This window comes from Phyllobates terribilis, unplaced genomic scaffold (genome assembly GCF_046119375.1).
Source record: "Phyllobates terribilis strain yellow unplaced genomic scaffold, ASM4611937v1 Scaffold_5__5_contigs__length_657084704, whole genome shotgun sequence".
Lineage (NCBI taxonomy): Eukaryota > Metazoa > Chordata > Amphibia > Anura > Dendrobatidae > Phyllobates > Phyllobates terribilis.
Window position 1 is genome coordinate 119,897,816 of NW_027362765.1, and position 127,186 is coordinate 120,025,001.

The window sequence follows — 127,186 nt, forward strand, 5'->3', positions numbered from 1 at the left end:
GTAATATGGCTCTTGTAGCGCGGCCGTACTGTACCGCCATATGGTGCGCTTCGTGTCACACTGGGGTGCCAAGGGCCCACCAGTAACCAACTCCAGGGCCCCACTTTTCTGCTTCATGCAAATGTGACATTATCCTCAATCACAAATTTATATAACAATGATCTGAGTAGATTGTTACATGAATAAGATGCTGCCTTTGTCTGTACATAGTGATTCAAGTATATAGTGCCAAGTACTGCTGATAAAAGAGGGTGGTGGCCCACCGGAGGATTCTCCTGTTCTCCTGTGGGCCAGTCCAACCCTGGGTGTGCCCACCCTAAAAGCACTGCCACAATACAGAGGCACCTGGTGGTCTTATAAGTGGCAGTGCCCGGTTGATGACCTACACAAATCTTACTCCCCAACTCTGTCATGCCATCAGAAAGTGACTATAACCAATGACGCTGAGAGCAGGGGGGGCTATACATACATGGCTTGTGTAATTTCGGGGTTCAGGAGCTCCAAGCACATAGCTCTATACTGATTTTATGCCTCCTCATTTACTAGGGACAGGAGTCACTACAAGTCCCAGCATGCTCCAGAACTGCCCTGTATGGGGGGGCACAGGCTCAGCCAGATCTCCGCTCGGCTCTATATGTTCTGTGCCTTTAAATGAGTGTGAGATGACGCAGCTTCTCCTCCCCCTCCCCCCGTCCTCTCCTCTCCTCCCCGCACTCCTCCTCCGCCGGCCGGAGCTGTGGCAGCATCATGCAGAGCCCCGCAGGTGACAGCGCCCGGGACACGGCCACATACCGGGGGGTGCGGGGGCTCCTGTATGGTGGAATGGGGGCTGCTCTACTGCTGTGGTAGCGCTATAGATAGCATGGGGGCAGGTGCAGAGTTACACAGTGAGGGGAAAGGGGGCGGCTCTCACTGTTTAGGATGTGAGGCTCAGGGGGTGTGGAGCATGGTGCTGTGTAGGATTGGGGGGTGTAGAATGGCACTGTGCAGCATTAGGGTGTGCAGAGTGTGGTACTATTGAGGATGATGGGGTGCAGAGCGTGGCACCGTGGCGGATGATGGGGGTGCAGAGCGTGGCACCGCGGCGGATGATGGGGGGTGTGGAGCGTGGCACCGCGGCGGATGATGGGGGGTGCGGAGCGTGGCACCGCGGCGGATGATAGGGGGTGCGGAGCGTGGCACCGCGGCGGATGATGGGGGTGCGGAGCGTGGCACCGCGGCGGATGATGGGGGGGTGTGGAGCGTGGCACCGCGGCGGATGATGGGGGGGGTGTGGAGCGTGGCACCGCGGCGGATGATGGGGGGTGTGGAGCGTGGCACCGCGGCGGATGATAGGGGGTGCGGAGCGTGGCACCGCGGCGGATGATAGGGGGTGCGGAGCGTGGCACCGCGGCGGATGATAGGGGGTGCGGAGCGTGGCACCGCGGCGGATGATGGGGGTGCGGAGCGTGGCACCGCGGCGGATGATGGGGGTGCGGAGCGTGGCACCGCGGCGGATGATGGGGGTGCGGAGCGTGGCACCGCGGCGGATGATGGGGGTGCGGAGCGTGGCACCGCGGCGGATGATGGGGGTGCGGAGCGTGGCACCGCGGCGGATGATGGGGGTGCGGAGCGTGGCACCGCGGCGGATGATGGGGGTGCGGAGCGTGGCACCGTGGCGGATGATGGAGGTGCGGAGCGCGGCATCGTGGCGGATGATGGGGGTGCGGAGCGCGGCACCGTGGCGGATGATGGGGGTGCGGAGCGCGGCACCGCGGCGGATGATGGGGGTGCGGAGCGTGGCACCGCGGCGGATGATGGGGGTGCGGAGCGTGGCACCGCGGCGGATGATGGAGGTGCGGAGCGCGGCACCGTGGCGGATGATGGTGGTGCGGAGCGCGGCACCGTGGCGGATGATGGGGGTGCGGAGCGCGGCACCGTGGCGGATGATGGGGGTGCGGAGCGTGGCACCGTGGCGGATGATGGTATGCAGTGGTACTGGTGGATGTTGGGGTGCACAGTGTGACACTAGGGAGAATTAGGGGTGCACAGTGTAGCACTGGTGGGTGATGGGATGCGGAGCATGGCACTGTGGAGCATTAGGAGACGCTGCTTTTATTGGGCAGTCACAGGCATCACTATTGATGATCTGGTGGTAGGGGGTGGGGGCGCCCCGTTGATGATCTGGTGGTGATGGTGGGGTGGCCCCGTCGATCTGGTGGATCAGAATTGCTGATGATCAGATTTGCCTAATTGTGATGGGCTGACACCAGTGCACCTGCAGAGAACTCCACCTTCCATCTTCTCTGTCCTCTTGTTTATTTACCCCTGGTTATTATTATCCTTGTAAATCTCTTGCTGATCTGGAGACGAGTTTATATTTATCGTTTTGGGAAATGGAGTTAAATATTTTTTCTTGAAAGTGGGATCATTTTCTTACCGTGACTCCCAGATGAGGACCCCAGCTTCTGGTTGCAGCTGATACATTGCTGTCAGATATCACATGTGTGAATGGATTTATATAATATGGAATTGAAAAAGCGTAATTCTGCATTAATTGGAGCTTGATATTGGGGGTCAATCATTACTATGCCCCCCAGGTTCTTTGCTGTCTATATAAACACTTTGGTGCTTGCAAGCTTGTTTTTATTAGGGAATATTGGGGATCGGTGTTTCCCTTATGTCCCCATATCTGTCATATTGAGCTTGGTTGTATATGGCCAGGGGTCTGTGTCATTTTGGAGGTGCCCATTATATATTTCAAGGACAAACTTCACTCTGAATTGTCCCAAGAGCTTGCAGCCCTATCTGTGAGCGTGTGCATGGTCCAGTAGTCACGTTCATTCATACGACCTTTGGTCTTGTCATAAAGGTGACTTAGGACTGTTTATCTCTGTTACATCCCTCCATATATATCTCCCGGCCTTCGCCACTATTCCCTCCGGATGTCTACACCGGCTCTTTCGTACATTTGCTGTTATTGTGAAGGTCACACACAGCTGTAGCATTACCACTCTCCTGATCCGCTGTGATGGCTGTAGGGTTGGGGCATCTGTTCTCTCCTCTGTTTTTAAGCCTCCATCAGTGATGTGTGGGTGGATCTCCTGGGTCCAGAACGCTGCAATTCTGCTGAGGAAGCGAGAGCTGTGTAGTACGAGCGTGTGAGCGCAGGATTCCTGCACATTTAATTATAGATGCTGTGGGGCCCGGGATCTGCTCAGCATCATTGTATTTTCTGGATACAATGTCTGGGATGTATGGGGTGGGGGTCCATCTGGTTGCTAGTTCATCACTAATCCCCCTCTACCCATTCTCCTCTTTACCTGACATTCATCCCTTTTTTGGATATAACCCATTGTCCTGTTCCCCTCTTGCTCGTTTGCTATTTTTGGAGGAGATGGAGCTATTCCAAGCTGGGCACCTAATCTCTGTGGTCTCTGAGGACCTGTATGGGTCGTCTTTGTGATGCTGATGTGAACATTGTGTTGGACTCAGGATGCGTCTTTGGCATATACAGCAAAGGAGACCCCAAAAATCCCATCCAGGGTCCACACTCTCTGCACATCTGTGAGCAGGAGAGCCTTACTCCCTTCTTCACTTCTTGGGAGATGGGTGGCAGTACCATCTGAACCCACTAGGTTATTGGGCGGGAAGTTGTGGCCAAATGTTGCAGACCCCCTTTTTCCATGATCCTCATAAAACATTAGAGCTGTCTATATTACAATATGCCTGAGACATTTGCAAATGGCATTTCTTTTTTTTTTCCCCTATGCCTTTGGAACCCTCCAAAGTGAAATTTTGTGCCAAAAAGCTACTTGTCTCTTCAGAGAGGAAGAGGACTTGAACTCTAGTGCCACCTATTGGAAATGGCAATCCTACAAGTCATTATCGACACTTGAACGAGCCTTGAAATATGACTTGGGATAATAGCCAAATCAGAATCTCAGTTTGTAGACACGGTTCAAATCCTCTTCCTCTCTGAAGAGACAATTTGCATATTTAATGTCCCAGAGTAGCATGCAAGGCGTTTTAAGTCTCCTCATACTGTGGTTCCAGACCTGGCATGTCACTCTCCACAAGGAGAAACCTTAGCCCTTAGACTCCAGTCTTAGCCTCTCGCCCAGCTAAATCAGATCTCACACTTTGCACTGACGAGGGGCAATACCCCGAAACACTGTTTGCAAATTGAGATTCTGATTTGGCTTTTATCCAAAGTCGTATTTCAAGGCTCGTTAAAGGGTCGACAATGACTTGTAGGATTGCTACTTCCAATAGGTGGCGCTATAGAGTTCAAGTCCTCTTCCTCTCTGAAGAGACAGTTTGCATATTTAATTTCCCAGAGGAGCAAGCACGGCGTTTAAGTCTCCTCATACTGGCGTGCCAGACCTGACATGTCACTCTCCACAAGCACAAACCTTACCCATTAGATGCCAAAAAGCTAGAAACCCTATATTTGGGGCAGCACTCTGTTTAATCAGCTGTCAGGTCATGCTGGGAGTTGTAGTTTTATAACAGCTGGAATTCTTCTTCTGTGGTATTCTCATATTTCATACTACTTCTGTTGCTCGGTCATAGGTCTTATCCTGGGACAGGTAGTCTCCATCTCCCACCAGATCAGTTGACCTTGTTTATGAACGTTATGGTGCCGGTGTAGAGGAGGATCTCAGTGTAGTTGTATCAGGGCTGAGCTGGTTCTCACGCTATACTGGCACCATGGCATCTGCAGAGGCTGCCTTGGTGGTACTTGTACACTAGATTGGCATTGGAAGTGATGTATGGAGCGCAGCGCCAGAAGCTGTTTAGAAAGCTGTCAGTCAGCGTATATTCTTATGCATGTGTCAAATACACATTTCATGGGAACGACTTGTTACTGCTGGGCATCTGATGATAGCTGAGCGGCTGCAGCTTGGATGCTGTTGCTTGCAGCTATTAGTGGGTGGAGGACCAGGGAAACGCCGTATCTGACAGCCTGCGATCCTAATTTAGCATCATCACTGTTACTATGGCAACCCTGTGGGATGGATGAGTGATGGGCAGGATGCCATGTCAGCGTGTGATGTCATCCTCCTCCTCCTCCTCCGTAGCTCTCATGTGGAGACAGGGCGGTTGTGGTCTCTCCTGCAGGTTTGTGTGTGACCCTTTGTCACAGATGGAGCATTGTTTGCCTTTTGTGCTTATTTTACGTCTGTGTCTGTTGTCTCCATATAAAGCAAGTATATAATACATACAATGCAGCTAAACATCGGGCTGCCGGGCACACAAGCATCTTTGTAGTACCCTAATGGTCAGGGCTGTGTCAGTGATACTGGGCATTTCTGTGGGCACAGCGAAGTGCTTGTACTTCTTACTGTTTTGTGCTCCTTATTTTGTGCTTATTTTTTTTATTTTTATTATTTATGCATATGTATGTTCCGACAAATACCATTTTGATTATTTGCTACAAGGAAGATTTCTTCCCCCCAAAAAATTAGAATATTGAATTGTGCTTTGCTGCAAAGCTTTTGTAAAAATGGTTATGATTTTGAATAGCTGCAAAGCTTGTATGGAGATCTGCAGTGTCTGGAGTAGAGCATGGCTGTAGTTTGGATCTTGCATGGTGGTGGTTATAGCTTTCATCAGGGAACGGGGACCAGAGGATCATAGTGGGTATCTGGTGCCAGGGTCATAGTTCAGGGCAGGCACGGACTGGCCGACAGGGGAATCGGAGAATCCTCCGTTAGGCCCCTGTGAAGTAGTGCTATTACACAATTTGCATAAAAAGGTATAATCTAATCATTCATTAAACAAGCTAGCCAAATTATTATTACATAGAAGCCTAAATAAATTTGTATACTATTGTCAGATTATTTTTGCTTGTAGCTAAACAGTGGGACTGAAGAATAAATGTTACTGGTGGGCCTTTACCAACCCAGTCCGAGACTGGTTCAGGAACTAGTGCTAAAACCACAAATGTTTTGTGTCAGAAAGGTGCCGGGGCGGACATAGAAGATGGCCCCTTCACAAAATAATTGTTTGGGTCCTTTGCCGTCCAAAATAATGTAACTCTCTATGCAGGGGCGGACACATCATTGGTGCAACCTGTGCGGCTGACAGGGGCCCAAGAGTTAAGGGGGCCCAATTATACCTCCAAAGCAGGAGCAATTTTGCATTTTTAGGAGCTCTTGGGCTGTTAAGGGCCCATATATTGTTCTTGCACAGGGGCTCTTTTCTGTCTGTGTCCGGCGGTTGTTGCCAGCATAGTCTACCAGTGGGTCTATCCTGAGGCTGATTGGAGTGTAGTATAACTGAAATCTTTTCTAGCAGGTGCCCTGTGCCGCCCGGTAGTGCCACCCTGCTGCAGTGCACCTATGTCTGTGCCAGGCGGCAGAAGGTCGTCTGTTGGCTCACGCAGGTAATCCTCCACCTCACCACACTTCCATCTCTTCTGCCTGTCCATGTAATATTTTTGGATTAACGTCTCTGCCCTTTTTCCCCTCCACAGACGCACATCACCTCCTGTATCAATGAGGGATCCATACGGGACGTCCTCTGTCAGCAGCAGCACATCCAGCTCCTATAAAGGAAGTGACAGCAGCCCTGCATCCAGGTAACTATAGACGGACAGTCACCTGTCACTTTAAGATTGTTTTCCTAAATAGCTAATCAACCTAAAAATAGTCTCTAGTTACATCCAAAGCTGCATTCATAATTCTGCTGGCTGTATTTAAAGGGATCTTATTAGGCCCCAACTGATGTAATCTGTGTTAGGTCACTGTAATACAGATTAGTTAAGTATATTTGTTTTTTTTAACCCTTTATTCCATTCCTGAGTAATCAACTTTCCCCCCCAAAAAATTGGAGAAGTGATTAGTCAGGTATGGAATAAAGGATTGATGAAACCAAGATATGGAAATAAACCTGCATTAAAGCTAAAACAGATTAGATCAGTTGGGGGTAGTAAAATATACTGACAAATTCCCTTAAAGACCAAAAGGTGACAAACCCCAAACAGTATAAGTGCAATAATGTAGTTTGTGTTATATTGAAAGGGGTTCTTTTGGACTCTCTCGACCTCCAGGGTCCCCATTATCCGGTGCCACGGCACAGGCAACATGGGCAGAGCTGCCATACATGTGTGCAGACACTGAACTAGCAGGGTCTACTTGACATGTGAGATGCTGCAGCATGAAAACTAAAAGAATTGTGACTGCATCTTTGGATGTGACTAGAGTATAAATCAGATTTCTGCTCTGGATCAGTAAAGCATTGCATTGTACCTATAAACAAATGCTGAATATTACACAGGTACTTAGTCACAATCCTCAAGTCAATAGGATTATATTTGATATATAATTGACATTTTCTTTTGCTTTCTTAGACGCTCAAATAAATACAGTCTATGCAGTGAAAACCATGGAATCAAGCCACCCACCCCCGAGCAATACCTCACCCCCCTGCAGCAGAAAGAGGTCTGCATCCGGCACCTGAGGGCACGGCTAAAAGACATGCAGGATGCTCTGCAGGAGAGGTGAGGCTGGATATCACCTACTCCATGTACAGAGATCTGCTGTCCCGATCATTGTCCAGATTGCTGCCGTATCCCATAATGTGTCATCCTTACTGTCGTCACGTGACTGCGCCGCTGAGCTCACTATGGGTACAGTTTAAAAAACCCTCAGCTGTAAAAAGTATTAGGTCAGGACAATTTTCAGCCACTAGGTATAATCAAAAATGATGCCATTCACTGACAGCAAGTAGAGATCTTGAAAATGACAGGTAACTAAATGAAAAAGCGTATTAGAAAATTGCAGAACTTTTCACGATACTGTGATGATTGCTTGGCTATGTTCACACGTTGCATTTTTGCTGCATTTTTTTTCTGCAGGCAAAACATGCTCTCTTGGCAGTAAAGAAGCTGCATACAAAAAGCAGGTTCTGCTGCGTTTTTCAGGTACAGTTGTCTCTTGGGCATATTGATACAGTTTAATGCCTGTTGTTCCTGAGTTTTCTGCACCAAAAACAGAGCAATACCTGATACCCGCGTTTTTTTGCTGTGTTTTTGCACTTACTCATTGCTTTCTATGGGTGAAAAAACGCTGAAAGAAGTGACTCGCTACAGTTTTCCAATTCAGTCAGGAAAAAAAAAAATGTCCGTGCATGATATTTCTGAAACTTCATAGCTTTTGTTGGTACTGTAAAACACAGCTTTTAATTTGCATAAAAAAAACGCAATGTGTGAACATATCCTTAAGGGGTTTTTCTGGCTCAGCAGAAATTTTTGTGACCACAGAGTGCCGATTTGTGAAAGTGTGCAGTGCTCACACTGTCAGGATTTCCTCTCTCTGCAGAGCTAGTGGGTGGTGACGATTTGCATAGTTGCGGTCACATGCCGACTAGAATCTAATTGGCACGTGATCGCCCATTCGCTCTTGAGAATGGAGGGAATCATGACAGTGTGTGCACTGCATTCATAAAGAGTGACTACAGGAATTTATGCTGAGCTCAGAAAACCTCTTCAATTTTAGCATTAATTATTTTGAACTGATCATAAAGGGAACGTACCAGAGAAAATATACTTTGAAGAGGTGGCTGGGGACCATAGCCAGAGACCAACCTAGCTCATCTCCGCTTCTTCCCAGGGCTCCTAGAGGTGATTTACAGATCTCTCCCATTGTACATGAGAGGAACCTGTCAATCACCTGTAGAAACTCTGGGAAGACCCGGGTGTGGCGGAGCCAGACTAGACTTGTCTTCGGCTATGGTTCTTGGCCAGTTCTATATAGTGGAACCTCTCTGAAACACCAACTCATTTCAGAGAATAATATAACCACAAGCAGTTCATGCTGCCCAAACATCCTAGCAGGTTTGCTTTTAGTTATGGTTTATGCTCAAGTTGCTTCCAGAGCTGCGTTAACAATTCTGCTGACTTCCTAAAAGAGCAGACTACACTTGTGCTAAACTGTTCAGAAGAGATTCAGATTGTGGGAGTTGTAGTTCTACAACCAGGCCTCAATTTCCACAGATTTGTGCAGCAGTCGACAGACGTTTCATGTTATGTACTGCATACTGACAGAGATCAGGAAACCAGCACATTCTGGATGCAGCTTTGGCTGTGACTATAGTATAATTTATAGATTTAACTTCATTACAACCAAGTGCGGAAAATTTCCGAGGCTTGGTTGTGGACTTTAATCACGCACCATTGTAAATGTATAGACTGGGATTAAACTTTCTGGAACCTGTTAGAAGCAGGTCAGGCCCCCTCCCGCTGTTAGACAGAGTCGGGGATACTGTGGAGAAGACAGAAGTGGTTTATCACAGCTTCTTTCTTCTCTTTTGCGGTATACATAGTGCTCAGTGAGCTCTATGAAGTGGATAGAAGCATCGGCAATGCTCATGCTGCTATTGGACCCAGCGATCACTTGATCACTAGGGGTCTGAGAGGTGCAAAAAATCACAGATAAGAGGCAAACTCAGCAACACAGAAGCAGTAGTCTGAAAACAATGCAAAATATTACAAGAAACCCAATTATAAAAATTATTTTTAGCCCAAAACACATGCATTTAAATAAAAAAAAATAAATAAATAAATGTACCTAAAGGTGAACAAACCCTTTTTAAGTCCTTTCTAGTCTTGATCATTAAGGGGTTACGTGTGCCAACTAACGTTTTCCTGCTTTGCTGTGTTCTTTCCTCCCACTATTTAGAGACACTGAGGTTGATGAGCTGAGGTCTCAGCTCGGACGGATGCAGGAAGACTGGATAGAAGAGGAGTGTCACCGAGTGGAGGCACAATTGGCTTTGAAAGTTGCTCAGCGAGAGATTCAGCAGCTACGTGAGGTCATGGACGGTGTCCGTGGCCGCCTGGGCGATGGAGATATGGGCATGCAGAAATACTTTACTGACATTACTATTCAGAACCGAAAGCTGGAGACTCTCCTGCAGAACATGGAGCTGGCACATGATGGCACTGTACCAGGCGCGGAAGGTGGAGGCTCTGCCGGAGATTCACCAGCTCGCTCTCTCACCCGTAGCTCCACGTACACCAAACTGAGCGAGCCTCCTGTCGAAGATCGCCACTCTCAGGACACTGGAGATAGTGGGTACGCCGCCCCAGATGACAGCAGTGCCGTGTCCTCTGGCCCAGAGTTCTACCTGGGCGAAGGCCCTTTATGTCTTACCGTACAGCCCCCACCATTGTGCGCAGAGGCGGCTGTCCAGGCCAGCAGCGTCAGTGATTGCGCAGTGCAGACAGACGAAGCTGCGGGCACACCAGAGCCTGATTCCATATTCGAGAAAGTGCTCCAGTCACAGGCTGCAGCCAGTCCCACCATCATGGACCCCATAGAGACAGAATGTGCAAGTGCTGACTCGAGCTGTGTGGTTCTGGTAACAGATGGTATTGTCAATGCAGAAAACGGAGAAGGCGAGGATCCTGATGCTCCTCTTAGTTACTGGAGTCGACATTTTGTCGTGGACCTCTTGGCTGTACTGATCCCTGTGGTACCTACAGTAGCCTGGCTATGCCGCACACAGAGGCGTCAAGGACAGCCGGTATATAACATCAGCTCCCTGATGCGCGGCTGCTGCTCTGTAGCCCTGCACTCAATCCGTAGGATTAGTTGTCACCCAGTCAGTGCCTCCACCAGCCAGCCCTAACACTGGCGGCTGCCACTGGACATTTTACTTAGCACTTTGTAGAACTTTGGAGGGGAGGGGGGCGGCTTAAAAGGGAAGGGTTTCCTCCTCTGGAGGTCAGTGGGTACACTATCTGCCAACTACTTGCGTCCTACAATAGAAACGCACTTCGTATGCTGATATTATGGTACACTTCCCTGAAATCGGGGTGGGTATGTCTGCTCATCCGGAGTCTGGGGTTCATTGTGCCAGTCTGACCGTGGCCTGCATGAGGCACGGTCTGCTGCGGTCAGTTGTGTACATCGCTCCAGAGCTGATAAGTAGATGCTGCTGATCCGAGTACACAGGTCACCTGCTCATCTGTCCTTCCTCAGATCTCCTCTACCTGCACCAGTTCCTCCAGTGTCTGTAGCTCCACCTTTGGGAGTGATCGCCACATGTACAGGAATTCTCCATGTAAACTGTGTACTTGCTTGTGATGATGTGTATTCTAGCACCCTATATGACTTGACGGAGTGCGTGGCCATTGAATGTACTATGTACATATATGTTGTATGTGTGAACTAGTGCTGTGTATACGTGCCCCGGGCCGGTCCTGACTACACTTGTTCTAGTCTGTTGTCTTCACCTTGGTTGCTTGTGCCCCCCCGTACACCCAAACCCCTTACCTTTTCCTCGCTGCTGCCTCCATGCCCTGGCTTTGCTGCTGCCTTCCTTTTTTTTTTTTTTCCTTAATGTGACTTTGCAAAGTGGCATGACCCCCAATCAAGCGCACTCTCAACTTCCATCCCTTTAAGAGGGTGTCCGAGTTTCTTGCCTATATCCCATGTTCAGCACCTGCAGCTACCTCCCTTGTGTGTGCACAAGCCTCGCAGTGTCGGATGAATGGTGGATTTGTCATTTGACCTCTCAACGATCATGCTGTTACATTATGGTCTGCAGAACTTTTAATTGGGCAGAAGCTGGCACGTTGCAGGGACACGCTGCCAAGCACTGCCACCATCTCTGCCACCTTTTGCTCCTGTTTATAAGCTGGCACTCGGGGTAAAAAGCTGTGCCCCCCCTTTATTTTGCTCCCTCTTCTGTGGGAGCTGTAGTGTGTGTGTGTGTGTGTGTGTGTGTGTGTGTGTGTGTGTGTGTGTGCTGGTCACTCATGCCGCATTGTGTTTAATGCTCACTAGGGGGCGCTGATGAGCATGAGCACAGACTCCGCAGGGACTGGCCTCATATATTTCAGCACTTAGAAACCTTTTTCTTTGCACTTACCTGATCTCCTTATTGTCCTGGGAGTGAGTGACCAATGACTCCCGGCACGTGGTCCCGTTATTCCCTCCCAACAAGCTTTGCGGACAGGAAATAGTAGCTGATGTTGGAATGAAGTCACTGACGCTATAAATCTATATATACATAGAGAGATCTATATTTTTTGATGTTGCTTGTCATTTGTTGTCCGTCCTGCTGAATGTATTAAACTGGCCTGAGCCACATCAACAGCCAAGTCCGTCTTCATGGTCGTCTCTGTCTGCCCTGGCAGGCGCTGCGGGTCATTTTGGCGGTGGGTGGGATCATAGGAAGACCAGACAAATCACAAAAGGTAAATTATTTTCTATATTATTATTATTAAAGTCACAATATTTTGTTAAACACAAAATCACTGAGACATTGTAACAAAACACAATGGTAAACATTAAAGGGAATCTCCACTGTAAGACCTCACTAGCTAAGGTAAATCCCAGATATACCCATCAAATGTTATACACCGCCAAAAAATGCTGTGATTTTCTTGAAACCCGCCATTACAGTGTAGACAGGATGCAGTATAGTAAGCGGGTGGCTCACATGATGATGGTTACAGGAAGAGGAAATGGAACGTTCCATTTATTATATTACGGGGATATTTAAAGAGTAACAGTTGTTAATTTTTATGTCATAAATCAATAGTACACATGAAAATAAGCAGATTTGTAATATATCTTATCAGAGGAATCTGCTTCTTTCTCCTCCTGGACTGATCTTTTACGCTCAATTCATGATCAAAATCTGCATTCAATGAAGACAGACTTTCCCATTATGGAGAGAGGATATGACAGTTGGTGCTTATAAGATTCTATGGAGGGGAAGAGCTAGAGGCAGATACAGACATTTTGTTGCAAGTTCTCGTGAAACCACAGTTACATTGAAGATGGGCAAGAGCAATTTTAACACATGGTTTTAAGGGACAAGATTTGGTATAATTTGTATATCATTTAAATTCCCCTTTCTGTGCTCAGGAGTCCGGTGGGTGGGTTTAGTCCGTGATTAACAGTCTGTGCTGTAGGACCGCCTACTGGACTCCTAAGCATAGAATTGGAAGGGATTTAAATGAATAAAATAAGTTATACTGAATATTTTCCCACAAACCTATATATCAATCTGCTCAGCTCCTCCTGCTCTATAACATGGTGCCCTAAAGATCAGACACCAGCTCCACATGACTGGTTCCCGTAAGGAGTTGATAGCCCACATTAAGGACACAGACTTTTTTTCTGCCAACCGTAAACCTCAGTGTTGGGCTTACTCATAACGCACAGCTCCCCTCCGGATTGTGCAGTTTTACCCTCTCGATGAGTGAGTTCTGCATAGATTTAACACTTGCTGTACATGTCTTGCTCTTTTTTTTTATTAGTCTTTTGCCTAAGGTAAGGCCGGATAAGATGTGGACAGTCCATAGGTCAGATGTGGAGGGGCTCCTGTAGGAAGAGGTTCGAGGTCCCACATTTATAAAGTGCATATTAGCCTAAAGATGCACGCAGTCCTATCAGACAGATTGTTGGGGCTTGCATAGATGGTTTTCCGGCCAGATGACTTCACACCTCTGGGATAGAATGATCCATGGAGCCCTTTAGCAGTCCGGAGGACATTCTGGGAAAACAAAAATACAGCCAAATGTTTAGTTGCCTGCTTTTAACTCCCAGCTGGGAAATGGGATCATCTGACAGAAGAAATGTTTTTTATAATTTCTACCGTATAGAAACCTACATCAGCTGAACTCGCCATTTATCCACCACATTTATCCACAGTTGAGTATTTGATGTTCTGTCAACATTCATTCAGCCTATTTGAAAGATTGGGCATGTTGAATTCTTAACATGCCTGATTTTTTTTTTCCTGGTGTCGCCTGATTTCACTTGAGAAGTATCAGAGTGTATTATTATTTGTTTTACTTATATAGTACCATTAATTCCACAGCACTTTGCCCTCCATTCCTGCTTGATCCTAAACCTTGTCTCCAATGGCCGACTAGAATGGAGCAGAGGATCTCCTTGATGGCATTGATGGCATGTCCCATTGAGGACATAGTGAATTGAAAAAAAAAATAATAAAAATAAATATATATATATATATATATATATATATATATATATATATATATATATATATATATATATATATATATATATATATATATATATATATATATATATATATATAATATTTTTTTTTTTTCTTTCTTCATCCCCATTTGGATACTTGCATTGCAGGACAAGAGCGGTTCTCCAACACTGTTGCCCTATTGACCCAGTGTTAAGTATCCCTCATCGTGCTCCCTTAAGTAGAGTCTTACCTTTTTACAATGTGCTCATAGATGACGGTGGGGATCACGGTGACTGTTACACTGTGCCCAGATGATGCCATAATATTTTCTACTTCACGGTCCTGAGAAGAGGAAACATTTTATAACATTTAAAGTCCTTATCGTAAATGTCCAGCAATCGCTCACCGAATTTATTCACTGTATGATCCTTTCCGTCTCATACTCCAGCACACACCGGTCACTTGTACCCTGAATGACACTCCAACCCCTATTCTCCAGCATTCTACAGAATCATTCTACAATAACTGCATACATTGCAATTCCATAATCTCCACCTATGTATGGAAATGCTACAGATACCTTTGAGATTCTTGCTGCCGTTTCCTTGTTTTGTCGTTAAGTTTATACTGGGGAAGTGTTATTCATTCAATTCTCTAATACATAAACTTTCACACTTTAATAGGGCACAGAACTATAAGATTCCACACACGGCCCCTATACATTTGTCTGTGGCTTCACCTTGAGTCCAATGACATTTTGCCCGTTGACCTCACACAGGTAATGGTTGGTGAGCAGCCCGTTCCTGGCAGCCGAGCTGTCCTTCACCAGTGAGGTGATCTTGCCCTTCTTATACACAAAGCCAACGTGTCCCGAGCCGTCCTTCTGTAGAGTAACTGTACGCTGGAATGGACTGAGAAAAAAAACACAGGTGACGGTCAGTGGCGCCCTCTACAGGTCTAGGAAACTAAAATCTACAAATGTTTGACAGATTAATCTAAGTAATCTTGTGCAAAGGCTACATCAGGTCTTCTCTCCAGTCACACCCAGAGCTGCATGGTCCTCCTCTATCCCCTGCTGGTTCAGTGTCTGCTGTGGTGCATTGTGGGAGATATAATATTCACACTATAGTAGTGTGATATAGGAAACTAAAAATACTACAGGGTCCTTTAAGGCCGGTGCACATTGTCATTTTGATTTTACCATGTAAGCAGCTGCCCAGTTCTACCCCATGACCTCTAGATAATTGATTTTGCTTTGTGTTGGTTTCACTGGAAATCAATATGTTACGGAAAACATGGGGTGAGCACGCTCTGTAAGGGTATGGATAGCTCAGTGTACGTTACTGGAAAACTGTATTTTTACAAGTTTTATGTTGGCTCTGCGAAATTGTATTATGTTGGAATATATTCCAGTGGCCACATGAGGGCACGGTTCTAATTGTACCATTATACCTAATAAACTGAAGTGATAAGACCACTAGAGGGCATAGCTCTAATTATTCATACTAAACAGCTGATATGACCACTAGAGGGCACTACTCTAACTATCCCTACTGAACTTATGATGTGACCACTAGAGGGCATAGCTCTAACTATCCCTACTGAACTGATGTGACCACTAGAAGGCACTGCTCTAATTATACCTACTAAACTGAACTCATTATAACCACTAGAGTACACTGCTCTAACTATCCCTACTGAACTGAAGTGATAATATGACCACTAAAGGGCACTTCTTTAATTATATTATCTGATCTAGTGCCATGACCACTAGAGAGGCTCTGCTCCAACTGATGGTATGACCAGTAGAGGGCACTACTGCTGTTTATATGAACTTAAATCATCTGATGCCATGGCCACTAATGGGCACTGATCCAATTATACCTACTCAGCTTAACTGACCCCATGGTTGTACAAGATTAGAATTGGATGGCTCCTTTTTTTTCTTAAAATCGTGTCTCACACTGTCCATGAGTTACATGTAATAATAGCAGAGCAGTTCCATTGAAGTTAACACCATACTATACACAACCTGTGCTTTATTTTTGTAACATGGCAACCCTACTCCCCCCATCAAGCCCTTTTAAATCTCATCCATGTTGGCAGGTGTGCCAGATGGTGCAGTGGACTTACTTGGATGTGTGTACAAGTGCCATGATTTATTTTGCCTGTTCCTTTTTAGCCCTATTTACAGGTTTTCCCACAATGACTGATGTGAGCCCGTGTGGATACTTCTAGTGTAGGAAGACAGCGGCATTTCTTCATCATTCCGCTACAGACCCAATGGTGACAGAAGCAGAGCGTCCACCAGAGGGCACTGTTCTAGGTAAATTGCCGCCTTAGTCCTTCCTTGTATTTCCATAGTGGTTGTATACGCTGCAGCTGTCACTGAAATAATGGTGAATATTTGATGTATATTTCATGTTTTGTGCCATAGAGAAATAAAGAAACTAAAAGCCTAATTCTAGATTGGATGCTCCCTAAATCCCGTAATGTTTAGTCGATCATTCCACTAAGAATCAGAAGAAGTAAAGTCCTGGCCAAAACTTTGAGCACCCTTCCCCCTTCAGTATTTTCTTGTGACGACCGTAGACATGACTGCCATTTCAGCCTTACTCGCTTTCTTATTAACTCATGAGTTGTTGTCAGCCAGGTTTGTCAGAAACTGATAACCATGTTGGCTGTGATGACAGCCATGTTAACTGTTGCCCAACTTTTCTAGATGTGATAGATACTTCTGTCTTCACTTCCATTTTTTTTTAATGTCCCAAGGCACCTAAAAGAAAAATGCAGCAGCACTGCAAATAAAATAATTCAAAACCATTTAATACCGTTTTATGTACACAGCTCCTATGTGTCTCTATGGTTACAAGAGAAATTTTGAGGGAGAATGGCTTTTTAAAGGATTTTGTCCACGTTAATTAAAAAGCTGTCCACAGACAGCAATACACCTAAAATACGTGAATAATGTATACTTACCCACTACATCCCCAATCGTCCATGCTGTGTTAAAGCCCATGTGACTACTGCAGCTAATCACTGTCCTGTTCAATAAACACTGACTTCAGTGATTGGCTGCAGTGGTCACTTGGGATATATAAGATGTGACAGCTGCAGTCATGGAACAGAAGACCAGTAGGGAGGATAGGGGGCACAGCACTGGAACAGCAGGGTTTAACTGTATTGTGGTCAGCAATTAATTAACCCCTTCCGAGAGGAAATCTTGGGTTTTTGGACATGGTGCCTGCCTGTATGTAGGAGTAACTCACCGATCTCTGACTATCATGCTGATCCTGTCTTGTCCGGCTTTCTTTAGTGCTTTGTGCGCCCGGTCACTGCTCCATCCGGCACAGTCCTGATTATCAATCTGTAGGATCTGATCCCCGAACCTCAGACCCACCAGGGAGGCTGGAGAATTGGCCTGAACGAGTTGCACAAAGACCCCCTAGAATGAGAGACCATTGCAGAGTGTTAGTCCCACTAACTCATCCAAGCCGTTCCGGGCCATGCACTTCCCTCCAGCATCTCCTCACCTTATCCACGGCCCGCAGTCTCAGGCCCACCTTGCCGTGCTCGTCCTTACATAAGATCATCTCCCGGATTCCATTCTTAATTTCTGCTCTTCTCAAACCGATGTCATTGCCGGTGACCGGGGCCACCAGACCTCCTGGGAGGGTGTGGGGGACGGCCACTTCCTGCAGAGCGAGGAGAACGAACAATGTAAATAATGGCGTACACACTGTATATAACGGAAAATGGGAAAACACCATGTTAGTTATTTGTGCATGTAGATGCTGAAAAGCTATACAGGACTTAAAGGAAATCTGTCACCTGATTAATGCTGCCCAGACCACGGGCAGCATGAATCAGATCCTGGCTGCGCGATTCCAGCCAGGTATGTATATTTTTTTCTGAAACGCTCCGGTATTTCAGAGGTGTTATACTTTAAAAATCCAGGCGTGGACTATAGTTGGAGAAGAGACTAGTATGGCGCCTCCCCCAGCACTGCTAGAGGCGATTGACAGGTCTCTCCCACAGCAAGAGACCTGTCAATCACCTGTAGCAGTGCTGGAAGGGCCAAGTGCCAGACTAGTCTCTTCTCCAGGTATAGTCTCTGCCTGGATCTTTAAACTATATGAGCTCTGAAACACCGGAGCATATAATATTATTATTAGTATTATTATTATTATTATTATTATTATATAATTAAATTTTATATATTTATTTTATTATACGCTTCAGTGTTTCAGAGCTCATCTACTTTAAACATCCAGCCAACGACTATGTTCACATGTTGCTTTTTGCTGCATTTTTTTCTGCAGCCAAAACCTACTCTCTTGGCAGTAAAAAAAAAAATCTGCTTACAAAAAGCAGGTTATTCTGCATTTTTGGTACAGATTATATATTTGTTCACAGTATGTGTTTAATAACGTTAGTCACCAAAACAGCAGCAAAAACACATGGTTGCGTGTTTTTGCACTCTCTCATTGCTTGCTACGCTGAAAAAAACGCTGCAAAACCATTGAAAGAATTTACATGCTACAGTTACTGCAAAAAAACAGCATTTCATTTGCAGAAAAAGCACGGCAAAAACGCAAAGTGTGAACATAGCCTTAGGCTATGTGCCCACAATGCAGAAATGCTCCGGATTTTTCCTGGGCGTTTCTGCATCTCCCTGGCAGAAAAAAACGCATGGGGATTGTACATGCGTTTTTCCTGCCAGGGACATGTCTTCTAATTGTTGAAGCCACACCATGAGTGACCTAGCAACACAAGTGCCTGCTACTGCTGGTTTCAGGCCCCCTGCTGCCGCTTCCCAGGTGTGACGCAGGAAGGAGTCTGCCTTCTTATCTAGAGCATCCTTTAGGCTATGTGCCTATGATGCAGAAATGCTGCGGATTTTTTCCTGAGCGTTTCTGCATCTCCCTGGCAGAAAAAACGCATGCGGATTGTACATGCGGATTTTACATGCGTTTTTCCTGCCAGGGACATGCGGATGTGAAGCGTTTTTCACATGCATTTCCGCATGCGGATTGTACATGCGTTTTTCCTGCCAGGGACGAGCGGATGGGAAGCGTTCTTCACATGCATTTCCGCATGCGGGTTGTACATGCGGATTGTACATGTGTTTTTCCTGCCAGGGACAAGCGGAAGTGAAGCGTTCTTCACATGCGTTTCCGCATGCGGGTTGACAAGCACTTTTCAAGTGATTTTAGCATCACTTGGAAAGTGCTTGTCAACTTGGTCACACTATATAAATCCATGCAACCGGCATGGATTCATATAGTGTGACCTTAAAAGAATGGTAAAAAATAAAAAAATAAATCTATACTTCCCTTCTGATGGCTCCCGGTGTCTTGCTTCGCTCGGTCCTGCCTTGCCGGCAGATCGCAGTACACTGAAGGACCTGCCGACGTCAGCGTCGCGTGACCCGTCACATGACTATGACGTCAGCGCAGGTCCTCCAGTCCATCGCGATCTGCCGGCAAGCCAAGACAAAGACACCGGGGGCCATCAGAAGGTAAGTATAATATTTTATTTTTTATTTTATTCTTTTTTTTTTTTTTTACAAGTTTACTGAGGATCGTCCAGACTGGTCACCATTGTAACAAACCCTCAGCTGTGAGAAGTATCCGGCCTGTAGGAATTATTTGGCTTTCTTGACATGAGAATTACCACACTCACATTTCCTCCAGATGGAACCAGTGACATATTGAGCTGTATCTCCTCGTCCGTCAGCGACAGTCCCATGTAATTGTTCAATTCTGACAGATTTGGGTACAAACCTTTAAAAAGAGAAACCAAATTAATTCTGAAATCTCAGTCTCAGCCAGCGGAGCATATCTGGTAATGCAAAAACTCAGTGTCAGTATGGCCCTGAGGCATAAATGGCATGTGATGATTGGCATCAAGCTAAAACTCAACTGACCCCCACTGTAAATTATGGCTGATAACAGAAAATAACAGGGGACTAATTTGCTACACACCGCCGTGTTTTGTTTTTGTGCAGTTTATTTATCTTGCTTATATAGCGCCATTAATTCCACAGCGCTTTACAGTCATCATCATCACTGTCCCCATTGGGGCTCACAATCTACATTCCCGATCAGTATGTCTTTTGGAGTGTGGGAGGAAACCAGAGAAGCCGGAGGAAACCCAGGCAAACGCGGGGAGAACATACAAACTCCTTGCAGATGTTGTCCTTGGTGGGATTTGAACCTGGGACCCCAGCACTGCAAAGCAACAGTGCTAACCACTGAGCCACCGTGCTAACGTGCAACATTGAGGGGGGTGGGGAAGCATCTTTGAATTTGCACAAAATTAATCAAATATTGTGTGTCCATTTTGACACAAAATCCAACAGTGCAGCAAGAAAGAGGACAGAAAAGTAACTTAAAGGGGATGTTCAGTCTTAAGCTACAAGTCTGCAGTTACTCTGTGACTGCAGACTTGTGAATCCTCAAATTGCAGTGCACGTTGTGAGGATTCCCCTGTGTTGGTGGTGGGTATGTGACCACAAGTATGTGATTTGGATCAATCCATCTCCCACCTCCTCCCTATTATGAAGGCCCCCATGATTGCCATTTTTGTACTCCTCATAGGGGGACTAAAAAATATAGTAAAAAAACAAAAAGTATAAATCACCCCCCTTTTCCCAGGTCAAAAATAAAGAAATATGAAAAAAATATATATTTGTTATTGTCGTGTCCAATCTATTGAAATACAAAATTGTTTAAATTGTATGTTAAAAGGCAAACAAAAACTGGAACATCAGATTTGTCGTTTCTCTGTCGCTGCATGTTCCCCACCCACCATCATGAAACAAATATAGATATGTAGCCCAAATGGATTTTATCCACTAAAATATATATATTAAAAAAACTTCTTAGAAGTTTGGTATCGCCGTGATTGTACTGACGTAAAGAATTGTGTTTACCATTTCCCTATGTTGATGGGGATAAAAACTAAAAGCATTTGGCTCTTAGATAAAAGGGGAGGGAAAAAAAACTGAAAAATTCCCAGTAATAAAGGGGTTAAAGCTTGAGCTCTTTCTTGTACCACAGATGAAACATTTACTGAGTGCCACCTACTTTGGCTGCAGGACGCAGGTGACATTATAGCTGCGGGCGATGAGTGGGCGATCACTTGGTTGGACTGAGCCTGGAAAACATAAATGAAAATAAACATGTCTCTCTCCGGTAATCCCAAATGTCGCCTTCTCCCCTGCGAGGGAGCGATATCTGTTATTATATCACGTGAGATAGAACAACACAGTGCCAGATTGTGTCATGGCATAACCCAAAGGATAACCGCTAATACATGGCTGTCACGTGACCATCATGTCACCAGAGCACACGCTGACAGCATGTGACTCAGCACATGTACATGTTGTGACTGTCACCCTGGTGGCTGCCGCACCTTCCTCTCTAGTTTCCTTCTCGGTGCCCCTGACATTTTATACAAATAAGGGAGGGTAATGATTACTTAACCCCAGATGTCTGACAAGGAGACAGCAGTCATACGGAAGACATTAGCACTTGGCAGACACTGCAGAGCAGCTCTTATTCTTTCAGCTTCTTCTCTAGTGCCCTCCTTGTCATTGCAGGCAGGGAAGTTTGGTAAAATGTTAGTTTAAAGGGCTATCCCTTATTTGTAAAATCATGTTTATCAAAAATGAGGGCAGAAAAGGGACGAGGGCTCTTTAATGGGCTATTTTTACTAGGAAAAAAAAACATCATCATTCTGTGCTCACCTGTAATGCACGGTCCACCTTCAGATCTTCTAGAGACGGATACAGAGACATGATTCAAGTGCCTGGAATGAGAGCATTTATTTTCTTTGTTAGGCTTTGTACACACACCGTTTTTTTTTAGGAGTTTTTTTGGGAACAGATCTGCTAGAATAGACACCTGAAAAATTGCTCATAAAAAAACTTTCTATTAATTTCCATTGTGAAACCACTTTGCTGTTCATCTGTTCTGGCTTTTGAGCATTCTTTTCAGTTTCAAGTTTTTAAAGTGCCACCTCTTTGAAGCAGATCCTGATTGAAACTTCTCCAAACTAGGCCCTGACCAATTGAAAGGCTGGCCAAAAATGCTTCAGGGAAAAACTCTAAGGCCACGGCCCCACTATCAGTATTTGGTCAGTATTTTTTCTCAGGAGTGGGAGCCAAAACCATTTGAGGAATGTGGCGCCCTGCTGCGCCTTGGTGCCACAGATCCCGGAGGGGTGCATGGACGGATTCCTCCACAAGAGGCCCTCATAGCATTCACAGTCTGGAGTCTACAGTCTGGAGTATGCAGTTTAGAGTCTACAGTCTGTTAGAAAGTCAGTCTGCTGCAGCCAGAGAGGTTGTCAGTCCAGCCCAGACTCAGTGAGCTCAGATTAGTGAGCCTAAGGCGTGCCGACGCCGAAAGAGCGGTGAAGAGTAGCGAGGCCTACTGCCCGTGTGAAGCCTAGCGAGGGCCCCGAGCACAGCCGAAGGCGAGTGGAGTAAGCAAGCTACATAGGGGGCAGAGGAGCTTAGCCAGCTCACCCCAAAACCATTTACCGGACACCGGGTCCGCGTCTGCAGGGATCCCTTACATCCAGCAGAAACAACTGGAACCCCTCGCGAACTATATGTCCCAGGAACACCAAATGCTGACTGTTATACCAGGGTCAGGAGTCACGGAGGCCCAAGAGATCGGGGAGTGTGATCTCTAACAGAAGGCCCTACCACCAGGTCAGCAGGTGCAAGACAGAGACCAAGTTAGGCCTAGTTCCAGGCAGGTCAGAAACTTATCAGGAAAAGGCAAGAAACAGGAGGCCCCACACCCACTCACTGGGTAGAGTCCTGATATGCACCCTTCATCCTAAAGTGCCCTGGATCGTGCCTGAAACACCACCAGTAAAGGTACTGAAGTGAACTCCGGTGTGCGTGCCTATTCTTCTATCCTTCCTCTGACCCGGCTGGGTCCCCTCTGTCCTGCATCCCTTCTCCTACGCTCCCCTGAGGCCCTGCTCCACCTGTGGGGAGCCGCACCAACTAAGCTGCCTGAACACCGGCCTCAGAGGACTGTTGCAGCATTGGTGATCCTCACCAGACACCACAAGTGGCGTCACGAACATTTCCCTATTCCATATAACTTCCCCCCTTTTTAAGAGTGACCCCAGGGTACGGGCCCGGGAGCCGACCACCGCGACATCCCCCAAGGTCAGGCAACAACAAGGCCCGGGCGCCGAGTCGTCCCCATCCCCTGGGCGCGTCAGGAACAATCAGAGAAAAGGTATAATAGAAACAAGTCACCAATTCTGATTCAATTTTTCTGAGGTGGCTTCGCAGGCGCTTTTGCTATTGCCATCGACATCTTTCTTTCTATGCTGTGAAGTATAAAGAGCGGAAGTTACACGAAGAATGAGCAGGTCCCTTTTTAACCCCTTCAAAGTTTCCAAACTCTGAAAAGGTTAAAAGAAATTACAAAAGACTGTACATGTACACAGCAATGACGTTTTGACATTGCTGTACACTTTGTTCATTTTATGGGGCACTTTTTCAGGCGGCATCCACCTGAAAAAGGTGTTGTGTGCATATACCCTCTAGGTTTCAAGGATTTTTGTAAGGGTATGTGCACATAGCTCTTTCCAGAAGCAGCTTCACTGGCGGATTTGTCACCCTCTTTTTGCGGTGGCTCCGTCATTGGTGTCTTTTTTTTTTTTCCCTCTACTTTCTACTATAAAGGGTGGCGGCTTCCAAACAAAGCAGCCCAAACAGCGGACATGCTACTTCTTTGAACCGCTTCAGTTTCTGAAACCTGGTGCAGTTCGAATGTGGCACCCCAGGGGTCTGGTTGCCACAGTGGCATTGCCTCCCTCAAAAGAGGTAATGCCATGCCTGGAAGCAAGCCGGGATCCCCTAGTCAGGGATACTAAACATGCAACACTTTCCTGGCTCCAGACCAGCAAGGGGAGCACCTCCCCTTGGCAACTGGGATCTGGGGGCGGGGTTAGTTAGTCTTAGTGTCAGGAGTTGAAGTGAGGACGTCGAGGAGAGAGGAGCTGGGGACTGGAGCTGCGCGGCAGCTCACCCCAGAAATACCGCACAGAAGAACAGGACACCGGAGTCCGAGGCTGTGGGGCACTGAAGGCCCAGCCGCAGAAACCGGAGGGTAGGAGATTGCAGGTCTCCTGGCCCCATCAGACGCCCGGAGGCTCAGCAGCACCGTAGGGCCCAGCACCGCCACGTTGGAGCGACGCGCCAGCAAGGCCCGAGCTGCCTGCCGTACGGGTGAGCACAGAAACGTTACACTCAGGGACGAGGGCCACCGCACAGCTACAAGCAGCAGGGCCACAGAGTTTAGCAGAGAGGGAAGGCCTCCAACTTCACCTGACAAGGAGGATTCTTTACTTGCTTCCAGGCTGCCCGGGCTCCCACTTCTAGCCAGTACTCTAGTCCCGGCTTATCTAATCACCATCAGTAAAGACCCTGGGACTGCACTTCCTTGTCTCTGTGTTTCTTGCTGCGCCATCAACCCCTGCACTACAACGCCCAGCACAACCTGCAACATCATCTACACTGCCCTGGAGCTAGCTCTTCCTGTGGAGAGCCACACCATCCCTGCTGCCGTAACACCAGCTCCAGAGGACTGCTCCGCAGCGGCGGCTCCCTTTAGCCGCATTCCACAGGTGGCGTCACGAACTCTATAAAATCTCTATAATCCCCTATACATCACCCCTTTTATTGACCGCCCTGGGTCACAGACCGGGTCACCGCCACTGTGACATTCCCCGGTATCTACCGGCCCGGCACCTGGTACCCTACGGCCCAGGGGGCGCGTCACAAAGAGTTAACAAAAGACTGAACATGTGCACAGCAATGTCATTTTTATATTGCTGTGCATTATGGTCACTATATGCAGTGCTTTTGTGGCACTTTTTCCTTATGAAAAAAAAAACTCGGTATGAACACACCTTGGTGTGTGGAATCTGCCTGGAAAAGCCATTGTGTACATATACCTTAACCCAGATTCCATTTTTGTTATGTTAACACAGAGCAGTATAATGTATGGACAGAGAGCCTTATTCCAGCAATATGTCACTTATGTGTTGCTGTTTTAATAAAAATCATGAGATTATCACTACAGGACTAGGTGTTTGGTGCCTCAGTCAACTGCTTTGTGTAAACACTCCCCCACCAGTGATTTGCAGCTTTCTGCCTATGCACAGTGTACACAGCTACCAATCAGTGGTGTGGGCGGGGTTACACAGGACTCAGCATTCTGAGTTCTGCTTGATCTGCAGTAGAGAAAAATGATTTTATCACAACTGCTGCATCCAGTAAACGAATTGACGCATCACTGGAATCAGGGTATCTGCCCCTATTACTTCATGCTGCTCTCAGATTCCATAGCAAAAACCTGCTGACATATTCCCTTTAATGGTGTACATTGAGTTTTTTTCAGGAGTTTTTGGAGCAAAATCTCTCAAACTCTCCAAATAAAAAAACCTACTGATTTTTAAACTCCTTATGATTTTTGGAGACTTTCTGCTACAGAAATTCCTGACAAAAAACTCAAGAAATTCTTCAGAAAATTAAAAACTCCTCCAAAAACTCTTCAAAGAAGGAGCATTTGCTAAAGCGGTTTCCAGTAGAAAATTTGTTTTTCTCTGCCTCAAAAAAAGACCTCAATAGCCTTAGAGGTAAAATAATGGCGGTTAGGCATGGCTGAACGCAATCTATTGCTCCCTGTTATCAGCTATTTCAGGCTCGGGTGAAGCAATCTGTCGAGTTCTTCCATGGGCTATGCAGAAAATGAGCCTGAAGTCTAGTGCTGCCTATAGAAAAATGTCAGATTAGCGGACATTGTATGTGAAGCTGGAAATCATTTCAGTGCAATACTCTGCAGACTTTGACAGATACATATTGATTTATTTTGCAGACTTTTATATTCAGATATGTGCACAACAGAGCAATGCTCTGCGGTACATAGAGAGGTGATGATAAATTATCTTCAGAATATATTAAATGGTAGCCAAAGCAGAGTAATGTTCTGCAGATCGACAGAGAAATTATTAATTTGCATCTACAGGGTGGGTAGAAAGCACAGAGTAATGCTCTGCAGACAACTCGGCACTAATCTGCAGATTAATATATTTGCTTTTGGGGTGTAGATAAATAGCAAAATGAGATCAGTGATTGTCTTCAGAATAAGTCGATATATGTACTTGTAGAAAAACAGATGCAATGCTCTGCAGAGCTAGAGATTACTGAAGACAGTGGCTGACACCCAGCTTTCCCAGACTCCTGATTGTCAAATCTTCCTATTTACAGCAATATGTGAGCAGGTTGATGCATTTAGGATTATAGGAAAGCTGGGTAATAACCCTGGTCAGAAGTGACATAGTGGTCGCCCCCAAATAAAAAAAAATTTTAGCAACTTGAGAAAAAAGCAACTTCCATTTTTGGTGATTTTTGACCTTGGGAAAGCTGGATGACAGGCGATATTGGCTCTGACATGGTTCTCATTCAGCTTTTCCGCGCTTCTGAATGTGAAGTGGTGGAGGAGGAGATGCATCTCTGCATAAATAGACAAAACTGCCATTCGGGGGTTTGGGAAAGTACGCTTTCCAGGAAACATGTGAATAAAGACTCGCTGAGCTGCTCCGGTGAGGGATTTCCAGGCAAAGCTGTTTTTCTACTGCAGGAAATAAATGTTTGCTACATTTTCTGCCCTTCAATCGTATATTCTGAATCACAGAGTATCAGGTCAGACTTTCTTATGATTCAGAGATGCCTCCTATGACAAATCAGCGTCACCTCACAGCTGGGTGCGACCGATGGCTACGTCATTAATGTGCTTCATGTCAGGTAATACCAGAATTACCTGCCAAATTACTAAAGTAAGTAGGTGGCCCTCTAGCTGTGTCAAAACTGCAACTCTCATCATCCTATGAAAGTGTCAGTCACACGTTCAGTATTTGATCAGTATTTTACCTCAGTATCTGTAAGCCAAAACCAGGAGTGGGTGATAAATACAGAAGTGGTGACGTGTTTCTATTATACTTTTCCTCTGATTGTTCCACACCTGGTTTTGACTTACAAATACTGAGGTAAAAAACTCACTGAATACTGAAAGTGTGCACGTGGCCTTAACCTGTGACTCTCCATTTGTTTTGAAACTACGACTCCCTCCACGCTATAAAAATGCCCTTTAATCTGTGTCCTTCCGGATGTTACCAAACTACAACTCTCAGGATGTATTGTCGCATCACTATGGAGGTTTGGCATTAATAATAATAATAATAATAATGATTGATAATGCATTCAGGTCTCTAGGGATGCTGGGTGACAACCTTTTGTGGGTGCAATAATGATCCTGTGTTCAAATTAATTCTTAGAGACTATGCAGGTAAAATTTCAGGGAGGAACTGCATTTCACTAAGCTAAAAATAGTGTTTGGCCCCCAGGGGCCACACCAGAACTGTAAGAAAATACAAAACTGGAATGACTGGTCTTGGTGGAAACAAGAGAATACCTGAAGAGTCAGGAAATAAGCACTTCTATGGGGCAATATTTAGAGAGGTTTTTTTTTTGAGCGGATCCTCTCCAAAATCTTCCTCACAAACCACTTAAACAAGGCTTGAAAGATTCTTCCTATTCATTTCTAGGAGAAATCCACTTTCATACAAGTTTTTTTTTTTTTTTCCTGAAGAGGTTTTGAGCACTTTTTGGAGGAAAAAAGATGGTGCATGTTATTTCTTTGATTGGCTCCTGATGGAATCCGCTCCAAACTAGGCACTGTCCAATCAAAAGGCTGCAAAGAACGTTCAAGGCCACATTCACACATTGAGTATTCGGTCAGTTTTTTACCTCAGTATTTGTAAGCCATAATCAAGAGTTGAACAATCAGAGGAAAAGTATAACAGAAACACGTCACCACTTCTGGATTTATCACCCACTCCTGGATTTAGCTTACAAATACTGAGGTAAAAATCTCACCAAATATACATGGCCTAAGGTGTAAGGTCACCTGTAATTTCAAGGTCTCCATGTAGTCAGTAAGGCCACGTTCACACGTTGAGTATTTGGTCAGATAACAAATACTGAGGTAAAATACTCAACATAGGCCACGTGCACAAGGGGGAAAAAACACTCATTCAAAACGCTTCAGGAAAAGAAATAAATCATCAAAGTTGCATTAGTTTTGGCTTGAAATATTTGTATTTTTCAAAGTCCCAAAAAATCTGAGTGAACGTAGCCTTACGGTATTGTGCACGTGTCGTCTTTGAAACGCTGACGCACCCGCCAAGGTTTTTCTGAGTGAAACCTTTTCAGGAAAAAGTTGGTGATCTTTTTCCTGCAGCAGGATTGCTGGCAATTTTATCATTGTTTTTCCTGTGATTTATACATTAACTAGAGAGCGACTTCCTAGCAAAAACGTCACTTGTTCTAACTGCTTCATGGTTTCGAAACCCTGAAGCAGTTAACGTAATAAAGGACTGAACAAGTGCACAGCAAAGTCGCTTTTACATTGGTGTGCGCCATATTCATTTTTTGGAGCATTTTTCAGGCAGTATCTGAGACAGAATTCGACTGAAAAAGACGTAGTGTGCACATAGTCTTAGAGGTTTTTTTCTGAGATGTTCAAAATTTTTTAGTGGAAACTGCATCAGGAAACGTTCCTTCTTTGGCTGTGTGCACACAATGTCTTTTTCAGTCAGCTTTCGCCACAGAAACCACCTGAGAAACCAGAAAATACTCAAAAGAATGATCATAAGCCATTCTACGTAAAAAGCACTCGTTGCACATGTTCAGTCTTTTGAATGTCCCTTTACCACTTCAGGTTTGTAAAAAGGCCGAGCGGTTAAAAGAAGTGTTTTGACCATTCCTCTGGCGTTTCTACTAGGAAGACGCTCTGTAATTTATAATACAAGTCAATGGGAAAGCTCAAAAGATGTCCAGAAGACAGACAGACATTTTTTTGGATCATTTTACCATTATTTTTGCAAAGAAAAAAGAAAACTCCAGCGAATTCTTCATTATTAAATGGAGGGAAATTAACTGCTGTAAAAAGTTTATAGAAAAGAATTTATAAAAATAAATGGGAACATCCTTTAAAAAAAGAAAACGCCGGCTAAAAAAAAAACATCTGAAAAACGATCAGGAAGTGACCCCCAAAAAAACTGCATAAAAAGGGCTTCAGGAAAAAAATTTCCAGGGTTTCCTGAAACGTCTTCTGCTTGAAAAATTTGTCAGGTTTGCCTGAGTTTAATTAGGCCACGTTCACACGTTCAGTATTTGGTCAGTATTTAACCTCCGTATTTGTAATCCAAAACTAGGAGTGGGTGATAAATACAGAAGTGGTGACGTGTTTCTATTATACTTTTCCTCTGATTGTTCCACTCCTGATTTTGGCTTATAGATACTGAGATAAAAAAACCCTCAACATGTGAATGTGGCCTAAAAGACGTTGTGTGCACATAGCCACTGAGCAGAAGCCCCAAGTTTTCGAGGAGGATTTAGAGAGTTTACCTCAGTTTCTGTTTCAAAAACCCGATGTGAACTAACAGTCGTTTACATAGACCTTACATACACTGAGGCAGCAGAGCCGAGTTAGTCTATTTTCTTGTGTCATCAAAAGATAATGTAGTAATTTCACCTGCAGTCCTATGTAAGACCAATCTTGGCTCTGCTACATCTAAGCATTATGTTATCACAGTTCTTGTGGTCATTATACTGGGGGATCAGTCAGTCAGTCATACATGTAATAATGGCAGGTGCTCACCTGGTGAGTGCGGTTTCTTTCTTCTCAGCTGCTCGATCACTTGTCTTACTGCTCTCGGCTCTATATGTCTCTTCCAGCAGGGAGTGGCGGTGACATCAGATGGGTCACAAGACTTTGAGGTCACAACTGGGAAGTAGGAGAACAGGTTACAGATAATGTCAGTAACAGGAGAGCTGCTACAGAGAATGACATCCCAGGACTTTGTACCCATGACCTCACACTTGGTGTTACTCAGTGTTCGTCTTTTAAACGAAACCTGTCTCCATAATTACCCTCATAAACCCGATCTTGTGGGGGTTTTCTCTACACATTGAAGCTGATTTTCATAATAGTGCCGTAAAGTGCCTAAACAATAGTGCCGTTATAATATTGACATTTTTTTTATATATATTTTTGGAAACCAAAGATTTCATAGTGTGGTTGTTTACACCGGAGATTCTCAAACTTTTTCTACTGGCCCTCATTATGTATAGAAAAAAATACATACTAAAATGAAAAGAAATTCTCAATCCTACTTTTTTGTCTCCTGAATGCAATTTAAGGACGCAGTCAGACGGCAGTATAAACCGGACCAAAATCGGAATGCAGTGCACTGTCACGCTCAGGTCAGGAGAGCCGCCAGTCCATGCACTGCGTTCTGATCTCGGTCCGATTTACATGGTTGTCTGAATGAGTCGATTATGTTGTTAACCCCTTCCTGATGTCTGACGTGATGTAATAGTAGCTCACAGGTCGGATGCCATTATATAGAGCGGGCTCAGGATCTGAGCCTGAACCATGCCGGGTAGAAGCTGCTGTGTTACATAGCCAGCATCTTCCTGTAAAGGCAGCGACCAGAGTTTGCTCCAATTGCTTCTGTTTAACAATTTAAATGACTCCCTCAATCACTGATAAAGGCATTTATATAGTGCGATCTCTGGGGCACATGCACTGGCTCCTGTCGGCCTCAGTGATTCGATTTCGGGGTGCTGATGGGTTGTCGTGGCTGCCATCTTAGTCCTCCTTTGAAGCCCAACCTGTGACTTGGCTTCATAGGAGAATGTCATTTTAACTGCATACTGAAATATAGAACTATTGCAGTATATACAGTGGTGGCCAAAAGTATTGGCACCCCTGCAATTCTGTCAGATAATACTCAGTTTCTTCCTGAAAATGATTGCAATCACAATTTCTTTGGTATTATTATCTTCATTTAATTTGCTTGCAAGGAAAAAACACAAAAGAGAATGAAGCAAAAATCAAATCATTGACCATTTCACACAAAACTCCAAAAATGGGCCAGACAAAAGTATTGGCACCCTCAGCCTAATACTTGGTTGCACAACCTTTAGCCAAATTAACTGCGAACAATCGCTTCTGGTAACCATCAATGAGTTTCTTACAATGCTCTGCTGGAATTGTAGACCATTCTTCTTTCACAGGACCCCCTTTGTGTCCTTTCTCTGGCCTGTCATACCCCACCAGTGACCTCGCTTCTGTCCGGCTGCCTCGGGCCTTCTTGGGTGAACGTTGGTGCCGTTTCCCTGACCCTATGTGGTGCCTTCCTAGCGGGTGTAGTGAGGGGCTGCGCCACATAAAATGTCACAGCCTCCTGTTTCTAGCTGAGGGTAGTTCCCCGCTCCCACTAGCTTCGGGGACCGGTCTCCCCCTTTGGCCTGACCCCCCTAAGCAGGTAGATTCTGGCGTGCGGTGGCGACTCGCCGGTCCACACCCCTGGGGTCCCTTCCTTGTTCCTGGAGCCTCCTCCGCTCCTCTTCCTTCCTTCTCCTTCCTCCAGGCTCAGGCCGCTCTCTCCGGCCTGCCTGCGGAGCAGAGCTCGGTCTGAGCCTCTGCTCCCTGTCTTCTCCTCTGACTGAACTCCCTGAACCTTTTATACCTCCTTCTAAGTGCACCCAGGAACTGCCCTCTCCCTCCTATGCACTACAGGGTCCCCCCTTCCTCTGTGTTCCCTCCTCCCACTCCAGCCAGGGACAGGGACTGTCGTGCTCTACTTGGAGCATATCGGTCACCCTGCCCCCCGGAAATGTGGTGTAATGCATGCAGGTGTCAGGGTCCTGATCCACACTCCATCCTTACCTGGAAGTGAGATATCGCACATCTGGTTGAGATGCAATACCTCTGTAGCGACCGAACCCTCGGGGCGCTACACCTTATAAAAAAAAACATCCAAGCCTGGATATGTTTTGCCCAAATCTACATCAAGTCTGCCAAAGGCATTTGGGAAAACGTGTTATGATCTGATGAGACCAAGATTGAACGTTTTGACCATAATTTCAAAATGTATGTTTAGCGCAAAGCCAATATTGCCCATCACCAAAAGAACACCATATCCCCAGTGTAGCATGGTGGAGGCAACATTATGCCTTTGAGGCTGTTTTCGGCAGCAGGAACTGGGGCTTTAGACAAGATGAAGGGAATTATGAACAGTTCCAAATATCAGTCAATTTTGCAACAAAATCTTTAAGTCTCTGCTAAAAAAGCTAAAAGTGAAGAGGAAATTCACCTTTCAGCACAAAAACGACCCTAAGCATATCTCCAAATCAAAAAAATGGCTTCACAAGAAGAAGATCAAAGTTTTGGAATGGCCCAGCCAGAGCTCAGACCTAAATCCAATTGAAAACCTGTGGGTGACCTAAAGAGGGCGCTGTGCACAGGGGATGTCCTCGCAATGTGACAAATTTGGAGCTTCTGCAAGGAAGAGTGGACAAAGATTGCCAATACATGTGCCATGCTGATAGACTCCTAGCCAGACTGATTGCTGTCATTAAATCAAAGGGTAATTAAACAAATTGTTAGTTTAAGGGTGTGCATATTTATGAAATCACATTATTTTAGTTCTTTATCTGTCTTTAAACACTCGAAAAGATTTGACTTAATTTTTCAATGCATTTATACAGATTGGTGACATTAAAGATGGAAAAAGTTCTGAAATGATTCTTTTACATGACAAAAACCTGGCATTTTAACTCTGTTTAAAGTCTATAAAGTGTATATACTTCCATATAATGGCAATAAACCAGGACCGTTCAATCCCCGAATAATAAAAAGCCATACAGTGCCCAAATAATATGATCATGCCTTGCCTAAATAATTGCACAATAAAATTTTTAACTAATAGTTTGCATGGTGCTGTTATATTGGCGCTGAATGAAAGCCCAAAAAAGGTCAGTGTAAGGATCCTGCAAACAAGTTCCCATTTCTTGGATTCCTTGATTCTGCCATTCTTACATAGGAGGGAAGAGAAATATTAATTTTCAAGCTTTGAGTGGAGTTTGATGGAGGAACATTAAAAATATCTTTAACAATGTGAAACATGTCAAGGATTTCAATGGTGATGGCACTTTGCCCTTAATATCAGTGGTGGTCCGACCCAAGAACTCCACAAATGTGATCTAGGACTTGTATATCTGACACATAGCAGAATCATCCTTTTTGTATGGATTACACCTTTTAAAAAGCCTGGAGTGTGGTACTGATGATGGGATATTTCCATAGAATTATTACCTTATCAGAGCATGTTCATTATTACACCCGACATATGCAGCATTTGCAGATATAAAATACTGCTGACCGTCATGTGATACCCACACCCACGGATAACATTCTGATTACATCATGATCCCTGCCCCATGCTTCTATGCTTCATGTGATCTCCTGGACTGTAATCAGTGTTGTATCTGTGATGTAGTTAGGCTCATAGGGCTAAGTATTATAGTAGCTATATTCATACTGCCCCCTATGTACAAGAATATAACTGCTATTATACTGCCCCTTATATACAAGAATATAACTAATATAATACTGCCTCCTATGTACAAGAATATAACTACTATAATACTGCTCCCTATGTTCAAGAATATAATTACTGTAATACTGCCCGCTATGTACATGAATATAACTACTATAATACTGCCCCCATATACAAGAATATCACTACTATAATACTGCCCCCTACGTACAAGAATATAATTACTTTAATACTGTGCCCTATGTACAAGAATATGACTACTATAATACTGCCCCATATGTACAAGAATATACCTACTATAATACTGCCCCATATGTACAAGAATATAACTACTATAATACTACTCCTATGGACAAGAATATAATTATTACTCACACTCTTGTATAAATCGGATGAGTGCAATCCAATAAAAAATTGGATTACACACGGATCGATATTATTCAGTGCAGGCAGTGCAGATCTGCATTTTTTTTCTTAGCTGTATTCTGCATGAGAAAAAAATTGCAGCATGCTGCGATTTCACTCCGAAATCAGTACAGTGCAAGAAAATTGCATGCCATACGGACCATCCGTGTAGCATCCGATTATTACGGCTACATTACAATTCTGTAGCAAACTGTAAATGGTTCTGTAAAAGATTAATAGCTGCTGAGCAGTGGCATACCCCCAATAGAGGCAGACCATGCGGCTGCAATGGGGCCCATGAGTTGGATGTGAATGCAGTTGAAAACAATGATGGGAGAGGGTGCGTCAGCTGACACTCCCTCTCCCATCATCCCCCCTCTGGGTTTGAGCTCTGTGACATCTCAGTGCAGAGGGCACTATGACGTCACTACAGCGTGCCCTCTGTGCTGAGCAGTGCAGAGGATCAGAAGACGCGCTGCAGAGATCGGAGCAGCAGGGAAACGGGGAGAGGTGAGTATTTGTTTATTTTTTATGTATGGAGGATTATATGGGGCCCATAATACTGTATGGAGGACTATATGGGGCTCATAATACTGTTTGGAGGACTATATGGGGCCCATAATACTGTATGGAGGCCTATATGTGGCCCATAATACTGTATGGAGGAATATATGGGGCACATAATACAGTATGGAGGACTATGTGGTGCCCATAATACTGTATGGAGGACTATGTGGTGCCCATTATACTATTTGGAGAGCGTGGGGTCATTATACTATTTGGAGGGCTATGTGGGGGCCATTATACTGTTTGCAGGACTATATAGGGGTCATTATACTGTTTGCAAATTTATGGGGGAGGGGGCATTATACTGTTTGCAGGGCTATGTGGGGACTATTCTACTGTTTGGAGGGCTATGTGGGGGCCATTATACTGTATGCAAGCAATCAGAATGCTGTTTGGAGGGCTGCTAAGGGCCATTATATAGTGTGGATGATTATGTTGGGGGCATCATACTGAGTGAAGGAGTGTTGGGGCCATTATACTGTATGGAGGGCTGTGTGGCGATTACAATTGAGGGATCATACTGTTTCGGGGTCACCTTTTGCCGGGGGAGGGTTGAGGGGGATACAGTAGGGTCATCATAAGTGTGTGGAGGATACTGTGTTTCGGGGGGACACTATAGTTGGCATCATACTTTGTGGGCAATGAAAGGGCAATCTAGGGGCTTCAATCGGAGGAAAATTACTTTGTAAGAGCTGCAAAGTTGTTAGATATGCTTTTCTGTGACCCAACCGAATATTAAGATTTTTCTTTTTTTGGGGGGGGAGGGGGGCACAATTAGAACTTCGACTATGGGGCCCCATGATTTCTATGTAAAGCCCCTGTTGCGTAAAAAACTGATTGTATACGGACAGCACACAGATGACAAGTGATAAAAAAAAAATTGTCCCACTCTCCTGGATGAAAATGGGACCGATTTATTATACGCTAGTGTGAGCGAACCCCAATGCTGCAGCAAAGGAGTTGTCCAGCACTCAGGTGAGTAAAAAGATGAACTTTATTCTTCAATTAAAAACATGTACAAAACACATATGGACAGGAACGATTCCAATCCAATGTGTTTCAGAAGTGGTATTATTGGTTGTAGCAAAGGGTCTTATCAATGTGGGCATAAGATTTGCACTTGTTGCTCAGTAATACAGAATTTGAGGTAATATTTTTCTAATTCAAAAACAAAGATTATTTCATAAATCAGTACATAAATTGCAGTACTACTTTTTTTTATTTAGCATCATGTAATATTTGCAAACTACAATTCATACGTTGCACAACTGACCCCCTTAAAATCAAAACTAGGCGTCACCTGTCGAACATTGGGAGTAAAGCACGCAATATATCTGCCATTCGGGGTAGGACTGGGGCACCAGAGAATCCTACGGTGGGCCCGCCCCCAGCCCCCGCTCCTGCCTCCTGCCTCCTTCATTTGTGCCTGCCCTGCATTCTAAGGCTATGTGCACACGTTCAGTATTTGGTTTCCGCATCTCTTGGCACGAAAACGCTGTGTCAAAAACGCTTGTTTTTCTGCGATTTTGGTACATTTTTTTATGCGTTTTTGTACAGCAATGAATGCTTTTTAGAGCTAGATAAACATATTTGAAAAAAGAAATATGGGAGATTGCTTTAACCATTGGATTACCATCGGACCTGGGGTGAGTATATTGGTATGATTAAAGAATGTGTCTGTTTTATTTAAATTAAAGTGTTTTATTGTGCGTGCGTGCGTGTGTGTGTGTGTGTGTGTGTGTGTGTGTGTGTTTATTTAACTCTTTACTTAGCAATGAGGGTGTCTGGCTGATACCTCTTGATTACTAAAGCTAGAGTTAGGTGTCAGCGACACCTAATCCCATTAACCCTAATCCCATTAAACCTAATGTCGCACTTGTGTTGTCAGTACATGCGAATCCACCGCATGTAATGACATTTTAATCGGTCAAAATCTATAAGACGCCCCCATTACTAACCATGTTGTAAAGTTTTTGAAATAAAGACATGGCAAGAATAGTCTTTTTATTTTAAATAAAATTCCACACGGTTTTAATCATTTATTTAAAAATAAAAAACACTGTATACTCATCTAACGCCTAATTCACTGAAGCCGAACCATATTCCTGACCTGTTCGCCACGATGACATAATCCGGTGTCCCGCGACGATCTGGGTCACTTCTACAGCAGTCACACCAGCAATAACTGGTGTGACTGCTCTAGAAGAGAGCACTGATGGCGTTGAGCTGCCGGGAAAGAGGTTACCAGAGTTCATCAGCTGATAAGCTCCGGTGACCTCACTTACTGCGTCAGTGTTGCATGAGAAAATTCTCAAGCAGCACCGATGCCGTAAGTGAGGTCATCGGAGCTCTCAGCTGTTCATCAGCTGATTGAACTCCAGTGACTTCATTCCCAGCAGCTCAGCGCTATACACTGCTGGGAGCGATCTCGCTCCTGTCAGTGTATAGAATGTTGTCAGGTGATCGGATCGCCGTGGGACACTCTGGGTATGGCAGTAGGTGAGTATGAAGTGTTTTTAATTTTAATATCGATTTTAACTTTTTTTTTTTTTTTACACGGAGCACAGGTGCCGACTGGGGAGACTACTTCTCCCCTCAGCCTCGCCTGCTCCCGCTGTTATCAAGTGGGAGCGGCTGTAGGATGATGGGAGGAGTAGTCTCCCGCGGGCAATTCTTTGTGCGTTTTTGCCGTGTTTTTGACTCATTGACTTGAATTGAGTCAGTCAAATACGCAGCAAACATCCGCAGCAAATCTGCAAATATTTTTATACCTGCGTTTTTGCTGCGGATTTGACTGACTCAATTCAAGTCTATGGGTGAAAAATGCTGCATAAACGCACAAAGAATTGACATGCTGCAGATTTAAACGCAATGACCATCTTGACAGGAAAATTCCTGATCATGTGCACAGCACTTCAGGATTGTTATTGCATTAGCGGGCAGACGGATTACCTAGTGTTTTTTGCTCCATTTCTGAGTGAAAAAAAACCGCAGTGAAAATGCACCAAAAATGCACAGGGTGCACATAGCCTAATAGAGTGCTCCGAGCGGTGCACACTTTATTCTATAGCTGGCATCAGAAAGCAGGCTGCACAAGTGGTGTGATGTGAAGTGCAGCGGAAGCACCTTCACATCACCTGCCAAGAGAGAGGTGCGTGCGTACCGAACCTCACTTCAGCCAGCACAGTCACAGGCACAGCTGACTGTGTGAGTCTGAGAGGAGACTGCACACAACAGCTGATCCACAGAGCGCAGTCTCCTGTTTCCTGCGCTGCGTCTCCGGCTCCTCTTCCATAAAGCCCTGGACAGCAGTGGTCTAACGCTGATTGGCTGCAATGCAGCCAATCAGAGTTAGTTTTCTTTCTGTGACCTCACAGCACAGTTCAGTCAAGGAGCTGTGCTGTGATTAGTCAAGGTCCTGCCCAAGCAGCACAGCCGTGTATTGTAGAGGAGCAGCAGAGGGACATTGCTGACTGCAGTGTGACTGTAAGTAAATAAACTATATGATGCCTGCAGCCTGACTAGTTCTCCAGCCACTGAGGCAGTTAGGAGAGGGGGCCCTCATGCAATCTAAAGGTGACACAGGGGAGGGAGCCCACAGGAAATTTCTAATTTCACCTCTATTTTACTGTGGGTCCCCTTACCCCCTCTGAGCAGGCCCACAGGAAATTACTTGACACAGTGGGGGAGGGGTTCCACAGGAAATTAGGTGACACAGTGGGGAATTGGGGCCATAGGAAAATAGGTGACACAGTGGGGGGGGGGGGGACCCACAGGAAATTAAGTGATGACACAGTGGGGAAAGGGGCACACAGGTATTTCACCCCTTCACGACATCCACCTTACATATATGGCGCATGTTAAATGCCACTGTCAATCTCTGACAGCGGCATTTAATACTCGTCGATATGCGTGCGCATCATTATCTCGCCTATGATGTGGTCGCGGGTCACCGCTGGGTTTTCATGACAAGCGGGGATCTACTGATGATCCCTGTGCTTGTCATTACAGAGCTCATTTGAAACTGTGCATGTGGCCCTGGGCTTCAAAGGAGACTGTGATTTCTGCTATATGTAGCGATGTTGTGAGATCGCTGTATATAATCGCAAAAGCAATGGGACAATCGCCTCTTCAAGTCCCTTAAGGGGACTAACAATAACAGTGAAAAGTAAAAAAAAGAAAGTACCTAATAGTTCAAATCACCCCCTTTTATCTCGCTGAAAATTAAAGAGATTTAAAAACTTAAAAAAACCACATGTGGTCTGATCTATCAAAATGTAAAAACAATTAACCCGATTAGTAAACACCATAAACAGAAAAAAATAAAGAATGCCAAATTTCCTTTTTTCTGGGTGCCGTAATTCCACAAAGAAAGCTGTAACAAGCAATCAAAAAGTCACATCTATCGTAAAATGGTACTAATAAAAATGTCGCCTAGCCGTGCAAAAAAATAAGCCGCCACACAGCTCCATCTGCTGAAAAATAAAAACGTTATGAGTCTCGGAAGAAGGTGACACAACCCCCAAAATAATTTTTTTACAAAACTTGTTTCCCACTGATAAAACAATAAAAAACTGGACATATTGGGTATCACCATAATCGAATTGATGAGCAGAATCATATTGCAAGGTAATTTTTTACCACAAAATGTACAACATGAAAACAATGTCAGAATTTAATTTTTTTTCACAATTTCACCGCACTTAGAGTTTGTTTCCACTTTTCCAGTACACTATGTGTTAAAATGAATGGTGACATTCAAAAGTTCAACTCATCCTGCAAAAAACAAACCCTCATATGGCAATGTGGACATAAAAATAAAAAATTATGTCTCTTGAAAGAAGTGAAGTAAAAAATGAGAGCTCAAAACTGGAAAATTTCCCCATCACGAAAGGGTTTATTCACATTAATTAACTATTTCCTATTATTAATTTACCATACACAGACACATTGAGATCCGTCAGTACAGTAAATCTATAGGAAGCCTTATGTCATTAGCGAGTTCAAATGTGAGATCTCAGCCTCAGAACTTTGAATTGTGCCCCTGTTTCCATTATAAATAATGATAATTCATGTTTTATTATATATGGGATGTCATTATTTTTTGTAAAGGTCAGGCTTGATGTTCACATTTAGGAACAGGGGACTATGTATTTTCAATCTTGTGAGGTTTAGGGTTCGCTGATGCGACCATCGATTTTCTCATGCGAAAGAATAGGTCTGATTATGCAAATGTTACTCAGCTCAAACTCTCCCTGCTCTGTCGCAGAGTTTAACTGTATTGACGCGCTGTGCACGCCGATACAGTTAAATGTAGTGTAGCTCGGGGTGGGCTCCTCAGAGTGAGGGGCCCGGAGCGACCGTACCCCCTGCCCCCATCTGTAGCTACGCTCCTGCACACACCCATAGACTTGTATGGGTGCGTGTTGACCAAAATATTAAAGTGTGAATAAGGTCTAACTCTGCATTAGTCTTGTGTCCTGCTCTGTCTTCTTTATTTCCATATCAGTACTGGAGCCAGTGTTGTAGAATGACATTACATTTTACAGTGTTGGGTTCTGTACTGGAAATAGGAGTCTAGGTAAGCGATATAAGCAGCATGGACTCTGGTCTGTACATATACATGGAAGTCCCGTGATATAATAGACAAATTGCAACTTTCAGAAATCAGTTCCTTTTAAAGTATCATTTCGGAGTATTTTTTATTTCACCACCGGAGTAGTATCAGCTATGTAAGTTCCCTGTGTGTAATAAAATACGTAGCAGTCGCTGTCTTCTGCTGCTGTGTCGTTGCTTCGGTCCTCTTCGTTGCAGTAGAATACGGCTACCGGTAATAATTTTACTACACACACAGGTCCTACATTACTGATACCACTCCTGCGGTTAAATAAAAAAATATCCTGGAGTGCTATTTTAAATAAGAGGATATGTCAGCACTTCTGTGTGGTGTATTGTGTATATATAGGATGTGTCCTGTGTGGTGTAGCGTATGGAGGACGTGTGTAGCGTATGGAGGACGTGTCCAGTGTATGGAGGACGTGTCCAGTGTATGGAGGACGTGTCCAGTGTATGGAGGACGTGTCCTGTGTGGTATTTTTACATAACTGCATGGTAAAATAGAAGTAGAAATCATGGGGCCTCATAGCAGAAGTTTTAATTGGACCGACTCCCGGGCCATATAGCAGTGGCGTGGCCTGCTGCCATTAGCGGAACACCACTGGGCCCAAGTTACTCCAGTCTGACACTGCTGTCATTTTACTTCCACTTTACCACGGTTCATAATTCTGACCCTGCAGGTTTTTGTATGTTGGGAGTTGAAAGCCTTAACTCCCCTGACCGAGGTGGAGATCATCTCTGAAAATTACTTAGCCGGGAAGCCTACTGGATTTTTAAAATGAATACCAGAGTTCTAGTGGGTTTAAATAGGAAAAAAGATGTATTCTTGTATTATTAATTGGATTCATATATTTTTTGTATATCTTCTTTATTCTTTTTCATATATGTATTCTTTACTAATATATATTAACTACACCACACAGGAGAGCTGACAGATTATTTTCTGTATACAGTATAATAAATTAGCGTGTGAACCTGCGCACTACCCGCATCCGCCTGCTACCAATTTTTATGTCTTCTAAGTGAAGCAATAAAGGACTCAGTTTATGGGATGGTGAGTACTGCTTTTTTTCTTACTTATTTTGAATCTATTCTTGTATTTACTATCTGTATGAAATAGTTATGTGATCAGTAAAGAATTAGCATTATACAAATTATAGTCCGAAAAATACGGTATATCCGTTCTTCAATACAAAAAGTGAAACTCATATATTATATAGAGTCATTACAAACAGAGTGATCTATTTCAAGTGTTTATTTCTGTTAATGTTGATGATTATGGATTACAGCCAATGAAAACACAAAAGTAATTATCTCAGTAAATTAGAATAATTAATAAAAAACATGTGCAAAGGCTTCCTACGCATTTAACAAGGTCCCTTAGTCTGTTTCAGTAGGCTCCACAATCATGGGGAAGACTGCTGACTTGACAAATGTCTAGAAGGCAGTCACTGACACACTCCACAAGGAGGGTAAGCCACAAAAGGTCATTGCTAAAGAAGCTGGCTGTTCTCAGAGTGCTGTATCCAAGAATATTAATGGAAAGTTGAGTGGAAGGAAAAAAAGTGTGGTAGAAAAAGGTGCACAAGCAACCGGGATAACCGCAGTCTGTAAAGGATTGTTAAGAAAAGGCCATTTAAAAATTTGGGTGAGATTCATAAGGAGTGGACTGCTGCTGGAGTCATTGCTTCAAGAGCCACCACACACAGACATATCCAGGACATGGGCTATAAGTGTCGCATTCCTTGTGTCAAGCCACTCATGACCAATAGACAACGCCAGAAGCGTCTTACCTGGGCCAAGGAAAAAAAGACCTGGACTCTTGCTCAGTGGTTCAATGTGTTGTTTTCAGATGAAAGTACATTTTGCATTTCATTTGGAAATCAAGGTCCCAGAGTCTGGAGGAAGAGTGGAGAGGCCACAATCCAAGCTGCTTGAGGTCTAGTGTGAAGTTTCCACAATCAGTGATGGTTTGGGGAGCCATGTCATCTGCTGGTGTAGGTCCACTGTGTTTTATCAAGACCAAAGTCTACACAGCCGTCTACCAGGAAATTTTAGAGCACTTCATGCTTCCCTCTGCCGATAAGCTTTTTGGAGATGGAAATTTCACTCTCCAGCAGGACTTGGCACCTGTCCACACTGCCAAAAGTACCAATACCTGGTTTAAAAACAACAGTATCACTGTGCGTGATTGGCAGCAAACTCGCCTGACCTTAACCCCATAGAGAATCTATGGGGTATTGTCAAGAGGAAGATGAGAGACATCAGACCCAGCAATGCAGATGAGCTGTAGGCTGCTATCAAAGCAACCTGGGCTTCCATAACACCTCAGCAGTGCCACAGGCTGATCGCCTCCATGCCACACCGCATTGATGCAGTAATTGATGCAAAAGGAGCCCGACCAAGTACTGAGTGCATTTACTGAACATACATTTCAGTAGGCCAACATTTTGGATTTAAAAACATTTTTCAAGCTGTTGTTATAAAGTATTCTAATTTACTGAGATAATGGCTTTTGTGTTTTCATTGGCTGTAAGCCATAATCATCAACATTAACAGAAATAAACACTTGAAATAGATCACTCTGTTTGTAATGACTCTATATAATATATGAGTTTCACTTTTTGTATTGAAGAAATGAAATAAATTATATTTTTCAGGATATTCTAATTTAGTGAGAAGCACCTGTATGTCTGTGGAGCCGGTGTATCTAAACCTGTCATGTATGATTTTTGCAGATCTGCTGCATCTAAGCCTGTCATTTGCGACATTGTGTGCTGAGCCACTGTAGATAAGTGTTTGGAGTCTGACATGGTTTGCTGTGTTGGCATATCCAGTTCTGTTTAGTGTGATACTTTCTATGAGTTTGCTGTACCTTCTAAGCCCATTACATATGACACTGTCTGCTATGTCACTATTAAGCCTATGATGTGTGATACTGTCTCCTGAGCCCATGTATCTAAGCCTATTCTAAATGGTGCTGTTTATTGAGCTGCTGTATCTAAGCTTATATTGTGTGATGATGTCTGCAGGGATTGTGTATCTGAACCTGTGTGATAATGTCAGCTAAGCCACTGTATCTAAGCCTATCCTAAATCATTGTCTGTTGAGCTGCCTATATTTTTATGATACTGTCTGCTGAGCTGCTGTATATGTCTGTTACCTAAGATACTATCTGAAAAGCTATTGTCTCAAAGCCTGTCCTGTGTGATACTTTCTTCTTAGATACTGTATCTAAGCCTAGCCTGTGTTATTTCTGCGAAACCCATATATCAAAGCCAAGTCTAAATGGTTCTGTCTGTTAAGCTGCTGTATCTAAGCCTATGATGTGTGATACTGTCTGCTGAGTTAGGCTATGTGCCCACGTTGCGGACCTGAAGCATATTTTTTACGCTTCTCCCTGGCGGGAAAATCGCATGCGGATATTACATGCGGTTTTCCCGCCAGGTAGAAGCGTTTGTGAGGCGTCTTTGCATGCATTTCCGCATGCGGGTTATCAAGCACTTCTCCAAGCATCACTTGGAAAAGTGCTTGACAACTTGTTCAGAATGGTAAAAAATAAAAAAATAAACTTTATACTCACCTTCCGATGCATTCTCTGCCCCGTCCGGAGGCTTGAGCGGCTCACGCTGTTGTGTGCAGGACCTGCGGTGATGTCATTGAGTCATGTGGTGGGTCACATGACTCAATGACGTGGCAGGTCCTTCAGACAACAGCGCGACGGAGGGAAAACATCAGAAGATAAGTATAAACTTTATTTTATTCTTTTTTTTACAGGTTCTTTGGTACCCAGGTCTGGAGGAGAGTCTCCTCTCCTCCAGACTTGGGTACCATCCGCACATTGATTCCGCAGCGCTTCCGCAAAATTAATGAACATGCTGCGGATTTTTGACTGCAGCATATACGCTGCGGAAAAATCCGCAGCATGGGCATTGACATTGCGGAATGCCATTGGGGACCATGGGGTGCGGATCTACATGCGTTTTTCAAGCGTTTACGCTGCGGAAATTCCGCAGCATATACGCTTGAAAAACGCTACGTGGGCACACAGCCTAACTGTATCTCTCATCCTGTGTGATATTTTGATATTGCCATCTAGAGAGGGTTGGAGTAGGTTTAACACTAACTCCGCCCCCTTCACTTTTAAACCAATCAGAAATCTGAACCATTTGCTAAGAGGCCGAGCTTGCAGGGTTTAAATTTAAAAATGGGCAGGGCGTTAGGGTCAACGCCCTCTCTATGCAGCCTATCAGAGATCTCAGCCAAGCCCCGCCCCCTGCTCCGAACCTTGAACACTTCACTGTGCGTTCGGAGACAAACCAGGAGCTGCAGAGCATCGCTGGGGGCTAGAAAGCAGGAGGATAGTCTGCAGAGCAGAAGGCAGGACTGCAGAGATCTAAGTATCTCCCAATACGTTCACGCCCTGTACACACAGGACAGTCTGCCCTGTACAGTAGTTATGTCCTCTGCTCCTCCCCTCCTGTACTGCACCAGCTTCCCTCCATCCCCTAATCTATCCTCGCCATAATACCCCGGGCCTCCTCTCCCCATTTCCTGTCTGTGCCCCATCCCCCGATTTCCCATGCACCCACCTATCAGCCTGTGATCCGTTGTGTTTTGTTTATAGAAATTGTTAACCCTTTAGTTGTAGACAGTTTTTATTTTTTTCCGTATCCTGTGTTGGTCGCACCTTACTTTTTAGTATAAATTCTTGCCATCTGTTGGATTTTGTGTTCATAGAGATGGCGGCCGAGCATTTTCCGGCAGACGAGACCTTTGACTTCAGTGAGGAGTTGGACAGTGATTGCAGCGATGGCTCAGATTCTGAATATTTGCCCTCGGATGCTGATTCTTGTACAGAGAAGCTGCGGGCTAAGAAATGTCGCACGGAGGCGTCCGATGATGGTAAAGGTGGTGTGGCAGAGATAGAAGTGACATTGTCAGAAGATGGTGGTGATGCCCCTTGTTCTAGTACAGAAGACTTGGTGTGGACGGCTCCTGACTTTAAACCCCCCAATATTCCCTCATTTACTGCCAAACCTGGAGTTAATATCGATACTATAAATTTCCAAATTGCTGATTTTTTCCACGCGTTTGTAACACACGAAATTCTGGAGGAGATGGTTATCTACACCAACCTTTATGCTGAGCAGTCCATTACTGCCGGCCCCCACACCTCTCATTCCAAAGCCCTTCAGTGGCACCCCACCAATGTGCAAGAGCTCAAAAAATTTCTGGGACTTACCTTAGCAATGGGCTTTGTTAAAAAACCCACCATCAGGTCATACTGGGATTTGCACTCCGTCTTGTGTCTTCCGTTGTTCTCTGCCATTATGACCAGAAACCGGTATGAGCTGCTGCTCCGCTTCCTACATTTCAATAGTGTTGAGCCGACTGTGCTCCCCAACCCAGACCATCTGCAGAAGCTCAGGCCCCTTATTAGTAGCCTGAATGCACGATTTGCAGAAGTTTACACACCATCCCAAAATCTTACCATTAATAAGTCCCATCTACTTTACAAAGGGCGGGTGATGTCCGGGTACATGCCCAGTGAGCTCCCAAGCCATGGCATCAAATTTTATAAATTGTGTGAAAGTGCTACAGGGTACACAAGGTCTTTTAAAATTGGTGAAGGGAAGGAAAAATCTCCAAATTCTTCTAAGTGTCCTTTTAACCTGAGCAGCAGCGGAGAGGTGGTGTGGGACTTGGTGGAACCCCTTCTCCACAAGGGGTACCACTTATATGTGGATAATGATTACACCTCCGTTTCCCTTTTTAATGCCCTCAGATGTTGTAACATGGTGGCTTGTGGCATCCTAAGTCGTAACCGGCAGGGTCTGCCACACCAGCTGCTTGCTAAAAGGCCAAATCAGGGAGAATCTTTTGCCCTAAGAAATGGAGACCTACTTGCCCTCAAATACACTGAGAGGATAAGTCTCCTTCTACTGTCCACCATCCACGATGAGTCTACCACCCCAATGCGGAGCGCTCACCACCGGGCACCTACTCTCAAGCCAGTGTGCCTCCGAGATTACAATAAATACATGGGTGCCGCAGACAGATCGGAAGAAACGTTACCCCTCTCCCAAGCCGTCCGAAAGAGCGCTGCCTGGTACAAGAAGGTGGCCATCCACCTGATCCAGCTGGCAGCCTTGAACTCCTACGTCGTTTATCAGACCGCTAATCCAGGAAGCCCCTTTTCCTTTCTGAAGTTTCAGACTGAGCTGATCACCCAGCTGGTGACAATCGGATATGACGTGGAGGACGTGTTAGCAGATGACACTATTTCCCGGCTCACGGGTAGACATTTCTTGAGCAAAATTCCAGCGACCCCAAAGAAGTCCAATCCACAGAAACGCTGCAGGGTTTGTTACAGGCGCGGCATTAGGAAAGACAGTCGTTACCATTGTCTCGATTGTCCCAGTAAGCCCGGGCTGTGCGTTGACCAGTGTTTCAAGAGGTACCACACGGTATTAGACCGCTAGTTTTGGTTAGTGTGCAGATCATTGCTAGGTGCTCATACACACAGCGATAATGGGGCGCCCACACGTCCTGCTACATATCTGCAGGAGGGATTTCTGCCAGACTTGGTACAATGTGTTCCGTTATTTTATTTTTTTTTTTTAATAAAGCATTTTTATTTAAATTTTCCAACAAAGTTTTTAAACACAAATAATACATAATCAAAACCGTATTCAACAAGAAAAACCACATAGGAGATGGAAAGAAGTGGAAAGAGCGAAAGGGCAAGGAAAGAGGGCGGAAAGAAAAGAGAAGAGAAAAAATCCACAAAGAAAACATCACAATCGTCACCTTAGTAATAAAGCCAAAAGAAGGAACATCTCTCTTTGAGTATCATTGTAATATATACATACTTACTACACCGGAAATATACATAGATCCAATACCTAGGAGTCCTCCTTATTACATCAGGCCCATCCTATAGCTCACCAGTTCCCTAGAGGGTAGCCCTGATTCAATCCACGAAGCCCAAATTTGTTCAAATTTATTGATAGCCCCTCTTTTTTCTTATATACCTCTTTTTCCATATTTAAGAACCAGTTTACTTTGTTAATATATTCCTTTTTGGTTGGGCTCTTAGTATCCAACCAATGCCGGGCTATTAGTTTTCTTGCTAAGTACAGGATGCTGGCACAGTTATCTGAAGGTCTTCCACATACCCCAGTATACAGACTAGTGGCGTTGTTCCCAGGCCCACCTTGAAGACTCGTCTAATCAGCCCTATTGCTTTCCTCCAATATTTCTCCATCATATGAAGTGTTGATGCGGCTTCAGAGCAACACGCATCTATCCTAGCCCCAATTTTAAACAAAAACACTGGTGTCCTATATACATTATGTATCAAATAAAGTTGGGAAAGTCCATGTGCTTCACTAAGAGAGAGCTAGGAGATCCTTTCCTATATCTCTATCCATTGTCCTTCTATTGGACCAATCTCAGCTTCCCACCTCTCCTTGCTATGCACTGGGTGTTTTCTTAGCACAAATGATAACAAAGATCTATAAAGCAACAATATTACCCCATATGAACTACTTAGTTTACTTTTTAACTGTATAACAGAATTTTGTTTCCACACTTTCAAGCCAGACTTTGAGAAATCAGCGTTAAACGCGTAGCGCAGTTGAAGAAATTTATAAATGTCCTTTTGACTTAACGCAAACTCCTCCTGCAGTTGTGCGAAAGACTTAAACACATTATCCAAAACCCTTCTCACCACCTTCTCCTTCCACCTCTCAAAGCCAGTCAAGAGTTGTCAGCTTAACTAACCAAGGAGTTTCCAATATTGAAGTAAATTGTTAACATCCCTCTATTTGTTGTAGTTCCCGTATCTTCCACCAAAGTTTATGCATTAATAAAGGTGTGGGAGCTTTTTTTCTGAACAGATTTGTATTTGTTAATCCTCCAGGGCTTTGTACAATGACCTATTGTCTACCACCCCCTGCAGGAAGGGGTCCATTATTTCTAGTGGAGAATATCCCCATAGTGCCATATCATGTGCCTATAGGTCTTTTCAGGCTCTGTGCACACATTGCTCTGCCATGTACAAGGACTAACTATAATAACCTGAATCACCTCTTCTAGTAAGTAGGAGCAGTGACATTTTGGGCAAATGATGAGTATTGGGATATGTAAATCACACTACATGACTACTGATGCCTGAGGTGTATATAATATATATATGTGTGTGTGTATACAGTGGGGAAAAAAAGTATTTAGTCAGCCACCTAGTGTGCAAATTATCCCACTTAAAAAGATGAGGTCGGCCTGTAATTGACATCATAGGTAGACCTCAACTATGAGAGACAAAATGAGAAAACAAATCCTGAAAATCACATTGTCTGATTTGGAAAGAAATTTTTTGCAAATTTTGGTGGAAAATAAGTATTTGGTCAATTACAAAAGTTCATCTCAATACTTTGTGATATATCCTGTGTTGGCAATGACAGAGGTCAAACGTTTTCTGTAAGTCTTCACAAGGTTGGCACACGCTGTTGCTGGTATGTTGGCTCATTCCTCCATGCAGATCTCTTCTAGAGCTGTCGCTGGGCATACCAGATTGTGGCTCTCAAGGTAAGAAAGGTTGGGACCACTGCTGGCCTGCAGGGTGATTATATTTGGCCTACGACACCAGAACCGCCACCCCTGTGTGGGCCATTATACTGTATGGATGACTATGTGCGGCTATTATACTGTATGGAGGACTATGTCGGGCCATTATTCTGTATGGAGGACTATGTGGGGCCATTATTCTGTATGGAGGACTATGTGGGGCCATTATTCTGTATGGAGGACTATGTGGAGCCCATTATACTGTATGGAGGACTATGTGGAGCCCATTATACTGTATGGAGGACTATGTGAGGCCATTATTCTGTATTGAGGACTATGTGGGGCCATTATTCTGTATGGGGGACTATATTCTGCCCATTATTCTGTATGCAGGACTATGTGGGGCCCATTATTCTGTATGCAGGACTATGTGGGGCCCATTATTCTGTATGGGGGACTATATTCTGCCCATTATACTGTATGGAGGACTATGTCGGGCCCATTATACTGTATGGAGGACTATGTGGGGCCCATTATACTGTATGGAGGACTATGTGGGGCCCATTATACTGTATGGAGGACTATGTGAGGCCATTATTCTGTATTGAGGACTATGTGGGGCCATTATTCTGTATGGGGGACTATGTGGGGCCATTATTTTGTATGGGGGACTATATTCTGCCCATTATTCTGTATGCAGGACTATATTCTGCCCATTATTCTGTATGCAGGACTATATGGGGCCCATTATTCTGTATGGGGGACTATATTCTGCCCATTATACTGTATGGAGGACTATGTCGGGCCTTTATTCTGTATGGAGGACTATGTGGGGCCCATTATTTTGTATGGAGGACTATGTGGGGCCCATTATTCGGTATGGGGGACTATGTGGGGCCCATTATTCTGTATGGGGGACTATGTCGGGCCATTATTCTGTATGGAGGACTATGTGGGGCCCATTATTCTGTATGGGGGGCTATATTCTGCCCATTATTCTGTATAGAGGATTATGTGGGGCCCATTATTCTGTATGGAGGACTATGTGGGGCCCATTATTCTGTATGGAGGACTATGTGGGGCCCATTATTCTGTATGGAGGACTATGTGGGGCCCATTATTCTGTATGGGGGACTATATTCTGCCCATTATTCTGTATGGAGGACTATGTGGGGCCCATTATTCTGTATGGGGGACTATATTCTGCCCATTATACTGTATGGAGGACTATATTCTGCCCATTATTCTGTATGGAGGACTATGTGGGGCCCATTATTCTGTATGGAGGACTATGTGGGGCCCATTATTCTGTATGGGGGACTATATTCTGCCCATTATTCTGTATGGAGGACTATGTGGGGCCCATTATTCTGTATGGGGGACTATATTCTGCCCATTATACTGTATGCAGGACTATATTCTGCCCATTATTCTGTATGGAGGACTATGTGGGGCCCATTATTCTGTATGGGGGACTATGTGGGGCCCATTATTCATTATTCTGTATGGGGGACTATGTGGGGCCCATTATTCATTATTCTGTATGGGGGACTATGTGGGGCCCATTATTCTGCATGGGGGACTATGTGGGGCCCATTATTCTGCATGGGGGACTATGTGGGGCCCATTATTCTGCATGGGGGACTATGGTGGGGCCCATTATTCTGCATGGGGGACTATGGTGGGGCCCATTATTCTGCATGGGGGACTATGGTGGGGCCCATTATTCTGCATGGGGGACTATGGTGGGGCCCATTATTCTGCATGGGGGACTATGGTGGGGCCCATTATTCTGCATGGGGGACTATGGTGGGGCCCATTATTCTGCATGGGGGACTATGGTGGGGCCCATTATTCTGCATGGGGGACTATGGTGGGGCCCATTATTCTGCATGGGGGACTATGGTGGGGCCCATTATTCTGCATGGGGGACTATGGTGGGGCCCATTATTTTGTATACTAGTTGGCCCACGAGTTTGTCCAGTTTTTTAATTTTGTCCCTCTATGTGTTTGAGTTTGACATCCCTGCTCAAAATGAAATGGGGGACATACTCATTGTTTGCCTTATTACAGGTTGTCTGCATGAGCCCTGGTTTTGAGAAGAACCTGTCCCTGCCATAAATATGTAATTTTTATTTTACTTGGTGTAAATGCAGCTGCTCTCCTGAATCTGCCTTGTTTTTTTGTTCCTATGTCAAATACAGCCGCTGGGGAAAGAAGATAGGACAAAGATTTAAGAAAATCTTGCCATTATTAGTCTTTTTTTGTATTGGTGCAGGTGCTGGTATTCCTCCTATAGGGTATCATCCTCCTCATTTTTGGCATCTTCTGTTAGGAGCGTTCTTCTCCACCAGACTGGCTGTGGACTGAATGGTCGGCTGCTGGGGATTTTATCCTGAAATTCCATCTGGCCAAGTCGGTTTCATAAATTCTGCAGGAGACTGAAGAAGCTCTGAATCTTGCTTCACCGTCCTTAGAGCTGGTCCTTCTGCCACCAGTTATGGAATAGATGTAGAATAGCAGGAATGCACTGACTGGAGTAGTGAGGAGTTTTCTAGATGAGCCTTTTTGATACAGTTTTAAAGAAAAACCCCAAACTGAATATATTAAACGTTTTTTTTTTTTTTAAACAGGTGGTTAATTTTGTCTGCATGAATATGCATAAAAGACTATAGCAGGGGGAAGGAAGGAGCAGCTGGGTCAGGAGTTGAAGAGGGGAATGATAAATGCAGGGACAAGAGACTTCCTGTTTTTACATAGAGCAAAGAGAATAATTAACTGAGAAGGGCAAAATTAGCAATTTTAAGTACACTGTGCTATATAATATGATTCTTGAAATATATTAGGATAAAAACTTCGATGCGAGGAGTGCTTCTAATGATCTATCATAAGGATAGCTCTATAATATGACATGCTCGGAAAAACCTTTATGTAACTTAAAGGCAACCTGCCAGCTGATTTATGCTGCTGAAATCACAGGCAGCCCGAATCAGAGCCTGGCTGCACAAGTACAGTCAGGCATATTAAAAAGGTCTGGCCGGAGACTAGACTAGTCGGACTTCGCCCCTAGACTGCTTCACTATGCCCCACGCAAAGTGATTTATAGGTCTCTCATTTTGGGAGAGTCCTGCCAATCACCTGCGTTGATGTTGGGCAAAGCCGGCCAGGGACTCCTCTCTCAGAATGGTCCCTTTCCAGATCTTCTAACTATATAGTGCAGCATGAATCAGCTGACAGGTTCCCTTTAGCAATTATAGGCCCCGATTTTCACTCCGGTCTTGATGAGGGGGCTAGGTGGAGTGCAAAATGCCAGATTCCTTATAATGAATCTGGTGTGCCTTGCCACAAATATTACTACAATTTGGGACTGAAACGAGATTTGTGGCATGAGGAATGCTGTTGCACGTCATGAATTTGATGATGAAGGGTTGCCCACTTTGTTGGAGCTGGGAAAAAAATGGCACAAATATACTAAAAGTCAGTTTTTTTTGCATAACCTCATGTTTGCAAAGCTTTAGTTTAAGCAATAATTCTGACGTAAAAGCATGTACATATGATCTTATTCCCACAGTATGTAAAATTATCAGCTCCATTCAAAACAGTAATGGAAAAGAAGTCCAGAGCTCCAGTACTGCTAGCCATGGTAATAATGGAATAGGTAAATGACTAGAGTGGTGCTTTACTTCTTCTATACATCACGGATACTGGTGTGAATAGGACCAGACCAAACATCCTGCCTGGCTACAGCAGCAACGTTCACCACTCCTTGTACTACAACTGTGTCTCCACCACCCATTATCTAAAATCAAGGGCCATTAAGAACCGCTGGCCGGAGCTCTCAGATATGACAGGCCAATAGGCTATAATGGGAGATCAAATTGACCCCAATCATTCACCCAGCATATCCTTTTGACTTTCAGACGCCATTTGTACCTAGTACCATCATCCACAACACACACGCAAAAATATAATAAAAGATGTAATATACACCGCAGGTTGTCAGGAAACAGATTCTTTATTGTGACGTCAGAGCAGAGACACGAGACCTCCATAGATAGAGAAAAGCTGTTTAATGTGATAGTGTGAGGTGGGGGCTGCATGCGGCACAGACAGGACAGAACCCTGCCACATAAGGGAGAAAGCAGACGTGGCACTGCAGAGCTGGAATGACATTTGGCAGGCTGTGCAGTGCTCGGGCAGACGGCTCTGGAATGGTTAGAGGGTACATTACGAGCACTGTCCTCATCCCTCCAGTGCATTCATCAGGGGGGCATCTTCAGCAGGTGATCAAAGTAACAAGCGTTACTTGCTTTACAGAGCTCTGACGTTACCGGCTTGGGGAAGGGGGGCAGTAACTGGTGCAGCCACCTTACCCCCTTCATAACAGCATCCAATGTGATTGCACAGTAATGCCCCATAATAGGAAGGCAAGAAGGCAGCATGTGGAAGTGTGGAGGGTAATAGGGCAGACTTTGTGTCCACTGTGTTCTGCACTCTGTTCACACGGTAGTATAGTCATCGGACGCACCTTAAAGAGGAATCAGAAGAGAAAGTCAGACAAAAAAAAGGGGGAGTTGTTCCTCAGCATGTCTTCTAAAGGGGGAGAGGTGTAAGTAGGGGAAAAGTCACTGATGGACAGTATGGAGAAATCTGATAACTGTACTAGGAACACTAGTCCTGTGCTACATCATGTATTGTACTCCAGAGCTGCACTCACTATTCTGCTGGTGGAGTCACTATGCACATACAATACATTACTTATCCTGTACCGAGCCTGAGTTATATCTAGTATTTTACTCCACCAGCAGAATAGTGAGTGCAGCTCTGGAGTATAATACAGGATGTACCTCAGGATCAGTACAGGATAAGTAATGTAATGTATGTACAGTGACCCCACCAGCAGAATAGTGAATGCAGCTCAGTATCTGTGTACATATATTACTTATCCTGTACCGATCCCGAGTTACATCCAGTATTATACTCCAGAGCTGCACTCACTATTCTGCTGGTGCAGTCAGTGTGTACATACAGTTAGGTCCATATATATTTGGACATAGACAACATTTTTCTAATTTTAGTTCTAGACATTACCACAATGAATTTTAAACAAAACAATTCAGATGCAGTTGAAGTTCAGACTTTCAGCTTTCATTTGAGGGTATCCACATTAAAATTGGATGAAGGGTTTAGGAGTTTCAGCTCCTTAACATGTGCCACCCTGTTTTTAAAGGGACCAAAAGTAATTGGACAGATTAAATAATTGTAAATAAAATGTTCATTTCTAATACTTGGTTGAAAACCCTTTGTTGGCAATGACTGCCTGAAGTCTTGAACTCATGGACATCACCACACGCTGTGTTTCCTCCTCTTTGATGCTCTGCCAGGCCTTCACTGCGGTGGTTTTCAGTTGCTGTTTGCTTGTGGGCCTTTCTGTCTGAAGTTTAGCCTTTAACAAGTGAAAAGCATGCTCAATTGGGTTGAGATCAGGTGACTGACTTGGCCATTCAAGAATATTCCACTTCTTTGCTTTAATAAACTCCTGGGTTGCTTTGGCTTTATGTTTTGGGTCATTGGTCGTCGTTTCATACTACAGATGGACAATCAGTTTGGTTGCATTTGGCTGGATCTGAGCACACAGTATGGCTCTGAATACATCAGAATTAATTTGGCTGCTTCTGTCCTGTGTCACCTCATCAATAAACAATAGTGACCCAGTGCCACTGGCAGCCATGCATGCCCAAGCCATCACACTGCCTCCGCCGTGTTTTACAGATGATGTGGTATGCTTTGGATCATGAGCTGTACCATGCCTTCGCCATACTTTTCTCTTTCCATCATTCTGGTAGAGGTTGATCTTGGTTTCATCTGTCCAAAGAATGTTCTTCCAGAACTGTGCTGGCTTTTTTTGATGTTTTTTTTAGCAAAGTCCAGTCTATCCTTTTTATTCCTGATACTTATGAGTGGCTTGCACCGTGCAGTGAACCCTCAGTCTTCTCTTTATGGTAGATTTGGATATTGATACGCCTACCTCCTGGAGAGTGTTGTTCACTTGGTTGGCTGTTGTGAAGGCGTTTCTCTTCAACATGGAGTTTATTCTGCGATCATCCACCACTGTTGTCTTCCGTGGGCACCCAGGTCTTTTTGCATTGATGAGTTCACCAGTGCTTTCTTTCTTTCTCAGGATGTACCAAACTGTAGATTTTGCCACTCCTAATACTGTAGCAATTTTTCGGATGTTTTTTTTTCTGTTTTTGCAGCTTAAGGATGGCTTGTTTCACCTGCATGGAGAGCTCCTTTGACCGCATGTTTACTTCACAGCAAAACCTTCCAAATGCAAGCACCACACCTCAAATCAACTCCAGGCCTTTTATCTGCTTAATTGAGAATGACATAACGAAGGGATTGCCCACACCTGTCCATGAAATAGCCTTGGAGTCAATTGTCCAATTACTTTTGGTCCCTTTGAAAACAGGGTGGCACATGTTAAGGAGCTGAAACTCCTAAACCCTTCATCCAATTTTAATGTGGATACCCTCAAATGAAAGCTGAAAGTCTGAACTTCAACTGCATCTGAATTGTTTTGTTTAAAATTCATTGTGGTAATGTCTAGAACCAAAATTAGAAAAATGTTGTCTCTGTCCAAATATATATGGACCTAACTGTATATTACATTACTTATCCTGTACTGATCCTGAGTTATATCCTGTATTATACTCCAGAGCTGCACTCACTATTCTGCAGGTGCAGTCACTGTGTGCATACATTACATTACTTATACTGTGCTGATCCTGAGTTACATCCTGTATTATACTCCAGAGCGGCACTCACTATTCTGCTGGTGAAGTCACTGTGTACATACATTACATTACTTATCCTGTACTGATCCTGAGTTATATCCTGTATTATACTCCAGAGCTGCACTCACTATTCTGCTGGTGCAGTCACTGTGTACATACATTACATTACTTATCCTGTACTGATCCTGAGTTACATCACTGTATACCTATATCACTGATCTTGCACTGAACCTGTGTTACATAACGTATTATGCACTAAGTACTCTCCAAGCATCGGAGCCCACATCTCCCAGGATGCACTGCTTGTTCAGTGCACAAAACTTAGTGATTTGCATTCTGAAAAGGGTCATCATTAAAAAAGAAACGGCAGTCATCGGATGGATGGAATGGACAGTGGATGTCTGAAGACAACCTTACCGACTGTTTCCATAGACAACCAGAAAAGGAATGCAGCTGTGGAGCATAATTCAGCAAAATGGTGAATAAAAACCTATATACTGTAGAGATGCCTAGTTCATCCATTTCATTGCTCTTCACCCGACGTGAAGCAAGGGTGAGACTTACCCACACACTAGGGTCAGGGTGACCCTCACTCCAATCGCAGCAACTCCACATCGAAGATAAGGGTGGCATTTGGAGGGATGATGCCTGGGTGACCTGTGCTGCCATATGCATAATCAGGGGTACAAGTCAGACGTGCTCTTTGACCCACACTCATCTGTAATATGAAAAGCAAAGGAGTAGGTGTACAAGAAATCTAAACACAACATGGGAAACCTGGGGATAAAAGCCTCCACTACCCCCCGAACCTGTGCCACTCCTTCTTCCCAGCCACGGATCACTTCATTTCTTCCAATGCAGAAACAGAAGGGCTTATTCCTGTCCCGTGAAGAGTCAAACTTCCTTCCATCTGGGAGATACCCTGATGTGGAGAGAGAACTTATAAAACCGCTTTCTTTGATTCCTACTGCAGAGCTATCAACAAATAAGTTATCAATTTCTGACCAAAGGGGGTCCGAGAACCGGCGGCCCCACGATCAGCTGTAAAGCAGCTGGTGGAGATACACAGTGTACAGAGCTAAAGCAGCGCACCTAGTGGCCGTCTGCAGGTAATGCAGCTCAGCTACCATCAAAGTGGCTAAATACACTGAACACCCCCCTCCACCAAGATGACTTCAATTCCCAGCCATTTCAAGATCTCTGCTTCCCGTCAGTAAATGGAAATATTGTTTACTTCCCAAAAAAATGCAGTCGCCTCATACTTCTCACAGCTGAGGGTATGTTACAGTTGTACCCAACTGAGAGCATCCTCTGAGAGTTAAATTCATACACAGAATACATCTTGCTCCGGTCCTGAATTTGTTACAATGTATTAATGTAGGATAAATGTCAGAAGTCTGTAATTAAAACATTGTTTAGCTCACAGAGGATTGTCTAGGTTGGATACAGCCGTACAGAACTAATACTTCTATCAGTGCTTTTTTTTTTGTCAGGTTTTTAGCTTCCTTCATCATCGAAAATGTAAGAACACGTTCCATAACGGGCATATAAAATATATATATATATATATATATATATATATTATATATATACACAGTACAGACCAAAAGTTTGGACACACCTCATTTTTTTCTGTATTTTCATGACTATGAAAATTGTACATTCACACTGAAGGCATCAAAACTATGAATTAACACATGTGGAATTATATACTTAACAAAAAAGTGTGAAACAACTGAAAATATGTCTTATATTCTAGGTTCTTCAAAGTAGCCACCTTTTGCTTTGATGACTGCTTTGCACACTCTTGGCATTCTCTTGATGAGCTTCAAGAGGTAGTCACCGGAAATGGTTTTCACTTCACAGGTGTGCCCTGTCAGGTTTAATAAGTGGGATTTCTTGCCTTATAAATGGGGTTGGGACCATCAGTTGTGTTGTGCAGAAGTCTGGTGGATACACAGCTGATAGTCCTACTGAATAGACTGTTAGAATTTGTATTGTGGCAAGAAAAATGCAGCTAAGTAAAGAAAAACGAGTGGCCATCATTACTTTAAGAAATGAAGGTCAGTCAGTGCGAAAAATTGGGAAAACTTTGAAAGTGTCCCCAAGTGCAGTTGCAAAAACCATCAAGTGCTACAAAGAAACTGGTTCACATGAGGACCGCCCCAGGAAAGGAAGACCAAGAGTCACCTCTGCTTCTGGGGATAAGTTTATCCGCGTCACCAGCCTCAGAAATCGCAGGTTAACAGCAGCTCAGATTAGAGACCAGGTCAATGCCACACAGAGTTCTAGCAGCAGACACATCTCTACAACAACTGTTAAGAGGAGACTTTGTGCAGCAGGCCTTCATGGTGAAATAGCTGCTAGGAAACCACTGCTAAGGACAGGCAACAAGCAGAAGAGACTTGTTTGGGCTAAAGAACACAAGGAATGGACATTAGACCAGTGGAAATCTGGGCTTTGGTCTGATGAGTCCAAATTTGAGATCTTTGGTTCCAACCACCGTGTCTTTGTGTGACGCAGAAAAGGTGAACGGATGGACTCTACATGCCTGGTTCCCACCGTGAAGCATGGAGGAGGAGGTGTAATGGTGTGGGGGTGCTTTGCTGGTGACACTGTTGGGGATTTATTCTAAATTGAAGGCATACTGAACCAGCATGGCTACCACAGCATCTTGCAGCGGCATGCTATTCCATCCGGTTTGTGTTTAGTTGGACCATCATTTATTTTTCAACAGGACAATGACCCCAAACACACCTCCAGGCTGTGTAAGGGCTATTTGACCAAGAAAGAGAGTGATGGGGTGCTACGCCAGATGACCTGGCCTCCACAGTCACCAGACCTGAACCCAATCGAGATGGTTTGGGGTGAGCTGGACCGCAGAGTGAAGGCAAAAGGGCCAACAAGTGCTAAGCATCTCTGGGAACTCCTTCAAGATTATTTGGAAGACCATTTCCGGTGACTACCTCTTGAAGCTCATCAAGAGAATGGCAAGAGTGTGCAAAGCAGTCATCAAAGCAAAAGGTGGCTACTTTGAAGAACCTAGAATATAAGACATATTTTCAGTTGTTTCACACTTTTTTGTTAAGTATATAATTCCACATGTGTTAATTCATAGTTTTGACGCCTTCAGCGTTAATGTACAATTTTCATAGCCATGAAAATACAGAAAAATCTTTAAATGAGAAGGTGTGTCCAAACTTTTGGTCTGTACTATATATATATATATATATATACACACACACACACATTAATAATATTATATGTATTATATATAGTTAATTATTATTATTATATTATATATATGTGTAATAAAAACCCCCAAGAACAAATCTTGTGAGAGGAAGCGAGGCAGGAAGCGGGGGGAGACTGCAGGAAGCACGACATCCTGTGCTGGAAAAAATGGAGCCGACACTGAGAAAAGACAACAGAGCACATCGGCGTGGTGAAACATGAATGTAAAAGTGACACAGATCAGCATCTGATAATGCGACACTAGAGCGGAACAAGATGATCCAAAGGACCCTGGCACAGCGGCCACGTCAGTCATCCATGGCTGCCAGCCCAGAGCTCTGCAAACCTCCTACCTGCTTGCATTCGCATTCTCCCTCTGATTAGCACCAGCATGACATCATCATTGTATCTCGCATGACATCACAGCGGCCTACTAATCAGGAGGCACCGGGGATGTCGGGAGGTAGTAGGTTTGCAGGGCACTGGTGCAGCCCCAAAGGACCAGGGTCAGGGAAATAATTTTCAATAATGCAGGACTGAAAGAAATTGTTATGGCTATGTGCACACAGAATCTTTTTGCTGAGTTTTCTGAGCAGAAACCACGCATTTGAGATTTGGAGGAGGATTTGTGAGTTTCTTGAAATTCTCTAAGTACAACGTGGCCTAAAATTAGAATGTAGAATCTGGTTTTATTTTTCTAGAAACAGCCCCACTCTGGTCTGTACTGTCTGATGCCACAACTAGGGGGAGCTTACTGCATACAAGCATACAATTTATATAATGTACTCAATAGTAAAACTGTACAGAAAACTCCCCCTAGTGGTAGCTGCAGGCAGAGGATAAACATGTGTCACTGTAGAGGATGTGCAGCTCTGCATCAGAAAACCTGCGCTCTGACCCCTACAAAGAAATTAGCACATACTGTCAACCTGAGAACGCGGATACAAGGTGGACATTCACTGATAAATCACACTGAAGGCTTCAGCAATGCGTGCATGCAGTGATGACGACCGAATTAATGGGATCCCAAGGAAATACAACGTTTTATAGACCATCAATGAAAGGCCGATAGGGGGGCACCTTAGTTACTTAGGTTATGTAATTGCTCTGTACTGTTGGATGGAAGGATTCACACACAGAATATGTAGTAGTCCCATGTGGACGCCCAGACTCACCGTCATAGTGCACCACAGCTTTCTGGCCCTTCTTTGGGAATGTCTGTCCTGAAAATGGAAACAAGGACATGGTAATCAGCACGCTTTTAGCTAAACACACATGACCATACAGCGGCCATATATCACAGCGAATGGTCTCATAGGCATATATCACGCGGATAATTCAGGTCAGGAGATCCGCAATTGTGCAGAAGCAAATTGCAGCTTATAAATCTTATTATACAGATCACAGAAACAGCTAAATCATAGTGTACAGTACTGATCCTGAGTTACATCCTGGATTATACTCCAGAGCTGCACTCACTATTCTGCTGGTGCAGTCACTGTGTATATACATTACATTACTTATCCTGTACTGATCCTGAGTTACATCCTGTATTATACTCCAGAGCAGCATTCACTATTCTGCTGGTGGAGTCACTGTGTACATACATTACATTACTTATCCTGTACTGATCCTGAGTTACATCCTGTATTATACTCCAGAGCTGCACTCACTATTCTGCTGGTAGAGTCACTGTGTACATACATTACATTACTTATCCTGTACTGATCCTGAGCTACATCCTGTATTATACTCCAGAGCAGCACTCACTATTCTGCTGGTGGAGTCACTGTGTACATACATTACATTACTTATCCTGTACTGATCCTGAGTTACATCTGTATTATACTCCAGAGCTGCACTCACTATTCTGCTGGTGGAGTCACTGTGTACATACATTACAATACTTATCCTGTACTGATCCTGAGTTACATCCTGTATTATACTCCAGAGCAGCACTCACTATTCTGCTGGTGCAGTCACTGTGTACATTACATATCCTATACTGATCCTGAGTTACATCCCGTATTATACTCCAGAGCAGCACTCACTATTCTGCTCGTGGAGTCCCTTTGTACATACATTACATATTCTGTACTGATCCTGAGTTATATCCAGTATTATTATACTCCAGAGCTGCACTCACTATTCTGCTGGTGCAGTCACTGTGTACATACATTATATTACTTATCCTGTACTGATCCTGAGTTATATCCTGTGTTATACTCCAGAGCTGCACTCACTATTCTGCTGGTGGAGTCACTGTGTACATACATTACATTACTTATCCTGAGTTACATCCTGTATTATTATACTCCAGAGCTGCACTCACTATTCTGCTGGTGGAGTCACTGTGTACATACATTACATTACTTATCCTGTACTGATCCTGAGTTATATCCTGTATTATACTCCAGAGCTGCACTCACTATTCTGCTGGTGGAGTCACTGTGTACATACATTACATTACTTATCCTGTACTGATCCTGAGCTACATCCTGTATTATACTCCAGAGCAGCACTCACTATTCTGCTGGTGGAGTCACTGTGTACATACATTACTTATCCTGTACTGATCCTGAGTTACATCTGTATTATACTCCAGAGCTGCACTCACTATTCTGCTGGTGGAGTCACTGTGTACATACATTACAATACTTATCCTGTACTGATCCTGAGTTACATCCTGTATTATACTCCAGAGCAGCACTCACTATTCTGCTGGTGCAGTCACTGTGTACATTACATATCCTATACTGATCCTGAGTTACATCCCGTATTATACTCCAGAGCAGCACTCACTATTCTGCTCGTGGAGTCCCTTTGTACATACATTACATATTCTGTACTGATCCTGAGTTATATCCAGTATTATTATACTCCAGAGCTGCACTCACTATTCTGCTGGTGCAGTCACTGTGTACATACATTATATTACTTATCCTGTACTGATCCTGAGTTATATCCTGTATTATACTCCAGAGCTGCACTCACTATTCTGCTGGTGGAGTCACTGTGTACATACATTACATTACTTATCCTGTACTGATCCTGAGTTACATCCTGTATTATTATACTCCAGAGCTGCACTCACTATTCTGCTGGTGGAGTCACTGTGTACATACATTACATTACTTATCCTGTACTTGATCCTGAGTTATATCCTTCATTATATTTCAGAGCTGCACTCACCATTATACGAGAGTCACATGATGGTTCTGCTGTCACTGTATTGGAACCTTCTTCTTTACATATAAATCTGTCCTAATCGAATACTATTTCACAGCTGAGGGGTTGTTACCCTTGTGCCATTCCCATGTGAATAAAATTCTATTGCAGCATAGACTGCTGGCTCTTGTGTCGTTACAATGTATCTGTGCAGCTAAAATGCATTAACATGAAGTATAGACTGTTCAACTCACAGACAATTGTCTACAATTGCAACAAGCCCTCAGCTGTTAAAAGCATTAGATCTGTGTTAGTTTTATACACTTGGAGTATGTGTACACAACATTTTTGTTCCGCGGATTCAGCTGGGAAAACCAGCTGAAAAAAAACATCAGAAAATGAACAAAAGAGTGACCATGCGCGTCTCTATGTGCAAACCACTCGCCGTCACATGTTCAGGCTTCTGAATGTCTGTTAACTTCTCCAGGTTTCTAAAATCGGTTAAAAGAAGTGACCCATCCATTCTTCTGGGGTTTTCGGCTTGGGAGAACTTTATAAAGCAGGTCAATGGGAAAGCTCAGAAGATGCCCGGGCGTACTTTGGAGTGTTTTTTTCCGTTGTTTTTGATTAAAAAAAACTTTAGTGTTTTCTTCATTGTTCAATGGAGTAAAAAAAGAAAGACTGGAAAGGACACTAAAAAAAGACATCACAAAAACCTCCAAAATAATGAGAGCAGGAAAACTATAGGAAAAACGCTCAGCAAACGCCAGAAGATACAACACAAAAGACAACAAAGAGAAAAAAAACACCAGAGTTTATTGAAGCGTCTTCTGCTTGATTTTACAAGACGTTGTGCGCACAGACCCCAAGTCTGGATGGTTGGTGTCGGCACGTCCTATAATACAGTATATTGCCAATCATGTCATTCCTGGCAGCGCCCACCAGAGGCAACTTGTAGAAGGTAGGCCACAACTGGACGACCCCCCCCCCCCCCCCCTTCTATAACATCCCGTATCCCCCACGCCAATTATAACGACTTTGTGTAGATTATTCCCCCCATACAGAGAGATCCCACCCATCCCCCCAAACATTATAACATTACTACATGTACATTATACTGTGTATTATTACGTCCCACCCTTCTCCCATACAAATAGATGGTATAATGTAACACCCATCCCCCATACATTATACCATGTCTGACTCCACTACCATACATTATATAATTTATTACTACATGTCCCGCCACTCCCCCCCCAGTGTATTAGTACATGTCCCTCCCCTGCCCCCATACATTATAGTGTATTACTACATGTCCCTCCCCTGCCCCCATACATTATACAGTGTATTACTACATGTCCCTCCCCTGCCCCCATACATTATACAGTGTATTACTACATGTCCCTCCCCCTGCCCCCATACATTATACAGTGTATTACTACATGTCCCTCCCCCTGCCCCCATACATTATACAGTGTATTACTACATGTCCCTCCCCCTGCCCCCATACATTATACAGTGTATTACTACATGTCCCTCCCCCTGCCCCCATACATTATACAGTGTATTACTACATGTCCCTCCCCTGCCCCCATACATTATACAGTGTATTACTACATGTCCCTCCCCTGCCCCCATACATTATACAGTGTATTACTACATGTCCCTCCCCTGCCCCCATACATTATACAGTGTATTACTACATGTCCCTCCCCTGCCCCCATACATTATACAGTGTATTACTACATGTCCCTCCCCCTGCCCCCATACATTATACAGTGCATTACTACATGTCCCTCCCCTCCACCCATACATTATACAGTGCATTACTACATGTCCCTCCCCTCCACCCATACATTATACAGTGCATTACTACATGTCCCTCCCCTCCACCCATACATTATACAGTGCATTACTACATGTCTCTCCCCTCCCCAATACATTATACAGTGTATTACTACATGTCCCTCCCCTGCCCCCATACATTATACAGTGCATTATTACATCTCTCCCCTCTCCCATACATTATACAGTGCATTATTACATCTCTCCCCTCTCCCATACATTATACAGTGCATTATTACATCTCTCCCCTCTCCCATACATTATACAGTGCATTATTACATCTCTCCCCTCCCCCATACATTATACAGTGTATTATTATGTCTCTCCCATACATTATACAGTGTATTACTACATGTCTCTCCCCTCCCCCATACATTATACAGTGTATTCCTACATGTCTCTCCCCTCCCCCATACATTATACAGTGTATTCCTACATGTCTCTCCCCTCCCCCAAACATTATACAGTGTATTAGTACATGTCTCTCCCCTCCCCCATACATTATACAGTGTATTACTACATGTCTCTCCCCTCTCCCATACATTATACAGTGCATTACTACATGTCTCTCCCCTCCCCCATACATTATACAGTGTATTATTAAATATCCCTCCCCCCATACATTATACAGTGTATTATTACATTTCCCTCCCCCCGTACATTATACCGTCTTACTGTAGTCCCGGCCGTATAATTCCTGCTCCCCTCCCCCCGCGGTGGTTAGCCCCGGTTGTAATAACGAGACATCACATGACAGGCCTCCCCGCCTCCGCTATATGCACAGCTGGTATTACCGTCCCCGGGGCAGATGGAATCCACAGTTACTCCCATTCTGGTCACCGTTACACACAGCTCACACTGGACACAAGCCACCACCGCGCTGGGATACCTTGAAAACGTAGTGACGTCAGCATCGGGAGGACACTTCGTTCTAAAATCGTCTCTCATTGGTTCGCATTCACGAAACGCTATAATGACGTCACGACGCCGGCTCCTTCCAAGACGCTGTTTGTCAGGTAAGAGACAGTGACGCTCGGGGCGGCCATTTCCAATACTGGCAGGTTTGTTATTTCCGCAGCTACTCGCAAGCTAAAGTCAGAGGGTGGGGTTCCAGGATTAAAAATGGCCGTCTGAGAAGAGAGGAGGGATTATGGAGTGTCACGTGACTTCAGGCCATGAAAGAGTCCTTTGTTTTTATAACAATGTATTCGGTATGAGGAAGGAATGGTCACCGCTCCCAGCTGGTGTGTGCGGCTGAGGCAGTGACAAGAGGCCGGAGAGGAGGCCATTATATCTGTCAGGGCCTCATACTCAGGAGCTGAGGACAGAACAATCTTATGCCCATTATATATACATATATATTTTTTTAACTCCATGTAAACTGACCTGCGGTGCGTATTTCAAGTCCGCAACATGTCAATTACTCTCATGCAAATAAATGCGGAAAATCCGCAGGTAAAAAACGCACATGCAATTTTATTGCGTTTCCGCTGCGGAGATGCACCAAAAACGTATGTAATCCGCACCAGTCTATCAAAGTTTTATCAAAGCCAAATAGCAGGAAAAATAAAAAAACAACGCTTAGTTTAAAATCCGATAAAAAAAATTGTAACTTCAAACACACAATGAAAAAACGCAAGTAACCTAATAGGTGCAGAAAATCTGCAACATCAAAAGCTCATTGTGGGAACATAGTGTAACCGTACCATCCACAGTATTGCAACCATGATAGTCACAGTATCGCCTCACATTTCAGTGTTAGCCTTAATCGGCCAAGAACACATCATCCTCAGTGCCTTTCTGACCACCTCAAACACCCATCAAGTCAGCGATTCCATAACTACCACAACCAGTGTTATCCACAGGTCCCCATAACAAAAGTATGCTCAGTGAGCGCTAGAATAAATATGCTAAAGTGCCCTTAAAATTACAAGTTTCCCCTATAACGGTGCCTTTTCGCGGCGCTCACATAATAGCATCGATCTCAGTGTCTGTTCACGTCAGTGTTTATCACCCCACAACACATCATCCGTAGTTCCTCCATGACCACAACCCCCCCCCCCCCCCTCACCCCGACAACAGTCTCTGCTAATGTGCTTTCATAACTGTACCATTCTCAGTACCTCCATAGAAAAAAGCCTCCTGGATGAATCTCCCAAAGCAATGTTACATCCATATAACATATCCTAGTGCTGTCCGTTTTTACTTAGACAACAACACGGACACATAGAATTTAATTGTTCCATAAACACATCAGTTTTAAAAACTTATCTGTGTTTCCAGTCCGTGAGACTCAGAGGATGTCCTATTCACATCCATTTTGCGGATTATACTCAGCCATTAAAGCCTATAGAGATCAGTATAAACCATGGAAGACAGAATTTGTACTTCACAGATACGTTAAGAGTCAATAGATAAGTAAAAGTTCAGATAGATAGTCTACTTTCCTCAGTGAAAAAGGGATGAGAAAAAAAAAACGGAGGCAACACAAAAGGTAATATGGGCTGTGCATGTCCGTGTCCAGTGACCATGTGTGCATGGGCAACACGCTGACATGTCTGTTTTTTGCACGCCACAAGGGCTGCAAAACGTCACACACGTGCACTCTGACATACGGATGACATCCGTGTAACACGTACTGGCGCCTGGGAATAAGCGGTACAGTTTGGCTGTTCCCAAGCGTCGGGTGCTGGAGGCATCTCTTATCATTGTCCCCTGCTTGCGTTGATATCAGCGCGAGCAAGGGACAATGTTGAGAGTAGTATTCTGCCCCCGCTGTCTCCAAAAAGTGTAAAAATAAGAATAAAAAAAATCATTATACTCACCTTACACCTAATTCCCTGAAGCCATTGCCCCCTGTAAACAAACCAAAAATAAAAAACAATATCCCTCACCTGTCCGAAGATGAAATAATCCAATGTCCCACGCAGTAATCCATCTGTGCAACATTTCTGCATCAGTGTGCGCAGTGGCTTGAGGCGAATGCACACGCTGAGGAACAGGGGAGAATGACTCACTGCAGCAAGCGGGCCCCTGAACTGCGGTGAGCTCAGTGAGTGACAGAACACCGCTCAGTGAGTTCAGCACAGTTCAGGGACCCGCTCGCTGCAGCAAGTCATTCTCTTGTACTCCTCATCGTGTGCGCAAGCCACCGCACACACTGATGAAAACATGTCGGTCAGATGGATTATGGTGTGGGACACTGGGTTATTTAATCTTCGGACAGGTGAGGGATATTGTTATTTTGGCTTCAGAGAATTAGGTGTAAAAGGTGAGTATAATGTGTTTTTTTATTCTTAATTTTACACTTGGAGACAGCAGGGCCTGAATACAACTCTCAACATTGTCACTTGCTCGCACTGATATCAGCGAAAGCAGGGGACAATGATGAGACCAGCACCAGGCTCTTGGGAACCGCACTAACTGTACTGCTGACTCCCAGGCGCATGTACGTGTGATACTGATGCGGCACGCGTATGCCACACAGGTACACACGACATCTCTGATACTGTTTTTTCCAGTACCGGAAATATCAGGACGTGTGAAAGAGGCCTTTAACTAAGTTTTTGGAGAAAAAAAACTCAACAAATCCTAAGTTTTGAGGATTTTTAAGTTTTAACATAGCCATGAAGCATGTTATAGATTGCTACATGTGTACAAGATCAGAACCACCGTCAGTACATGAATGCAGAGCCAGAACCACAACCACCGTCAGTACATGAATGCAGAGCCAGACCCACCGTCAGTACATGAATGCAGAGCCAGAACCACCGTCAGTACATGAATGCAGGGTCAGAACCACCGTCAGTACATGAATTCAGGGCCAGAACCACCGTCAGTACATGAATGCAGGGCCAGAACCACCGTCAGTACATGAATGCAGGGTCAGAACCTCACATCAGTACATGAATGCAGGGCCAGAACCACCGTCAGTACATGAATGCAGGGCCAGAACCACCGTCAGTACATGAATGCAGGGCCAGAAACCATACAGGAACCACAGTACTGACAAGACGCAGTCCTGTATCACAAATATTTACATCCAAGTACCTTATAGGTGACATCTGTTCCAATTTATGTCTTTATTTTCTTCTCCATTTTGTCCAGACTCCTTGATGAGATTTCATGCCCAAAGCTCTTCTTTGCAGACTTCCCTCTTCTGTCTTCAGCAGCACTTCCCGACATGGTGCCCTTAAAAATAAAAGTATCATTATATTGCCACATAAATATCTCCTATGCTGCGCCTCTGAATAAATAATTGCCCATCATTGTGCTTCCTGCACAAAATATACCCCCTCACACTGCCCCTCCTGTCCATAATATACCCCCTCACACTGCCCCTCCTGTCCATAATATACCCCCTCACTCTGCCCCTCCCGTCCATAATATACCCCCTCACTCTGCCCCTCCCGTCCATAATATACCCCCTCACTCTGCCCCTCCCGTCCATAATATACCCCCTCACTCTGCCCCTCCTGTCCATAATATACCCCCCCACACTGCCTCTCCTGTCCATAATATACCACCTCCACACTGCCCCTCCTGTACATACTACATAACATACCTCTACACTGCCCCTCTGAATATTGTCCCCACTACCCCTCGTTATACTATGCCCCCTTTCACAATCTGCCAATTGCCCCATAATGTCCTCCATTGCCCCTTTATGTGCCCTCGCAGTAAACCCAACCCTTCTCTCCCCTCTGAAAGACGCAAATACATTTGAATATACATAGAAGGGAGCAGCGTCTGCCAGACAGCTGCATGGGCCGCACAACATTGCTTGGCGCTGCAGGAAGTATGATGCGCAAGCCTGGAATAAAGCCTTAGCTGAAGTTTCCTTAAAGGAAATCTGTCACCAGATTTTTGTCACCAAATTTGAGAGCATCATAATGTAAAGACAGAGACCCTGATTCCAGGAATGTGTCACTTACTGGGCTGTTTGGTGTAGTTTTCAGAAGATCACTGTTTTATCAACAGGAGATAATCACTAGAGGACTAGTAAATCTGATGTGACCTAGTCAAGCAAACTCATAAGCTCTGAAAAACCTCGGCCCCACCCCTGATTGGAAACTTTCTGCCTATGCACAGTGTACTCAGAATGCGGCCAATCAGTGGTGTGGGCGGGGTGATACAGAGCTCAGCATTAGAGAACTGGTAGATCTGCAGCAGATACAATCCCTGTTCTATCAAAATGAGAGCAAGCAGCACAATAAGTGATACATCACTGGAATCAGGGTATCTGCCCCTACATTATACTGCTCTCAGATGGGGTAGTAAAAACAGATTTCCTTTAAAATGACAGTCTATCTCCTCCATAACAGCAGTAGACACAGTGACCATACAAGTGAGCCAAAAATGAGCCAGTTTCCTCCTACATAATAGTACAGTCCTCAGTGCACTATTATTAGCTTTTTCAATACCAGAAGAGTCCCATCCTCAGTACTCCAATAATAACGGTATGAATAACCTGTATATATACAGTGTAGATAACCTAAGTTCAAAGTTAGATTCTTAAAAATGTATTTAGTGTCATTTAAAGCAAGTTTCATCTTTTTTTCTTCCGTTGCATATCTGTAGCAGTCCTCCGGCTCACACCTCTGTACGATGTATTGCGCCCGTGTCACCCTACTACAGCTATACTCTATAAAGCATCAGGTTAAGACTGCAGTCACAATTCTGCTGGCTTTAGACATTTTGAAGACTCCTGTTTACTCTCAGTGAATGCAGAGGCTGGATTATTTTCTAAGGCTATGTGCCCACGATGCAGAAATGAAGCAGAAAATTTCTGCAGCATTTCTGCATCTCCCTGGCAGAAAAAAACGCATGCAGATTGTGCATGCAGATTGTGCATGCGTTTTTCCTGCAGAATACATGCGGATCCACATGCGGGTTCACATGCGTTTCCGCATGCAGATTGACAAGCACTTTCCAGGCGATAGCATCACTTGGAAAGTGCTTGACAACTAGGTCACACTGTATAAATCCATGCAAACAGCATGGATTTATACAGTGTGAACCGTAAAAATTAAAACAAATAAAGCTATACTCACCCCCGAGGCCCCGGTGTGTGCTGCAGCGCTCGTTCCTGTCTGGTTCCCGGCTGCCGGCATATCGCGAGACAGAGCGGTGAAGGGCCTGCGGTCACATGACTGTGACGTCACCGAAGGTCCTTCAGCGCTGCTGGCATTCAGAGAGAAGACGCCGGACAGGTGAATATAAACTTTATTTGTTATTTTATTCTTTTTTTACAGGTACAATGGTACCCAGGTCTGGATGAGAGTCTCCTCTCCTCCAGAACTGGGTACCATCCGCACATAGAGACGCATAGAAGCCGCTTGTAAAAATGTACAGTCGCGGTTTCTATGCGTCTCAATGCAAGTCAATGGCGGGAGTTCCGCTGCACTTCCGCAAAATTAAATGACATGCTGCGGATTTTTGTACGTAGCATAAACGCTGCGGAAAAATCCGCAGCATGTGCATAGAACATGCGGAATCCCCTTGGGGACCATGGGGTGCGGATTACCTAGCGTTTCACAAGCGTTTATGCTGCGGAAATTCCGCAGCATAAACGCTTGAAAAACGCTACGTGGGCACACAGCCTAACAGAGGTAAAAGGCTTGTAATAACAGAGGGGTCTTATGCACCGTACATAGCCCTGCGCCTGTCAGATGGAAATGATCAGGCCAGATCCTCGATGAATGAGGACATCAGTAGTCTGTAACCAGAGGTGGAGAATCTGTCCTGATCATTTCTAACCACAAACAGCTGCAGGGCTTGTTACAATGTGTCCCAGCTCTTGCGTGTATCTGTCAGTGATGCTGGTTTGTAGCTGGTCGATCTATACAAATCTGGTTGTATTTGTTTGGATTAAAAACTTTGTTGCCGAGATGTCACAAGCCCAAGAGTGCGAACCTGAACCCATGGGTGACTTGTGACCGTGTTTATAATTAATGTGGTTTACAATGGAGCTATTAATAATGCAGGCAGCCGGGCTAATTAGTGGCTGCAGTGGGAAGCATCGATTAAAGGGGTATTCCCATCATAAACACTGTAAGGGCACATTCAGGCATCTGTGCAAAGAGGTCCGAGATCACAGTGCAATGTACGGACTAGCAGTGAGTCTCCTGACCTGAGCGTTACAGCATCATGGAAATATATGAAGCTGTCACACACCAGTTGGGAGACCCGCGGCCAATCCTTGCATTGTGGTCTGATCTCTGATGTCTAAATGCGCCCTAACTCCCATAGCAAGAGTGGCCAGCCTGAATACACTAATGGGGGTTATAGGACCACCTTCCTCCCAACAGATCACCTGTGATGTAGTTTGCTCCATCTGCAATGGGCTACTATAATATCAAGAGACCCACAACTTTTGTGTCCGAGCTCCACCTCCTCCATCATATCAGATACAAAGATTGGGGGTCAATAAGAACTTCATCCTGGTAATCTTTCTAAACTGGCAGGAACTACCTCACACTTCAATTACTTTATACCAGTGATCTCCAGTTTTTCTGAAAAATTACCTTACCCGCATACCCTAACAACTTACTGGGAGTCCTAAATTTGCCACAGCTGAGGAGCCTGGAAAGCGCAACTTCTATCTAATAGACGCCCATAGTTTATAATCCAGCTGTCTAGGGGTTAATGATCTACTGCAATACAGACTGTAGGATCTGCAAGAGAACTGAAGAACATAACCAAAACCCAATGTAATAGTTTATTAAGCCTAGCTAAAAGTCAACATTATTTTTCATACAAGAAGTAGAAAACAAAATGATGGTGATTGCTGATTGTTTAAAGGGAACCTGACAGGTGATACATGCTGCCTGATCTCAGCCAGGTATGTTTATGCATGCATGCAAGGAGGAAAAACATACTGACTGGTCTCTCCCTATATGCATGTATATGGAGAAACCTGTCACTCCAGGGCAACGGGTGGGGAGAAGCCGCAGGGCACCCGCCTGTCCGGCTAGTCTCCAGTGTTGCTTGGTCCCCGGCGGCTTTTAAAGTTTGTTTTTCTTGGAAATATACCTGGCTGAGATCATGCAGTCAGTGCCTTGGATCGGGCAGCATATATCAGCTGTCTGGTTCTCCAACCCCTTTCCGACCTGGTCAGTAATAGTACGCACCAGGTCGGAAAGGCCAGTTCAGCGGGGGCTCCGGCGCTAAGCCCACACTGAACCGGGCACATGTCAGCTGATTCTTACAGCTGACGTGCCTGCAACAGTCGAGGGTGGAATCGCAATCCACCCACGGCTGTTAACCAGTTAAATGCCACTGTCAATCTCTGACAGCGGCATTTAACTTGCGCTTCCAGGAAGCGCATTCTAGGCCCAGCCCATCGGTGACCCCGTGCAGCAGACCCCTGTGGTTGTCATGTCTCAATTGCTATCAGCGCCACCCAGTGGTCGGCGCTCATAGCAAGTGAGCATTTCTGCTGCATACAAGCGATCTGATCATCGCAATGAGACAACTGCTGCTTCTAGTCTCCTATGGAGACTATGAAAGCATGAAGTAAGTGTAAAAAAAAAATGTTTTTTAAAAAATAAAAAAAATATAAAAAAGTTTAAATTACCCCTCTTTTGCCCCATTCAAAATAAAAAACAAACAAAAAAACCCACATACACATATTTGGTATCGCCGCGTTTAGAATCGCCCGATCTATCAATATAAAAAAAAAAGAATTAATTCGATTGGTAAATGGCGTAACGAGAAAAAAATTCTAAAACGCCAGAATTACGTTTTTTTTTTGTCACCGCAACATTGCAATAAAATGCAATAACGGGTGATCAAAACATCACATCTACCCCAAAATGGTATCAATAAAAACGACAGCCTGGCGCGCAAAAAATAAGCCCTCACCCGGACCCAGATCCCGAAAAATGGAGATGCTACGGGTCTCGGAAAATGCCTTTTTTTTTTTTCGAACTTTGGATTTTTTTTCACCACTTAAATAAAAAAGAACCTATTCATGTTTGGTGTCTACAAACTCGTAATGACCTGGAGAATAAGAATGACAGGTCAGTTTTAGCAATCAGTGAACGTGGTAAAAAAAACAAACTGTGGCATTGCATTTTTTTTGCAATTTGACCGCACTTGGAAATTTTTTTCAGTTTTCCAGCACACGATATGGTAAAACCAGTGATGTTGTTCAAAAGTACAACTCGTCCCGCAAAAAATAAGCCCTCACGTGCCCATATTGACAGAAAAATAAAAAAGTTCTGGCTCTGGGAAGGGGAGCAAAAAATAAAAACGCAAAAACAGAAAGACCCAAGTTCGTTAAGGGGTTAATATATCAGGCAAAATTCAAATGCACCTGTTCCCAGGACAATGTATTTGGGGAGAAATTATTATCTGCAAATTTAATATCCCTTATTATGCTCTGGGGTCTCCCCAGACCCCAGAGCATAATACACGTATTATGTAAAAAATCCTTATACTCACCTCCCCAGCCTCTCCGCAACTTACCGCCACCTGTCCGGTCCTTGCCTCATCGAGGTGAGGTGAATATAAGGATTTTTGTAACCTTTTAATGGCCCATCATGGTTCAGAAAATATGGCAACCAGTGGCCGCTATTTTGCAGATTCCATGTGGAAGCGAATTAAAAAAAAAAAAAAAATCTGCATTTTAGCGAATGCGTAATTTTGTAACACTGGAGCAGAATTCAATTCTGTTTCAATTTATTCGCTCATGTCTTGAGCTAAGTGTTAAACTTCTGGCTCCCTGGAGCCACCAATAGGGGGAGCAATAACACAGCAGAATGCAGTGAGCTCCCTCCAGTGGTGGCTGCAGGAAAACAGGACTTTATCATGTAAAACTATACATATGCAGCAGATTTGGCGCTCTGTAACGGGAAGAGTGTATGGTGCAACTCCACCTACAAAGGATATTTTACAAAATTAATCCGCTCAGACTGTTGGACCTGAAAGACAGTATTTTAATATATGGACATTTGCAATATTCCCACCGCATCTCTTATTCAAAGGAATTTTTGGATATATGAAGCTTTTCTATGATCCTTACCTCAGGCATTTGGAATAAATGGCCAAGCTCAGGATGCAGGTCTGACATGTAAATTATTAAGACAGCAGGAAGCTTTTTTTATTTCCTATTTATTTCACTTTTTAAGTCCAATGCTTATTACAAATCCTGCAAAATGTACGTCTAGAGAGGATATTAGGAGTCCACCCGAAGCATTGGGGAACCCAGGACTACAAGACAGAATGGCTCCATGTCACCAGTGGAGGTTAGAACAGAAGGGAAGAGTGGAATAGAATGATGGGATGGGGTGTGATGTCATATTAATCGCTGCACAATGACAGCATTCAGAAGGTTTGCCTCCTTCAGCGTCAGGTTTTCATCGGTCAACTCTTTGTTTGGGAAAGTCGTCATCAGTACAAAGCTGGTGGCAGCCATGGCTGGTCGGGCACTGGCAATAAACATACGGATGTCACGGATCCTGCAGAGGAGACAGATAACGTCAATGACAGCAGCAAGTAACTAGGGTAAAGTGTTAGTTTAGGAGATGACAAGGTAACATCTGTGCACCAAGCGGAGAGGACCCTAAACCTTCTCACAGTTGCCCCATTAAACACCTTACATTGCTAAAAGTTACTGTTCTTAAATACTCGGTGCAGCTATTCCTTCCATTATCTAGTTCTCACTCTGACCAGCTACTTGCCTTCCTCATATCAGAAACCTGTGACATAGAACTCATCTGCATAGAACTCATTCTTTTGGAAAAATGGAATAAAATCAAACCATTCATTGATTAGACTTTTGCAGACTCAGTAATACCAAATCTACAACTGCTCAAAAAAATAAAGGGAACACTCAAATAACACATCCTAGATCTGAATGAATGAAAATTCTCATTGAATACTTTGTTCTGTACAAAGCTGAATGTGCTGACAACAAAATCACACAAAAATCATCATTGGAAATCAAATTTATTAACCAATGGAGGCCTGGATTTGAAGTCACCCCCAAAATTAAAGTGGAAAAACACACTACAGGCTGATCCAACTTTGATGCAATGTCCTTAAAACAAGTCAAAGTGAGGCTCAGTATTGTGTGTGGCCTCCACGTGCCTGTATGACCTCCCTACAACAGCTCCTGATGAGGTTGCGGTCTCCTGTGGGATTTCCTCCCAGACCTGGACTAAAGCATCCGCCAACTCCTGGACAGTCTGTGGTGCAATGTGACGTTGGTGGATGGAGCGAGACATGATGTCCCAGATGTGCTCAATCGGATTCAGGCCTGGGGAACGGGCGGGCCAGTCCATGGCTTCAATGCCTTCATCTTGCAGGAACTGCTGACACACTCCAGCCACATGAGGTCTGGCATTGTCCTGCAATAGGAGGAACCAAGGGCCAACCGCACCAGCATATGGTCTCACAAGGGGTCTGAGGATCTCATCTCGGTACCTAATGGAAGTTAGGCTACCTCTGGCGAGCACATGGAGGACTGTACGGCCCTCCAAAGAAATACCACCCACGCCATTACTGACCCATTGCCAAACCGGTCATGCTGAAGGATGTTGCAGGTAGCAGATTGCTCTCCACAGCGTCTCCAGACTCTGTCACATGTGCTCAGTGCGAACCTGCTTTCATCTGTGAAGAGCACAGGGCGCCAGTGGCGACTTTGCCAATCCTGGTGTTCTGTGGCAAATGCCAAGCGTCCTGCACAGTGTTGGGCTGTGAGCCCAGCCCCCATCTGGACGTCGGGCCCTCATACCACCCTCATGGAGTCGTTTTCTAACCGTTTGTGCAGACACATGCACATTTGTGGCCCGCTGGAGGTCATTTTGCAGGGCTCTGGCAGTGCTCCGCCTGTTCCTCCTTGCACAAAGGCGGAGGTAGTGATCCTGCTGCTGGGTTGTCGCCCTCCTACGGCCCCCTCCACGTCTCCTTGTGTACTGGCCTGTCTCCTGGTAGCGCCTCCAGCCTCTGGACACTACGCTGACAGACACAGCAAACCTTCTTTTGCGCAGCTCGCATTGATGTGCCATGCTGGATGAGCTGCACCACCTGAGCAACTTCTGTGGATTGTAGAGTCCGTCTCATGCTACCACGAGTGTGAAAGCACAACCAACCTTCAAAAGTGAGCAAAACATGAGCCAGAAAGCATTGGTACTGAGATGTGGTCTGTGGTCCCCACCTGCAGAACCACTCCTTTATTGAGGGTGTCTTGATAATTGCCAATAATTTCCATCTATTGTCTATTCCATTTGCACAACAGCATGTGAAATTGATTGTCAATCAGTGTTGCTTCCTAAGTGGACAGTTTGATTTCACAGAAGTTTGATTTACTTGGATTTATATTCTGTTGTTTAAGTGTTCCCTTTATTTTTTTGAGGAGTGTATTTAATGTCTTTATTTTTATTTTGAGAAATGGAGGGGTGATTCGAGCATATATATTTTTTAATATTTTTAAAATGTATTTAAATTTTCATTTATTTTTCAGTTCTCTTAGGAGACTTGAACCTGCATTCAAAAATGGAGCACAAAAATGGCGGCTGCCACAGAGCATCAGCAGCCTGCGATCTATTCAGACGTGCACGCACACAAGGGAACCATTAAAATTCAGCTGTCGTAGATTGACAGAGGCATCTAAATGGTTAATCAGCCGCAATTGGAGCGACCTACAATCGCTGCTGTTATTGGCAGATGCTGGCTGTATAACACAGCTGAAACATGCCACGTGTGAAGCAGTATCAGTTACTGAACCTGCTCCACAAACCTGTACCCAACGTAGGATGTGCACATAATACAGGAAAATATTGTTTCTATAGATATAGAGATAAAATTAACTATTTGTATCCTGCACTATCACTTAGATCTTCAGTGAGATGTGAGACCAGACCTCCTTTGTTCTCACTACCGGTGAATGTGTCAGGCAATTACAATTTTAAAGCATCTCTAATTGAAAAGCCTTGAAATGTGAACATTGGAAAACCGCTGTGGATATACACAATAGAAGTGGAACTCTTACCGGTGACTGTGATTGAACTTTTGGACCAATCTTCCCCCATCTGCCAGTCGAATCTGAATGTTAGTGGTGGGGTCGGAATTGTCGATGTTCACGGAGGAGCTGGCCCGGGCTTCATTTTCAGCCTGCTGTGAGGGGGACGCTGTGCTCAGGACATTGGGGGTCGTACTGGCAGCGACCAAAAGGGAGGAAAAAAAAGTGGTAAACTAGTAATGTCCTAATACAAGAGGTATTAATATTATTATAGCACCATTTATTCCATGGCACTTTACATGTGAAACAGGGATATACATAGCAAAAACAATTACAATAATCTTGAACAAAACGTGACGGCGACTGGTACAGGAGGAGAGAGGACCCTGCCCGCGAGGACTCACAATCTGCAAGGGATGGGTGAGGATACAGTAGGTGAGGGTAGAGCTGGTCATGGAGCGGTGTGGTGGAGCAATGGTTAATGCAGGTTGTAGGCTTGTCGGAAGAGGTGGGTCTTCAGGTTCCTTTTGAAGGTTTCTACGGTCGACAAGAGACTGATATGTTGGGGTAGAGAGTTCCAGAGTAGGGGGGATGCACGGGAGAAATCTTGATTGCGATTGTGGGAGGAGGAGATAAGAGGGGAGCAGAGAAGGAGATCTTGTGAGGATCGGAGGTTACGTGCGGGTATGTACCGGGAGACAGGTTGTGGATGGCTTTGTATGCCATGGTTAATGTTTTGAACTGGAGTATCTGGGCAATGGGGAGCCAGTGAAGGGATTGACAGAGGGGAGAGGCTGTGGAATAGCAGGGGAACAGGTGGATTAGTCGGGCAGCAGAGTTTAGGATAGATTGGAGGGGTGCAAGAGTGTTGGGAGGCCACAGAGCAGGAGGTTGCAGTAGTCGAGGCGGGAGATGATGAGGGCGTGCACTAGTGTTTTTGCAGATTCATGGTTGAGGAATGTGCGGATCTGGGAGATATTTTTAAGATTGAGTCGGCAGGAAGTTGAGAGGGCTTGGATTTGTGGTTTGAAGGAGAGTTCAGAGCCCAGGGTTACCCCAAGGCAGCGGAGCTTGAGGGACTAGGGACAGTGGACAGCCATTGACGTTGATAGATAGGTCAGTTGGAGGGGGGTTGGTGGGAGGGTGTTGAATGAGATGGCGGAAAGATGATGAATTCGGTTTTGACCATGTTAAGTTTTAGAAATCTAGCAGAGAAGGATGAAATAGCGGACAGACATTGTGGGATTTTGGTTAGTAGGGAGGAGATGTCGGGTCCAGAGAGTTAGATCTGTGTGTCGTCAGCATAGAGGTGATAATGAAAACCATGAGACTATGAGCTGTCCCAGGCCTAAGGTGTAGATGGAGAAGAGTAGGGGTCCAAGAAGGAGGAGAGAGTAGTGTCGCTTGGATTTGGCGGTTAGTAGGTCGTTGGTGACTTTAGTCAGTGCAATTTCAGTAGAAGGGTGGGGTCGGAAACCAGATTGTAGGCTGTCGAAGAGAGAGTAGGAGGAGAGGTGGGAGGATAGTTCAGAATGGATGTGTTGTTCCAGTAGTTTTGAGGCATAGGGGAGAAGTGATATGGGGCGATAGCTAGTCAGAGAGGATGGGTCAAGAGAGGGCTTTTCGAGGATGGGAGTGATCAAGGCATGTTTGAAGCATGAGGGGCAGACACCAGTTGTTAGTGATAGGTTGAAAAGGTGGGCTAGGGTTGGGATGAAGATAGTGGCAAGGTTTGGGATGAGGTGGGATGGGATTCGGTCAAGTTCACAGGTGGTGAGGTGTGCTTTGGAGAGTAAAGAGGAAAGTTGATCTTCCGTAATGGTGGAGAAGCTGGTTATGGAGGAGGAGGATTGAGTAGGTGTGGGGAGGGGATGGGGGGGCTTTAGGCAAAAGCTTTGTCTGATGGTGTCAATCTTCTGCTTGAAGAATGAGGCAAAGTCTTCGGCTGAAATAAGAGGAGAGGGAGGAGGCACAAGGGGACGGAGGAGAGAATTGAAGGTGTTGAATAGCTGTTTAGGGTTGTGAGACAGAGGGGATATGAGAGATGAGAAGTATGTGTGTTTTGCTGCAGTGAGTGTGGACTTGAAGGTAGTGAGGGACTGTTTCAATGCGATGAAGTGCTCATTGGAATGTGACCTTTTCCATCTACGCTCAGCAACCCTGGAGGCCCGTCGCAGTTCTTTAGTTAGGCTGGTGTGCCATGGTTGTCTGTTGATTGTGCAAGCTTTGGTATGTGTGAGAGGGGTGACTGAATTGAGAGCTGCAGCTGTTGTGGTGTTGTATAAAGTGGCAGCAACATCTGCATCATGTAAGGACCTAATGTCTGTAAGAGGGAGAAGGGATTCAGAGAGTGAGTGTAGGTCAAGGTGTTTAAGATTTCTGCGAGGGTGTGCAAGTTTCTGGAGTGGGGATTGGTGCCCTGGAGAGGAGAGGGTAGAGAATGTAAGTAGGTTGTGGTCAGAAAGAGGGAGAGGTGAGTTAGAGAGGTTAGATAGGGAACAGAGGCGGGTGAAGATGAGGTCCAGTGTGTAGCCGTCTTTGTGGGTGGCTGCGGAAGACCACTAATTAAGGCCGAAGGAGGAAGTGAGGGATAGAAGCTTAGAGAGACAGCTGAGAGGGAAGTGTCGATGGGGATGTTGAAGTCACCCATGAGGATAGTGGGGATATCAACGGAGAGGAAATGAAGTAGCCAGGTGGTGAAGTGGTCAAAGAAGGTGGTGGTTGATCCTGGGGGGTGGTAAATGACAGCCAGTTGGAGGGGGAGTAGATGCGCACACAGTGCACCTCAAAAGAGGGGAGAGTAATGGAGGGCGGCAGTGGGATTTGGGTGAAGGAGCAGTTATCTGATAGGAAAAAACCTATTCCTCCACCATGCTTGCCGATGGGTGTGGGAAAAGTGGAATCCACCATACGAAAGTATGTCGGAGGGGGTTAGCCAGGTTTCAGTGATGCCGAGGAAGGAAAGCTTGTTAGTGATGAAGAGATCATGGATGTAGGAAATTTTTTTGCTGACGGAGTGAGAATTCCATAGAGCTCCTGTTAGAGGGACTGGGGAAGCGGGGGATGGGCGGATGGGTACAAGGTTAGAAGGGTTACGAGCGTTTGGGATAGATCGTGGGTAGGAGGTGGAAGTGATTGTAGGGATGTGGTGAGGAGGGCCAGGATTTGGAGAGGTGTCGTCGGCAGTGAGGAGGAGTAGAGAAAGTGTTAGTAGGTGGGAGCAGGAGAGGGCATGAGGCGGCTGTCTGTGTTTGGAAACACAGGATTGAATGTTGAGGAATAGTTCTGAGGAGGAGGTGAGATGAATGGGGAGGATGGAGGGAGAGATGAATAGTTCATTACTAGGTGAAGGGATTAGGGGTGGTTGGAAAAGGTGAAGGATTAAGGGGGTGAGAGTGAAAACAAAGACAAACATTGTTTACTGTGAATTAGTATCCAATTACCTTCAGTTCACTTCAGGTTCTATTCAGGATTAATTCATATTTCTCATATTTAAGCAATGGACACACTTAAGGTGATGGACACAGACTAAAGTCTAACAGGCTCCTACTTCACAATATATTTGGTACAGATATACATATTCAGCTGTGAACCAGAGGGGAGTGGTCTGTGCTCATCTTGATCAGCTGATTAAGGCGGAAACAGATGCTGGATGGTCAAAGGCTAAGTAAACAAGGTCATAAATGAAAGTGGGGGTAGCTGGTGTTACTTGAAAACATACCATTAGTATATAGGGGCAGAGAGGTAGAGCGAAATCTGCATGGAAATCAGGTATCAATATAACTGGGCACACATCTCTCACCTGCCCAGTTTCTGCCCTTCTCCTGTGAAAGCTTTGAAGGAAGTTTTAGGTTTCATAAAGTCTTCATCACGGTGGTCTTCCATATCTAAGTTCACCTGTCCGCCCTGGGCTAGCCTGCGGAGCTCGCCTGGAATCTCCCTGATTTTGGAGAAACATGGTTACGGATGTAGCATTCCGTTTTCCTATTAAAATGAGTGGCCCCAACACTCACCCCCCAGGGTAAAGTAGCAGCTTTAACCCTCGGAAGAGGATTTGACTATACCATAAATTATAAGCTAATTGGCCTTGGCTAAGTCTTTTCGGCCATTTAGACATTAGTGGTATATTGAGTAGAAATACAATAAATATGCGATTCTCACAGTTCCCTAAAATAAAGGATCTTTTGAGTCACTAGTTAAGTGACAATATTGTGTTAAAAAAAAAAAAAAAAAACACCAAAGGGTAAAGTGTTATTTTACTAATCTTTTTTTATGGGGTCACAGCAATCAGAGCCCCAGTAATTTATCTAATCAGAGTCATAAATTCAATTTCCTAAATGTTTAACATTACAGAAACCTTTCTTGTGACCCCAGATCACTAAAATACGACTATTCCCGACTGCATACCCTCTGCGTATGGCTTCCAAGAACTGCGCATTGCTAGGATCCTGATAGCTACGCAGTTCACCTTCGTCCATACTGAATCCGTTCTTCCAGAGTTTTAGGACCACGTGGACCTGCAGCAGAGGATGAGAATTTAACTACCCACAAAACAGTAGGAAAATCCAAGCGGCAGCACAGTGCCAACAAATCCAAGAAATATTCAAACACAGAATATTGTCAGATACTCACATCCTGTCCTTGGTGATGTCTGCGAGCACCAGCTACATAGGCAGATTCCTCCTCTGGGGCTGCCCCCAGCCTGTACCCTCCGCCTGCAAAAGGCTGAAAAGAGAAAAGATCATCAGTCAAAGCAGAGTTCTCAATAACTTGGACCCAATGAAGTACTGGCAGGTGATTATAGAGGATCAGGGTCAGCAGGTGCCAATAGAAACTGCAGTATCAGCTATTATGGTGCATAGGCATCCTGTCACTGGTCTCACCGATGATCGGCTGCTTTCTCCAGGACTTTTGGTAGTTCTGTCCACAGCAACAGCTCCATGTTCTTTGGCTCCTTTGAAGAGATCTTCCACCAGCTCATTAGGGCTCCTCTTTCTTGGAGGACCAACAATTTGCTGCCCACTTCTCTCCGAACCACCAGCGTAAAACCTGCAATATTATAATCCACAGACAAATATTAAACTACTGCCCCCTATGTACAAGAATGTAACTGCTATAATACTGCCCCATATGTACAAGAATATAACTACTATAATACTGCCCCCTATGTACAAGAATATACTTACCATAAAACTGTCCCCTGTGTACAAGAATAAACTACTATAATACTGCTCCCTATGTACAAGAATATAACTACTATAATACTACCCCCTATGTACAAGAATATAACTACTATAATACTGCTCCCTATGTACAAGAATATAACTACTATAATACTGCCCCTATGTACAAGAATATAACTACTATAATACTGCTCCCTATGTACAAGAATATAACTACTATAATACTGCCCCTAAGAATGTAAGTATAAAGATCTATGATTGGAGTAGCCTTGTATAAATCTGCCCCTTCCTTCCTCACTACACAGCACATTTACAGCAGCCAAATAAACTAAGCTATATTGATGACGTGCCATGTGAAAACGCTCTATTGACCGCCACAGAGGGAAAGAAAGCCATATGCAACACTTAAATCACGTTGAACACAAACCCACCCAACAGCTGCTTATATCTTAGCTTCCTGGAACCATGTGTTATTTGGGTCACAAAGCTGTTACCGGTGACATACGCATCAGCACAAATATTCTGAACACTTGGGGAATATATAAGAAATCTAACCTTTGCCCTTCCTCTTCTTCTTCCTCCTCTTCTTGTGCGTGCACCAAGTCTCTGAAAGAAGTCACCCTGTGATCACTGGGATGGAAGAAGATGATGAACAGTCAGTGCTTGGAATTAGTCCCATGTCTTTGTCAGTCAGTCAGGGTTTAGGAGTCAAACTTATTTTTATAGTAGCCAGAATATAATATATAAACACATGCTGTCAGTACTGTCTCACTTTATGGATGCTGCACTAACGTGAGCTTAGGCAGTCCAACCTCAAACATGCCTCTTTGTTAAGTTGTGTGGTCAAATAGAAATGAGCATTAGGATGTACTCCAGGAGATTGTGGTGCATCATTTCCAAGTAGCTTTGTCTTGAATCTACAGGGACTCTAACTAGGAAATACTTCACCAGTCTAAACTTACAATCAGGCTGTGAGGTTACCCCAAGCCTAAAAGAGCCCGTGTAGTCTTTCCCCCATAACCAGTCATTGGTGGTGTGTGGAATGGCAAGAGAAATCCTGGATCCAGCAAGTAAAGGAATGATCACTCTTATTGGAACTCCATTAAAAGTGTATACAAAATACATGATATGTGCATATTTGTTTATAGAACAACAAGTTCCAGGAAAAGCATGCAAAGCTGACGCGTTTCGGACCCGAATCGGTCCTTACACGAAACCTGTACATGACACAAAATAAAGCAAAATTTTAAAACCTCTCTTGGCTAAAAAAAAAAAAGAAAAAACACCATGCCCATAATCAAGTGATAGGGCTTAATAGCGATAATACAAAGTGAAATAACATTAATTTCTAACTCATACCAGGTCAAATCCGTTTGGTTGATTCAACCCTTAATGACCAGGCTAAATTTTTCAAATCTTTCCAGTGTCAGTTTATGAGGCAATTACTCTGGAACGCTTAGGGTATGTGCACACGATGCAGAAATGCTCAGGATTTTTTTCCTGAGCATTTCTGCATCTCCCTGGCAGGAAAAAACGCATGCGGATTGTACATGCAGTTTCCTGCCAGGGACATGCGGAAATGAAGCGGTCTTCACTTTCATTTCCGGATGCGGGTTGACAAGCTCTTTCCAAGCGATTTTAGAATCACTTGGAAAGTGCATGTCAACTTCACACTATATAAATCCATGCAACCGGCATGGATTTATATAGTGTGTGAATGTCAAAAAATAAAAAATAAATATATACTTTACCCTCTGATGGCCCCCGGTGTCCTGCTTCGCTCGGTCCCGGCTACCGGCAGTGAAGACTGAAGGACCTGCCGACGTCAGCGTCACGTGACCCGTCACATGACTCTGACGTCAGCGAAGGTCCTTCTTCATTCAACCGCGAAGTGCCGGGAACCAAGCAGGAGAGCTGCGCGGGCCGTCAGAACGTGAGTATATATATATATTTTTTTTATTTTATTCTTTTTTTTAAAAATGGTACCTGAGTCTGGATGAGAGTCCTCTCCTCCACACCCGGGTACCATCAGCACATTAGACCGCATGGAATGCGCATCAACATATACAGTGATGCGGATTCCATGCGGTCTAATGCAAGTCAATGGCACCAAAAAAGCAGCGTTTCCACAAAATTAATTGACATGCTGCGGATTTTTGAGCGCAGCGTTTACGCTGCGGAAAAATCCGCATCATGGGCACAGCACATGCGGATTTCAATTGGGGAACATTGCTGCCCTTCTACCATGCGTTTTTCATGTGTTTCCACGGCATTTACGCAACTGCAAAAACGACGCGGAAACTCATGAAAAACGCATCGTGTGAACTCAGCCTCAAACAGATCCCGCCGATTCTGAGACTGTTTTTTCATGACACATTGTACTTTATGGTAGTGGTGAATTTAGCTTGATATGTTTTGCGTTTATTTATGAAAACATCAGAAATTTTCCAAACATTTTTTTTTTAAAAATTGCAATTTTCAAACTTTCAATGTTTATACCTTTAATCCAGATACACATACGGCACAAAAATTTCTATAAATAACATTTCTCGTGTGTCTACCTTACATCAGCACCATGTCAAAATGTCCTTTTATTTTGTTAGAAGGGCTAAAAATTTAGCAGCAATTTTTCAACCAAACAAAAACGAAACAGTAATTTTATTCCAAGAAGAGTTAAAATAAAAAAATGAATAAAAATTAGTGCTGCATCCCATATATCAATGATCTTTAGTGAAAAGGAAGCCTGTCATTGTCAGGGCACTTACCTGGGTCCAGAACCACGTGAAGTGGAGCCTGGGGGAGGCTGTGGAAGTGTCACTATGTCATCATCTCCTCCGTCCTCATAGAAACTGGCCAAAGCTAGCTGGAAGGAGGAGAAAATCAAATTATTAGTTTATTCTCTACCAAAGTGGTCCTGATACTTAGAAGGGTTTGGGTATTTTATGAATTAACCCCCTGTACTTGCGCTATGATATACTGGGCAGTTAGGGACACTATTAAATGATTAGCTAAGATAAGATGAACTACAAATCCCATTGCCCTGCACTGTCAATACCCTGATCTTCTGCAAGCATTGAAGAGGAGAGCGACTGTCAATTCCAGAAGCAGAACAAGTCCTTTTGACAGGGACATATATCAGTGCGGCTACGCTTGCTGACATCAAGATTTTATTCTGCAGCCATGTCAAAACACAAAAAATAAAATTAATTGCTCTGTGCACAAACAACCAGATATAAATGTGCTCAAAGTCTAAACAAGCAGAGCTGCAGTTTAAAGCATGGAGGAGGAACAGAGCAACAGTCTAAGTCTCTGATGTAACTGGGGATGGATTTCAGACTTCCCCAGACTCAAGTAGATAAGGCCACGTTCACACGTTCAGTATTTTACATCAGTATTTGGAAGCCAAAACCATTAGTGAAACAGTCAGAGGAAAAGTATAATAGAAACACGTCACCACTTCTGTATTTATCACCCACTCATGGTTTTGGCTTACACATACTGATGTGAAATACTGAACGTGGCCTAAGCAGGAGTTACTAATACTGCAGGTATACATTCCCCAAGATACTGACTTATATACACTAGGGCGTCCTGCAGACTCACTGTTCTACTGCCAAATTAATTTAGAGACCAAAACAGTTGAACCTAACTAATTTTGGGGTGCGAAAACGAATATGATGCTTAAATTGGCTGATTGGTTCTAATTTCTTATGACACCTTTCTCGTAGACAGAAAAATTAGGTCTTTATTGCATTGACAATTGGATGTGTTAAAAAAAATGTTCCTGTGCTGAGATAATCTTATAAATGTGTCCCTGCTGTGTACTGTGTAATGGCTGTGTCTGACCGTACAGGGACTATAAGATTATCTCAGCACAGGAACATTTTATTTAAACACATCCAATTGTGGAAGTTACTATTATTCCAAGATCTATTAATTAAAATCAACTTTAAAATTAATTTTGTTTGTGGGAAAACCCCTTTAAGCCCTTTCCAACGTTGTATGTAATAGTACACACCACGTCGGCACCCCCTGTTCAGCGCGGGCTCCTGCGCTGAGTCCACACTGAACTGGGCACATGTCAGCTGATTTATACAGCTGACATGTGCCCGCAGGAATCGCAATCCACCCGCGGCTCAATCTCTGACAGCGGCATTTAACAGCGCCGTGCCGGAAGCGGATCACTTACCCCGCCCATCGGTGACCCCGTCACGTGATCGCGAGTCACTGATGCGTGGGCATGACAACCCGGGGTCTGCAGCAGACCCCTGTGGTTGTCACGTAAAGATTGCTATGAGTGCCATCTAGTGGTTGGCGCTCATAGCACAGGAGCATTTCTACTACATAGAGGTGATCTGTTCATCACCTCTATGTAGCAGAGGTGATCAGGTAATTGCGGCTTCTAGTCTCCTATGGAGACTATTGAAGCAAGCAAAAAGTTTTAAAAAAAATGTTTTTAAAAATATAAAAGTTTAAATCACCCCCCTTTTGCCCCATTCAAAATAAAATAAAAAATAAACCCCAAATACACATATTTGGTATCGCCGCGTTCAGAATTGCCCGATCTATCAACATAAAAAAGAATTAATCTGATAGGTAAACGGCGTAACGAGAAAAAAATTCCAAATGCTAGAATTACGTTTTTTTTGTTGCTGCAACATTGCAATAAAATGCAATAACGGGCGATCAAAACATTGGATCTACCCCAAAATGGTATCAATAAAAACGTCAGCCCGGAGCGCAAAAAATAAGCCCTCACCTCGCCCCAGATCCCGAAAAATGGAGACGCTACGGGTCTAGGAAAATGGTGCCATTTTTTTTTTTTTTGCAAACTTTGGAATTTTTTTTTCACCACATAAAAAAGAACCTATACATGTTTGGTGTCTACGAACTCGTAATGACCTGGAGAATAATAATGGCAGGTCAGTTTTAGCATTCAGTGAACGTGGTAAATACATTTTTTTTTCCCGTTTTCCATTACACGATATGGTAAAACCAGTGATGACGTTTAAAAGTACAACTCATCCTCCAAAAAATAAGCCCTCGCATGGCCATATTGATTCAAAAAGAAAAAGGCTATGGCTCTTGAAAGAAGGTGAGCAAAAAACGAAAATGGAAAATGCTTCAGTCATGAAAGTGTTAAAGGGGGAAATTGGCACCGGGTAAGTACAGAACTTTACATATAATTTGAATACTCATTCAGCGCTGTGGTTGGGAACGAATCCCCCCCTGGTGCAGTGAGTATCAGATTGTCCTGTTTTGCATCCCTTTATGTGTCCACAGCCTCTTACCATCTGCTGGTGTTTGCTAGTGAGCCCGGGTGCGGTGCTGAGTGACAGCTGGCAGGAAGGGCAGGTGACATCTGGTTCTCTTGTACAAAGTTCCTGAACTTTCTCATCTTTATTTTTTTATTTGCCATTTTCAAGGTTTCTATTTCTACTCGGTGAACATTATAGTTTACATTCTGAAATCTGTACAATCCTGGCACTTTTTACAGCTTAAGGTTTGTTGCAATTTTTTACATGTCTAGACATTCCTCAGAGATCCAGCCTGAGCCATTGTAAGGAACTATCGGGTGTAGTAGCGTATCTATCGGGGGAGGGAGGGGGGACAGAGGGGGCGGTCACCACGGGCCCTGTATTCTGAGGGGCCCACCTGGAGCTACTGCTAATGTAACTGTATCGGCATGCTGCACATGCCAATACAGTTACACTATGGGGCAGAGCAAGGCCCCCCCACCTGTCCATGCAAGTTCAGCTGATGATGATAGAGGGAGTGTCACGCTCCCTCTCCCACCATTCCCCCTCCCTTTGCGTCTGACGTCAATGATGCATACACTGACAGCATGCGCGATGACGTCACTACATGGCAGGCGGTGTGCTGAGATGTGGGGGTGCTCGGAGCAGCGGGGGAACTAGGAGGAAAGGTGAGTATTGTATTTTTTTTTTATGGACAGTGCATGATACTATGTGGAGGCCAATGGGGAGAGCATGATACTATGTGGAGGCCTATGGAAAGTGCATGATACTATGTGGAGGCCTATGGAGAGTGCATGATACTATGTGGAGGCCTATGGAGAGTGCATGATACTATGTGGAGGCCTATGGAGAGTGCATGATACTATGTGGAGGCCTATGGAGAGTGCATGATACTATGTGGAGGCCTATGGAGAGTGCATGATACTATGTGGAGGCCTATGGAGAGTGCATGATACTATGTGGAGGCCTATGGAGAGTGCATGATACTATGTGGAGGCCTATGGAAAGTGCATGATACTATGTGGAGGCCTATGGAGAGTGCATGATACTATGTGGAGGCCTATGGAGAGTGCATGATACTATGTGGAGGCCTATGGAGAGTGCATGATACTATGTGGAGGCCTATGGAAAGTGCATGATACTATGTGGAGGCCTATGGAGAGTGCATGATACTATGTGGAGGCCTATGGAGAGTGCATGATACTATGTGGAGGCCTATGGGGAGTGCATGATACTATGTGGAGGCCTATGGGGAGTGCATGATACTATGTGGAGGCCTATGGGGAGTGCATGATACTATGTGGAGGCCTATGGGGAGTGCATGATACTATGTGGAGGCCTATGGAGAATGCATGATACTATGTGGAGGCCTATGGAGAGTGCATGATACTATGTGGAGGCCTATGGGGAGTGCATGATACTATGTGGAGGCCTATGGAGAGTGCATGATACTATGTGGAGGCCTATGGGGAGTGCATGATACTATGTGGAGGCCTATGGAGAATGCATGATACTATGTGGAGGCCTATGGAGAGTGCATGATACTATGTGGAGGCCTATGGGGAGTGCATGATACTATGTGGAGGCCTATGGGGAGTGCATGATACTATGTGGAGGCCTATGGGGAGTGCATGATACTACACTGCTCAAAAAAATAAAGGGAACACTCAAATAACACATCCTAGATCTGAATGAATTAAATATTCTCATTGAATACTTTGTTCTGTACAAAGTTGAATGTGCTGACAACAAAATCACACAAAAATCAATGGAAATCAAATTTATTAACCAATGGAGGCCTGGATTTCGAGTCACCCCCAAAATTCAAGTGGAAAAACACCCTACAGGCTGATCCAACTTTGATGTAATGTCCATAAAACAAGTCAAAATGAGGCTCAGTATTGTGTGTGGCCTCCACGTGCCTGTATGACCTCCCTACAACGCCTGGGCATGCTCCTAATGAGGTTGCGGTCTCCTGTGGGATCTCCTCCCAGACCTGGACTAAAGCATCCGCCATCTCCTGGCCAGTCTGTGGTGCAACGTGACGTTGGTGGATGGAGCGAGACATGATGTCCCAGATGTGCTCAATCGGATTCAGGTCTAGGGAACGGGTGGGCCAGTCCATAGCTTCAATGCCTTCGTCTTGCAGGAACTGCTGACACACTCCAGCCACATGAGGTCTGGCATTGTCCTGCATTAGGAGGAACCAAGGGCCAACCGCACCAGCATATGGTCTCACAAGGGGTCTGAGGATCTCATCTCAGTACCTAATTGCAGTCAGGCTACCTCTGGCGAGCACATGGAGGAATGTGCGGCCCTCCAAAGAAATGTCACCCCACTCCATTACTGACCCACTGCCAAACCAGTTATGCTGAAGGATGTTGCAGGCAGCAGATCGCTCTCCAAAGGCGTCTCCAGACTCTGTCACATGTTCTCAGTGTGAACCTGCTTTCATCTGTGAAGAGGACAGGGCGCCAGTGGCGACTTTGCCAATCCTGGTGTTCTGTGGCAAATGCCAAGCGTCCTGCACGGTGTTGGGCTGTGAGCACAACCCCCATCTGTGGATGTCGGGCCCTCATACCACCCTCATGGAGTCGGTTTCTAACAGTTTGTGCAGACACATGCACATTTGTGGCCTGCTGGAGGTAATTTTGCAGGGCTCTGGCAGTGCTCCTCCTGTTCCTCCTTGCACAAAGGCGAATGTAGCGGTCCTGCTGCTGGGTTGTTGCCCTCCTACGGCCCCCTCCACGTCTCCTGGTGTACTGGCCTGTCTCCTGGTAGCGTAATGTAAAAAAAAGGAGCATGAACCGCACCTCCAAAAATCATACATTTGATCTAATGCCTCTCGGCAAAAATATATAACTGAACATTAGGTTCTTAGTTTAACATTCTGATCAGACTGTATGAAGCCCACTGCCACATCACAGCAAACCTCGTAGTGTGTCCTAACATTTCCTACCTGAATGGGAGCGGATCCGTGCGCCAACCACTGACACAGCGACAATGAACCAGCAGGACGGGCGGCCTGGTGCCTCACAGAACCCATGCTGCAAGACCGAGTCCTCATGATTTTTGGAGGTGCGGCCCATGCTTCTTTTTTTACATTGCATATTCTTTCCCCTTTCTTGGACCAGCACTCCTCCCATTTGGCACAGGTGATTTTAATTAGCAGGAGACTGCACAGAGGGTCTAGCCTATTTTTGCTCTCACTTGAGAGCTTGAGGAAGGCGAGTCACAGTGCTCATTTCATGTGGTGTTGGTGCAGTGTGTCGGCCATTGTTGCTGTGGTTTTGTGCTTGTGGGGCGGCACGTCCTGGAGTCATGGGGACTCGGTCTTGCAGCATGGGTGCTGTGAGGCACCAGGCCGCCCGCCCTGCTGGTGCATTGTCGCTGCGGTGGTGGTTGGCGCACGGCTCCGCTCCCGTTCAGGCAGGAAATGTTAGGACCCACTACGAGGTTTGCCGTGACGTGGCAGTGGGCTTCATACAGTCTGATCATAATGTTAAACTAAGAACCTCATGTTCAGTTATATATATTTTTGCCGAGAGGCATTAGATCAAATGTATGATTTTGGAGGTGCTGTCCATTCTCTTTTTCAGCTTAATGCATGATCTGTCTCCTGGTAGCGCCTCCAGCCTCAGGACACTACGCTGACAGACACAGCAAACCTTCTTGCCACAGCTCGCATTGATGTGCCATCCTGGATGAGCTGCACTACCTGAGCAACTTCTGTGGGTTGTAGAGTCCATCTCATGCTACGACGAGTGTGAAAGCACAACCAACATTCAAAAGTGACCAAAACATCAGCCAGAAAGCATTGGTACTGAGATGTGGTCTGTGGTCCCCACCTGCAGAACCACTCCTTTATTGAGGGTGTCTTGATCATTGCCAATAATTTCCATCTATTGTCTATTCCATTTGCACAACAGCATGTGAAATTGATTGTCAATCAGTGTTGCTTCCTAAGTGGACAGTTTGATTTCACAGAAGTTTGATTAACTTGGAGTTATATTCTGCTGTTTAAATGTTCCCTTTACTTTTTTGAGCAGTGTATATGGAGGCCTATGGGAAGTGCATGATACTATATGGAGGCCTATGAAGAGTGCATTATACTATATGGAGGCCTATGAAGAGTACATTATACTGTATAGAGGCCTACGGGGAGTGCATGATACTATATAGAGGCCAATGGGGAGTGCATGATACTATATGGAGGCCTATGGGGAGTGCATGATACTATATGGAGGCCTATGGGGAGTGCATGATACTACATGGAGGCCTATTTGGAGTGCATGATACTATGTGGAGGCCTATGGGGAGTGCATGATACTATGTGGAGGCCTATGGGGAGTGCATGATACTATATGGAGGCCTATGGGGAGTGCATTATACTACACTGCTCAAAAAAATAAAGGGAACACTGAAATAACACATTCTAGATTTGAATGAATGAAGTATTCTCATTGAATACTTTGTTCTGTACAAAGTTGAATGTGCTGACAACAAAATCACACAAAAATCATCAATGGAAATCAAATTTATTAACCAATGGAGGCCTGGATTTGGAGTCACCCCCAAAATTCAAGTGGAAAAACACACTACAGGCTGATCCAACTTTGATGTAATGTCCTTAAAACAAGTCAAAATGAGGCTCAGTATTGTGTGTGGCCGCTATAGGCCTGTATGACCTCCCTACAATGCCTGGGCATGCTCCTGATGAGGTTGCGGATGGTCTCCTGTGGGATTTCCTCCCAGACCTGGACTAAAGCATCCGTCAACTCCTGGACAGTCTGTGGTGCAACGTGACATTGGTGGATGGAGCAAGACATGATGTCCCAGACGAAGGGGGCCATAGGAGGGCAACAACCCAGCAGCAGGTCCGCTACCTCCGCCTTGGTGCAAGGAAGAACAGGAGGAGCACTACCAGAGCCCTGCAAAATGACCTCTAGCAGGCCACAAATGTGCATGTGTCTGCACAAACGGTTAGAAACCGACTCCATGAGGGTGGTATGAGGGCCCAACGTCCACAGATGGGGTTTGTGCTCACAGCCCAACACCGTGCAGGACGCTTGCCATTTGCCACAGAACATCAGGATTGGCAAAGTCGCCACTGGTGCCCTGTGCTCTTCATAGATGAAAGCAGGTTCACACTGAGCACATATGACAGAGTCTGGAGACGCCGTGGAGAGCGATCTGCTGCCTGCAACATCCTTCAGCATGACCGGTTTGGCAGTGGGTCAGTAATGGTGTGGAATGGCATTTCTTTAAGGGGCCACACAGCCCTCCATGTGCTCGCCAGAGGTAGCCTGACTGCCATTAGGTACCGAGATGAGATCCTCAGACCCCTTGTGAGACCATATGCTGGTGCGGTTGGCCCTGGGTTCCTCCTAATGCAGGACAATGCCAGACCTCATGTGGCTGGAGTGTGTCAGCAGTTCCTGCAAGATGAAGGCATTGAAGCCATGGACTGGCCCGCCCGTTCCCCAGACCTGAATCCGATTGAGCACATCTGGGACATCATGTCTCGCTCCATCCACCAATGTCATGTTGCACCACAGACTGTCCAGAAGTTGGCAGATGCTTTAGTCCAGGTCTGGGAGGAGATCCCACAGGAGACCATCCGCAACCTCATCAGGAGCATGCCCAGGCGTTGTAGGGAGGTCATACAGGCACGTGGAGGCCACACACAATACTGAGCCTCATTTTGACTTGTTTAACCCCTTTACGACATAGGGCGTACTCACCCCCGGTTCAGTGAGGGCTCCGGCGCTGAGCCCGCACTGAACCGAGCACATGTCAGCTGATTCTTACAGCTGACATGTGCCTACAACAGCCGCGGGTGGAATCGCGATCCACCCGTGGCTGTTAACATGTTAAATGCCGCTGTCAATCTCCGACAGCGGCATTTAACTCGCGCTTCCGGGAAGCGCGTCACTTACCCCGCCCATCGGCCACCCCGTCACATGATCGCGCGTCGCCGATGGGTGGTCATGACAACCCTGGGTCTGCAGCAGGCACCAGTGGTTGTCATGAGCTGGTCGCTATGAGCGCCACCTAGTGGTCGGCGCTCATAGCACAGGACCATTTCTGCTGCATGCAGGGGATCTGCTCGTCCCCTGTATACAGCAGAGCCGATCAAATGAGTGCTGCTTCTAGTCTGCTATGGAGACTATAGAAGCAAGCAAAAAGTGGAAAAAAAATGTTTTAAAAAATATTTAAAAAAAATATAAAAGTTTAAATCACCCCCCTTTCGCCCCATTCAAAATAAAATAATAATAATAAAACCACAAACACATATTTGGCATCGCCGCGTTCAGAATCACCCAATCTATCAATATAAGAAAAGAATTAATCCGATCGGTAAACGGCGTAACGAGAAAAAAATTCTAAACGCCAGAATTATGTTTTTTGCTCACCGCAAAATTGCAATAAAATGCAATAATGGGCGATCAAAACATCGGATCTACCCCAAAAAATAAGCCCTCACCTGGCCCCAGATCCCAAAAAATGGAGACGCTACGGGTCTCGGAAAATGGCACCATTTTTTTTTTTTTACCAAACTTTGGAATTTTTTTTCACCACTTAAATAAAAAAGAACCTATACATGTTTGGTGTCTACGAACTTGTAATGACCTGGAGAATAATAATGGCAGGTCAGTTTTAGCATTCAGTGAACGTGGTAAAAAAAATAAAAAAACCACATCTGTGGTATTGCACTTTTTTTGCAATTTCACGGCGCTTGGAATTTTTTTCACCATTTTCCAGAACACGATATGGTAAAACTAGTAATGGCGTTGAAAAGTACAACTCGTCCCGCAAAAAATAAGCCCTCACATGGCCATATTGACCAAAAAATAAAAACGCTATGGCTCTGGGAACAAGGGGAGCAAAAAACGAAAACGCAAAAACGGAAAATCCCAGGGTCCTTAAGGAGTTAAAGGACATTACATCAAAGTTGGATCAGCCTGTAGTGTGTTTTTCCACTTCAATTTTGGGGGTGACTCCAAATCCAGGCCTCCATTGGTTAATAAATTTGATTTCCATTGATGATTTTTGTGTGATTTTGTTGTCAGCTCATTCAACTTTGTACAGAATAAAGTTTTCAAAAAGAATATTTCATTCATTCAGATCTAGGATGTGTTATTTGAGTGTTCCCTTTATTTTTTTGAACAGTGTATATGGAGGCCTATGGGGAGTGCATTATACTATATGGAGGCCTATGAAGAGTACATTATACTATACAGAGGCCTTTGGGGAGTACATTATACTGTATAGAGACCTAAGTGGAGTGCATGATACTATATAGAGGCCTATAAGGAGTGCATTATACTGTATGGAGGCCTATGGGGAGTGCATTATACTGTATAGAGGCCTATGGGGAATGCATTACACTGTAGAGAGGCCTATGAGGAGTTCATTATACTATATGGAGGACTATGGGGTACATTATATTATATAGAGGCTATTTAGGGGGCCATCATACAGTGTGGGAGCTAATGTGGGTTCTTTGTACAGTGTTGGAGCTATCAAACAGTTTGGGGGCTACTAAGCGGTCAGTATACTGTGTGAGAGCATCATACTGTGTAGAGGGGAGCTGTACAGGGGGGAAACTGTGGAGATTATTAAATGTTAAGTGGGCACTTATTGTATAGGGGAACTCAGGTTATTGTGACTGTCAAAAGGGGCAAACAGAGGGCATTATTACTTTCTAGGGGGGCAAAATGTTGGCACTTGTTTTCTAGGGCACTTGCACAGGGCATTAATATGTTCTAGAGGTTTGTTTTACCATCTAGAGGGCACACAGTACCACACAGTAGGTGCAGTAATAAGGACACATATGGCAGCAGCGGATCAGCATTGCGGTATCAGTAGGATAAGGCGTTTGTACAGTTTGGGGATAGATGGCCTGAAATGTAAGGAGTAGTGATGAGTGAGCGTGCTCGTTTAACCCTTTAACCGAGTATGCTTTGGTACTTACCGAGTATCTTCGGCGTGCTTGTATATTATGTTCAAGTCCCTGCATCTAGGGCTGTGGAGTCGATAAGCCAAACCTCAGACTCCACGACTCCCTCATACATGGCTCATGTTTAAGTGATAAATTTACTGTAGCACAGATTCATCTCAGCTAAAAGTCCAGACCTTTAGATCAGGAATAGGACAGACATTTATAGGACATTTCACAACTTTCCCAAATTCTTATGAAAAAAATATTCCCCACAAACTGAATTGAACTACTGTACCCAATTTATTATTATAGATTTTAGGAGTCTGAGTCTGTCCATTTTTTTTTTACAGACTCCGACTCCACCAAAATGGGCACCGAGTCAGACTCCTCAATTTCCATGACACCCTCATAGATGGCTCATGTTTAAGTGATAAATTTACTGTAGCACAGATTCATCTCAGCTAAAAGTCTAGACCTTTAGATCAGGAATAGGAGAGACATTTATAGGACATTTCATAACTTTCCCAAATTCTTATGAAAAAAATATTCCCCACAAACTGCATTGAACTACTGTACTCAATTTATTATATATTTAAGGAGTTGGAGTCGGTCCATTTTATACCAATTCCACCAAAATGGACACCGAGACAGACTCCATAGCCCTGCCTGCATCTGCATGATTTATGGCGGTTAGACACCCTCAACACATGCAGGGATTGCTTGTTAGGGAATCCTCATGTGTTGAGGCTGCTTGACAGCCGTAAATCATGCAGACGCAGGGACTCTAACATAATATACGAGCATGCCGAAGATACTCTGTAAGCAGCCGAGTATACTCGGTTAAAGGGTTAAACGAGCACACTAGTTCATCACTAGTAAGGAGTCAAATGTGTCTTTCCTGTAATCTCTGCAGCGGAATCCTGGCTGGAGAAATTGTCATGTTGGTCTGGGCCAGATGGAAAAGACGGGTAAAGTGAATGATTCCATCAGAAAGAACATCAGCTGTAAGTCACCATCTATAACTGTGCTGTAATCTCTTATATTTCCTGCAGGACTGGTCTAACACTATATGTCACCATATGGAGGTAATATCAGTGCTGGTCTCTGTATACAGATTATTTTTAGTAACTATGCGGTTGTCTGCTGAGATTCTCCTACATTCACTATTAGGGTGCGTCACCATAGCGGTAATCAGGGTTACCTGGTTAGGGACCCACCCAGAGGTCCCCACCCACCCCCAAACCAAAACCTCTTGAATTAATGTGATTGCCTAGACTAGATACAACTGTAACGAACCCTCAGCTGTGAGAAGTATTAGATCTGCACAGGTTTTTAGCTGGTTTGTTTCCATCCACAGGCAGGTTCATACATCCTTATCACTGATTGATGGGACATTTTCTCTGCAGTCAGCGTGCTGATTCAGCAAAATGTGGCCAATTTACCTCAATTTCACAGCACACACAATTCTTATGAAGTGTCACTACGTGGTGAGCTACAATGTAAAAATCCCCTTTTAACTAACTACAATGGTGTGAAACTACAACTCTCAGCGTGCCTTACAACTGAAAAGAAAGCAAAAGCATGATGGGACTTGTAGTCTAATGAGAGATGCCTAGATGGAGGTTTATCGGGGGCAGTGATAGAAGGACTGGGGTGTCTACAAAGAAAAATGATGGGAAGGGAGGGGCAGTGGATCTGTCTCGGGTGGGTCAAGCAGATGACAGTGCGTTCTCCTCCCAGGGTGTTCACACTTCTTTTCCCCACGTCCGCGCTTTTCCTTTCTTTTTTCCAATCTCCGCCCCACGGTACCTGCAGGTCCCAGCCGGCAGACTCGAGAAAAAACCGCGCTCTCTCCTCCTCCGAGCCGGTCACAGACACAAACTCTCCTACCGCTTCCTCCTGCTGAGCCGCCATCTTACTGTGCAGCAACAATGACGGCACCCCGGAAACATGGCCCTAGCGCTGAACGTTCCCAGGGCGACGGCGTGTGTCCCTCCGTAACCTGTCCCCCGGAAACTCAGCCTCTGCTGCCTTAGACCTGAAAAAGAAGGGCACCCCCTTGTGACTGTGGCCTCCAGGCTCTTACCTTGCAACTACCAGTATTACCATTCCAGACATGCTGGGACTTGTAGTTTGTAACAGCTTAGGGAGTCACAGACTGAGAACTACTGCAGTTTAGTATTAGTGGTGTTAGGCTGCGTGCCCACTATGCGTTTTTCAAGCGTTTTTGCTGCAGAATTTCCACAGCAAAAATACTTAAAAACCGCTTGGTAATACATGCCCCATGGTCCCCAATGATAATCCGCATGTGCTGTGCACATGCTGCGGATTATCATTGCGGAAAAATCCGCAGCACGTCCATTAATTTTGCGGACACGCAGTGTAATTGCCGCCATTGACTTGCATTGGACCGCGTGACATCCGCATCACTACATGTGCACAAGCGGATATCACACGGTTCAATGTGCGGATGGTACCCGGGTCTGGAGAAGAGGAGACTCTCCTCCAGACCCGGGTACCATAGAACCTGTTAAAAAAAAAATTTAAAATAAAAAATAAACATTATACTCACCTTCCGATGGCCCCCAGTGTTTTCTCCACTGCGTCTGGTCTGTTGTATGGGTCACGGTGGTGTGAAAGGACCTGCCATGACGTCATTTAGCCATGTGACAGGTCACATGACCGCTGACGTCGGCGGTCGCGTGACCTGTCACATGACTAAATGACATCATGGCAGGTCCTTTCACACCACCGCGAGCTGTACAAGAGACCGGACCGAGTAGAGAAAATACCGGGGGCCATCGGAAGGTAAGTATAATCTTTATTTTTTACCATTCTTATTCTTTTTTTTTAACTATTACTTGGTCACACTATATAAATCCATGCCGGTTGCATGGATTTATATAGTGTGACCAAGTTGTCAAGCACTTTCCAAGTGATGCTAAAATCGCTTGGAAAAGCGCTTGATAACCCGCATGCAGAAATGCATGTGAAGAACGCTTGACTAAAGTTTCCACCTGGCAGGAAAAATGCATGTACAATCCGCATGCGTTTTTCCTGCCAGGGAGAAGCGGAAAAAATATGCAGCATTACTGGTGTTAGCGGGAGTCCCCCAGTATAAGTGCACAATGTACTGGAAAGAGGGTCAAAAACGCAATTTCGACTTTTTTTTTTGTTTTAGATTTTACAGCTTTCAGTATACTGTAAAAATGATTTGGTAACATGATTCCTTGGGTCAGTGCGATTACGGCGATACCCAACGTGTAGAGTTTTTTAATTACTTTAGTGGCTTTAAAAAGCCCGTTTACTTTGTATCACGATTTGCCAAGACCCGTTACTTTTTATGTAAATAGCAGGGCGAGGGCTGATTTTCTGTGTCCAGAGCAGCAGTTCTTAAGCTAAGTTCACACGTTCAGTATTTGGTCAGTGGTGTGCATGTTTCTATTATACTTTTCCTCTAATTGTTCCACTTCTGATTTTGGCTTACAGATACTGATGTTAAATACTGAACGTGTGAACGCGGCCTTAACGGTACCAGTTTTGGGTGCATTTAGTTTTGTTATTTTTTGTGGGGGGAGGTGCAGTGACCGGCAAACAGCAGTTCTGGATTTTTTTTTTCTTTTCAGTGTTAACCTTAAGGCTACATTCCCACGATGAGCTTTTGGTGAGTTTTTGATGCTGAATACTACTATCAACATTGTCCCCTACTGACGTTGATCTCAGCACAAGCAGGTGACAATGATGAGGGCAAGCATTCAGCACCCAGTGCCGGGGAACAGGGCAAACAGTACCGCAGCTCCTCAGGCGCCAGTACGTGTCACACTGATGACACATGATGTCATCAGTGTGCACGTGTTCGGGATGTTTTGAGGCCCGTGCTGCTTGCAAAAAACGGAAACGTGGAAACATACTGACATGTGCACAGACCCATTCATTTGAATGGGTCTACGAGTGTAAGTGTCTCCAGTACGTGTGAAAACTGTTACCACATGTACCGAAGATATGGACATGTGAATGAGGCCTAAGACAACTTTACCATGTACCTATATGTATTGTGCAGCGAGCACAGGTAGTAGGCGGCAGCTGCAGCTACCACATGTGCCCACTGCTAAAGAGAATTAATATTCACTCCTCTCCACGCCCATGGGAGTGGAGAGGAGTGAACATTAATGCTCCTTAATAGCAGACACTCTCAATCTCAGCCGCCAGCTTCCTGCTGCGGCTCTGCGATCCTGTGTGCCCGCCATTATAGAGAATGAATATTCACTCTTCTTCACTCCAATGGGCGTGGAGAAGAGTGAATATTCATTCTCTTTAGTGGCGGGCACAGAAGATAGCTGAGCCGCAGCAGGAGTTGCGGCCGTGCAGACAGTGCGTGCTATTAAAGAGAATGACTATTCACTCCTCTCCACGCCCATAGTCTCAGCATGGAGAGGAGTGAATATCCCCGCAGCTCACCTCGGCATCTGAGGTCGCATGGCAGTGATGTCATGCGCTGCTCAGATGCTGAGATCAGCTACTGACAGACAGGACGCAGTGCTGGAGCAGAAGGAAGGAAGGAAGGAAGGTGAGTAGAAGTGTTTATTTTTTTCATGTGTGCAGTGATGGGAGGCCATGTATACCAGGATAGGGGGGCCATGCATATCAAGATTGAGGATGAGGGGGCCATGCATATCAGGATTGGGGATGATGGGCCCATGCATACCAGGACTGGGGATGAGGGGCCCATGTATACCAGGATTGGGGATGAGGGGGTCATGCATATCAGGATTGGGGATGAGGTGGGCACGCATATCAGGATTGGGGATGAGGGGGCCATATATTCAAAGATTGGGGGATGAGAGGGTCATGCATATCAGGGTTGGGGATGAGGGGACCATGCATACCATGATTGGGGATGAGGGGGCCATGCATACCAGGATTGGGGATGAGGGGGCCATGCATACCAGGATTGGGGATGAGGTACCATACATACCAGGATTGGGTCTGAGGGGGCCATACATACCAGAATTGGGTCTGAGGGGCCATGCATACCAGGATTGGATCTGAGGTGGCCATGAATACCAGGATTGGATCTGAGGGGGCCATGCATACCAGGATTAGGTCTGAGGGGGCCATGCATACCTGGATTGGATCTGAGGAGGCCATGCATACCTGGATTGTTTCTGAGTGGACCATGCATACCAGGAATGGGGATGAGGGCCGTCTGCTAAATGCCCCTCATTACCAGCGCCCATCTGACAACTCCTCTTGCCAGAGGAGAAAGAAATGTTAAATGGGCGTGGATTGGTGTGTGACTAGGGGCGTGGCAAAAATTTGCCGCTGATCTATCCCTCTTTCTCTTCTACAAAAGTTGGGAGGTATGATTTTATTGTGTTTTGACACTGTGGTTTTTGTCTCTTTTGCCTCCCCTACTGCACGTCACCAACAAGTAGGGGGTGCCTCACTGATGAGACCATCATAGCATTTTAAGAAGCACTGATTTAGTGCTGAACATTATGCACTTGTTATTTTCTGATCCTCCACAAGATGGCGCTCTTCTCATGTATTTAACCTACATTGTATGAGGGAGGCTAGAAATATCATTCTTTCTGCATAAAAAAATTGAATCAGATCCTGTCAGAGGAAAACAGGGAAATTCTCCCAAACCTATTCTATAGTCCAGGCTTTCATCTGATCATGTGTGATACTGTCTGCTGAGCTGCTGTATCTAATCCTATTATGGGTCATACCGTCTGCTAAGCTGTTGTATCTAATCATAACATGCGTATTACTATCTGTTGAGCTGCTGTATCTAATCATATCATGTGTATTACTGTCTGCTGAACTGTATCTAATCATATGTGTATTACTGTCTGCTGAGCTGCCGTATCTAATCATATCATGTGTATTACTGTCTGCTGAGCTGCTGTATCTAATCATATCATGTGTATTACTGTCTGCTGAGCTGCTGTATCTAATCATATCATGTGTATTACTGTCTGCTGAGCTGCTGTATCTAATTATATCATGTGTATTACTATCTGTTGAGCTGCTGTATCTAATCATATCATGTGTATTACTGTCTGCTGAACTGTATCTAATCATATGTGTATTACTGTCTGCTGATCTGCCGTATCTGATCATATCATGTGTATTACTGTCTGCTGAACTGTATCTAATCATATGTTTATTACTATCTGTTGAGCTGCTGTATCTAATCATATCAAGTGTATTACTGTCTGCTGAACTGTATCTAATCATATGTGTATTACTATCTGTTGAGCTGCTGTATCTAATCATATCATGTGTATTACTGTCTGCTGAACTGTATCTAATCATATGTGTATTACTGTCTGCTGAGCTGCCGTATCTGATCATATCATGTGTATTACTGTCTGGTGAGCTGCTGTATCTAATCATATCATGCATATTACTGTCTGCTGAGCTGCCGTATCTAATCATATCATGTGTATTACTGTCTGCTGAGCTGCTGTATCTAATCATATCATGTGTATTACTGTCTGCTGAGCTGCTGTATCTAATCATATCATGTGTATTACTGCTTGCTGAGCTGCTGTATCTAATCATATCATGTGTATTACTGTCTGCTGAGCTGCCGTATCTAATCATATCATGTGTATTACTGTCTGCTGAGCTGCTGTATCTAATCATATCATGCGTATTACTGTCTGATGAGTTGCTGTATCTAATCATATCATGCGTATTACTATCTGTTGAGCTGCTGTATCTAATCATATCATGCGTATTACTATCTGTTGAGCTGCTGTATCTAATCATATCATGTGTATTACTGTCTGCTGAGCTGCTGTATCTAATCATATCATACGTATTACTATCTGTTGAGCTGCTGTATCTAATCATATCATGTGTATTACTGTCTGCTGAGCTGCTGTATCTATTCATATCATACGTATTACTGTCTGCTGAGCTGCCGTATCTAATCATATCATGCGTATTACTGTCTGCTGAGCTGCTGTATCTAATCATATCATGCGTATTACGGTCTGCTGAGCTGCTGTATCTAATCATATCATGCGTATTACTGTCTGCTGAGCTGCTGTATCTAATCATATCATGTGTATTACTGTCTGCTGAGCTGCTGTATCTAATCATATCATGCGTATTACTGTCTGCTGAGCTGGTGTATCTAATCATATGTGTATTACTGTCTGCTGAGCTGCTGTATCTAATCATATGCGTATTACTGTCTTCTGAACTGTATCTAATCATATGTGTATTACTGTCTGCTGAGCTGCCGTATCTGATCATATCATGTGTATTACTGTCTGCTGAGCTGCTGTATCTAATCATATCATGCGTATTACTGTCTGCTGAGCTGCCGTATCTAATCATATCATGTGTATTACTGTCTGCTGAGCTGGTGTATCTAATCATATCATGCGTATTACTGTCTGCTGAGCTGCTGTATCTAATCATATGTGTATTACTGTCTGCTGAGCTGGTGTATCTAATCATATGTGTATTACTGTCTGCTGAGCTGCTGTATCTAATCATATGCGTATTACTGTCTGCTGAACTGTATCTAACCATATGTGTATTACTGTCTGCTGAGCTGGTGTATCTAATCATATCATGTGTATTACTGTCTGCTAAGCTGCTGTATCTAATCATATCATGCGTATTACTGTCTGCTGAGCTGCTGTATCTAATCATATCATGCGTATTACTGTCTGATGAGCTGCTGTATCTAATCATATCATGTGTATTACTATCTGCTGAGCTGGTGTATCTAATCATATCATGTGTATTACTGTCTGCTGAGCTGGTGTATCTAATCATATCATGCGTATTACTGTCTGCTGAGCTGGTGTATCTAATCATATGTGTATTACTGTCTGCTGAACTGTATCTAATCATATCATGTGTATTACTGTCTGCTGAGCTGCTGTATCTAATCATATCATGTGTATTACTGTCTGCTGAGCTGGTGTATCTAATCATATCATGTGTATTACTGTCTGCTAAGCTGCTGTATCTAATCATATCATGCATATTACTGTCTGCTGAGCTGCTGTATCTAATCATATCATGTGTATTACTATCTGTTGAGCTGCTGTATCTAATCATATCATGCGTATTACTATCTGTTGAGCTGCTGTATCTAATCATATCATGCGTATTACTATCTGTTGAGCTGCTGTATCTAATCATATCATGTGTATTACTGTCTGCTGAGCTGCTGTATCTAATCATATCATACGTATTACTATCTGTTGAGCTGCTGTATCTAATCATATCATGTGTATTACTGTCTGCTGAGCTGCTGTATCTAATCATATCATGCGTATTACTGTCTGCTGAGCTGCTGTATCTAATCATATCATGCGTATTACTGTCTGCTGAGCTGCTGTATCTAATCATATCATGCGTATTACGGTCTGCTGAGCTGCTGTATCTAATCATATCATGTGTATTACTGTCTGCTGAGCTGCCGTATCTAATCATATCATGCGTATTACTGTCTGCTGAGCTGCTGTATCTAATCATATCATGCGTATTACTGTCTGCTGAGCTGCTGTATCTAATCATATCATGCGTATTACGGTCTGCTGAGCTGCTGTATCTAATCATATCATGCGTATTACTGTCTGCTGAGCTGCCGTATCTAATCATATCATGTGTATTACTGTCTGCTGAGCTGCTGTATCTAATCATATCATGTGTATTACTGTCTGCTGAGCTGCCGTATCTAATCATATCATGTGTATTACTGTCTGCTGAGCTGCTGTATCTAATTATATCATGTGTATTACTATCTGTTGAGCTGCTGTATCTAATCATATCATGTGTATTACTGTCTGCTGAACTGTATCTAATCATATGTGTATTACTGTCTGCTGATCTGCCGTATCTGATCATATCATGTGTATTACTGTCTGCTGAACTGTATCTAATCATATGTGTATTACTATCTGTTGAGCTGCTGTATCTAATCATATCAAGTGTATTACTGTCTGCTGAACTGTATCTAATCATATGTGTATTACTATCTGTTGAGCTGCTGTATCTAATCATATCATGTGTATTACTGTCTGCTGAACTGTATCTAATCATATGTGTATTACTGTCTGCTGAGCTGCCGTATCTGATCATATCATGTGTATTACTGTCTGCTGAGCTGCTGTATCTAATCATATCATGCATATTACTGTCTGCTGAGCTGCCGTATCTAATCATATCATGTGTATTACTGTCTGCTGAGCTGCTGTATCTAATCATATCATGTGTATTACTGTCTGCTGAGCTGCTGTATCTAATCATATCATGTGTATTACTGCTTGCTGAGCTGCTGTATCTAATCATATCATGTGTATTACTGTCTGCTGAGCTGCCGTATCTAATCATATCATGTGTATTACTGTCTGCTGAGCTGCTGTATCTAATCATATCATGCGTATTACTGTCTGATGAGCTGCTGTATCTAATCATATCATGCGTATTACTATCTGTTGAGCTGCTGTATCTAATCATATCATGCGTATTACTATCTGTTGAGCTGCTGTATCTAATCATATCATGTGTATTACTGTCTGCTGAGCTGCTGTATCTAATCATATCATACGTATTACTATCTGTTGAGCTGCTGTATCTAATCATATCATGTGTATTACTGTCTGCTGAGCTGCTGTATCTATTCATATCATACGTATTACTGTCTGCTGAGCTGCCGTATCTAATCATATCATGCGTATTACTGTCTGCTGAGCTGCTGTATCTAATCATATCATGCGTATTACTGTCTGCTGAGCTGCTGTATCTAATCATATCATGCGTATTACGGTCTGCTGAGCTGCTGTATCTAATCATATCATGCGTATTACTGTCTGCTGAGCTGCTGTATCTAATCATATCATGTGTATTACTGTCTGCTGAGCTGCTGTATCTAATCATATCATGCGTATTACTGTCTGCTGAGCTGGTGTATCTAATCATATGTGTATTACTGTCTGCTGAGCTGCTGTATCTAATCATATGCGTATTACTGTCTTCTGAACTGTATCTAATCATATGTGTATTACTGTCTGCTGAGCTGCCGTATCTGATCATATCATGTGTATTACTGTCTGCTGAGCTGCTGTATCTAATCATATCATGCGTATTACTGTCTGCTGAGCTGCCGTATCTAATCATATCATGTGTATTACTGTCTGCTGAGCTGGTGTATCTAATCATATCATGCGTATTACTGTCTGCTGAGCTGCTGTATCTAATCATATGTGTATTACTGTCTGCTGAGCTGGTGTATCTAATCATATGTGTATTACTGTCTGCTGAGCTGCTGTATCTAATCATATGCGTATTACTGTCTGCTGAACTGTATCTAACCATATGTGTATTACTGTCTGCTGAGCTGGTGTATCTAATCATATCATGTGTATTACTGTCTGCTAAGCTGCTGTATCTAATCATATCATGCGTATTACTGTCTGCTGAGCTGCTGTATCTAATCATATCATGCGTATTACTGTCTGATGAGCTGCTGTATCTAATCATATCATGTGTATTACTATCTGCTGAGCTGGTGTATCTAATCATATCATGTGTATTACTGTCTGCTGAGCTGGTGTATCTAATCATATCATGCGTATTACTGTCTGCTGAGCTGGTGTATCTAATCATATGTGTATTACTGTCTGCTGAACTGTATCTAATCATATCATGTGTATTACTGTCTGCTGAGCTGCTGTATCTAATCATATCATGTGTATTACTGTCTGCTGAGCTGGTGTATCTAATCATATCATGTGTATTACTGTCTGCTGAGCTGCTGTATCTAATCATATCATGCGTATTACTGTCTGCTGAGCTGCTGTATCTAATCATATCATGCGTATTACTGTCTGCTGAGCTGCTGTATCTAATCATATCATGCGTATTACGGTCTGCTGAGCTGCTGTATCTAATCATATCATGTGTATTACTGTCTGCTGAGCTGCCGTATCTAATCATATCATGCGTATTACTGTCTGCTGAGCTGCTGTATCTAATCATATCATGCGTATTACTGTCTGCTGAGCTGCTGTATCTAATCATATCATGCGTATTACGGTCTGCTGAGCTGCTGTATCTAATCATATCATGCGTATTACTGTCTGCTGAGCTGCTGTATCTAATCATATCATGTGTATTACTGTCTGCTGAGCTGCTGTATCTAATCATATCATGCGTATTACTGTCTGCTGAGCTGGTGTATCTAATCATATGTGTATTACTGTCTGCTGAGCTGCTGTATCTAATCATATGTGTATTACTGTCTGCTGAGCTGCCGTATCTGATCATATCATGTGTATTACTGTCTGCTGAGCTGCTGTATCTAATCATATCATGCGTATTACTGTCTGCTGAGCTGCCGTATCTAATCATATCATGTGTATTACTGTCTGCTGAGCTGGTGTATCTAATCATATCATGCGTATTACTGTCTGCTGAGCTGCTGTATCTAATCATATCATGTGTATTACTGTCTGCTGAGCTGGTGTATCTAATCATATGTGTATTACTGTCTGCTGAGCTGCTGTATCTAATCATATGCGTATTACTGTCTGCTGAACTGTATCTAATCATATGTGTATTACTGTCTGCTGAGCTGGTGTATCTAATCATATCATGCGTATTACTGTCTGCTAAGCTGCTGTATCTAATCATATCATGCGTATTACTGTCTGCTGAGCTGCTGTATCTAATCATATCATGCGTATTACTGTCTGCTGAGCTGCTGTATCTAATCATATCATGCGTATTACTGTCTGCTGAGCTGCTGTATCTAATCATATCGTGTATTACTGTTTGCTGAGCTGGTGTATCTAATCATATGTGTATTACTGTCTGCTGATAGTATCTGCTGAGCTGCTGTATCTTAGTCAGTACTCGTGTGATATACTGTCATGTATGAGTGTGATACTGTCAGCTGAGCTGCTATATCTAACCACATCCTGTGTAATACGGTCTGCTGACTTGCTACATCTAATCCTATCATGTGTGATACTGACTGTTGTGCTATGTATCTAATATTGTTTACTAACATGCTTTATCTAATCCTATCATTTGTGAATATGATACTGTATACTGAGCCACTCTGTCTAATCCTACCATGTATGATACTGTTTGCTATGCTGTACATCTAATCCTATGTGACATTGTGTTCTGAACTGTGTAAGGAGATGGACATGCTGCTCACATTCCCCCTTAAAGAAACAAGTATAATGTTATGTGATGTATAATGGGAATTGTGATATGCGTTACAGATGTTAGTAATACTGGTAATGTGTGTAGTTTGACAATAGAGATAGTAAGAGTCAATGTTTAGGATTAGCCCAGAGTGGGAGGGGAAAAGTTGAAGGGAAAGTGACGGTTTCCGGTTAGAATGTTAGATAGGGCCTGGAGTGCATAGAAAGAGGACCTAATGACTATGGGAAGCAGTACCACATTCTGGGAGAGGAGACTGAAAGATAGAGATAGTGAGATCCAAAACAGAAGGGACTAAGAAACAGAGTGATCTACCAGAGACAGGTCCTTGGATCGGACGCCTAGCAGAAAGGTCCAGAGTTTACAACTCTTGAAGGTAGCGTGCCTAGAGAGGACTGATTACGTGTTACAAAAAAAGTGACCTGGGCAGGAGTTCCAGAGCTCCAGCATTAGAGAAGATAAGTAACAGACATATTGGCACCATAGCTCGGAGAGAAGATGCAGAACAGCGGGCTGAGGAATCCATGTGCGGACAAATGCTCCAAGTTGTAAAGGAAACGTTCATAAGACTGTGTGCCTGCTATCCCTTGTATATAACCCTTATCAAATTGCCATTCAGTAGAGAGTTTATTTCTGACTGGTGGTCTCCCTCATTGAACTGTGAAACATCTGGTCCTGACAAGCCAGCAACATCGGTTACATGTGGCCTACATGGGCGTAGCGCCCTCACAGCACAAGTCCACACATTCAGCCCGGACCCCCACCTTCATGTAACATGCCGGGACATAAGGGACGAGTAAGTCGCCTACGGCTACTACCCCTCTCCACGTTACATCTAATCCTATCATTTGTGAATTTGATACTGTATAGTGAGCCACTGTGTCTAATGCTGACATGTATGATACTGTCTGCTGTGCTGTACATCTAATCCTATGTGACATTATGTACTGAACTGTGTATCTAATCCTATGTGATACTGTCTCCTGAAATGTGTATCTAATCCTGTTATATGTGATACTACATGCTGTGCTGTACATCTAGAATATTGTCTGCTGAGCTGCTGTATCTAATCTTGTCACGTGTGATAATGTCTGCTGAGATGTATATCTAATCCCACCTCGTGTGATACCGTATATCTGATGAAGTGACGCTTTGTACAGCAGTCCTAGCAGAGCTTATGCTGCGGGGGTTTGGGCAGCAGTGATGTCCTATGATAAATCTTCTTGGCACGTCGTCCATTAGCCGCTTATATTATCCATCGGATTTTTCGTTCTCGGATTCATCACATTTTCTCCCCATTGAGACGAGTTTTCTTATTTGTTTCCAGGGAAACAAAGATCAAATATCAGGCATCAGGTAAGGAATGTATATAGGTTTCAATGTGTTTAACCTTGTTTATAAATGGACACGGAATAATGAGTGCGGCGTATGAAAAGGCAGAATGCGGGGACAGCGGGGGAAGGCGAGCGCTGCACATAAATGGGGTCACTATAGAAGAAGGTCATCCATTAGAAGCTGAAAGGAGGGCTACACATAGAATACATTGACACATAGATCCGCCATCATTTTACAGGTTAAATCTACATATGAATAGGATGTTTTATACTCAAGTCACACACAAAGCTGCATTCAGAATTTTGTTGGGTTTCTGCTGCCCACTGGTGTCAGTGCAGGGCATCCATAGCTGTAATGCCTTGTGAGATGGACAGTTCACATCTATCATGTAGGAAGACCAAGCAAAATTTCAGTGAGAGCTGCTCGTAGGATTGCTAGAGAGGCAAATCAGAACCCCCGCTTGACTGCAAAAGACCTTCAGAAAGATTTAACAGACTCTGGAGTTGTGATACATTGTTCTACTGTTCAGAGATACCTGCACAAATATGGCCTTCATGGAAGAGTCATCAGAAGTAAACCTCTCCTGTGTCGTCACCATAAAATTCAGCGTCAGAAGTATGCAAAAGAACATCTAAACAAGCCTGATGCATTTTGGTCCTGTGGCCCGATGAGGTTAAAATAGAACTCTTTGGCCACATTGATCAAAGATATAGGTGCTTCTCACAAAATTAGAAAAGTTAATTTATTTCAGTTCTTCAATACAAAAAGTGAAACTCATATATTATATAGAGTCATTACAAACAGAGTGATCTATTTCATGTGTTTATTTCTGTTAATGTTGATGATTAACACAAAAGTCATTATCTCAGTAAATTAGAATACTTTATAACAACAGCTTGAAAAATGATTTTAAAATCTGAAATGTTGGCCTACTGAAATGTATGTTCAGTAAATGCACTCAATACTTGGTTGGGGCTCCTTTTACATCAATGACTGCATCAATGGAGGCGATCAGCCTGTGGCACTGCTGAGGTGTTATGGAAGCCCAGGTGAGTCTATATAATATATGATTTTCACTTTTTGTATTGAAGAACTGAAATAAATAAACTTTTTGATGATATTCTAAATTAGTGAGATGCACCTGTAGGTGTGAAAAAAAAAAGAGCACAGAATTTTAGGAAAAGAACTGTAACATACCTGGCGGCGTCCTTGCATAGTGGTCCATCTCCCACTGTGCAAGAGCGCGCACTTGATCTCCAGTCCAGAATGTCTCTCTGGCTTCCCTCCATGCTGTCTGTTTGCTTCTGTGTCTGCTGCTTATGGGCGGCGCCCGATCACTTCCTGCTTTTTGTACCTGCTGCAGGCACACCCTTTGTGCGTCCTCAGCCTATTGCTGTCTGTCACCTGGTATTTAAACCAGCTGCCCCATTAACCCATGCCTGAGCATCTTGCCCTGTCAGTTGGCTTTTGTCTCTGACATGCCAGGTCCTGTCTATGTTACCTGTCTTGCAGTATCTGTTCCCATGTCTGTACTGTGTCCTATCTGTGTACCTTAACCTGCAGTCTGTACTCGTTCCTTGCCTGTTCGTTCCGCCTTCCTGGAGGCTGTATTTCCAGGCCAGTCTGAACACGCTCCTTGCCTGTTTGTCCCGCCTCTCTGGGGGCCGTATTCCCAGACCCGCTCCTGTATCCCGCTGCAGTGTCGGTCTCCTCCGTACACTCAGTTCCAGTCTGAACTCTCTCCTATCTTTTACCTGTTTTTTCTCTATGTCCGTTCCTTTCCTTTTTTCTGCAGAGTCTGAACTCGTACCTACTCCTGCTCGTTGTCACTGTACTTCTGTTTGTGAGTTTGTGGTCCACTCGCTACTTCTCTGCAAGTACCCTGTGGGTATCTGGTTCTGCCTTTCCCTTCTAGTCTGTTCCGTGTGAACAGAGCCCTGTTCCTTCCGCGTCTGCGGTCTTCGCTTTGCTCAGCTCTGTCCACCGCATCTGCGGTTTTCGCTTTGCTCAGCTCTGTCCGCCGCGTCTGCGGTTTTCGCTTTGCTCAGCTCTGTCCGCCGCGTCTGCGGTTTTCGCCTTGCTCAGCTCTGTCCGCCGCGTCTGCGGTTTTCGCTTTGCTCAGCTCTGTCCGCCGCGTTTGCGGTTTTCGCTTTGCTCAGCTCTGTCCACCGCGTTTGCGGTTTTCGCTTTGCTCAGCTCTGTCCACCGCGTCTGCGGTTTTCGCTTTGCTCAGCTCTGTCCACCGCGTCTGCGGTTTTCGCTTTGCTCAGCTCTGTCCACCGCGTCTGCAGTTTTCGCTTTGCTCAGCTCTGTCCACCGCGTCTGCGGTTTTCGCTTTGCTCAGCTCTGTCCACCGCGTCTGCGGTTTTCGCTTTGCTCAGCTCTGTCCACCGCGTCTGCGGTTTTCGCTTTGCTCAGCTCTGTCCACCGCGTCTGCGTTTTCGAATTTGTCTCCCAGTCTGTACTGGACCCTACCCAGCTTGTGCTCTAGTCTGCCTGTTCCTGTATTCCCCGGTGTGGGTCAACAGCCGTGTCCGGAGTCTGACCTGGAGTAGACCCTGGTTCCTCTGCTCGGTTCCTCCCTGGTGCACTGGCGTCGTATGCCGTCGTGCGACCTTGGTCGGATCGGGCAGATACTTAGTTACGCCCCTCCAGGCACTCTCCGGTTCATGGCACAGTGGAATCACTACATAAACACGCACACGCCAGTCAGTCCGGGCGTGTGCATTACAGCATGCTCAGGCCATGGTTCCCGTTGAGCCCCACGGCCTTCGCTCTCTGAGAAGTTTTCCAGCGAATACATGCATTAAAATAAATAAATACATTTTTTTTTCCCTTTTAGCTGAGTTCCAGGCGAATTACGCACCCGTCCAGATGGATCTATCTGCTCTCGTTCCTGCGGATCCGCTACGTTATTATGGGGATCCAAGACAAAGTCGTGCATTTGTGGAGCAATGCATGCTACACTTCAAGTTCTACCCTCTATGTTTTCCCACCGATCGGGTTAAGGTGGCATTCATTATGTCTTACCTGGCGGGTGATGCCTTGGAATGGATCAACCCCCTATATGAAACACAGGATCCGATCCTCCTGGACCTAATGGCCTTCCTGGTGGCCTTTCTAATGGTCTTTGATGATCCTAACCCGGAGGCTCCTGCTGAAGCTTCACTTCCCAATATCCCGGAGCAGCCCCAATGGGTAATGTGTGTGGGTAGCGCAATAGTCCTCCAGCCCAATGAGACTACTGCCCACCCAGAATCCTCACAGGGTGACTACGCTTTCCGGAATACTTCTCCCAACCTCAAGAGGCAGTCCAGACGTGCTAGGCGTAGAGGCAAGCTGTCACGCCAGGGTCTGTCCTCCCTGAGACCTCCTGACCCCAACCTTGAAGTCCCTACTGAAGCTTCATCTCCCTGTATCCCGGAGAAGCCCCAACGGGTAATGTGTGTGGGTAGTGCACCAGTTCTCCTGCCCGAAGAGACTTCTGCCCATCCAGACTCCACACAGGAGAACTTCCTGCACCCGGCATCAGATGCTTCACCCACTTTAACCGGTGTGCATGTCCAAGGATGCTCCAAAGCTGTGGTTACCTCAGAGTCTGTGCACGTCTACTACCTGGTGGAGGACCCCCTGTTGCCTCCTGAATCCTCCGGGATACCACTCGATGACAAATAGAGAGAGACTTCTCTACACCCAGTACTCGATACTTTGTCCGCTTCGTCCTGTGAGCCTGACAATGGGTACCCCAAAGTGGTAGTTACCTCCGAGTCTCTACACCCCTCCGACCAGGCGGAGGACCTCCAGTTGTCTCCAGAACCCTTCGGGGTGCTACCTGGTAGCGAAAGGACAGAGACTCTCCTATACTCTGTACCTGATACCTCGCTCGCTTCGTCCAGTGAGTGCAACCTAGTGTACTCCGAAGCAGAGGTTACTCCCGAGTCTCTACACCCCTCCGACCAGGCGGAGGACCTCCAGTTGTCTCCAGAACCCTTCGGGGTGCTACCTGGTAGCGAAAGGACAGAGACTCTCCTATACTCTGTACCTGATACCTCGCTCGCTTCGTCCAGTGAGTGCAACCTAGTGTACTCCGAAGCAGAGGTTACTCCCGAGTCTCTACACCCCTCCGACCAGGCGGAGGACCTCCAGTTGTCTCCAGAACCCTTCGGGGTGCCACCTGGTGGTGAATGGATAGAGACTTTCCTATATCCTGGATCTGATACCTCGCTTGCTTCGTCCAGTGAGTCCGACCTAGTGTACTCTGAAGCAGAGGTTACCCATGAGTCTCTACACCCCTCTGACCAGGCGGAGGACCTCCAGTTGTCTCCAGAACCCTTCGTGGTGCCACCTGGTGGTGAATGGACAGAGACTTTCCAATACTCGGTACCCGATACCTCACCTGCTTCGTCCAGTGAGTCCGACCTAGTGTACTCTGAAGCAGATGTTTTCCCCGAGCCTCTGCACTCTTCTGACCCGGCAGAGGACCTCCAGTTGTTTCCTGACTCCTCCGGGGTACCACCAGATAACAAAGAGACAGTGACTTTTTTTCACCCTGTACCTGATAACCTGTCTATTTCTTCCTGTGAATTTGACAAGATGTACCTCGAAGCAGAGGTTATCCCCGAGTCTCTACACCCCTCCGACCAGGCGGAGGACCTCCAGTTGTCTCCTGAACCCTTCGGGGTGCTACCTGATAACGAATGGACAGGTACTCTTCTATATTCGGTACCTGATACCTCGCCCGCTTCATCCAGCGAGTCCGACCTAGTGTACTCCGAAGCAGAGGTTACCCCCGAGTCTCTGCACTATTCCGACCCGGCGGAGGACTCCCAGTTGTTTTCTGAATCCTCCTGGGTACCACCAGATAACAAGGTAACAGGGACTTTTCTACACCTTGTACCTGATACCTCGCCCATTTCATCCTGTGAGTTTGACAAGATGTACCCCGAAGCAGAGGTTACCCCCGAGTCTCTGCACTCCTTCAACCCGGCGGAGGACTTCCAGTTGTCTCCTGAACCCTGTGGGGTGCTACCTGATAATAAGTGGAGAGAGACTTCCCTGTGTGCTGTTCCTGGTACTCCACCTGTTTCGTCTGTTGCTGAGGATGGCTGGATAGGAGGTAGCATCCTAGCTACCCAGATGAGACCAGTTTCTCCAGTGGACAGTGGAAGTGATCTACTTGAAGTAAAGGATTGGCCCTCGAATTCCCTGCGGAACATTCTGGCAGGCCTGAAGAAGAGGGGGCGTAAGGGGGGGGGTACTGTAACATACCTGGCGGCGTCCTTGCATAGTGGTCCATCTCCCACTGTGCAAGAGCGCGCACTTGATCTCCAGTCCAGGGTGTCTCTCTGGCTTCCCTCCATGCTGTCTGTTTGCTTCTGTGTCTGCTGCTTATGGGCAGCGCCCGATCACTTCCTGCTTTTTGTACCTGCTGCAGGCACACCCAGTTGGCTTTTGTCTCTGACATGCCAGGTCCTGTCTATGTTACCTGTCTTGCAGTATCTGTTCCCATCTGTGTACCTTAACCTGCAGTCAGACGCTCGTTCCTTGCCTGTTCGTTCCGCCTTCCTGGAGGCTGTATTTCCAGGCCAGTCTGAACACGCTCCTTGCCTGTTTGTCCCGCCTCTCTGGGGGCCGTATTCCCAGACCCGCTCCTGTATCCCGCTGCAGTGTCGGTCTCCTCCGTACACTCAGTTCCAGTCTGAACTCTCTCCTATCTTTTACCTGTTTTTTCTCTATGTCCGTTCCTTTCCTTTTTCTGCAGAGTCTGAACTCGTACCTACTCCTGCTCGTTGTCACTGTACTTCCGTTTGTGAGTTTGTGGTCCACTCGCTACTTCTCTGCAAGTACCCTGTGGGTATCTGGTTCTGCCTTTCCCTTCTAGTCTGTTCCGTGTGAACAGAGCCCTGTTCCTTCCGCGTCTGCGGTCTTCGCTTTGCTCTGCTCTGTCCACCGCGTCTGCGGTTTTCGCTTTGCTCAGCTCTGTCCGCCGCGTCTGCGGTTTTCGCTTTGCTCAGCTCTGTCCGCCGCGTCTGCGGTTTTCGCTTTGCTCAGCTCTGTCCACCGCGTTTGCGGTTTTCGCTTTGCTCAGCTCTGTCCACCGCGTTTGCGGTTTTCGCTTTGCTCAGCTCTGTCCACAGCGTCTGCAGTTTTCGCTTTGCTCAGCTCTGTCCACCGCGTCTGCGGTTTTCGCTTTGCTCAGCTCTGTCCACCGCGTTTGCGGTTTTCGCTTTGCTCAGCTCTGTCCACCGCGTCTGCGGTTTTCGCTTTGCTCAGCTCTGTCCACCGCGTCTGCGGTTTTCGCTTTGCTCAGCTCTGTCCACCGCGTCTGCGGTTTTCGCTTTGCTCAGCTCTGTCCACCGCGTCTGCGGTTTCGAATTTGTCTCCCAGTCTGTACTGGACCCTACCCAGCTTGTGCTCTAGTCTGCCTGTTCCTGTATTCCCCGGTGTGGGTCAACAGCCGTGTCCGGAGTCTGACCTGGAGTAGACCCTGGTTCCTCTGCTCGGTTCCTCCCTGGTGCACTGGCGTCGTATGCCGTCGTGCGACCTTGGTCGGATCGGGCAGATACTTAGTTACGCCCCTCCAGGCACTCTCCGGTTCATGGCACAGTGGAATCACTACATAAACACGCACACGCCAGTCAGTCCGGGCGTGTGCATTACAAGAACATCTCGCCAACCATTAAGCATGGGGGTGGATCATTCATGATTTGGGGTTGTGTTGCAGCCAATGGCACGGGGAACATTTCACAGGTAGAGGGAAGAATGGATTCAATGAAATTTCAACAAATTCTTGATGCAAACATAACACCATCTGTAAAAAAGCTGAAGTTGAAAAGAGGATGACTTCTACAAATGGATAATGATCCTAAACACACAAAATTCATAGCAGACTACCTCAAAAGGCGCAAGCTGAAGGTTTTGCAATGGCCCTCACAGTCCCCTGATCTGAACATCATTGAAAATCTGTGGCTAGATCTCAAAATAGCAGTGCATGCAAGACGACCCAAGAATCTCACAGAACTGGAAGCATTTTCCAAGGAAGAATGGATGAAAATCCCCCAAACAAGAATTTAAAGACTCTTGTTTGGCTACAAAAAGCACTTACAAGCTGTGATACTTTCAAAAGGGGGTGCTATTAGGTACTAACCATGCAGGGTGCCCAAACTTTCTAATTGGCCCATTTTCCTTTTTGTAATTTTTAAAATGCAAAAGCTGAAAAAATGTATATATTTTTTTGCCTAAAATACAAAGGAAATGTGTCATCTTTAACTTTAGGCCTTTCAGAGATCATTTCATCTTCAACTTGCTTAACTGTTCACAATAACAGTAATTTTGACCAGGGGTGCCCAAACGTTCACATGCCACTGTAATTTGGGTACAGTCTGCAGCATATCTCGGATTAGGCTGCTTCCTTACTGCCCCGTCGATGCAATTTCCTGGTTCTTTTGAGTTGTGTGTGTAAACAATTGGACACCATATGCATGGTCCGTGTGTCATCCGTTTTTTTCTCGCACCCATAGACTTGCATTGGCGAGTCTCGTCCGGTATACGCGGCCACTCACAACATGCTGCGATTTTTTTCCTCACGCCTAATACAGCTAAGAAAAAATATGCAGGACTGCATTGCTTCATTTAATGACATTGGTCCAAGTGCAATACGATTTTTGTATCAGATTGCACTCATCCGATTTATACGTAAGTGTGAGCGAGCCTTTAAGGTGAAGCTACGCCTGCATCAGTTGTAGTTGAATGATATCTATTGTTCTCTGTTATCAGCTTGTTTAGGCTGGTGAGAAGCTGATTGTGTTAATGGGATGGATAACGGAACAATAGATTATATCTAACATCCATCACAGCAATGAAGAGTCGCTTTCTTGGAAGTCCCACTATATAGATTTGGGGTGTCAAGGTGAGATCTTCCCCTATTTACCCATAGATGTGGGTTCAGCAGGTCTGTGTTAGTACAGGGTCCCGGAGGTCTATTAATTAATGTAGAATTTGCAATATAGTGAGTTAGTGATCAATATCCTGGATCAGCAGAATCATAATGAATGCCATTAAACAGTCAACTGGGTGTTTGATATGGCGAGCTGATCAGCTGCAGGATCCAGACCAGAGTCAAGGTACAATGAAGCTCCTTAAAGCTACAGGCAATGTTGTATTTGCCTCCTTGCTCATTTACCTTTTTTTTTACATAGTTTTCATTTTTACATAGTTTCACTTTGAATGAGAACCTGCAAATTGTTTGCATTTTATCTTCGTATCTTATACTCAAGTCACATCCAGAGCTGTATCCAAAATTTGTCGTTTCTGTTAGCATACGCATGGTTCAGTGTCTATACTGCGCATACCTTTCTATAGCAAATGCATAATGCGGCTGCGTTGCATTGTGAAAGTTAGGCTACGGCCCCACTATCAGTATTTGGTCAGTATTCGGTCAGTATTTTTTCTCAGGAGTGGGAGCCAAAACCAGGAGTGGGTGATAAATGCAGAATTGGTGACTTGTTTCTATTATACCTTTTCTCTGATTGTTCCTCACCTGGTTTTGGCTCCCAATCCTGAGAAAAAATACTGACCAAATACTGACCAAATACTGATAGTGGCCAGTGGCAAAAAAGTACTATAATAAAGCCTCCTCCACATCATGTTCTATACAGACACCAAACTAGCAGGACGATGTAAGGAAATTTGAGGTGCTGCATCCTGAGAGCTAACAAAAAAGCAGCAGAATTCTGAATGCAGCTTTAACTGTCTAAGGTTCTGTTCACATGTCCAGTAATCATCAGAACGGATCCAGCAGAAATCTGTCTGTGCAGACACAACTTTTTTGTCCATCCAAAAAAAACTGATTTCTACTGGATTCAATTTATTTATTAACACTAAAGTCTATGGACAATGGATCCATTAAATAGTCATCCGTTTTTCTCCCATTTGAAAAGAATCCTTTTTATTCTTACTGGATCAGTTTCAAATGGCTAAAAACAGATGGCTAATTAACGGATCCGTTTTCCATAAACTTCAATGTTAAAAAAATGGATCCAGTTGAAATCAGTTTGTTTTAGACAGACAAAAAGTTGTGTTTGTGTAATCAGGTCACTGGATACAACACGCAGGATAAGTACAAGGCAGAAGTAACTGACTTAAAGGGGTTTTGCCCACAAACAAAGTTAATTTTAGAGTTGATTTTAATCAATTGATCTTAGAATAATAACAAGTTCCACAACTGGATGTGTTTAAATAAAATGTTCCTGTGCTGAGATAATCTTATAAATGTGCCCCTGCTGTGTACTGTGTAATGGCTGTGTCTGACCGTACAGGGACATAGTCTGACCATACCACAGCTCCTGGGCAGGGGGGGGAGCAAAAGAGTATACAGACATTACAGGAGGGGGTCACAGCTGATTCTTTCTGTGAGGTAAAACATTTTCCTGCCTATTTTTAAAAAAATGTTTTACCTCAAAGAAAGTATTATTTGTGATCCCATGCTGTAATGTCTTGCAGGCCGTAATGTACAAGCAGAGATGTGCACACACACACTGATCACCCTGAAGGCTGCGTGTAACAGCTATGTAGCTGTTTGTACATCTATTTTATTTATTTTTAATTTATTATATATGTATTATATTTTGTCTATTTAAATAAAATTGTTCTTTTTATTTATTTTCGGCTATTTACTCCGTAGGATATATATGGTACAAAGATATATATATATATATATATATATATATATATATATATATATATATATATATATATATATATATATAATATATTTTACAAATTTCTAAAAAAAAATTCACTCCTAAAGTAATAAAAAGTTTGGTGTTGCCATAATCGTGCTGACTTGGGAGATCATGCTTTATGGCAGTGTCGGACTGGGGTGGCTGGGGCCCACAGGAGGAATTGATCCTCGGGGCCCACCCTACAGCTATATGCAAATACCTGTTAGCCGTTATCCCTGTTATAGTGGAGCGTCGACTGTAAATCACAGGCAGCTCCTGCACATACTATATATAACTGCTATGTAAGTAATGTAGAAAAAAGATTTCAGCTCACCTGGGTCAGCCTGCTCGGTCCACTTTCTCATGAGGCACGGTGCTCGGATTGTAAAGATCCCCGTCTGGGAGACATTAGGCAGTGATCCAGTTTAGAAACAGGGTGGCACATGTTAAGGAGCTGAAACTCCTAAACCCTTCATCCAATTTTAATGTGGATACCCTCAAATGAAAGCTGAAAGTCTGAACTTCAACTGCATCTGAATTGTTTTGTTTAAAATTCATTGTGGTAATGTCTAGAACCAAAATTAGAAAAATGTTGTCTCTGTCCAAATATATATGGACCTAACTGTATCTCCCCTCACCACCTCCATCATCATTGCCATATCTCCCCCACCACCTGCTCCATCATCATTGCCATATCTCCCCCACCACCTGCTCCATCATCATTGCCATATCTCCCCCACCACCTGCTCCATCATCATTGCCATATCTCCCCCACCACCTGCTCCATCATCATTGCCATATCTCCCCCACCTCCTGCTCCATCATCATTGCCATATCTCCCCCACCTCCTGCTCCATCATCATTGCCATATCTCCCCCACCTCCTGCTCCATCATCATTGCCATATCTCCCCCACCTTCTGCTCCATCATCATTGCCATATCTCCCCCACCTTCTGCTCCATCATCATTGCCATATCTCCCCCACCTCCTGCTCCATCATCATTGCCATATCTCCCCCACCTGCTCCATCATCATTGCCATATCTCCCCCACCTTCTGCTCCATCATCATTGCCATATCTCCCCCACCTTCTGCTCCATCATCATTGCCTTATCTCCCCCACCTCCTTCATCACCATGACGTCATCAAGCAACCCAAGCCTGTGTCAGGGAGGAAACGCCGGGCAGGAAGCAGAGGACGGATCCCTCAGCTCCGCTGCCATTTTCCTCCTGTCGGCAGCGGAGCTGAAGGGATCGCTCCCTACCCGCCTTCTATAAATAGAAGGAGTACTTCCTGGTTTAGTCATAGAGGGGAATATAGTTGAAAGAGTTGGAACATTTAAGCATGTGCAGGAGAGTTAACTGAGAGAACTGGATAAGTTCAGGGCCATTTGGCTGAAGGCAGAGGCGTAGCTAGGGTTTTGGTTCAGGGGAGGTGAAACTTCTGAGTGGGCCCCTAACCAGGTAACCCTGATTACAAAAATAGTGGCACACCCAGATAGTGGATGTAGGAGAACCTCAGCAGATGACCGCGCTGTTACTAAAAATAATCTCTATACAAAGACCAGCACTGATATTACCGCCATATGGTGACATACACTGTGTGCAGAATTATTAGGCAAGTTGTATTTTAGAGGATTATTTTTATTATTGATCAATAGCTACATTCTCAATCAACCCAAAAGACTCATAAATATCCAAGCTTAATATTTTTGGAAGTTGGAGTGGGTTTTTTTTCGATTTGGCTATCTTAGGAGGATATCTGTTTGTGCAGGTAACTATTACTGTGAAGAATTATTAGGCAACTTAATAAAAACCAAATATAATTCCATCTCACTTGTTTATTTTCACCAGGTAAACCAATATCCGTGCACAAAATTTAGAAATAAACATTTCTGACATGCAAAAACAAAACCCCAAAAAATTAGTGATCAATATAGCCACCTTTCTTTACGATGACACTCAACAGCCTTCCATCCATAGATTCTGTCAGTTGCTTGATCTGTTTTCGATCAACATTGCGTGCAGCAGCCACCACAGCCTCCCAGACACTGTTCCGAGAGGTGTATTGTTTTCCCTCCCTGTAGATCTCACATTTTATGATGGACCACAGGTTCTCTATGGGGTTCAGATCAGGTGAACAAGGGGGTCATGTCATTATTTTTTCTTCCTTTAGACCCTTACTGGCCAGCCACGCTGTGGAGTAGTTGGATGCATGTGATGGAGCATTGTCCTGCATGAAAATCATGTTTTTCTTGAACGATACCGACTTCTTCCTGTACCACTGCTTGAAGAAGTTGTCTACCAGAAACTGGCAGTAGGTCTGGGAGTTGAGCTTCACTCCATCCTCAACCCGAAAAGGTCCCACAAGTTCATATTTGATGATACCAGCCCATACCAGTACCCCACCTCCACCTTGCTGGCGTCTGAGTCGGAGTGGAGCTCCCTGCCCTTTACTGATCCAGCCTCTGGCCCATCCATCTGGCCCATCAAGAGTCACTCATCAGTCCATAAAACCTTTGAAAAATCAGTCTTAAGATACTTCTTGGCCCATTCTTGACGTTTTATCTTATGTTTCTTGTTCAAAGGTGGACGTTTTTAAGCCTTCCTTACCTTGGCCATGTCCCTGAGTATTGCACACCTTGTGCTTTTTGATACTCCAGTAACGTTGCAGCTCTGAAATATGGCAAAACTGGTGGCAAATGGCATCTTGGCAGCTTCACGCTTGATTTTCCTCAATTCATGGGCAGTTATTTTGCGCCTTTTTTGGCCAACACGCTTTTTGCGACCCTGTTGGCTATTTGCCATGAAACACTTGATTGTTCGGTGATCACGCTTCAAAAGTTTGGAAATTTCAAGACTGCTGCATCCTTCTGCAAGACATCTCACAATTTTGGACTTTTCAGAGCCCGTCAAATCTCTCTACTGACCCATTTTGCCAAAGGAAAGGAAGTTGCCTAATAATTAAGCACACCCTATATAGGGTGTTGATGTCATTAGTCAACACCCCTCCTCATTACACAGATGCACATCACCAGATTTACTTAATTGGTAGTTGGCTCTCAAGCCTATGCAGCTTGGAGTAGGACAACATGTATAAAAAGTAGCAAAGTGATCAAAATACGCATTTGCCTAATAATTCTGCACACAGTGTATATTGATAGATGCCAGTCCTGCAGAACATATAAGAGATTACAGTTATATATACAGTACAGACCAAAAGTTTGGACACACCTTCTCATTTAAAGATTTTTCTGTATTTTCAGGACTATGAAAATTGTATATTCACACTTAAGGCATCAAAACTATGAATTAACACATGTGGAATTATATACTTAACAAAAAAGTGTGAAACAACTGAAAATATACCTTATATTCTAGGTTCTTCAAAGTAGCCACCTTCTGCTTTGATGACTGCTCTGCACACTCTTGGCATTCTCTTGATGAGCTTCAAGAGGTAGTCACCGGAAATGGTCTTCCAACTATCTTGAAGGCATTCCCAGAGATGTTTAGCACTCGTTGGCCCTTTTGCCTTCACTCTGCGGTCCAGCTCACCCCAAACCATCTTGATTGGGTTCAGGTCTGGTGACTGTGGAAGCCAGGTCATCTGGCGTAGCACCCCATCAATCTCCTTCTTGGTCAAATAGCCCTTACACAGCCTGGAGGTGTGTTTGGGGTCATTGTCCTGTTCAAAAATAAATGATGGTCCAACTAAACGCAAACCGGATGGAATAGCATGCCGCTGCAAGATGCTGTGGTAGCCATGCTGGTTCAGAATGCCTTCAATTTTGAATAAATCCCCCAACAGTGTCACCAGCAAAGCACCCCCACACCATCACACCTCCTCCTCCATGCTTCATGGTGGGAACCAGGCATGTAGAGTCCATCCGTTCACCTTTTCTGCGTCACACAAAGACACGGTGGTTGGAACCAAAGATCTCAAATTTGGACTCATCAGACCAAAGCACAGATTTCCACTGGTCTAATGTCCATTCCTTGTGTTCTTTAGCCCAAACAAGTCTCTTCTGCTTGTTGCCTGTCCTTAGCAGGGGTTTCCTAGCAGCTATTTTACCATGAAGGCCTGCTGCACAAAGTCTCCTCTTAACAGTTGTTGAAGAGATGTGTCTGCTGCTAGAACTGTGTGGCATTGACCTGGTCTCTAATCTGAGCTGCTGTTAACCTGCGATTTCTGAGGCTGGTGACTCGGATAAACTTATCCTCAGAAGCAGAGGTGACTCTTGGTCTTCCTTTCCTCGGGCGGTCCTCATGTGAGCCAGTTTCTTTGCAGCGCTTGATGGTTTTTGCAACTGCACTTGGGGACACTTTCAAAGTTTTCCCAATTTTTCGCACTGACTGACCTTCATTTTTTAAAGTAATGATGGCCACTCGTTTTTCTTTACTTAGCTGCTTTTTTATTGCCATAAAACAAATTATAACAGTCTATTCAGTAGGACTATCAGCTGTGTATCCACCTGCCTTCTGCACAACACAACTGATGGTCCCAACCCCATTTATAAGGCAAGAAATCCCACTTATTAAACCTGACAGGGCACACCTGTGAAGTGAAAACCATTTCCGGTGACTACCTCTTGAAGCTCATCAAGAGAATGCCAAGAGTGTGCAAAGCAGTCATCAAAGCAAAAGGTGGCTACTTTGAAGAACGTAGAATATAAGACATATTTTCAGTTGTTTCACACTTTTTTGTTAAGTATATAATTCCACATGTGTTAATTCATAGTGCCTTCAGTGTGAATATACAATTTTCATAGTCATGAAAATACAGAAAAATCTTTAAATGAGAAGGTGTGTCCAAACTTTTGGTCTGTACTGTAGTAACTTACAGCTGACATTCTTTCTGATTAAATTGTTCACTTTTCCCGTCTTTTCCATCTGGCCAAGATCGACACGACAACGTCTCCATCCAGGACTAAGAGTCTCAGGTCTGCAGAGATTACAACAAAGACACATTTGACTCCTTACATTTCAGGCACCGTTCCCATCTATTCCCAACCTGCACAAACTCCACATCCTGCTGATACCCCAATACTGAGCCCAGGGGTGGATTAAGAGTAGCAAGGGCCCCGGGCAGTTTAGAAGGCGTGGGCCCCCCCTCCCCCACACCTGATTTATCACGTGACATGTCACATGATCCCCTGTGATAGATCATGTGATAGTTCACGGGAAATTAATTTGGCACAATATTAATTGTGCTGCCTCATCTGAGAGCAGCACAATATTGGGGCAGATACCCTGATTCCAGCGATGTGTCACTTTTTCAGCTGCTTGTTGTCATTTTGAGAAAATCACCATTTTATCTGCTGCAGATCTAGCAGTGATAATTACCTTCTGACAAATCAATGATTTTATCAAAACAACACTAAGCAGCCCAGTAAGTGACACATTACTGGAATCAGTGCCTCTAACCCTACATTATGCTGCTCTCAGATTAGGTGGCAAAAACCTGATGACAGATTCCCTTTAAAGGAGCTGTAAACACAAAAAAGTTTGTATTAAAAAAATACAAGCCATTTGTGAAATTAACTTTTTTTCATTGTTAATTCACATTAGACTATATCTTCAACACTTTTGTCAGCAGGTCTTATTACAGACTCTGAATAGGGCAGCTCTCTCCCTCTCCCTCAGCAGAAAGTCACAGCATGGTTAAAAAACGGGATCTTTTATGATTTTCTCATAATAAATAAAAAAGGACATGCAAGTCCTCCAAACTATTTTCCGTTTCTGTATAGGGGAGGTCCTAAATCTTTCTTGTTCTTTAGTTGATCACGTGTGAAAAAGGCAAAGCATTTACTATGAACTCGCCTAAAAAAATAAACACTTGGAGAGTAATATCATCATCTGCATGTAAATATTCCTTGACTCTAAGGGCTCGCTCACACTGTCGTATAACACGGCCGAATGCTATGTGATGCTTTATCGGATAGGACTCGGCCCTATGTTATACTATGGGACAGTGCAGATCTGCTATTATTGGCATGAGAAAATAATCTCATTCGATATTCGGACCATGTGCACCCATACAAGTCTATGGGTGCACGTAAAACATTGGACTTCACTCGGATGTCATCCAAATGCAGTCCGATGAACACTCACAGAGACTATGGAGAAGATGGAGAAATTAAGTTCTCCATCTTCTCCATATCTGTGCTGCGAGAGAATCGGATCACACTCAGTTGAAGCTCTGACAGAGTTTGAGCCGAGTGTCATTAGCATAATTGGCCCTATTCTCTTGCATGAGAGAACATATGGCTTAGTGAGTGGACCCTAAAACTGAATAGTAATGACGGACAGGCACCTCACAAGCGGGATCCATGTAGCTCTCAGATGTCATGTAGGTAGGGCTTCATTCCATGGGGTAGGGCTTAATTTCAAGGTATGTAAAAAAATGGACTTCAAATAAAAATTAAATTAACACAAAAAGCACTAATTGAATTATTTTTTTCGTATTTATGTTTGCAGCCCCTTTAAAAACCCTTTGAGGACCAAGGCACATATATGTCCCATAGTTTTAAACTGGAAAAAAATTTGATTGAATAAAATTTAAGGTCCTCGAAGGTTTAAGTAGGTCATAAATTCATATGAATACTTGCTCATACAATTGCACATGCCATAAGATGAAGAATACAGAATCAAAAATATGACATTAAGTGGAGCACTTACAGGTATTCAAGGTGAAAGAGACCAGCAAAGGCATCGTCTCGAATGACAGTAAATGAGTTAGAATTCAGCAAGCTGACAATGAAGACAGCAGGTTAGAAGCGAACCAGACTTTATGGTGCTCAGAATTAGTCAAGCAGAATTTATTGACTGCTCTTGCAAAGCACTGAGACTCCCGCTGTGTATAGATGGCGCCGTGCAGCCTCCCGCTGTGTATAGATGGCACCGTATAGATGGCTACGTGCGGCCTCCTGCTGAGTATACGTGTATAGATGGCTACGTGCGGTCTCCTGCTGAGTATAGATGCCGCACGGCGCTCCCCCCAGAGACAGCAGGAGGCCGCACAGCGCCATCTATACTCAGCGGGAGGCCGCACGTAGCCATCTATACACAGCAGGAGGCCGCACGGCGACATCTATACTCAGCGGGGGGCCACACGTAGCCATCTATACACAGCGGGCGGCGCACGTAGCCATCTATACACAGTGGGAGGCCGCACGGCAGCGTCTATACACAGCGGGGGGCCGCATGTAGCCATCTATACACAGCGGGGGGCCGCACATAGCCATCTATACACAGCGGGGGGCCGCACGGCGCCCCCCCAGAGACATCAGGAGGCTGCACGGCGCCAACTATACTCAGCAGGAGGCCGCATGCAGTCATGCACACACACAAACATATACAGACACGCATAAACACATTTGAAACACAAAAATACATACAAACAGACATCACACAATGACATCTGCCCACACACACACACAGACAGACAGATATCACACACACACACCTGCCCACACACACACACACACACACCTGCCCACACACACACACACACACCTGCCCACACACACATGCCCACACACACATCTGTGTGTGTGTATGTATAGTGTGTGTGTGTGTGTATATGTGTGTATGTATAGTGTGTGTGTGTATAATTTGTGTGTGTGTATTTTTTTTTTAAGTTAAAAACAAGTAAAATGCATGTGGGATCAATATCAAGACTCCAGATATAAGGGCCTATTCACACTGAATTTTGCAATGCATTCATCTCCTCTTTCCAGGCTTCTATCTAAATCCCTGAAAAATGGCATTCAGATGTGCCTTGACATAGCCATTGATTTGAACAAAGGCAAACCGAGGCTAAAGTCTGAATCTTTAGGCTCCATTAGCTCTGCTTTCAGATGTCTCATTTCAGACAGCACAATCCTGAATTTCAGGGATTCAGTTGTAAGCCTTGTGTAAAGACCTGAATGCAGCGCTGGATGTAGTGTGAATAGGTCCTTACATCCTACACCACCTCAGGGGATTGTTGTTATGGAGTATTGCCCCTGGGTGGCCGCAGTTATGACCACCACCAGGGCCCCGCGCACAGGGCCGTGTCTTCTAGCAGTGACGCGGCCGGGCCAGCACAGGGAAGTTAACTGCTGCAGTGCTGGCCCGGCCGATGAAGAAGTAGCGGCGGCCGCTGCTGGGGGAGCGGTCCGGGGCCCCCCCTCCCGCCACTGCTACCGGTATGTGCCGCGGCGGCCCGCACATATAATGAGGGCAATCCGGCATTAGACACCCCGCCCGGAGCCGCGGGCCCCCTGCAGACTCGGGGCCCCGGGCGGTCGCCCGAATTGCCCTCATTATAATCCGCCTATGACTGAGCCTCTGTTGCTGTATGTGTCCCTATTACTGCACCTGCTGTGTGCCCTCTAAATGGTAAAACAAACCTCTAGAATATAGTAATGCCGTGTGCAAGCGCCCTAGAAAACAGTGTCAACATTTTGCTCCCTGGAAAGTAATAATGCCCTCTGTCTGCCCTTTGGCAGTAACAATAACCTGAGTTGCCCTATAACGATAAGTGCCCACTTAACATTTAATAATGTCCCGAGTCTCCCCCCATGTACAGCACCCCTCTACACAGTATGATGTTCTCCTATACACAGTATAATGCCCCCTCACTGTATAGTACCCCCCACACACAGTATACTGACCCCTTAGTAGCCCCCAAACTGATGTCTCCAACACTGTATGATGGCCCCCACACTATACAAAGACCCCACATAATCTCCCACACTTTATGACCGTAACTGTAATCCCCACACTGTATAAATAGCCTCCATATAGTATAATGCACCAGATAGTCCTCAATATAGTATAATGCACTCCCCATAGGTCGAGTCTGTAGCATAATCCCCCCCATAGGCAGTCTGTAGCATAATCCCCCCACCCCCCATAGG

At 44.6% G+C, this 127,186-nt stretch overlaps 4 protein-coding genes across 8 annotated transcripts; 1 reads left to right on the forward strand and 3 right to left on the reverse strand.

Annotated features, from left to right (window-relative positions):
• Nucleotides 1-657: 657 nt before the first annotated feature.
• SNPH (syntaphilin) lies at nucleotides 658-12,102 on the forward strand. Of its 5 annotated transcripts, none has more exons than XM_073682855.1 (5): nucleotides 658-763; nucleotides 6,283-6,370; nucleotides 6,461-6,565; nucleotides 7,337-7,486; nucleotides 9,666-12,102. In XM_073682855.1, exons 1-5 carry the CDS (start codon nucleotides 748-750, stop codon nucleotides 10,615-10,617), a joined length of 1,311 nt encoding a protein of 436 aa, XP_073538956.1. In that variant the 5' UTR covers nucleotides 658-747; the 3' UTR covers nucleotides 10,618-12,102. The 5 variants fall into 5 exon arrangements, with proteins under 5 accessions (XP_073538956.1, XP_073538954.1, XP_073538958.1 ...); XM_073682853.1 differs by having other exon boundaries at nucleotides 707-763; nucleotides 6,280-6,370; XM_073682857.1 differs by lacking the exon at nucleotides 658-763 and adding an exon at nucleotides 5,010-5,103 and having other exon boundaries at nucleotides 6,280-6,370.
• Nucleotides 12,103-12,195: 93 nt separating this feature from the next.
• SDCBP2 (syndecan binding protein 2) lies at nucleotides 12,196-29,854 on the reverse strand. The gene is made up of 9 exons (XM_073682860.1): nucleotides 29,715-29,854; nucleotides 21,704-21,765; nucleotides 21,042-21,111; nucleotides 19,636-19,736; nucleotides 17,484-17,645; nucleotides 17,220-17,395; nucleotides 14,690-14,861; nucleotides 14,201-14,292; nucleotides 12,196-13,497 (listed from the first exon to the last, which is right to left on the reverse strand). Exons 2-9 carry the CDS (start codon nucleotides 21,752-21,754, stop codon nucleotides 13,443-13,445), a joined length of 879 nt encoding a protein of 292 aa, XP_073538961.1. The 5' UTR covers nucleotides 21,755-21,765; nucleotides 29,715-29,854; the 3' UTR covers nucleotides 12,196-13,442.
• Nucleotides 29,855-52,617: 22,763 nt separating this feature from the next.
• FKBP1A (FKBP prolyl isomerase 1A) lies at nucleotides 52,618-64,617 on the reverse strand. Its single transcript, XM_073682862.1, has 5 exons — nucleotides 64,460-64,617; nucleotides 59,828-59,875; nucleotides 56,228-56,340; nucleotides 55,983-56,136; nucleotides 52,618-53,149 (listed from the first exon to the last, which is right to left on the reverse strand). Exons 1-4 carry the CDS (start codon nucleotides 64,611-64,613, stop codon nucleotides 56,008-56,010), a joined length of 444 nt encoding a protein of 147 aa, XP_073538963.1. The 5' UTR covers nucleotides 64,614-64,617; the 3' UTR covers nucleotides 52,618-53,149; nucleotides 55,983-56,007.
• Nucleotides 64,618-73,585: 8,968 nt separating this feature from the next.
• NSFL1C (NSFL1 cofactor) lies at nucleotides 73,586-96,992 on the reverse strand. The gene is made up of 9 exons (XM_073682861.1): nucleotides 96,828-96,992; nucleotides 84,581-84,678; nucleotides 82,371-82,445; nucleotides 81,516-81,681; nucleotides 81,265-81,357; nucleotides 81,040-81,149; nucleotides 80,435-80,572; nucleotides 76,663-76,827; nucleotides 73,586-74,128 (listed from the first exon to the last, which is right to left on the reverse strand). Exons 1-9 carry the CDS (start codon nucleotides 96,930-96,932, stop codon nucleotides 73,966-73,968), a joined length of 1,113 nt encoding a protein of 370 aa, XP_073538962.1. The 5' UTR covers nucleotides 96,933-96,992; the 3' UTR covers nucleotides 73,586-73,965.
• Nucleotides 96,993-127,186: the final 30,194 nt, after the last annotated feature.

Bases quoted from the DNA above. Each gene is read 5' to 3' on its own strand.
- SDCBP2 (XM_073682860.1), bottom strand. From the start codon at position 21,754: ATGTCTCTGTATCCGTCTCTAGAAGATCTGAAGGTGGACCGTGCATTA. The intron at 14,293-14,689 runs GTGAAGCCACAG...TCCTCTTCTCAG, and splicing joins AAAATGTCATTGGACTCAAG to GACCGTGAAGTAGAAAATAT. The intron at 13,498-14,200 runs GTAAGACTCTAC...TTGTTTTCCCAG, and splicing joins TATGAGCACATTGTAAAAAG to AATGTCCTCCGGACTGCTAA.
- SNPH (XM_073682853.1), top strand. The intron at 6,566-7,336 runs GTAACTATAGAC...TTGCTTTCTTAG, and splicing joins GACAGCAGCCCTGCATCCAG to ACGCTCAAATAAATACAGTC. The intron at 7,487-9,665 runs GTGAGGCTGGAT...CCCACTATTTAG, and splicing joins CAGGATGCTCTGCAGGAGAG to AGACACTGAGGTTGATGAGC.
- NSFL1C (XM_073682861.1), bottom strand. From the start codon at position 96,932: ATGGCGGCTCAGCAGGAGGAAGCGGTAGGAGAGTTTGTGTCTGTGACC. The intron at 82,446-84,580 runs GTAAGTGCCCTG...CTTCCATCCCAG, and splicing joins TCACGTGGTTCTGGACCCAG to TGATCACAGGGTGACTTCTT. The intron at 81,682-82,370 runs GTTAGATTTCTT...ATAATATTGCAG, and splicing joins GAAGAAGAGGAAGGGCAAAG to GTTTTACGCTGGTGGTTCGG.
- FKBP1A (XM_073682862.1), bottom strand. From the start codon at position 64,613: ATGAGAGACGATTTTAGAACGAAGTGTCCTCCCGATGCTGACGTCACT. The intron at 56,341-59,827 runs GTGAGTCTGGGC...TCTCCACATCAG, and splicing joins AGCTGTGGTGCACTATGACG to GGTATCTCCCAGATGGAAGG. The intron at 56,137-56,227 runs GTTCGGGGGGTA...TTCATATTACAG, and splicing joins GGGAAGAAGGAGTGGCACAG to ATGAGTGTGGGTCAAAGAGC.